At 40.9% G+C, this 142,142-nt stretch overlaps 12 protein-coding genes across 13 annotated transcripts in view; 4 read left to right on the top strand and 8 right to left on the bottom strand.

Annotated features, from left to right (window-relative positions):
* The window catches only part of LOC111218967 (deoxyribonuclease gamma-like), a 2,069-nt gene extending 1,242 nt beyond the window's left edge, over positions 1 to 827 (bottom strand). Inside the window, exons 1-4 of the mRNA XM_022741476.1 lie at positions 687 to 827; positions 502 to 590; positions 330 to 416; positions 133 to 251 (exon numbers count right to left, since the gene is read on the bottom strand). Of these exons, the coding sequence (XP_022597197.1) occupies positions 133 to 251; positions 330 to 416; positions 502 to 590; positions 687 to 827 (436 nt within the window). The remainder of the gene's footprint in view (positions 1 to 132; positions 252 to 329; positions 417 to 501; positions 591 to 686) is intronic.
* Positions 828 to 3,353: 2,526 nt separating this feature from the next.
* LOC111219207 (TRAF3-interacting JNK-activating modulator-like) lies at positions 3,354 to 10,535 on the bottom strand. Its single transcript, XM_022741819.1, has 15 exons — positions 10,484 to 10,535; positions 9,516 to 9,633; positions 8,318 to 8,749; positions 8,096 to 8,228; positions 7,876 to 7,993; positions 7,742 to 7,769; positions 7,593 to 7,622; positions 6,880 to 6,975; positions 6,139 to 6,210; positions 5,831 to 5,971; positions 5,492 to 5,629; positions 5,278 to 5,413; positions 4,946 to 5,091; positions 4,268 to 4,384; positions 3,354 to 4,015 (listed from the first exon to the last, which is right to left on the bottom strand). The coding sequence occupies exons 2-15, from the start codon at positions 9,567 to 9,569 to the stop codon at positions 3,815 to 3,817; spliced, it is 1,842 nt and encodes a 613-aa protein (XP_022597540.1). The 5' UTR covers positions 9,570 to 9,633; positions 10,484 to 10,535; the 3' UTR covers positions 3,354 to 3,814.
* atp5f1 (ATP synthase, H+ transporting, mitochondrial Fo complex subunit B1) lies at positions 10,100 to 15,267 on the top strand. The gene is made up of 8 exons (XM_022741695.1): positions 10,100 to 10,137; positions 10,571 to 10,708; positions 11,504 to 11,540; positions 11,648 to 11,793; positions 12,320 to 12,483; positions 12,724 to 12,849; positions 13,548 to 13,727; positions 15,013 to 15,267. The coding sequence occupies exons 1-8, from the start codon at positions 10,122 to 10,124 to the stop codon at positions 15,088 to 15,090; spliced, it is 885 nt and encodes a 294-aa protein (XP_022597416.1). The 5' UTR covers positions 10,100 to 10,121; the 3' UTR covers positions 15,091 to 15,267.
* Positions 15,268 to 15,638: 371 nt separating this feature from the next.
* On the top strand, positions 15,639 to 25,639 carry LOC111219128 (epidermal growth factor receptor kinase substrate 8-like protein 3). The gene is made up of 20 exons (XM_022741721.1): positions 15,639 to 15,750; positions 16,574 to 16,680; positions 16,963 to 17,078; positions 17,191 to 17,255; positions 17,359 to 17,517; positions 18,839 to 18,988; positions 19,195 to 19,280; positions 19,406 to 19,539; positions 19,704 to 19,825; positions 19,969 to 20,104; positions 20,228 to 20,304; positions 20,472 to 20,546; positions 20,674 to 20,819; positions 22,107 to 22,323; positions 23,049 to 23,086; positions 23,214 to 23,307; positions 24,358 to 24,474; positions 24,555 to 24,643; positions 24,754 to 24,886; positions 24,978 to 25,639. The coding sequence occupies exons 2-20, from the start codon at positions 16,643 to 16,645 to the stop codon at positions 25,017 to 25,019; spliced, it is 2,034 nt and encodes a 677-aa protein (XP_022597442.1). The 5' UTR covers positions 15,639 to 15,750; positions 16,574 to 16,642; the 3' UTR covers positions 25,020 to 25,639.
* On the bottom strand, positions 25,533 to 29,039 carry LOC111219129 (glutathione S-transferase Mu 3-like). Its single transcript, XM_022741722.1, has 8 exons — positions 28,905 to 29,039; positions 27,412 to 27,487; positions 27,233 to 27,297; positions 27,025 to 27,106; positions 26,753 to 26,850; positions 26,561 to 26,656; positions 26,123 to 26,233; positions 25,533 to 25,912 (listed from the first exon to the last, which is right to left on the bottom strand). Exons 1-8 carry the CDS (start codon positions 28,938 to 28,940, stop codon positions 25,817 to 25,819), a joined length of 660 nt encoding a protein of 219 aa, XP_022597443.1. The 5' UTR covers positions 28,941 to 29,039; the 3' UTR covers positions 25,533 to 25,816.
* Positions 29,040 to 31,900: 2,861 nt separating this feature from the next.
* On the bottom strand, positions 31,901 to 54,420 carry ampd2 (adenosine monophosphate deaminase 2). 2 transcript variants are annotated; one of them, XM_022741511.1, is made up of 18 exons: positions 54,389 to 54,420; positions 41,145 to 41,269; positions 39,940 to 40,070; positions 39,774 to 39,842; positions 39,574 to 39,676; positions 39,248 to 39,437; positions 38,348 to 38,489; positions 38,117 to 38,206; positions 37,798 to 37,927; positions 37,503 to 37,697; positions 37,216 to 37,347; positions 36,937 to 37,100; positions 36,320 to 36,446; positions 36,053 to 36,216; positions 34,689 to 34,809; positions 34,317 to 34,490; positions 32,560 to 32,670; positions 31,901 to 32,443 (listed from the first exon to the last, which is right to left on the bottom strand). In XM_022741511.1, the coding sequence occupies exons 2-18, from the start codon at positions 41,172 to 41,174 to the stop codon at positions 32,228 to 32,230; spliced, it is 2,289 nt and encodes a 762-aa protein (XP_022597232.1). In that variant the 5' UTR covers positions 41,175 to 41,269; positions 54,389 to 54,420; the 3' UTR covers positions 31,901 to 32,227. The 2 variants fall into 2 exon arrangements, with proteins under 2 accessions (XP_022597232.1, XP_022597231.1); XM_022741510.1 differs by lacking the exons at positions 41,145 to 41,269; positions 54,389 to 54,420 and having other exon boundaries at positions 39,774 to 39,858; positions 39,940 to 39,983.
* Positions 54,421 to 63,483: 9,063 nt separating this feature from the next.
* Positions 63,484 to 71,529, top strand: LOC111218977 (guanine nucleotide-binding protein G(t) subunit alpha-2-like). Its single transcript, XM_022741490.1, has 9 exons — positions 63,484 to 63,788; positions 67,686 to 67,728; positions 68,218 to 68,359; positions 68,481 to 68,638; positions 68,781 to 68,909; positions 69,037 to 69,166; positions 69,260 to 69,413; positions 69,989 to 70,200; positions 70,664 to 71,529. Exons 1-8 carry the CDS (start codon positions 63,683 to 63,685, stop codon positions 70,177 to 70,179), a joined length of 1,053 nt encoding a protein of 350 aa, XP_022597211.1. The 5' UTR covers positions 63,484 to 63,682; the 3' UTR covers positions 70,180 to 70,200; positions 70,664 to 71,529.
* Positions 71,530 to 73,894: 2,365 nt separating this feature from the next.
* On the bottom strand, positions 73,895 to 93,684 carry LOC111218964 (guanine nucleotide-binding protein G(k) subunit alpha-like). The gene is made up of 9 exons (XM_022741470.1): positions 93,110 to 93,684; positions 83,466 to 83,508; positions 82,897 to 83,038; positions 82,613 to 82,770; positions 80,155 to 80,283; positions 78,601 to 78,730; positions 77,070 to 77,223; positions 75,986 to 76,193; positions 73,895 to 75,071 (listed from the first exon to the last, which is right to left on the bottom strand). The coding sequence occupies exons 1-8, from the start codon at positions 93,225 to 93,227 to the stop codon at positions 76,003 to 76,005; spliced, it is 1,065 nt and encodes a 354-aa protein (XP_022597191.1). The 5' UTR covers positions 93,228 to 93,684; the 3' UTR covers positions 73,895 to 75,071; positions 75,986 to 76,002.
* A 6,032-nt stretch (positions 93,685 to 99,716) lies between these two features.
* Positions 99,717 to 101,141, bottom strand: LOC111219208 (probable G-protein coupled receptor 61). The gene has a single exon (XM_022741820.1). The coding sequence runs from the start codon at positions 101,139 to 101,141 to the stop codon at positions 99,717 to 99,719; it is 1,425 nt and encodes a 474-aa protein (XP_022597541.1).
* Positions 101,142 to 124,183: 23,042 nt separating this feature from the next.
* Positions 124,184 to 131,213, top strand: LOC111219280 (amphoterin-induced protein 1-like). The gene is made up of 2 exons (XM_022741907.1): positions 124,184 to 124,282; positions 125,377 to 131,213. Exon 2 carries the CDS (start codon positions 125,480 to 125,482, stop codon positions 127,016 to 127,018), a length of 1,539 nt encoding a protein of 512 aa, XP_022597628.1. The 5' UTR covers positions 124,184 to 124,282; positions 125,377 to 125,479; the 3' UTR covers positions 127,019 to 131,213.
* Positions 131,214 to 132,729: 1,516 nt separating this feature from the next.
* Positions 132,730 to 137,980, bottom strand: LOC111219209 (ataxin-7-like protein 2). The gene is made up of 9 exons (XM_022741821.1): positions 137,884 to 137,980; positions 137,221 to 137,289; positions 136,805 to 137,120; positions 136,065 to 136,306; positions 135,751 to 135,833; positions 135,370 to 135,581; positions 134,746 to 134,923; positions 134,404 to 134,525; positions 132,730 to 133,471 (listed from the first exon to the last, which is right to left on the bottom strand). The coding sequence occupies exons 1-9, from the start codon at positions 137,978 to 137,980 to the stop codon at positions 132,730 to 132,732; spliced, it is 2,061 nt and encodes a 686-aa protein (XP_022597542.1).
* Positions 137,981 to 141,500: 3,520 nt separating this feature from the next.
* The window catches only part of LOC111219178 (synaptophysin-like protein 2), a 2,650-nt gene continuing 2,008 nt past the window's right edge, over positions 141,501 to 142,142 (bottom strand). The window contains exons 5-6 of the mRNA XM_022741792.1: positions 141,962 to 142,142; positions 141,501 to 141,870 (exon numbers count right to left, since the gene is read on the bottom strand). The exon at positions 141,962 to 142,142 is cut by the window's right edge and continues 11 nt beyond it. Coding sequence (XP_022597513.1) covers positions 141,742 to 141,870; positions 141,962 to 142,142 — 310 coding nt within the window. The 3' untranslated portion in view covers positions 141,501 to 141,741. The remainder of the gene's footprint in view (positions 141,871 to 141,961) is intronic.

The following is a 142,142-nucleotide window of genomic DNA, read 5'->3' on the forward strand; positions in this document are numbered from 1 at the left end:
TTCTGAAACCAGTATATGATGTTTACATTTGCAACAACATCAAGGATCCTCCAGAAATACTGTGTTAGACTGTAATAGGGTGACATTTCTTTTTTCTGTATCGTTCCAAACATGTCTTCCATTTAATCTTACATGTCGTGGGGGAGTGAAAGCGGACGATGAAAGGCTCTCTGGAGAACACATCGGTTTTGTTGCTCCCTTCCTCTAGTTTCGGATACTGATATTGCTCTTTGACCGTCAGCACATTGTTCCTGGAAGGAAAAAGAGGACATCAAGTTAAACTGACCATTAACAGTGACGGGTCATGTCTGGTAAACAGCATGGGTTACCTGTAAATGTAGACATACTGTTCCTTGTAGGTGTTCCTCCCCAGCCTTTCACTTTCCACAAAGGAGTATGAGTTGGATTTGTCAAATCTGCGGACGACAACACCGGTCACATACAGTGACGTTAAAGCTGATGTTGTTGACTGACATGTTTGAAACCTAAAAATGCTTGTACCTGTTTAGCTCCTTAACCAAAGCTTGTATGGCCTCTCCTTTAGAGTCTCGGACCTCTTGAATAAGACACAAATCACACCGAGACAGGATCTTGGGAGCAAAGACAAAAAAAAAGAAAACAAGAAAGTTGAATGTATAGATTTATGTGGCTGTAGCTCTAGTCGTTGTACACGTACAGTAGAGTACCTTCAGGAGAATCCCCATAACCTTCTTGTTGTTTGCCTTTGCTTCACCAAAGCTCTGAATGTTGAAAGCGCAGATTTTCAGTGACGATGTGACATTCAACACACACAACCCCATGCCAAACAGCAGAACTGCGGTCCTCATCTTCACTCTGTAAGTACGAGAGAGTTTGGCAAGATCCCCTTTGTCATATTGTGAAATATATTACAACAACAAAAAAAAAAAAAAGTCCAGCCACAGAACCTACACCACAGCCTCTAACCTTCAGTGCCAGTTACACCAGGAGACTGACCTCAGTCTGGCAAAGATCCATCTCTTCAATGAACGGTGCTGTATTTGGGGAACATGCAGGTAAACATGGGTGAAAAGACAGGAGCTGTGGATCTGTGTGGCCGATGTGCTGTGTCAGTGGCTGTTGAGAATGGCGCTTTATCTGGAACAGTTAAAACCAGTGAATACAATGGACAATAGCTCCATCCCACTCAGCTCCGAGTGTGTTTTTGTCTGTAAGTTTGAGTGTAATCAGACAATAGACGGTGCCATGTGTCATGCCTGTCAGCTTCATGAACATTTGTGTAGAATTTACCACATATCAAACACACGAGCGGCTGGTAGTTACCACACAGTGCCAACGCATCACTGAGACAGCACCGGCCCAGCCTTAACTGTCATGGGATGGTTCTCCAATGAAATGCAGTGAAAATCTTTTCTATTTTTCCTCATAATATTTGGATGTTTTGTTTTTTTGTTTTTTTGTGTTGTCTTTGCAGAAAAACAGGATTTTCCTGTAATGAATACACTTACACTAAAATCAGCCACTGAAACACACAGATTACACATTACAAATATACGTTGAAAACTGCACAACTCTCCTTCTGTAGTAGGTCTGCTCATGAAATGTGTTGCCGGTGCACTAATGACTGAAATAAAAATCAATATTGACAAACTCGACACACAAAAGCTTGTTGTGTTAAAGTGTAAAAACCAGAAACATTTTATTAATCTGTGCGTCTGTGTGATGAAATACATTCACTTTAAGGACACTTTTACTTGTACTTGCACTTTACTTGATTATTTACATTTTCTGCCACTTTCTACTCTCACTCAGCGAATTTCAGAAGCAAATGTTTGAGTACATTTATCCGATATTAAAGTTACTTTGCAAATGAAGAGTTTAAGAAAAGTGAGTGAGTTCTTAAATATGATACATTGTTATAGATTAAAACTACGCAACACAAAGTAGATCAAATTTGTTCTGGCTCAAGCCGCTAAAACATTAAAGTACTGCTTCTACATTAACCCATCAATAGTAATGATACAGTATTACTGTATAATATATAATAATACAAGTCTGACAGGGGTCATTTTGCTGTGCAAGTAAGTACTTTTAGTAGTACTTTTACTTTGGTAATGTTAAGTGCATTTTGCTTTTTATACTTCTTTACTTGTACTTAAGTAAGAACTTTTACTTGTAATTGAATATTTCCACAGTGGAGTATTTCTATTACTTAAGTAAATGATCCAAATGTTAATTATTGCTTTTTTGTTTATATAAAATAGCTGAAACTGAAGCAGTTATTTTGTCTCAAGCACATCTCATTAATATAATTATTTGAGATATATTTATGTGGAGATGACACTATTTGGGGAGTTTTTAAGACAGTGTGGTAGTCATAAGGATTTAAGAGATGACATGTATGGATGAATCCAGAGGTAAACAGCTATACTGTCGACTTCAGTCCGAAGTAGAACTTTAGTAAAATACATGCATATGATACCGCATTTAAAACCCTACTTAAGTTAAACTACAGAAATACAGTATCATCAACAATGTGTACTAAAAGTACTAAAAGTAAAGGTACTTGATCTGAGGAAAAATGGCACCTAAATAACTAGCATTTTAATGTTGTAGCTTAGCGAGTTTCATCTACTTTATATAAGTCACAAGAAAAATCTGAGGGGTCATTTGATGATGAATGGGGCATAAAAGAAGAAAAACAAATGTCATTTTCTCTAATATTTTCTTTTGTGCAACCCTGGATTTTTTTTTACCTCTGATTTTCCCTCTTTTGCCTCCACTCAAACAGTTATCTCAATGAACCCATCTGAGAAGTGAGAAGAGGAGAAGTCACTCTTTGGTGGAACTGCTCACAGACATCAGAAATGTAACAAGTGGCTCCCACCAGACGCTGTTTATTGTGAGTGATCACAAGGCGAAAAGGGTCAGAAACCACTGGTTTAGTTTTTAGTCTGCTGTTGTCAAATAAATGTAGTGGAGTAGAACTATAAAGTAGCATAAAAGGGAAATACTCAGGTAAAGTATACTTCAGACCGCTGCTCAGCAGGATGAGAGCTCACTCTGAAGATGCTTCTTCACTAATCAGTGACAGCAGTGTGAAGGTGAGGATGCAAATCATGTTTCCGGACTGTAACCAGCTAAATCTATAAGAGACTGCCCATGTGGTCCTTCTTGACATTGTCTTCTCAGCCAAGGCCTCAGGTATCTTCCTTTAAACGTAACCCAGAGCACCATGAACTGTAGACTCCAACCAGTGACACAATCGGATGTGAACGGTATATTTTCTACTGTATTTTGTCTCACTAAGACTATAACTGTTTCAAGAAAATGTGACAAACAGCAGCATTTGTAAAAGTACATTTTATTTCTTATAATATAAAACACTAAACAGCTCTTTTATTGTGCTCACTCTCTCTTTTTAAAGCAACAGTGAATCTACAACTCTCCAGTTCCCCATAGTACTGATGTAATTCCTTCCCACAGGAGTTGAAAGGATTACTTGGATGTTAAATATATATATATATTTTTTAATATTCAAAGTGGTGTTGTTGACTAAAAATACTGTTTACAGTACAAAGGATATTTTTCTACTCCTAACTATTCTGTTGATATTATTGACTCACAGTTTCTTAAAAACACATTTTTCACACTGCATGTGTATTTCAACTTTGTGCACACATGTAGAGCACATCCTCCACATGTCGACACATCCCACACACTTTATAAAATATGAAATGCAAACATATGCAGTCAATACAAGTCTTATTTTAAAACAACAGCGACAACAACAACAACTAAATAATTATAATTACATTCCCGAGCAATGACATTATCATATTGGTCTAAAACAGCCTGAGTGTTGAGGAGAGGCCATTTCCAAGAGATAGTCTTCTATGCGTGTCTCTATGTCTGAGTAGAGGTCTTCAACTTGCTCCCTGAAAGGAGGATGCCACAGCCACAACATGGCAACCCCCGCCACAGCGAGGAGGAGAAGGAAGAACGTAAACACCCTCCACCAGGAGCCAGATGGAGTCTAAAGAGGGAAGAGAGGGAAGAAAACCTCTGAGTTATATTTCATTTTGTTGTAGCTGCTCTGGTTTTCACTGCAGCAAAATAAAGTGTAAAAGAATCATTGGTGCAGGAAGTGTAAAATAATTCATATTTGTTGGCTGACAACCTGAGGGCAAATGAGAGCACTTGAGTATAGCAAGGACATTAAGTCTCAAATTCCCCTAAATGCGCAAACACACACACACACACACACACACACACAAACACTGCTCACCGGTTTCCTGCGTCTGTGGCTGAGTTGCCGGAGTTCGTCCCTGCACTGCGACAGCCGGGCCTGGCTGGATTGACACTCCTGCTCCATGGCATGCAGCTCTGTCTGCAGCTCCTCACACTACACACACACACACACACACACACACATGCACACACCAAATGAAAGGGAATCATGTAAATTATATTTGAAAATACATTTTTAGAGATGCGCTTTTCAGAATGTATTTAAAACTGGACGTGCCGAATTTTACTTGTATCTCTGAACTTCTCTCAAATGAACCCTCAGAAAATATTTTTAGAATAGAATAAAATCATTTGAGCTACATTAGCAATGGATTTTGAAATAGCTCGTAAGTGCAAGTTGAGTTAATATTTAATATTATAAAATATTGACTGTTAGGCTTTTTTGTAATATGCCCAAAATATAAATGATGTACTAAAAATATATTGTGAGTTTTTAAAAAATATTTTAAAAGCATCTTTAACATGTTTTGTGAATATAAATGGCCTTTCTTTATGCATCAGTCTCTACAGCAAATTGCAGTGAGGGTTATATTCTTTTTGACTCATCCACTCTGGATTCATGAAACTGTGATTATCACCTGTGCAGCAGCGCTGAATCAAACAAAACATGGAGGTTGTGGATGTGCCGCAGTGAACTCTGATATCCCAACGTTACCTCTCTCTCCTTGAGCCGGAGTTTCTCCTCAGTGTAACGGAGCTGCTCCTCCGCCTGAGTGTCTCTCCTCGGCGTCAGCTGTGACTCTGCTTCCTCTGACGTCAGACAGTCCTGCATCATGAAGTCCTGGCTCTCATTGTCGCCATCTACTAGGAAACAAAAAGCAGTTTAAACAAGAAATCCATGTTGTCTGTGCAGCATTGTAGGTGCTACAAAGAGAACTCAGTGCTTAGCCCGAGAATGACTCGCAGGTAAAGGCTGAGCATGGCTTTGCAGACTCAGGAGAAAAAAAAAAAAAGACGTACAGTGGTTCAAAGTTCTGAGTGTCTAACCTCTAAGCTGCTCGCTTTCCTCTCTTAAAACCTGGTTATCTTCTTCTAGCAGGCGAATGTTGTACTGTAGGTCCTTCTTCTCTTGTCGTAACAACCCCACTTCCTCCCTCAGCTCGGCCTCTCTGGCTCTGGATAGCTGCACGGGACACACACATTTTTAACAACCACTGACATTCAAACCTCTGACTGTGCACACTGCCACAGTACACCGTACCTCCACTTGGCTGTGCAGCTGTTGCAGCTGCTCATTACTGAGGTGCTGGTTCTCCCTGAGTTGTCCAGAGCTCAGCTTCAGCTCTTCATACAGGCTCTGCCACCTCAGTGCCTCTGCCTTGGCTGTAATTAGCGATCCCTGTTGCCAAAAATACACAATGCGTTCAAGATTCAGCTGCAATACTGACACAATATTCAATCTCACACCTTCTGATATGTGATATAACAGAATACACATGTCACCATAAAACCAAAAGAAGTAAGCGACACTGATGTGTCTGTCTCCTCAGTCAAAGTGAAAGTATGTGGTTTTTTTTTTTGTTTGCGTTAGGTGTTTGACCTGCAGTGTCTCGGCCTTGCTGACAGCCTCAGTTTTCTCCTGTGTGGCCTTCTGCAGGGCCACCAGGGCTTTCTCTTCATATATCAGCTTCTGCTTCTCCATCTGTACCACTAGTTTCTTCACTCCATCTTTTGGAAACTTCTGTAAGGACACAACAGTACTGGGTTAGATCAACACATGACAGAGTGACAGTGTAGAGCCAGGCTGGCTGTTTTACAAAGGACTAAATGTTTGGGTTGTTAGACCCATTGCATGATTTAAAAAAAAACACAGTGGTTGCTTCTTCTACCACCAGCTGCTATTCTTACCTGAAGGCAGACTTGCAGCTGCGACTCTAGAACCTTGATCTTGTTTCTCAGCAGGTCTTCACTGCAGCGAGCCTGTGTGGGTTAGACAGGAAATGACTGAGTGTCACGCTGTAACCTGCAGATGGAAAATTAATATTCATGCAGCAAAATCTGTGATAGGATGTTCTTTCACAGTCTGTGCTCACTGGTGCATGAAGGCACCAGTGAGCACAGACTGTGCTGCAACACTACACTGTTACAACAGTGGAAAAAATTTAATATTTCGCCTAATAATAACAAACCTGAATGAGAAACAATTTTACAGAAGACTAGATCCTCCAACACAAATTAAAAATTGACAAAGGGAAACACTAATATTTCCCTTTCAATTCATTACAGCCAGAGTAGATAAAAGAGAGCAGATGAGGATGGATGGCACCTATAACAGCTACAGACTGCCACGCCCTTCCTGTACAAGAATGACAGCTTGCACTCCTCCTATGCAGTATAGACTAGAGCGGAAGCAGGAAGCTCCAAACCACAGGCTGCATAGGAACTTCCTGAGGCAAAAACAACCATACACAAATGATGTACACTGCATGTACACCAAAGAAACGTTCAGTGTAATATCAACCAGGGAGCCAAAGAATGAAGCAGCAACACTGTGATGCTTTCAAATAAGAGTGATGTGTTTGGACTGTAAACTGCGAAGCACCAGGTGTGAAGTAAACGTCCTGCGCACACGGACAGAGAGAGTCTTACCGTCCACACTATGTTTGTGGAGTTGAGAAGGTTTGACGTGCTCTCCTGGAGGGCCGCCAGCTTCTTCTTCATGGCCTCCTCTCGCCACAGAGCCTCCTGATAGAAAACAGACAGCAGAAGACAGACAGTTACAACAACACGCACATACTGAATGTAGATAAAAGACAGTCAGCAGCCAGTCAGCTAAAGGTTTAACCTGATACTCAAAATCAATGATGCTACAAATAAATAAATAATATTTACACTAATGATGCTGAAAATAAAACTGATATTCTATTGCATTAAAAGCCAGGCAACTGACCACACACAGCATGATGCTTATAGTAGCTTCAGAATATATAAACAAAAACAAAACTATATCAGTTTGCTGAATAAACGAGTGAGAATGACGTGATAACAGTACATGGAGAGATGTAGTTTGACATTGGCACAAGTACAGAAGATTCACAAGCTTACTTCAGTTATAGTCAGTTATACAGCAACATCTAGCTAAAGTTTGCTAACATTAGCTAACATAAGCCACCATAGGCTAGCATGTTAAAACCCCTCAGTGTGTTTCGACATAGAGAAGATATTTTATTGCGTATGAATTCAACTTTTTATCTATTAGAGGAGGAGTTTGTTTTTTCATCTGTGAAAAGTCACAATGTCTGCCTTTAAGAGTGAACTTAACACAGATCAGGATGGACTTGGAAAAGATTTGGTTGGTTTACCTGCAGGTAGTCAGCTAACCGCTTGACATCCTATTATTTTGAGAGATGAGAGACAAGAATAACAGTTGAATGTGTTAATCATTATTATTATTCTAATCTGCAGTTTACACACACAACTCCAGCGTATAAAGCAGCAGTGTGAAACTCACTGATTCTTTGACGGTGACGAGGCCAGACCTGTGGGGAAGAAAATATCATATTACAGACACATAAAAAATATGGATCACAGCTGTTTTTGATATGAAATGAGGTTTCAGGGAGATATACAGTAAGTCACACTCACTCTGTCTGCACACCGGCCTCCCGAAATGTCTTTTTTTGGAGAATATTTTCAGTTTGGTGGGAGGATTTCTGCTGAATATTTTCTGTTCGGATCAATGTTTTGATGTTTGTCTTTTGAGCTGTGAGAAAGGACGAAGAAAACCAGCTTTATTAGTACGAAAGATCAAAGATAACGTGAGACTCACTGGTCAAAATGTTATGTAATTGGCAAGAGTTTTCACCATTAATACTTTTCTCTCTATTCGTCCTGTGTTGCTTTGACTCCATTGTCACTGTTGTGGAGGTAGACGCTTGCTTCCTTGAATGGCCTTTCTCTTGCCTCATCAGTGTTACCTGCTCTGGCCATAATGAAGCCTGAGGAAAAGAGAGGAGAGAGAGGAAGAGTCAGGTATTATAACATGGATGTGGTGATTCAAAACTCCAAATAATGATCTTTTATTTACCCATGTGCTGCTGCTGGGACCATCTATTTCACCGCTGTCTGGTGTTAAAATCATCTTTGGATGTCCATTAGCGGTGGGAGTAGTTTGGATATTTGAATGAAATGTCTGTAACTTGCTGCTTGAACTGTGATGTGTCACTGAGAATGTCCTCGGTGAAGGTTTTATCCTTGAAGACGGACCACACAGCTCTGGGCTCACTGATCTCCTCCTCAGAAATTCCAGCTGCCTCTTTTTTTTCAGTTCATTTTTGATCAGTCTTGTGTCTAACTCTCTCGTAGGGCTGCGACATGAAGTCGCGTTGTTACGTCCTCGCAGGTGTTCGCGTTTCTCTGCTCTGACCTCCACTTTTCGGTCAAAGTCTTTCACTGGGGGGAGCTCTATTCCAGCCAGGATGTCCATGGCAGCTCCTCTGGCTGTTAGAGTGCTTTGATCCTTCAATCACAATATATCAGAAAAAATGATTATCAATCTTTGTAATGATTAAATATACAGTATATAAACAATTTGATTGAAAGCATACCATTTACTGAAGTTACAGGGAGATAAAAAAAAAAATATGATTTTCAAGTGTTGCAGGTGCAGTATGATGGCTCTGATGTTACATCTGAAGAAACTATTTAAGAGTTGTAAACTAGCAGCTTGTCCAGCTGCTGAACTGACTGATTCAAGTTCATAGAAAACACTGGAAGAGTTTGAAATACGCCCTCATACTTGGACGGTATGAATTAGTTTCTCTCAAACAAGCTGACATTTTTATCTCAAGAGTCTTTTACCTGCTTCACCAAAAGAAAAGAAAATCAGTGATCTGTAGCACCAGGCTGTGCTCCATATATATGTGAGATGTATGCATGAAATAAAGGATAAAGTAAAGGATAAAGTAAAGGATACTTTGTTGTAGCTCAGCAATTCTCTGTGACCCATCCAAGTCTGTTGTAGTAGAAGTAGCTGAAATAGCAGCTATAGAAATACGAGCATAGTCGTACTAGTAGTCGTAGTAATAGTATAGGTCATGGCAGATGTTGCAGCGGTTGCATTGCTGGTGTATTTTTTTAGAAAGCTCCTTTAATTATCAGAGTAACTTCAAAGACAGAGTAGGCCCTGGCAAATGTTGATTGAAGTTGTGGAGGGAAAATGCACAAGATAATGCAAAAACAAAAAACTGCTAAATAAGCAGAAATGTATCATAAAGCTTACCTACTACGCCATCTCTTTCAGTAGGGGAAAACTCTTCATGAGCTGGCTGAGAAGTCATCCATTTTCTCACTCTACTGAAATAATGTCCGGGAGCTTTGTCTGTGTTTCACATGTAGCTGTTTCTGTTGAGCATAATTTTACAGGAAGTGAAGAGAACCACAGCGTCATATGTTCCTCTATCTCACCAGCCACTCGCACCAAACTGATGCCATGCACGGGTGCGCCTCAAGATTACAGACAGACACAGTCAATTCCCCCTGCATGCAGTCTTGGACGAAATGCACCACTTGGGAGACAGTTGTGTGCTGTGTGTGTGGTTGCCTCTTGGATGGTTTAATTTTTAATTTTTTAACAGTCTCATTTCTCATTGAAGTGGGTTAATGACTTAGATGTAATGAAGGTGTAAATGACTCTACTGTGGTACATAGGCAGAAAACTGTAACTGGAAAAACAGTGCAGTTTAGAAGTTTGAAGGCTCTTTGCCACCAAACTCTGTAGTAGATATATATGTAGTAAAACCTTTAATTTTATGTTTTTTTATGCAGATTATTATTAACTGTCACAGACCTGACACAAAATCTAAAAAAAACATTTAGATAAATTGCAGTCTATGGAATATCTAAAAGGTGAAGGGAAAACACAGCATCTACAATTAACAGTTTAACCCTAACACTAACCATTATCCTAACCCTAGTTATCTTTTAGCTAATCTGGCTGTTAATTCTATTGTTATAACCAGTCTGTAGTAACCTGACAATTTACTTCAATTTTCCTTCATAGGAGTATATTTACACACACACACACACACACACACACACACACACACACACACACACACACACACACACACACACACACACACACACACACACACACGTCTAAAACGTGCATTCTCAAGATTACTTAACCCAAAACAGCATAGTATCATTATATAATCTCAAATTCCTCCCATTAAGGCCTTAATGATCCCACCTCTATTGATCCGAATTTACCGTTGCGGGCACCCTCTTCTGGCCTCCTTTAAAACTGGAACTCTTCTCTACTCTCGCGATGTTTCAGGGGGATTTCGCGTGTGTCCGCCATCCCTACGGTTCTTTGCAGAAGGGCACAGAGAGGCCGAAACAAGGCTGCCCGGTGGAGCAACAACTCGGCACTTTCAACCTACAAACATGCTGTCCAGGCTCGTTTTTGTTTCAGGTATGTTCTAATCTATCTTTTTAGATGTTAATAAAGACTCACTCAGCTCTGCCATAACGAAACAGTCAAGCAGGAGAACTTAAAGTTTAAAGTGAATGTGAAGGGTAAGTGAAGGCCGCACATTGAATGAGATACATGCTAATGCTAGCTGTAGGGAACAACTGAAGTGTCTGCTCTGAAACTCTTGTTAGTCTGAATGTAGAAAAGACGGCAACCTTTTCTGTATTTCTAGCAGACATCACGACCAGTTTGTCAAAGCTTTAGGTTAAAGCTAATTTAGATGGCGGCAGCTAACGGTAGTAAACAGAAGCTACATTCACTAGCGTAAGCTCTGCACGCCTGCAAATGTCACCTTATTGACAGCTAGCCTTGCTCGGTTTTGAGCTCCTTATGTCTTTAGTGAAGAGAAACAACAATAACTTAACAAAGTAAGTCGAACAAAAGTGTGTTTTCGCAAATTTTTATTTGAAGTCTGACTTTTAGTGGGTATTGTGCTGTCGGTATTGAAATAGCCTCATCCTTTTAACTGGGTTTTTGTTGACTATTATCAGCATTGAAGTTAAATACAGCCAGTGGCCAGTGTATTAGGTACACTTAGCTAAACGTATGCAGTTTAATACAACAGCTGTGCAATTAGTCCTACCTTCATCAAGGTTATAATGTTGAGCTTTGGTTGAAACTGTTTTAAAGACACGTTTATTAATCAGGAAAATAATCAACACATTAAACATTAATGAAAACATGCAGTGTTTGCAAGTATTTGCCTTATGTCGTTGTTTATTCTATCCTTTGCAGCCAGTTCCCTGAAAGGCAGTGGCCCCCTTGGAGCTGGGTATGTGTCTTTTAGAAATTGTTTTATTTACTGTATCTATCACTGATGTGATGATAAATTTGATTAACAATAAAAGTAATGAAAGCTAACAGCGTTTTCCACCACAGCCTGGTCCAGGCATCTCGCTCCCTGCAGACATCATCCCAGAGTCTGGCTCCAGTTCCCCCTCTTCCAGAGAAAGGAGGCAAAGTCCGTCATGGCATCATCCCAGAGGAGCTCTTCCAGCTCCTGTACCCCAAAACTGGAGTCACAGGTCTGTAGTCTTTAGCCCAGGGCTGGATGTAGAGATGATCTCAGTAAGTCAGTGATAAATAGTTTCGTAAGGCAGGTTTATTTGTTAAGCACCTTTTTAACAACAAGGCAATCCAAAGTGCTTTCCATAAAACAGAAAGAGCATTAAGATAAGATTTACAGAATAAAATAAACAGATAAACATAAGCTTAAATAGAATAAGACTGATCTCACAGGAGACCAAAAATGATAGTGCAGTGACACTGCAGTGCAACATAGGAATACATAGTCCCAAATTTAACTGAAAAAAAGAGTAAAGGGCAAACAGAAAAGATTTAATCTTTTATTTAAAAGAGGAGTGCAAGCAGTGCATCTGGCAGTAACACACTGCACTCTTACAAACATTACCATTAAAAGCTCAGAGAGAAAGAGAGAGCTGTGTGTGGTTATTGCTGATTGTTTTACATACCTTCATACTTTGTATCTCACTGTTGCACATCATTTTACTGACTATGGAAAAAATTCTACATTTTTCTTTTTGTCACCAGGACCTTACATGCTGGGCACTGGCCTCCTCCTCTACATGCTTTCCAAGGAAATCTACGTCGTCAACCATGAGACATTCGCTGCCGCCTCCATAGGCGCCGTCATCATCTACGGTGTCAAGAAATTTGGTCCCAGCGTTGCAGCTTTTGCTGACAAACTGAATGAGGTAGGCTGTCAACCATGTAGATCTGTGTTTTTAACTTTTTTTTTCTCTGGCCAATAGTGTGGTGTATAGTGTAGTATGTGTGGAAATTTATCCCCATCATCTTTAAAGTGCGTGAGAGATTACTGTTGGACAGATGTTATTTTAATCAAGCTACAGACTTTCAGTCAAAAACCATTGGTCTTCTCTTTTGTGCCAACCTTTGCAAACACCTCTGTAAACCTGCTCTGTGTGTGTTTTCAGGACAAAGTGGCCAAGGCTCAGGAGGTGAAGGACCTCGCCATGTCCAGCCTGGCTCAAGCCATCGAGGATGAGAAGAAGGAACAGTGGAGAACAGATGGAAGATCAATGCTCTTCGATGCAAAGAGGGTGAGCAGCCTTGATGTTTGCCTTTTTATTTTCCATTATCTTATTTACACAAGACTTATTGACAGTTGTAAGGCATTTGCCCTGTTCCCCTCTGCTTTGAGCTGTAGGACTTGAAGGGCCATCATTATGTAGTCTTTGACATTTAGCGACCTCTGCTGGCAACAAGTTGAAATTGCAACACCACCACCGAGCGACCCTGCTCAGGCTGCTATGGAGCGTGGAGAGCTAGAACAAAATAATGTCTGGAGAAAAACAAGAGGCCATAAATAAATAAATACTACTTATTCAAATTTTGCCATGATTGAAGTTGCCTTGCTGAATTTACTTCTCTTGTTATCAACTTGGTAGTCTGTTGAAAAATAACTGCCTGAATTCTGGCTGCATATGAGCATATGGCATATTTAGTCATATTCTTAATATTATTATGTTTCTTTTACAAAGGCCAGACAGTTAAAAAACCATGAACAAAACTTTTAAAATTTTTTAAAGAATTCTGGTTTAATGTTTGGCGCTGTCACTGAAATCAGATTTCAAACTGTTCTTGATGTCAATTAATGTAAATTGCACCACAATGGTAAGAACTTGTAAAGATGGAGTTTAACCTGCTTAAAATGAATATTCATATGACCCAAGGTTAAACTAGAGATATTTCTGTAGTTTGGTGACAAAGACTGCATAGACTCCTCTTTCCTTCTCAGAACAATGTGGCCATGCTGTTGGAGACCAACTACAGAGAGAGGCTACACATGGTGACCAATGAGGTGAAGAGGCGCTTAGATTACCAGATCGGCCTGCAGAACCTCCACCGCCAGATGGAGCAGGAGCACATGGTCAACTGGGTTGAGAAGAGCGTTGTGGGCAGCATCACTCCCCAGCAGGTCAGTCTTATGTTTTTTTTGGTCAGACTGTCAGAAGCCTCCAGCTCCATGATGTTTCTCAGTGTGGATATTATATGAAAATAGTGTTTCAGTCTTGCATTTGTGTTTTTGGGAAATTGTTAAGTTGGGTGACAGTTTGTGAGTACGGGTGACAAATTAAAGGAAAAACCAACTAAGTTTCTTAAGTAAGGTGTTGAGCCACCATGTGCTGCCAGAACGGCTTCAGTGCTCCCTGATGTTGATTCTACAAGTCTCTGAACTCTACTGGAGGGATGAACACCATACTTTCAAAATATATTTCAGGTTTTTCCTTTTTTAATTTGTCTGTATGTCTGCAGCTCAGAGTAATAAAAACTGAAGGTTGGCATTGAATATCTGGTCTGATTTATGTTGTCTAATTACCAGAATATAAAATGACCCTGATTATTAGATGAAACCCTCTTTTTCCCCTGTTTTTGGAAGAAGACTTTGAAGATACAGCACTTTCTAAGTGATCTAATAGGCAGAGATTTGCTGAGATGCTGTTTATCAAAGAAGAACAGTGTCCTCATTCTTTTAGACTTTTCTGTCATAAAAGTGAAATGTGAAAAAATACCATTTAAGCAGAATGTAAAATTTAGTTACCTTTTCCCCAGGCTCTGTCAGCCTCTTGGAAGTGGTCAAATTAATTTCTCTGGCAACATTTTTCATTTTCTCTTTTATCTTTTTGAGCTCCTCATCATCTGTGACTCATCCCATTGACAGATTATTCAGGCCACCGTCTGTTTGTGTTTCAGTCAAGGAAGTCACATTGGATTTGTTTTCACTCCTCAATAATTTATTTCCTCTGTGGCAGCAGAATACATTACTCACGCCATTAGAAGCTGTTAAAATGGGCTAACAAAATACTATTAGGGTTGCGTAACTCTAAAACACAGATAGCCTAGCAACATTAAGACTACATACAACCCATAATGCAGTATCTGACATTGTAAACATGAATATTAGACACGTTTTCAAACATCATTTCCATTAAAAAATATCAAAAAAAAAAAAACAACTACTAAGGCCAAAACGGTATTCTTTGCTAAATCTAAATTTTAGTCAATTTTATACTAACCAGCTATAACCAGCTTTTTAAAAATCAATGAATAGTTGTTTTTTTTTTTTTTTTGCTTTTCTGACTAAATGGAAAGATTCACAATAAAATGGTTATCAATGTGAAAAGCATAAACGGCTTTTCTAACTGACCTGTAAGCCCTGGTTATTCCCCGAGCTTCACATCTGTCTTTGTGTTGTTTTTCAGGAGAAGGAGAGCATCGCCAAGTGCATCACAGACCTGAAGGCTCTGGCCAAGACCACTCAGGCCAAAGCTACAGCCTAAACTGTCAAGTCTTCAGAGAAGGCTGCTCTAACCCCTACTCAATGTCCTAAGACGAGACGTTCACTTTTCTTTACAGAATAAACTATTCCCTCTTTAAAGATTGTCTCTGTCAATATTATGGGTGTGTACAGTATTTACACGTCAGCTGATGGTAAAATAAATGGTTCTCTTATTCAACTTCAACTGGCCGTTTGTATTTTTATACTTCAAACAGTTACTTTTTATTCCTTTTTCAACACTTTGGCTAACCTTTGCTCACACACTTTTTCAGTGACGTTAGGTGTGTGGAACATACTTGACGTCAACACTTTATAATCACGATAGATTGCACTTGAGGTAGATTTCTGGAGCTCTTAAGACCTTTGATCACTCTAAAGGTGTTGTTGTAAAGCGTTTATAAACCTTTGGACTCATAACGAGCCACCTTACCATCATACCTCAAATACTTTACCTTCAAATGACAAGTCAAGCCAACACTCCTGATCCGTCACTCCCGTCACATCGTTGCACTTTGAACCTGGTGCTTTCGAGCAGGAAGTCAAGGAAGTTTCTCTCAGCGGGATGTGTGAAGAACAAATGCGTTCTGCAGTGAGAGGTGTCGGTAGAAACTCTGTTTGAAAGAAAGGAACGATGACACCGGAGCAGATCTGACATTCACAGGTAACAACGGGATTAAGAAATTCTGAAAAGCTGACGTGATTAGAGGGTAGAACTAAAAAGCTTAGATTAACCTCGACAGGTGGAGGCATTACGTCTTGTTTAGAAAGGGAAATGTGTTTGCTCTGGCATAAAGTGGGTGGTTGTTGACAGGGAAGCACTTCTCATATCCTACATTCAATTTATGAAGTATGTGGCAGTTTTGAAGTATCACACTGAACATTTAAGATTTGTAAAACTCTTAAACTCTTGATACATGAAGGATCAGCTAATTAGTAAAAAAAAAAAATACTGTGCATACCGATCTATCGTTTATGCTGATCTAAGTCCAGTCAGGTGGTAAAGTCATCGAGACAGTTTAATTATTAGTGAAAGTTTTAGTTAATTTAAACCTTGATTTTGTAATTTGTAATTAATTAACCGGGCTTTTCCATGTAAGTGGTTTATTGTTGATTCTGATTTTAAAATTTTAAACTTAGTTTCAAAGCAAAAGCAGTAGTTTAGGGGTAGCTCAAGAAGGAAACTGACCCTAGTCAGACCAAGTAAAACTATAGCAGTAAAATGCCTGAGTTTGTTACAGAAAGGCTGAATTTGATTGCTTATAAATGAAAGTTTTCATTTGTAACAGGAAGAACGTGTTATTTCATCTCCCAAAAGAGACACGGTTTTGCTTTTATGTGAGAAGCTGTAAATCTCCAAACTGGGTGGATAAATACTTACGATGTGTGAACAGTGCATCTACACAACCGTCTGTCCTGGTTTAATATGAAACGGGACGACTTGTATTGTGCCACATTGTCAGGTTGAGAAACATCTTTTCTTCCAGGCTGGAGAGATTCTGAACAATCTGAAGGTTTAACTCATCCAAAAACAAGACAGACGCTGCTGTTTGAAAATGTATGGAAACACTGGGCCCTTCTCCTATTCCCCGAGGTCAGTAACACTTCATTTTCACTTTCAGGTCCACAGTTTCTTGGTTAATAACATCACTGTTATTAATTTATTTGAGCCATTTCAGCACAAAATCGTTACAGCACTCTAAACATCCGTTCACACCCTTTCATGATTAAACACTGTTGTGTTGTGGTTTATCTTCAGATCGCTCTGCTGGTGACAGTGATGGTTTTATTGACATGTAAGGAGGTCAGGCTGGCAGCAGTCCATGAATGTGCCCCACGTCTCCTGTTTGATAAGTTACCTTTTATTGTCCTTCAGGGGTTTCTCACCGGAGGACCTCCCTCAACAGAGGCGGGCTTTCCAACAGGATGATGTCAAGGGTGCTCCACTGCAGAGAAACGGCATATCCAGACCCAGTGGAAGACACATATACAGTATGTTAAGACATAAAAAGTGACACCACCTATTCATCAGTGTAAAATTTTACTTTTTATGAGAAAAAAAATTGCATTTGACATTTTCAAATCAAACTTTTCTTTACATCAGTGCAGAGAAAAGAGTACTCTGAGTCGCTGAACAGACAACCTGACAACTTTCACGTCAGAGTGGAGGTAAATGAGAAATCGGCACCAGCATGGAAACAAACATACAAATGCTTACGCAATACAACCTTCAGCTCTCCCCCTATTCATGACCTCAACACTGACTCCACAGCACCTGTTCACCTGTGAGCTGGACGGCCAGGAGGTGAAGACAGTGGACAACTGTGTGTCCAAGCTCAAGAGGCTGGATGCCAAAGGTCGCCTGTGGCCGCAGGAGATGATCATGGAGGTTCAGGGAGGATATCTGATGCTCAGCGACATTGAGACCAAGGTTGGTGGTAATTCCTAGAAGACTGGTTCCCAACCTTTTCCACCTCACGGCCCACTAGAAAATCCCAAAAATGTTGGCGACCCACATCCGACCCCGTAACAATACAGAGGCTACATGATGCGTTCACAGAGCAGAGCACTTTTTATCTTAATAGATACATAGATAGATAGATACTTTATTTATCCCCATGGGGAAATTCATGAATGATTAATGATAACGATCAAACATTCAGGACTGAGCTGAAAGCAGGGGAAGACCAGGTTTTCTTTTGTGTTTGACAGAAGAGAGATCACGTGTCGATTGACCATCTGTCTCTCGACTCTTTCCCTTTAACTTCCTGTTGCTAAACAGCTATCCATTTTGAATTTCCAGTTTTTGCTACAAATGTAATCTATCAATCAGACTCAGGTAGTAAACGAGTGCATGATGTGGTCCGGCCGGCGACAACATTAGTTCCTGTCATTGGCTTATCACAGTGACAGGCCTTAACACAAGAAAAAAAAGATGATTTTTAAAGATCATCTTTTGACCGAAGCTGTACAGTTTTGCATATGATTTGTCGGCCCACTTGCAATACCTTTGTGGACCACCAGTGGGCCCCGGCCCACAGGTTGGGAACCACTGTCCTAGAAGAATGGTTAAGGACGTCTTGTACGGTTTGATCTCAGAAATCACATTTTTCCTTTAAAGTTTAACAGGCTAGACAAGTATGTGGACACCTTAGCAGTTGCCCCCAAAATGTGTAGTTGTTACAACTAAACTACTAAACTATGAAACATTAACATGCAGCTATAACAACCTCCACTCTTCTGTGAAGGCTTTCTGCATGATTTTGGGAGCCTGGCTGCAGGGATTTGTTCCCATCCAGCCACAAAAGCATTAGTGAAGTCAGCCATGCTTGTTCCAGTTTATCCCAAAGGTATTTGAGGGGTTGAGGTCAGGTCTCTGTCAAGTTCTTCCACATCAAACTGAGAAAACTATTTATTCAAGGACCTTGCTTGAGGGAGGGTGGGAGTGGGGGGTGGGGGGTATGTGTGCTTGTCTTGTTGAAACTGGAAACTGTTTCAGCCTCAAAGCTCGAAGCACACCAGTGTCAAAATATTATTTTATTGAATTAAGAATGAAGAAAAATAGCCTCAGACCAAAAACACAGAGAGGGTGAGCTGTGTGAAGGATTAAGCATAATTACACAGGCAGAGCTGTTTTAACTAGGATTTAAATGACTGTACACCTTAAAAGAGTGTTCTGCTTCGATGTAACCTGTGCTGGTGGGTTGACTCTTTTTTTTTTCTGCATGTCGATTTTCAATCTGATTTTAAAGACAGAGCTGGAGTCGGTGCCTTTGAGTAGCATCACGCAAACCAAAGCTGTATTGGACAGCTGCGCCTACAACTCTGTGCTGGCGATAACTGTGCAGGAACGCAGCAAACGCATCCCTCAGGTCTTCATGTTCCAGTGTGAGGAGACCGGGGTGAGTGGCATTTCGTCATAACCATCAGTGAACTCAACTTTGACCTTCCTGACAGCCTCCAGAGAAGGGAGGAGGTGTTAGCCATGCTGATGAGTAGGATCTCTGAAATCGTTTCCAGTATTTCGTAACAGCACGGATGCAGCTGGGTTTTTTTTTTTCATTGGTGTCATGTAGGAGTTTGATTGAAGTCGGGTGTGTTTCACCAGGCGCCGCTCATCAAGGGCGATCTGGATAAAGCAATCCGGAAAGGAGGAGCTGATGTGCAGCCACGCAAAGACAAATTTGGCATAAGGTAGAGTGTGACATCACAAGTCTAAACAAAGATAAAACCACATTTATGAGAAAGCAGAAGAAGTACACATTTAGAAATCAAACAGCTGAATCCATGAACTGCTGCCCGTTGATTTCTTTTTTAAGGAGTGATCTTGAAAATATCATCGGGCAACACGCTCCAGGAAGTTTCCGGCAGGCTGGGCCTCGACTTGTGCAGCAAGAGATGACCCCGCCGCCACCGGACCACCCGCCCCCACAGTGGGGCAGCAGAGAACCAGGTGCATTGAAAGCATATTGAAAATATCTTTAATCATAGAAGAGAAACCCCTTTCAATTCTGAACAGCTGACATTTTTAATTCCATCAAAAATCTCAGCAGTTTATGGACGTCTTCTGTGCAAATAAGCTCAATATTTTTTACTTTTTTCTTTATGTAAAATCAGAGAGTTTCCCTCCCCTGCGGGTCGACACCCCACAAGAGGAAATACTGCACCATCCTGATCTTCATGACTTAGGGAGCGGCCCAGAGGTGGCTCGTGAGCAAACAGACACAGACAGGAACACGGTCAGTGCTGCCGGGACTGTTTACAGAATGAATATTGACCGTTTCATCTCAAGGAAAACATGCTCATATATACTAGTTTTTTTTAACAAGGTCCTGCATGCTCCTGAATGTGTTTTATATCTTGCTTTTATACCTTTCCACAGGACATATTAAACCATGTTCTAAGTGATTTGGAGATCTTCCTGGCCAAAGTGTCTGATGCAGCAAATGCACCATCACTGCAAAGGGAGAAGAACAAGAAGAAAAACTTGTTTAAGAAGAAAAAATCAAAGAAAGATGGTAATATATCTGGTTCATGTCTCCACTCGCACATGTAATAAGTGGAGCTTAACCTCCTGCAGGTCCAGAACATTACATAGACAGCAGTGTACTGTATTTATCATGACTGTATCTCTCCTGCAGCACCAGCTTCCAGTCTGCCGTCGTGGGAGGAATATATCGCCTGTCTTCAGAAAATCAAATATGGATTTAATCTGCTGGTAAACTCCTTTTCAAACCTTTAACTGTCTCCGCAGATGACATGTTGTCCGTACTGGTTTTGGAAAGACTTTGAGTGGTGATGTGCTGACATCACGTTGACTGGGAGGTGTGATTGCAGAACAAAGCAGTGAAGTGTGACACTGAAACGCTCTTTCTCATATTACAGGGCCAGCTGGAAAAGACACTGACCAGCCCCAGTGCTCCTGACTTTGTCCACATCCTCTTCACTAGTCTAGGCATGGTGAGCTCCTTCAACCTGGTTCATTTTGCACCGGCTCAGTTCAAGGCCACTGTTATTTCTATTTTCTTCACAATGACGTGGCACTCTCTTAGCTGTGACAGTAAATACTTTCCCCATTTTTCTACAGGTAGTGCCTCAGTATCCTGAAGACCTGCCCCCTACTGTGCTCTCTCCCCTGCTGACAGAGTCGGCCATGCGGCTGCTCAGTCGGGTCGTCAGCCCGGAGGAGGACCAGCTGTGGAGGTCTCTGGGAGACCCCTGGAACATCCCCAGGTACGGCGACCTTTACAATCCTCACACAACTTGCGCAACTTCCCACATTCTGATGTTCGTGCACCTCTACCTGCCTGACACACCCTAACCTAGTGAGGCTGTTTTCCCATATGTAAATATGGGTCAGAGGTAATGCTGCATTCATGGTCTACGGAAAAATGGTAAATATGAGTGTTTAATTTAAAACTATAGTTAATTTCAGTTTTAGTGTCATGTTCTACATGAGAACTCAAAATTTGGCAACAATTTGATGGATTGATTGACTAATAGTTTAATGATCAGTTATAAACCATTAGAAGAACAACTTTAAGGTTGGCAGGTTGTGAATAATCCCTTTGGCTGGTGTTCATCCATCTCCAGCTGTGTCTTTTTATATCTACAGTTCTTCGGGGAGACCACTCCAAGGGAACGTTTACCACCCACTTTGTGGAAAAGAGCTGCTGGACCAAAATCCATATATTAACATCTTATTGATATTACTAACTGCAGACTTAATGACTTATCAGAAAGTGGGAAATTCATGCGTTAATGTTCTACCAACATTTGTAGCTGCATTACAGAAAGGAGAACCATTAGCTGTGGCAACCCAAAAGTTTATATTAAGCTATTAAGGGAACATTGTGGCATTTTGGGAGAAACACTTATTCACTGAGAAAGATGAGAAGATTCATATCACTTAAATGCATGTCTGTTTAATATGAAACCACTGGCCTGCCTCAGTCCAAAGGTTAAAAAAAAGAGAATGCACCTGCCATCAAGAAATCACTGCTAGGCAACCAGCTGAGACTCCAGGAGGGGACTTTGGACATATGGCATATATTCCCATTTTTACACTTCGTTTTTTAAACAAATGCGATATAACATGTTAATTAGTGAGCTTCATTTTGAACCTTTGGACACAGCTAGGCTAGCTGGGCCCTCTCTGTTTCCTGTCTTTATGCTAAGGTAAACCAACCAGCTGCAGTCAGTAGCTTCGTATGTACCATACAGACATGAGTGGATTTTTTTAAATGTAATTCTTGGCAAGATTCTTGCAACAAATAAGCATATTTCCCAAAATGTCTAACTACACATTCATAAAACTGCATGTCAGCACCCAACTTTACATTTGCCATCTTTTTAGCCCAAACGTGTCATTAACAGATCAAGAGATACATTGATTGATACAGAAAATGCATCATGAAGTCGACTTATTCTAATTATTCCTACATAAGGTCAGCTCAGCATTAGACAGTTCCATTTTGTTTCAGCTGACAGTTTCCTGCCCCCCCCCCAATCACCTCACAGGTCTAGATGGCCGGATGCTGATGTCTTACCTTACATCCCTGACTTCTACGACGGCTGGCAGCCGCCTGCCCCCTCACGCATGCCCTCCCCACACCCTCAGAACAATGAACCACTGAGCAGGAGCAACAGCCAGCGCTTCCCACCCGGCCGACCCAACGGACAAATAAATGAGAGCCGGAGCTACTCACCCAGAGCAATGCAGATGCAGCCTGAAGAGGTAGAACCGCTCTCATACAATTACTCACCTTTCAGGGTTTCTGCAGAGATCACTGAGTTAAAGTTAAGATTAAGAAGACCTGTTTAATATCACATAGAATGTAATTTAATACCTGTTTAACAATCATACAGTCTAAAGTATGACAGTGTGGTGGAAACCAGAGGGGAGGATATGGCCTAGAACTGACACTTAGCCATTATGAGATGATAATATGCTTGGAACCAGTTTTACTACTTACATTTGAAAAATATATATTTTAGTGCCTTTTTTAAGGAAATCAATTTCATTGCTTGTTAGGATTTGACCTGCAGATAACCTGACTTGAACTCTGGTTTTATTTCCAGTTTATGTTTGGTATTTGTACTTGTGGTGCTCTAGCAGGGATTGTATACTGTCATAACTACACATGCAGCTGTTGCTGAATTACTTTCCCATATGATAGATTACAGTGCTGGTGATTAACCCTTTCAGGTCCTCAGTAGTTGTTATCCAGCAGTCGAGCACTTGATGAAGTACACTGTCACCCTGCTTGAGAAGCTGGGAGTAGCTGAAATGATATAATCACCAACATTGAAAAGGATTGCCAGGTGGCTATCATAACTATAATCACTGCTACCATCTGGCAATCAGAACCTTTAATATGCAAGTCTTCAAAGCAACATGAAACGACTAACATCTCCAGTGAAGCCATTATCACCACTGTATGTATTATTTGCCTTTTACAGCCTGTCACCAACAGTCCGTGGGGTCCACCACCACCACAGTAAGTATTATTACACTGCAGTAAATATGGCTTTATGATCACATTTGTAGCAAACATTTCTTCTCTGTGGGCTTTATTTTGGTCATATGCACCGCTGTCACAAAGTGTGTGTCTGCTGCTGTTTCAGGTTCAGCGAGCCTCCCCTGTACATGCGGGTCATTTACGACTTCATGGCCAGAAACAACCAAGAGCTGAGTATTATGAAGGGTGACGTTGTTCAGGTGAGATGTTGTACAATAACCCTGTTGCTCAGAAATACAAGTATTATTCTTTATTGTCGAATAGGGTGCAAACATTGCTTGTTATAAATAAAAGTCATAGTAATATCCTAGTGAACATTGGAGTTGGATTTTGCTTTTGAGCCTCATCTCCACTGAAGACATCTGTCATAGGATGGTTAAAAAAAACTTGACTTTTGCTTTTTCCTAGTGGAGTGAAATTTTATCACAAAAATCCAAGAGAGGCTTTTTCACTTAAGAAGAAAGAAAGATAGACTACAGATGTACTCACACTCATCGCAAGCAGGTGCAGATCTTTCCAGCCTTTCTATGTTGTATGATAAAGGCCAAAGACACTGAACATTAATAATGGTGCTTTCTGCTATGGGACCAATTTGTTTTTGCCTTTGATGTACATTTCAGTTTGGTAAGAGAGCTTTTCACAGAGAGACATGCTAGTCCAATCAGCTGTTGTATCAATGGAGAATTGATTCCCACTACGTTACTGCCCAGTAAACATATATATACATATAGTGAGGAAGCCCAACCGCAATAAAAACTGAAGTGATATGGATTTTTGTTACAGCTGTCTGACAGTTGCTAATGAGCTCTGAACCCTCCGCCCTGAGAACCCCCCCCCCCCCCCCTATCTCTATATGCTTTTATCATTTTTTTGCTTTGTTTTGGTTCTGTACGTTTAGATTTAAAAAAAAAAAAAAAAAAAGCTTGTAAGAGAGCTGCAGTTCAGTCACAGGCAGGAAAATTGAAAAGAACAAAAATCTGGCAGTTGAAAGAGGCTGCGTGTGAGACACTTCCATCAGATACTGGAACTGCAGCAGATGCAGCTCACATCTGGGCTACTTAAATCTTCACATACTGTACCGACTGACGTACAATATTCTGGAAAGAGCCTTGATTCTATTCAAATTTTGACCTATCTGTTCGTATATTTACCACAGTCACAATTATAGCTGCCGTTACCATCTGCATCATCATTCTCCTACTTCAGATGTTCACAGACTGTTTCTTTTTTTCTTTTTCTTTTTTTTACAGGTGATTCAGAAATCCAAGCAATGGTGGCTTGTTCGTAACGGCCGCGATGAGGAAGGAAACGTTCCTCAGAATGTTTTGGAGCCGATGAAGAATGCTGGGCACACAGAAGATCTACCGGTGAGCCAAGTGACGAGTAAGTCTGCTGAGTAACCTAGGTAACAGATTCACAAATGACATTTTACTCCCTTCACACGCAGTGGGAGACACGCAGCCCAGTGACTCTCGACATGTCCTCCACATCTGCTGAGGTCAAAGCCTGGCTGCAGTACAAAGGTTTCTCCAGAATGTGAGTGACACGATCCACAGAGGCGCATTTTAAGATGTGTGTACCGTAAATAAGGCTCGTATTTCATGATGAAGTGTGATATTCTATGTTTTATGCCTTTACATGAACAGCACTGTGACCAGTCTCGGGGTGCTGACTGGGAAACTGCTCCTGGGGATGAGCAAGGATGAGATAAGGACTGTGTGTCCGGAGGAAGGAGGCAAGGTCTTCTTCCAGCTTCAGGCCGTTAAGTCAGCCATTGCAGTAAGTAACATGTCACATATTAGCACACACACACACACACACACACACCCAACTGCAACACATCAGTGATGTTTTGTCCTGTTACCTACAGCTCGCCAGTGAACCATCAGGCCTGTACAACAGCCGCTACTAACGACCTACTTCACTGCACCTTCGGTTTCTCTTCTCGTCAATTTTCACCCACGATCAACATCTGGAATTAATGGGATCGAATTTTGTCCTTTTGTGTCATGAATCATCTTGTGTGGATGGCTACTTCCAGCATGAATGCAACTGCATCAAATACTGATTTGTCATTCAAGTCAAAGTACTTTTAGTGAAAGAAACTTGTGTTATAACATGCATGACCAGAAATAATTAATAATTAACTGTAATTTATTTTACTTACTAGAAATTAGTAGAATTACATTGTAAGTTCTGTATAGTTTTCCCAATGATAAAATAAAATGTATGGTTAAAGTTCCATCTAACATCTCTCCTCTTGATAACTATTAACTGCGTTGTTTTTAATATATATATCCACATTCTATCCATATCTTACATTCCCCTGAGCTGCATTAACTTATATTGTATTTTCTTTTAATTAATGTTTCTTAAGATGTAGTTTATTGTACAGGAAAAGATGTTTAAAATTCAAACTGAAACAAACAGTCAATACAAGATTTACTTTAATCTGTGAAAAAAAAAAACAATTTCAAATGTAACAGAAATTAAGTGCTTGAAGTCAAATTAAAGTTTCTACTTGTCTCATTATCAGTACAAAAACTCTGATTCATGTAAATATCTGGAATTATAGGTCATGAAACCAATACATCCAAATAGCTAACAGCTTATAAAAAGACAAATAGTACAGACTTAATTTTTCTCTAGGCCTGAATTTATGGTTGTTGAGTCAGTTGCACATTGTTATTTTCATTAATGGTGTGTTCTTTACTCTTTCTTGTTTCCCCATTTGGCCATCTTGTTGTTGACAGGAGTCTTCATGAATTTGGCTGACTTCATGTATGCAGCGATCTTCTCCAGAGCCTATGATGACATGATATTATGATAAGTCATTTTAAAAAAAAAAAAACAGTTTGAGACGCATGTCACTATGAACACGGCAAGGCTAGCACTGAGGCCATTCCACGCATACAGTTTACCAACAGACATGCTGAGACTATCGCAACAACACAGAGGAAGAAAAACTCCTGCAGGACGTGCTGTTTGTATCTGACAAACAGTTGATGTTCTCACCTCAAAACGGTCTAAAAGATCTTTGAGATTCTTGAAGTCATCCAGGCATGTAGGATGAAACATCCTGTGTTGATCCAACAGCTCGTACATAAAGAAGTCCACAAAAGCGATCTGTTGTAAAAAAAAAAGCAAGATAAAGGCTTAAACTAGACTTTGCACTGCACTAATTGGCAGTTTTATATGAATGGTCAAATGGTTAGATGTAATGTGAAAGCTAACCCACTGAGAATTATCTAGTGAACATAGTGGGGCATCTCGAAGCTAATAACACAGTTACATTTATCAAAAGATTAATGCTAAGATTTCTGCTGGATGTGTAAGCAGGCTATTGTCTGCTAATAAGTTCACACAATAGACCTTATATTATGTCAAACTAAGGAGCCCAAAATATGTATTTCTGCAGCTTTGAAAATTTGAGTTTTGAGACAGGTGAAATACCTTGTCACCAGCAAACCACTTCCTGTCTCCCAAGAAAACAGAGAACTGCTTCAGGATGCCTGGCAGCATCTCTAGGTACCCTGGCTTCATCTTGTCCTGATGTCAAAGAGGTGATATAAGCATTAGTGGAGATTTAAAGACGTAAAATGAATTATTCAGTGTCATTTAACTTTTAATATAGATAGTACTCACAAAGTCAGTGTAGCACAGTCTCACAAAGCCGTTTCTGAAGTCCATTGCCTGGTTCTCCAAGATGTCCACACGGACCTTCTCTTCGTCGCTCTCTCCGCCTGTTATCAGGTCAGATTTTAGGGAGACACTCAGGGAATGAAGGCAGAGATGACTGTCAAAAATAACCATTTGGAAAAAACTGTGGCTATCTTAGTTTAAAATGTTGACAGTGAATCAATGAAAAATTGTGTTGACCAAAATATTTATATGTGCAATAAACAAACAATACTTACACATATTGTGCTTACGAGCAATGTATCTCATGATAGCATTGCTCTGCACTATCTTCCTGTCTCCATCCTCCAGATAGGGCAGCTATAGTGAAAAAGTTAATCACAATACCATGATTAATTGGTGTTTAAACCTGCCTGCTTTGCAAATAAATCAATATTCACATTAGTTAAAGTTAAAACGCTCAGTCAAAGGTTAAAACTCACTCACGTTGGGAAAGTCCATCCCAAGTTTGTGCTTTTCATCGAACCAGCAGCTCTTGTCATAGTTTGGAGCTGTGTGAGAGAACATGTTACACGAATGAGAGGGTATGTTGTATAGACACTTGCACCACTTGTTTGATTATAATTACAACAGCTGATTATCTGTTAGTTGAACAGGTAAGTTACCTTCACCACAGACATAAAACTTGTCCTCGTACTTGGTGCCAGTGTACTCCAGCAGCAGGCGGATAGGCTGGGCAAGCTGCGTAAATGTCCACAAATCAGATGGAAGAGAGGTTGGTGGCTTTCAAGCTTTTATATCAATGCATCTATTACACATGGGTAAGGGCAGATGACATGTATAGACTCTTTTCTCCCATTTATATATTTCCAGATGAGAAAATTGTCATTGCAACTTAAGAGTAATTTTGACAATTAGGGTTTTTTGTCTTGACAAAGTACCTTCACACTGCTATCTCTAACTGCATGGACAGGACAAATACAAGGTATATGGTTGAAATGTTGTCAAGTCCATGCAGAGCTGAAAAACTAGGAACAAGACAGCAGTGTGCAGGTTCTTTTGTCACTTTGTTTGTGTTTCTCATTGTTACCCTGCACCTGAAAAAGTGGATGGATGTGTTTTTTTTTTTTTTTACAAATGTAAATCTGTTAAACCTGTTTCACAATCATGTCGTCCAAAAAAAGTATGAAAGCTATCAGTGAAAACTAGTAGGGATGATATGGCCTAGAATTATTTACCAAGTGCACTAATTTATTGACATTTATATTACATTTTTGACACTCTTTCCCAGTTGTATAGAACAATAGTCCCTAATATTATTACTTATTTATCATTAAACATGACCACACACACACACACACACACACACACACACACACACACAAAAGTAACATTACTACCTACAGCAGGCTAGGAAAACATCAAAGACCTTCGCAAATGACATTCAAGACCTCTAAGGGCCTTTCTTTTTGGTAATTGAAATCAATGCTTTTTAAGTAGCTGCCTGGTCACATAATATAGCTTGTAGTTTGTAGTTAACCATTAACAACTTGACCTTTCACCGCTTAAACGACAACTGAATAGGGCGTGATTGCACAGTGAGGTGCTCCGATAATTTTAGCAGCTCTTGAGCACCGGTTTCATTCACCGGTGTCATGTCAACTCAGTTTAATACAATAGTCTGTGTGCCACCAAACTTAATTTAACAGCATTGTGATTCTGTGTGTGACACTGTTCACCCAGAGAGACAAGCGCAAACTGTCTGAAATACCCGATATTGTTGAGTCAAAATCAGCCATGTTGGCTAACATCTGCGCTAACGAATAGCATGTTTGATTCTAACGTTCGCTTTGATTCTGTGTCTACAACAACATAACGTCTGGAGCACGTGCAAGCGGGGTCGCCCCGGTTATGTTGATGTTACGTAACGTTTTGCCGAGCGACGCTCAGGCAGTACTTATTATATACTTATAAACACACGAATATTATGCAGCAAAATTTGAGGTACAGCAGTGTGAAAAAACAGTTTGAAAGTCCGTGAGATGGTCGGTTGTACCGGGCTCCGGTGGATATCCAGCAGAGGCAGCCGTTCACAGACACAACGTTGCAAACAACAGGAGCGACTTAGTTCATTAACAATGACGACGGCGGAACTTACCCCGCGGATATCCCAATAAGCCAGTTTCATTGTCATTTTGAATCACTTTCGGAAACCGAATGAGGCTGACTGCTACTTCACCAGCTGCTGAACACAGACAGAGAGAAGGCAAGAGTGAAGTGGGTTGGTTTCTCTCTGCAGCCTGTGAGGATACGGTGGGCGGGGTGAGTCGACTCGAACCGGGCGGTCACAGTTATTAGGTTTTTAAACAATAAAACATTTACATGCCGGATACTGTGAGTGCAGTTTTGATTGGCAGCCATGCTTCCATTATCCACCTGACAAAAGAAAGGTAGTATCGTATATGGAAACAGATGTAAAGCCATGATGAGGTTGCAAGCCTAGACTTTTCCATGACACAGAGAAACCTCAATGAAAGTGACCTACTGTAGTAATTACTGCAAGAATTTATTACTGTATAAACCTTTTACATAAGGCTATTGCGTAACCTGCATACGCAAAAGTGGGTGCCTGTTGTGTCATTACTTGTTACACTAATAACGATAAAAATTAAACTTCATTTTGACATTAGAAACGGTAAAACAATACCAGCTCAGGGTACACGTACTAGCTTTTTCTGGAGCTTTCAGCCATATCCAATGATCTTCATTAGCAGATAGTGTTTGCTAAGCGGTCTGTTCACATGCAAGCTCAGCAGTGTTATATTTTCATCATTCACAATTTAACAAGTGTGTGCACAGTTGAAAGCTCTGGAAAGAGCTGGTAATTGGACCTTGAATTAGGATTGTCTTGTTAAAGTACCAGTACAGTATTGAGTAAAGCAAACATGAACTATTTTTGTTTTGTTTTATCATTTCTGATTGTCTAGTGAGTAACATGCAAAAATAATGACAGTTGAGCCTAAAATGATGTAAATGTGCATACCCAGTCTTGCTAATAAAGAAAAAGAAACAAAGAAAATGTATGTGTATGTCATCCATTACCTTTAAATCAACTAATCAACTTGTCTTACGTTGTCTTACAACTGCCAGACACACTAAGTCCCATACACACATATAAAGTCATATTATAAGGTTAACAAAACAGTGTTTGTGTGAGAATGTGTGTGAATTTTCTTTGCAGCCAGACCTCAATTCATTAATTTTGAAAAAAAAGATTGGTCTGAGTTTCCTGTTGAACTTCCTGCTCACTTTGACTGACCCACATTAGAGAATAATGAGCTGAATATGGAAACACCACACAATGCATTCGTTGTCTCACTTCTCATAATCACTCTCACTCACACATATTTCTACAGAACAGCTACTAATGATCGACTGCTGAACCTCATTCAAACTGACCTTTTGTAACTGACAGTTTTCAGTTTCAGATGACATTTATTCAATTTCTGAATAATGCAAACTGAAGGGAGGCAAGCACTTCAACGTGAACAACATTTATTCTTAATAGACAACATGTTATTAAATAATATTTCACAAACATCACATATAATTCTCAGGGGAGGGGGAGACATGTAGTAGCAACAAATAGCCCTACTAGAACATCAGGACCCAAACTGAAGGCAGGAGATTGTAACCGGTTTGTCAAGTTAGTCCACTTTCAGTTCTCTAAAAAATAGATTATTCATGGATTTGGCACTGGTTGACCTTGGAACGGAACGGATCATCATGCATCATTCACTGGACTATGATTCAAAAATGCTTATACTTTAAATACTTGTGTGTAAAGAACAGATGGTATCAGATCAGAGTTACAGTTCTGTAGAAACAATGTCACAAAATAAGAGTTAGTATAATAACGTAATGCTACAAAGGAGTATCATTACTGCACACCAGAAACAAATATTGACGTGCTTTCATGCAACTCTACTGAATCAATGTAAAGACTGTAAAAAAACAAACAAAAAAAAAACAACAACAAGAATATCACAAGGAGCAGCTGTGGGAGTACTGAGGATGTGGCACTGTCTGCCAGTTGTACAGCATGAGGTATTGTCCTGTGGATGATTACAGTAGAAATTGCCAACCGTACCAAACACAAAATCATGTAGTGTTTCTAATTTGACTAGAAACACTAGCCTAATTTGACAATGAATATTCTTTAAAGGTTTTTGCATGACATGTTAACCAGATTTTGCTGCAAAAGTTCATAATGTGTTAAGTAGTCAGGGATGTAGCCAGGACTGTAGAAATACTGAGGTCACCAGTGGAAGTCCGCCTCACCCACCACTCCCAGCAATACCCAAAATAAGTTATTTTATTATTTGGATTGTTCACACTCCATTTATTCAATTGCTTGTTCATTTATATTTGCAAGTTTTATTTTAATGGAGCAGCTCTTTCAAAGAAATTCCTCAGAGGTGGCTTGTCAATCCATTACTTAGTTGTTCCTGTATTCATAGTAACTTCTGGATTTTCAGACTTGTGATTCAGTAAGTCACGCTGCACAAGTAAAAATTACGAAATGTCACAGCTAACTAAGCATTGTGTAAATCAGTTTCCAGGAAACATCTGTACTTGACTGTTCCAACAATATTTTAAACAATCTATAACTGCCTGTCCTTTAAAGGTGTGTGCCAGAAGTCATATAGTTCAGAATGAGTGGAATATTAGCAAGCTGACGTTAGCTTTCCCAGTTAGCTCAGTTAGTTAGACAAAAGTTAGACGTGAAAGTTTATGTAAATGTTTAGTGGAAACTAATCTCTATGTAAGAACCAGTTTGTGTGTGTAACCATTTTATTTTAGTATATGTGAAGATTATAAATACTGGAATCAGCATACAAGAGTCACCATGTGTTTAGTTGTAGAATGTAAACTAAAACTAAAACCTCCAGTTTGCCCGTAAAGATAGCACAAACATGACCTCAGTGTTCTCAGTGTTAGCTACAGCCCTGTATGTAGTCAAGAGCCTTTTTACTTTGAAAATGTTTTCCCAATTGTCTTCTTCTTCTTATTATTATTATTATCGGTCAGTGTTGGATCCAGTGTAGAAGTTTTGGTAATGGATTAAAGAATAATGTTAATATTCTTCAGGGCTTATTAAAGGAAATGTAGACTTTGTACAGAAACTCTGACAAAATGTGTTTGCATACCATGAAAATATAATCATTTAAAAATAAATAGATCAAGAGACATTGTGAGGTCACCACGACACCACGAAACGAAGAATGACTCAAAGGAACTAAAAGAAGTAAACACCTTGGGTACACAGATTGTAGGTCCTCTCTCATATTGCCACGGTAGCGAATTTCACAGTCTTATAACGAAGCTTTTCTCTTTTCACAGGTGTGATATGATCTGTACAAAATCCTGATGTGAAAACAGGGAATGTTGTGAGAATTTTGTTTGTGTTGTGCTGCACGTTCACTTCTCTGCCTGCACAGCTGCCATACACAGACTGCCCTCCTCCTCGATGGTCTCCAGCTCGTCTGTGCGGATGGCCTGCGTGATTAGATTTAACTCCTCACACATGGTCTCGTACCGGTACGCCACACGGATGTCGGGAACGTTGGTGCGTCTGATGTCATTACTTTCCTGTCCCTCCTTTATGTAGTTTGGGCCAAGCCAGTAGCTCTTGACCTGACCCAGAAGAATGAAATTAAACTGTCTGCAGAACAACAAACTGAGGAAGGAGTGGTATAGCTGTAAACAGTAAAACTGGATATTGTGTAATGTGCTGGATGGATGATCGATACCTTATGAGAGAATCCGCTCATCAGCACACTGTTTCTGGCCAGCTCACACATGTCACAAGAGCTCAGTTTCCACACTTGCGCAGCAATGCTGTACTCCTCCATCAAGGGCTCCTACACAGAGCAAGAAATAAACTTACACTGAAGGATTTAAGACAATGTAGCATTTTTAGTTAAACCTCAGGCAACTCAGTTTTAATTTCACAGTAAATAGCCAAAAATTTTTGACAGTAAATTTATAATTTAGGAAAAGTGGATGTTTAAAGTGACTGTTTGTGACACTCGGTGCTGGAAATACTGTAGATGTTTGTTTAAGACTTTGTTTTAGTTGCCTTTGTGTTGTTTAATGTTGAAAAGATTTAAAGATATGAGCCCTGGTTGGTTTCGTGACACCTGTGGTTTTTGTTGGTAAATGATTTGTTTTAATAATACACATCCCAGAATTTCATCTGAAATCACCACTGGAAGCAGAAATGCAACAAAACAAGAAACTTGTGTATGTGTGTACAGCACGCCCACAGTGCATCCAGTAGCATTGTTTCCTGTGAATCCCTCGTGTGTGGATACCTAATATCAATTCCATCTGGGAAAGACAGACTCTGAGAGTAAGTTTTTTTTTTTGACACACCTTTTATTTCTTTATTTATTTGCATTAAAAAGGGAAAATAGGACTTATAGGAGTAACTGTTGTGTGGAAAACATTTTGGAGCCAAGTCTGAAACAACTGTGTGTAACAGCTGTTGCAGTGATATGAGGATGCTGAAAAACCTTTGCAATGAGACTAAGGTCTTTGAAACAATATATAATTTGTTAAGGTTGTTGACACACCTTTTATTTCTTTATTTATTTGCATTAAAAAGGGAAAATAGGACTTATAGGAGTAACTGTTGTGTGGAAAACATTTTGGAGCCAAGTCTGAAACAACTGTGTGTAACAGCTGTTGCAGTGATATGAGGATGCTGAAAAACCTTTGCAATGAGACTAAGGTCTTTGAAACAATATATAATTTGTTAAGGTTGTGTGATTAAGGTGATATGGTGTTTTTTGAAAGATTAGTTATATTGAAATTGGGGCTTGATGTAATGAAAATCTTTTTTTTAAGTTATTATTTCTGGCTTTTTTATGCCTTTATTTTAGCTGCAGTGAGAGAGAGACAAGGAAGTTGGGAGAGAGAGAGAGAGAGAGGGGATGACATGCAGCAAAGGGCCACAGGTCAAATTGAACTCAGGCTGCAATAAGGACTAAGCCTAAATGGTACGTGCTCTACCAGGTGAGCCACTGAGGCGCCCCCGATGTAATGAAAATCTGACTTCAACTTTGATTCAAAGTTTTAAAGATAGATTGATCTTTTTGCCTGCGTAAGAAAAAATCTGTTATTCTTTGTTGTAATAACAGCTTGACACATGAGCTAACATCTAGTGCTCTCATCCGTCATGTTAAAGGACATACTAGTGTCCTTAATTGAAGACAGGTAGGAGGCAACCAGTTAAGCTATGTCTTAAAAACATGTAGCCTATGCAAATATGGAGCATGTCTGTTGACTTCATGTACCTTACAGTGATCAAAATGTAGAGTATTTCTAATTAGACCAAATCCGATAAAAATAAAAAATCAGACATTTCCTCTCGTCACATATACCATCCCTTAATACCATTAATATTAGTTACATATCCAAATTTAAAAGGATTAACAACAAAATTTACAAAAAAACCTATAAAATGTAGGTTGTTACAAATGTTTGACTGGCTGTGTACACTGACCTTGGTGAAGTGAAACTGCAGAGGGTCGTCTGTGGACAGAGACACCATGAGGCCTCTGGACAGGTACTCTGGCAGAGGGTTACGGTGGTAGCTGAGGAACAGGCTGTTATTGCTGAGAGGGGACATGGCGATGCCTATCTGAGCCAGGTAGTACAGATACTGCAGCACGGGAGCCTGGAGCGACATTAGGCATAATGTTGTGAGTTGTAAAGCATTTAAGGAAGCAACATTGTGCCTGAAAATGTGACTCAGCTAGACAAACATAAACCAGATGATCTCGATGAGCCTGGCACTTTCCTTAAATTCAACATTTCCTCACAAGCTCTCCTCTGTGTATCAAATGAAGCAGATGCTGTGATATTGAGGTCCCACCTTCCTGAGCAGCAGCCCGTGGGATATGTTCTCCGACAGCATGAACCCAGACACCAGGTGATGGATTGGCCCCGCCTCCCCGCAATGAGGACGTAGGACGAACGTGTGAAACCCCCGCTGCCTGGAAAGAGAAGACACACAGTTACTGGGAGGGTGAGTTCAACAGCTTTAAACAATCAGGGAAGTGAACATCCACTGTGGTTCCCCAGTCACTCAAAAATGAGACAGGGGACAGATAAAGGGCAAAGGATGCATCCCTAAACATAAGAGTGTATTTTCTGCTGAGCTGTACTATGTTAATATTAATACACAAATATAGTAATATTATTATATTATTGTGTTATCAAATCTGTTCAGTGAGAGCTCAAAATCTAAAAGGCTGAGTCCTATAACTGCCCTGTTAATGTAATAAAGTTATTTAATCTATCCCATTTAAATTATTTAAATGACACATTCTCTTATTCTCTAATAATTGTGTTACTTTATTTTTAATTTTATGTATTATGAACTGTAGCTGGAAAAATACATTTCAAATAATAAATACATCAATATTTGTGAATGTTCTGCTTTTTCTTAAGCATTTAATATATTGCAAGTTTTTTTTATTTGTTTTGTTTGTTTGTTTGTTTGTTTGTTTGTTTTTTTACAAATAAATACTTTCAGTAGTTTCAGTGTGTTCTATGTCACTTTGTTTTTTCACCAATGAAATAAAATAAAATAAAGTAAGATTTCAGGGTGAATAAATGATTAACAAAAATAAGGTGAACAAACCTCACTGTGACAATAAAACCCTTCAACTGAGGCAAATTATGAAGGTAATCCTTGGTGTCTTTTGCAAGCTAATCATTTTTTTAATCTTTTTATAAAGGCTGTGAAAACATAATGTTGTGTATATATAAAAATGAGTAACCCATTCCTACCAAAGACTTTCTGAGAACAAAAAACATAGAATTACTGCTTCATGATTGTCTGCCTCCGCCACTCAGACTAGTTTCAGGTTGCATCCACGTTGGTTATCCATAATCATATAAAATAGTCATCATTAGTGTGAAATTTTTTCATAAGTTTATAATTGTGAAAGAAATTTCTTCACAGCGTTCACTGAGCTGAATGGAACCCGATGGACGGAGATCCTGAAAACATAAAGTCTCCAGCCTCGACTGTCGCCTGTGCGGAGGATTGAAAGTAAAGTTAAAAAGTACCACTAGAGAAAGTTAATGAAACTTTCTCTAGTGGTACTTTTTAGCTTTATTTTAAATTCTTGCTGTATTTGCTGTAAGCACCAAAAACATATAATCAGAGACTGTTGGCATTAACACAAAGCAGATATTAGCAGCCAGTTGAACTGAGGGGTGGTTACAAACCTGCGCAGGTGATTCAGCACAGTCATGTTTGCATACATATAGTAGAGGTAGTAGGAATAGGGCGGGTTGTCCTCCTCTGTCCAGTTGACTGGCAACGGACTATCCAGGTTGAAGATATGTTGCTCTGGTTTTGACTCATCATCCACGCTGTCAAAACCCACAACCTGTGTGAGAGACCAAGAACAGATCCGTGAAACCCTCTGAGGATTCACCGAAAACAAACGTGAAAGATGAAATCCGCATAAATCCACAGGAACGACTTCGTACATGCTGAAGGAAGAGGTGCAGCTCTGGATGGCTGCCGGGGTTGACTGTCACCTCAAACAGAGGCATAAAGACATTCTCCAGCATCTCTTGGAAGTTGCACAGTTGTTTCTTCGTGTGGTAGACATCACTTTAAAAACAGAAGAAACACGCTCCATTAAGTCAGTTGTGGGATGATTATGGATGTATTGAGGAATCATTACATTTGTGGTGTTTATTTTACTCATGTGTGTCACAGATGTTTACAAAATGCTCAGCGATTGATGTATGTGTCTGTAAAACTCAAGGGTTACTCAGAGATGTATATTAAAGTCAGCTCCTTTATTTAAGTAAAAGTCACAATAACCCTGCTAATACATTACAGTTTTACTATGTACACAAGAATGATCAGCAGAAAGCTTTTACGTATTAAATGTTAAAGAAGTCATTATGAAGAACCTGTTGCAGCTGTCAAATGCTGTAAATGTAGAGGAGTAAAAAGTATAATATTTCCTAGTGTAGAAATATAAGGTGGCGTTAAATGATAATATTCAAGTATATGTACCTACATATTGCAGCCTACTGAAGTCCAGTACTTGAGACAATGTTGTTAGTTACTTCCCACCACTGAGGTTACTCACAAGAGTCGTGGCACTTGCACAAGCCAGCGCACGTTGGTGGAGTAGACCTGATGTTTGACGGCCCACTTGGCCAGCTTGTCCCACTCGTCTCTGGAGCGCCCGTAGATCGACAGCCTGAGCTCCACGTTCTGGTACTTGCTCTCCTCCAGGTCAGCCATCACCTCCTGAGAAGCGGGGACACAAGCAGTCAGCAGAGGGCGCCAGCCGCCCACCCATACAGTCATTCTGCAGGCCGTTTTAAAAAAGGTGCAAGTGATTGTTTATGCATTCAGTGAGCACCTTGATTATGTGACCAAAGTACTTCCCCTCGATGTGGTTGTCCGTCTTGATGAAGATCTCTCTCAGGATGGACTCGCCGATGGGATTGTATTTGGCATTGAACTTATCGAATCGATGGAAAGTGTTACGGTCCTGCAAAAAGACCGTTGAAGCACTGTGTTATGTTTTTTTGCTGAAGCTGCCATCTAGTTGAGTTACTGTCATTTCAACATGGTGGTACACGTTTTAACCGGGCAGCGTTTTTGAAATGATTAGCTCTTTATCTATCACTCATGGACGTTACTTACTGCGTGCATGTCCAGTGTGTCCACACTCAGGTCAAAGGCTGTCAGGTTCATGCTCTCAAACACCTCCATGAGCGTCTGACCGTTGCCTCTTTCCACATGAACAATCTCCTTAGGATACTTCTTCATGGCCCTTTTGATAAAACGCAGTAGGTGCTTCTGGTTCATACAGGACGAGGCGTGGATATGTGTATCAACCTGTACAGATAAACAGTATAAAACTTATAGATTGAAGCCCCGTTCATGATTACAACAAATAATTCTGATTGGGCGAAGTAGAAACAGCTCTGAAGTTCACCTTACGGATATTGTAAAAGTCTCGATGTGGGACTTTCTTCTGCGCCGCCAGCTCTTTCATCTCATTCAGCAGGATGTGCATCTGGAACTTGGAGCTCAGATACTGCAGACGACGGTAGCAGAAAGACTTTCTGTGGCAATGGGAAGAAAAAAAACAATATTTGAGATATTCTGGAAATTCACTACACTATTTTGCTGAGATTTTTTGTCTTTAAGAGATGGTTCAAACAGGACACAGATGCCAAAGATCGCTGATGGTCGACCCTTTGAAGCGTTCTTTAAAATTAAACCGAACGTGTATGGTATGCACTTAAACTCACACTGGGCCGTTGATGATGAGGGCCATCATGACGTTCATATCAGCGATGTACTCCTGCAGGTCTGGATATGGCAGGTCCAGCTCTGTGCTCCTGTTAGCAACATAAAAACTGAAGACGCTGCTGCCAACAAAATGTGTGAACTGAGCCTAAAAACAGACAGGCATCCTACCACACTGAGGACTACAAGATAGAGCATGCGTGCAACCAAGTGATTCATCATAAACATCTCACTTCTCCATAATGCTCCTTGTTGTGTACACATGCATGACACCATCCACCATCTTGCAGCCGTAACCCATGTCAGGGGGCATGCTGGCAGGGTCCTGGTTCTCGTACGGGTGCGTTTCAGAGACAGGCGGGTGCACTGTGGCATCTGAGAGGAGACAGAATGTCGCACTGTGTCACGGGTTTGAACGAGGTGGCAACGAACATGCAACCACGGTTTGACTTTAACAGCCTGCCGCTGTGACAGCATGTTCAGGGGTGTGTAAGCAGATGGACTGTGAAATCTGTGGGTGTGCCCGGTTATGTCTTAATGTGAGAGTGGTGCAAATGACACTGGACATGACTTGTTGTCATATTAACAACAGATTACTATTTTTTTTTTTGAGTAAGCAGCGCTAGAGGATTTTTGTTTGAAGTTAAAATGAGGATAATTATAGTTGTTTCTTTCTATCATAAAACATCTATTGCATTTTTTTTTGTTTGTTTTTGTGGTTTGTCTATCTCGGAGGAAGGATCCCTCCTCTGTCGCGCTCTCTGAGGTTTTCTTCTTCCCCTGTTCTGGGAATTTCTGCTCATCTGAGCTGAAGCTCTTTGGATAGAGGATGTTGTTGTTGTAGACTGTTGTAACTCTTTGAGACAAATTTGTGGTTTTTTTTCACAAGTAAATGGACGGATGTCTTCAAATTGCTTGTTTTGCTTGTTCAAGTTCATCCAAATTCAATTTACAATGATAAAAATGAGAGAAAAAAAGAGAATAACAAAAAAAGCAGCCAATCCTAAAATTAATGATTAATTGATTAAGTCATCAATTATCTTAATAGCTGACAAATCATGACCTGCTGTTTGTTTGCGTCAGAGTACGGGGGGACATGAGGACATTGGTGTTGGTGGTGCAGGTGTACATACCTGCAGTCCCTGTGGTCTCTGGGATCTCCTCCTCGTAAAGATCCAGGTCCAGGGGTCTCTCACTCAGCTCCTGCAGGTAACGAGAAGTGGTCCTGCAGAAGCTCTGCAGCGACAGACCCATGTACTTCTGTCTGATGAACAGAGCCTTCACCACGCATTTGGCAGCATCCAACAGGTCTGTGAAGGGAACCTTGATAGAAGAACAATTGAATGAAAAGGAATAAAACAACAGAAGGTGTCTTCTTTACAGAGGAGGTGTTATTATTTCTGTGTGAAATACTTGTACTTGCTTTTCTAATTCGTCCTGTGTTACTGCAGTGACTTACCCCACATTTCTCCTCTCCAGAAATAGTGACTCTCTGGTACTCTCGCTCTGGGACCGGCTCTCTCTCCTGCAGGTCAGGAGCTTGGCTCTGCTCCTTCATGTATCTAATGACAGATCAAAAAATAAATAACCTTTCTACTGTCTGCCGTGGTCTGCTTTAATGACTAATTACTGTTGACTGTAGCCGGGGGCGACACTCACTCGAGATCAGTGGCACTGTCAGTCTTCATGAACTCCTGTTTGGCTCGCAGGAGGATGTCAGGCTCAAACCTGGGGACAGAGCTCACTGTAGGATCATCAGTGCAGAGTCTGACTGCAAACACGGTGACATGCGTTTGTATATTAACCATCTAGCTCCTGCACTTACTTGACATCCTGGCTGATCTGCCGCTCAAGGCGCTGACGTCTCTCCTCCAGCTGTTCGATGGGGCTATCCTCTGGAAATTCATAGGGGGCGCTGCGCATCTCACTCTCTGCCAGGCTGCGGGAGAACAGCTCCTTCACACAGACACACACACAGTGAACATTATGAAAATCACAACTAAGTTTAAATAAATTTTACAGTACCACTTCACAATAAGAATACCATTATAAAAGATGTATGGATGGTTTATAACTAGTTTATTTATTAGCTTGTTAACACTTTATAACTCCTTTATAAGCTGTTATAACACATTAGATAAAAAGGCCAACAGTGACCTGTTGTTTGCCAAATTGTGAGCCCACATTTCTCTGTGCTGTTGAGCCTCAGCTCTCATTAGTTACTGAGCTTTCTTGGTTCTCCATCTTTGTTTCTTTCTCCATCATCCAGCGTTTCTTACCTGCTGCTTCATCACGTTTGTTCATCGAACCATCGTCACCTTCTTAATGGCCAAAAAGTTTCATGTGGCAGATCAAATTATGGCAGATCACATGATCATATCAAATGACCAGATTCATCCTCTAAGGCCTTGGCAGTGTTGTTTACCCTGACATGTATCAGCAGCCGTCCTCATTCTAATCACAGGTGTTGATCAGAACATGGAGATGCTTTTTGCAGGTTGGTCTCTTCTTTGTTAACTGCTCACCCATTCTTTGTCCCACTGTTCACATCTCTGTGAGTCTCCCTCCATCCATCTTCATGTTTCTTCATCTCATTTTACAACCATTTATTTATCAGTTACAAACATTTGCAGCTGGTCAAAGGGTAAAACACATCAATATTTATTAATGAGTTACTATTATATATAACTGGTAAAAACAAGCCTTATTGTAAAGTGTAAAACCCATGATGGGTTTATCAATGATTATAAGGCTCCTTTTACCAGTTATAAATGGTAGTAAGTCATTAGTAAGATTAATGAGTAATACGCATTGACTTGATCTTGCCAAATAGTGAGCCTGCATCAATGTATGAAAACTGTGTTATAACTGGTTTACAATTGTTATTTATGATTTATAAAGCGTTAACAACTAAGTTAATAACCTAATTATGAACCATTTATAAATCCTTTATAAGGGTTGTCTTATCATAAAGTGGTACCAATGTTACTTTATTAGGTCAATAACTGGACACAGTCGCTGAGCACTGACTTCTGCAATCTCCTTGTACTTCCCGTCCATGGATGTACGCAAGTCAATGGATTGTTTCAAGGCCACAGGGATCCCAGGCAAGGAATGCTGGGAAGTGAGGAGGTGGCGGGCACCGCGGAGATCAACTGGAGATATAGAGGGGGCGGGGGGGGGGCAGAGAGGGAAGGAAATCATCAAATGAGGGAGAAAGTGGGTATCGAGGAATAATCCCAGCTTTGTTTTGAGACTTTTGAGAACAGCACATTAAGGCCTCTGTATCTTTTAATGACACAAGTCAGACAAGTAACAGCAGATGATTTCAGTTTGGAGGGATGATAAATCAGTTTTGCTTGCAACAGCTGTGTCCTATTAACCGTCAATGACTTTATCAATCTTGATAAAAATAGCAGATGTCTTCTCCTTTTGCTCAGCATGGAAAAAGTGGGCTAGAAATAAACATGAATAAGATAAAGTAGCTCATGATGAGCGTATTTTTACTTCATGATTTTTCATTCCTTCGACATATAACTGATTCACAGTGACCAAAAACTGCCTGCAGAAGCTTGTTGTTCCTCCGTCAGTGGGCCTTTACACAACAGTGGAGGTCTGAGCTCAGCGGCTGTTTGTGCCTTGAGGCACAATGGACCATTCAGGTGGAGAGCCCATCAGCACATACACCGGCTAAAACCCTCCATTGTTGCCATTTTCAAGGCTCACGTTTTACACAAACCCAGTTGTCATGGAAAGGCGAGGAGGGAAAACGAAAGGGGGATGGTCCTTGAAAATGAGACTTGGGACAAGGGTGGCTGTGAGTTGACGCTGGGACACAAGTTGTCAACAACACTGGGGAAAACAGAGATGTTAAGCATTCGTCAGTGAGACGAGACAATGCCTTCACTGCTGTGTGTCCCCCTGGGTGTATATTTAGTATTCTGTCTGCAATGATATTAATCTTTCCCTTGAAACTACGCACCTGCCTCTGAAATATTCAGTATCCTGCTAAATATTTCATCCTGTGTGTGCTAGAGTGTCAGTGGGCCTGTTGTCTGTCAGTATTTATAGACCATACACACAAGGTCACAGAGGGTATTCTGTATGATACCTGCAGTCTGACAATGAAACTGTAAGGGTCTTTGTATTGTGCCCCGTCTGAATTAAAAGACTGATTTATTTAACACAGCATGTCTGAGTCTGTCTGCTCTGTGGGGACAGCAAAGGAGACCAGAGAGTCCAATTAACTGGGCCGATTAGGACTCTACAAAAAGCTTCATTAAAAGGTATAAAAACCCTGGGTGAGAGACGCACAGAATGGGAGCTATAAAGAGAAAGGAGGAGATGGTGTAATCACTGGCTAGACCCCATGTTTATCACCTTCTGCTTAACACTGTCCAATCAACACATCCCACTCAACATACAGGACAAGTTTGCCTGCACCACAAGGCACCAACGTTAAAACATACACAAGTATCTCAGACTAAATCAACTGTCAAAGTTAAATCTTAAGATATAAAAACCAGACCAGGAGTCTAAAGCTATGCTAGCAGCTCTGTGGGGCTGTACCAAGGCACAGCAGTGCTTTGAATGAAACAATGTCAGCATGTTGACATGCTGATGTTTAGCAGGTATAACCATGTTCACCATCTTCATTTAGTGTGTTAGCATGCTACACTATGCTAATTAGCGCATGAGTCTGATGGGAATATCTTTAATTTTGCAGGTAAACCAAAGTACTGTAATTATTTGGCCTGTTGATGAAAGTCAAATGATTAATCGATTAATTGAGAAAATAACTTCCTGGACTAATCACTAATACTGTGTTGTCTGCAAACATTATGGAAAATCATTTACATAAATGAGAAAGAACACCATTAAATTAACACTATTGCAATTTAAAATGTCCCTCAGTAAAGTGAGACCACATGCTGTGATAGTAAACTGTCCTCCAGCCTCAGCCAAGTCCACAGAGCCACAGATAGACGCTCCTCTGGTGATTGGAAGGGGTGCGTCTGTGTAATGTAATGGCCAGCTAAGATGTTGTCTCTGCTGTCGGTTTGGGGCATATCAGTTTGTGAGGATAACAGTGGACAGCGGCTTGGACCGCAGGAGGCGACCAGCGGCAAAGACATCATGCTGGGCCACAGTAAAGCCGAGCCTAGCCAAGCCCACCGGACCTGGAGCTAATCCCCTAATGGCTGCTATATTTGGATCAGTAGCATCTATGGTTATGTAACAACTCATCCCCCCACAGTTGGAGAGAAAACCACTCAGAAATTAGAGTCAGCCATGTTTGAATGGAATATATACGACGTAATCTGGTCGGCTGAAGCTTTTATTGATCTAACAGGAGCAGGAGGGGAAGCAGCAGGAGAGCCTGATAAAACATGAGGATTTCAAACTAGCCGTCTCCACGCTCTAACAGACACTTAACACAAAAACATGTTGAATCAAAAACAATGCAACACACAGTCTCGCACAGCTCATCCTTCCATATCACCACTGAGCCTCAAAACAAGGTCAGAAAGTATCAGCTTGCCAAGTGACTTCCACAGGCATGCATATTTCAGCAGCGACACAGAGTATTGTAACTCCAGTCCAACTCAAATCGAACAGCGCGGTGTAAAAGGTCCTCGGGGATGAGATGACAAGTGGAAAGTCATCTGAAGCCCACAGGCCAGAGGGGAGGAAGAGCCCCGGGGTCAAGACACATCCTGTGGAACTTCATCTGTAGTATGTCTAACTCGTTACAAGTTCAGTGACCTGCCCACACGGAATTCAATTTCACAATATATACGCACAATTCTCAGTGATACTTAAATAGCCTCAGACTCCTTCTCTTTTATTCCTTTCTCTCTCCTCTCTCTGTTTCTACCACCAGGCCATGCATCATCAACCACTGTCTACCTGTCACCACTGACTATGCAGATTTGGTATTCAGCCCACAACAAATGCCACTGACTCACAGCCTCTGTGGCAAATGTCTCAGAGTAAAAGCCAAATGTACTCATAGCTGACATGAGAAAGCAGGATTACGGGGGAACGACAAATATAAACAGGAATGGCGCATATCTCCACCAAGGCAAAACATTTTCTTCCACCAGATCTGGATTGTTACCTGGATCTGTATTATATTGTGTAAAAAACCATGACTATGTCAGATTGATCAAGATCCACACACTATTTCCTCAAATATATCCCCTATATCGCAATGTTAAGTAAAGTGATTCAAAAAATTCCTGGAAAATTGGAAGAGTTCTGGCCATTGCTCCATCCCTCCACCACATCTGGTGCAGATCGCTTCAGTAGCGTAATCAGTTCAGTTCAGTTTGCGTAATCCTGCTGACAAACAAACAAAGACACGTGTGAAAACAGAGGTAGCAGTGCAATACTGGAGCTTTTGATATGTTTTTTTAAGGTTGGGTATCGTGAAAGTTTTCAGTACACTTCCATACTTTCAGTAAAGATACCAAAAATGTCTCAATGCCTCACTCTAAGGAATATAAGGAACTCTAAGGAAGATTTTTCTGCAAAAGCCCTTTTTTAATTAGACAAAAGAAGCCAAAGTTCTCAGACATTAAATGCTGTCTGAGCACAAGCAGATGTACAATTCTGCATTAACAAAAGAGAATAAAACTCACCACATTTTGATTTAATTTGGGTCAAAGAATGAAGGGCAGGCATTCAGTCCATGAGTGTTTTTGATACTCTGGATTCTGGATACATGTTGGTCAGTAGCAAAAAACTAACAAGGCTGAATACCAAGCCCTAGTTTTTAGTGTCAGAATATTTTGATTGAAGCGGTTTGGCCTCCACAAGTAAGAGAGGCTATAAAATCATAAACATAAAAACAAATACAAAAAGCCAGTTCTCGTATGATCCGGTCGCTCGCAAGAAAATGTGTCAGCATCCAGCAATCCAGCATAACTAAAATGAAATCTGGGTGCTCACGATCATACACAGAGTCTCTTGTCTAAAAGAGAAACACACATGCACAGCACGGAGAATGCAGCAGGATCTAACTCTGGATCTTCTCTGCTCCTCTAAAGCACACTTCCTCCTCCAGCATCTCTCACTGGCTCTGCATCAAACAGCTGATGTCTCTCAAGACGTGTAGTCGAAGTCTTTGGTTTAGTCTCTGCAGCTGCATGAACTGCATGTCAGCAGGCCAGTGTTGGTCTCCCAGTAGAAACTTCCTTCCTGTGCTCATTTTACTTCTCTCAGCACTATTGAAATAAATACAGAAATACGAAGGTAGAATATGCACTAGCCTTGAAAACAACCGTCTGGATCAGATCGCACAGTTGCAGGTGAAGTCAGCACCTTTTTTTTTTTTAATCGATCTGCTCGGCCTGCCTGTTTGTGCACAGTCCGTGCACCTTTACACCGTCCTAAAAAGGCATGAGAAAGCTAGTTTGTGGGACAACGAATCGACACACATTCTCCTCAGCACAGTAAAGACAGCACTGCTCAGGGCTATTACACAAAGCCGTCAAGGGACAGGCAGAGGAGAGTGGCAGTGAGTGTGAAAGAGGGAAAGGAGAAAAGGGGGGGGGGTTAGAGGGGAGAGGGTTGTTTGTGCTTTCTGCACGGGGTGAGGGTAGTGGAGCGTACCTGTCTCCTCAGAGCCTGCGTTAACCAGCGGCTAGCAGGGCTGAGAGAGGAGAGAGAGACAGAGAGAGGGAGAGAGAGGCTGTCCTGGCTGGGAGATGGAGCATGCCAAACAGCAAACGGCCCAGGATGGCGTCTGCTGTCCTCTCAAGATGGGTTAAACGTGATGGGAGGGAGGGATGGAGAGAAACAAGAGAGAAACACTTCAAACACCCAGTCAAAGGACAATACTGGCAAAAACATACATACGCTGTCACATCAACAAACACACACACACATACACACACACACACACACAGAGTCAAACAGTCATCTCCTCTATTCTCTTAATCTGTCCCTGTCATACATACACAGGGCTGGTCCAGCAGATCCATGAACTCCCCCTCACATCCCAGTGTGTGACCCCCCTCTGCTCTGTCTGCCTCCTGGTTCAGGCCAGCTGTCGCTGCACTAGCTGCCTCTGGAGCTGATCCTCCTCATTTAAATGCCTCTGACATCTATCTGGAATGTACCACAGGAGGGAGAGGAGGCGGGGGGGGGGACGATGTACATCACCAGTGGATATGGATCCTCCTGCTGAGAGTTTCTCTAACGGCACCCCTCTCCTGACTGCATTATCATCAGTGCTGTGTTTTGCTGAGGGGACCATGTGTTCAGGCTGTTTGTGTCGTCCGTGTGCATGTGTGTGAATAAGATGGCGCTGTCTCAGCAGTAAGGTTTGAAATGTCATGGTCTTTTCTTCGCCAGCTGAATAGCGGCAGTCTGAGGGAGATGACCGAGACCCTGCCTCCATCTCCTCTCACATGAATGAAATTAAAGGGCCAGCACGCTGTCCCCATTATGGATGCAGCAGCGATTTCTGGAACATGCTTTTCTCCCGTGCAATAAACACAGAGCTGTGTGTGTGTGTGTGTGTGTGTGTGTGTGTGTGTGTGTGTGTGTGTGTGTGTGTGTGTGCTGAATGAAATAACACATCAATACCTCAGTGAATTGACGCAATTACATGACAAAGAAAAAATAAATGTTTTGTGAAATCCTTCCTTCTATCTGCAGTGTGCAGGTTTCTCTGCAGTCATATCTCTCCTCTTATTATACTTCTGCAGTGAATGTAAATTTGCTCTGGATGACAGCCATGACTGCATGTGCTGACTGTGAAAAGAAAAAAAAGTGCTGAAAAATGTGAATTTTTCAACGTCTCATTTCACTGGTTAAAGAGAGATTTGTATGAAAATACTCCATGATTTTCAGTTTCACGAAGATTTGGAGAGAAACATCCGGTCACGGCAGATCAAGAATGCAAGACATTTATCTGAGCTGTTAACCAAACAAGACCTGACCTTTAATTCAGTCAATAAAGGTTTGAAAAAACGAAGCCTTTTACTGAGCATCTAAATGAGCTTTTCAGAAAGAGTTGTAATCCTAAAAGACAAAAATCAATGCTGACAGAACCTGCGAAGGAGTAAAAGAAGATTCTAAGCTCAATTAACATGCGTTTGTATGAAGTGTTTGCACTGCCAATCTTATCTTCTCTTGCTCAACACTGTCTAGAGTTCAACTCAAGTTGTCTTCACTTGAAACTCAGAGCTGGAGAAGAAATCTTTACCTTCCTTCCCCCGACACAGAATCTTATCTAATGTGTGCTTTGTGCTGTTTTCTTACACTTCTCTTAAAGAGGCGGACAATATTCTATATTTTTGTCAACATATAAAAACACCAAAAACAACATTACAGTTCTGTCTCTCAGTAATTTCTGATATCTGTAATACGTGATACAAATCTTTAAAAGTGTGTCACAAATATTTTTTTTTCAGTTTTAAAACAATCAAATAATTTGCTAAAACAGCTTTGCATAACAGAAGTAAATAGTGTATTTGTCGAGACTATTTCCAGCCATGGATTTGGTGATCCAGTGAGTATTTACAGCAGCAGGATGGTGTGTGTTTTACTCGACTCTTTGCTTGAGAATTTCAAACTGTACTTCAGTAGTCAGGGTAAGGATGTCAAATTGTACTTTGTGTCTAAAGTCTAGTACATGTCCATACCCACCTATGATGTAATACTGCATCGTTTCACATGTACATCAGGATTTGGCTAAACAGGAAATAGTTGCTGGTAGGATGAATTCATTTTTATTGAATTCATTAACAGTAAGAAAAATATGGATAGTCAGCTTTATGCTTTAAACAGTCGTTTTCACCAATCATCCGATTATGACTCCCATACAACTCCAAATAATATGCAGAAAACTTTATATTCACAAGTGCTGGCTAAAAGCAAACCAGAGCTGTACTCATTTCTAGGTAATTGTATCTATTGTTAATTGTCTTTGTCTGACTGTTTGTAGCCTGTTGTCTCTCTTTAGACTGTTCAAGTGTATATTTTTAGCTAATTGTAGGGTATTATCATTGTTGTCTGTTTTGTGTTGTTTTTGCCATTGACTGTTTTAATTACATTATACATGTAAAAGCCTAACTAGGGACAGGAGTTGAGAATTGGCAATAGCTATAAACTCTTTGTCTTCCTCGTTTTGAAACTGTGTTGAAATGCATTGTCCCTATCAAATAAACAAATAAACTCAAAACACCTGTATGGAAATACAAAGGAAACATAAACCGGCAGCTGAAAACATCCTGACAGTAACGACATCATGTAGTGTAAATGAAACATATTTGCTCACGGAGAGAGGTGCTCTAAAACTGGATTGCTCCAGTTCCGAAAAAGGCCTGTTGACAAACTGGACAGAAAAACGCAGAGCACTACAGAGAGTCAAATGTGATTCGACTACAAGCAAATTGCCACTCTGCCTCTCAAGGTTAAATTGTTGTGTTTTTTTTTTCCAGGGGACAAAATTGCTTTCAAGAGGAGTAATCAAATTGTTCTAGCCCCAAGAGGAACACAACAAACAGGAGCGTCGCTCAGTGATTCATCAGTGTGGCTGCATTGATTCACACCAGGCTCCCTCTGATGGTCGAACGCTGCATCACACAAATCAACACCAGCTCATCGTGATGCCAGGCATTCAGTGAAGGACCAAATGACACACCAGTGGCTGGAAAAGCATTCTTCTAAATTCATTAATGCAAGAAAAGCAGACCCTTTACTTGCTCCATTACAACTAAAAGTCATGCTCTCCAACTTCTTCTTAAGTAAGAGCTGAAAAAAATACAACAAACGGCCCGTTTGAAATGTTTATATCATTATATACAATATATTTTTATATGTCATCTGTAGCATGTATCTTGTTTCGTGAGATGATGTGACACTTCATGACATTTTTTGTAAGAAACATTCCAGGGCTGCAACTAATGCTTACTTTCATTATAGTTATTTGTTTATTTTCATTATTTTGTCATTTAATTGATAAATCGTTTAGTCTACAAAATGTTTTTTAAGAAGAGAGAGAAAAGAAAAAAAGGCTTTTACAGTTTCTGAGAGGCCACGATGATGTCTTCAGTTTGATAGTTTTTTCTAACCAAGCATCCTAAAACTAAAATCTAAATCTAAATCTAAACAATTTACTGTCACAGATGAGAAAGAAAAACAGCAAATGCTCACTTTAAGAACCGACAGCAGAGAATACTAGACCATTAGTCCATTATCAAAATAGCTGCCAATCATTTTTCTGTAGATCGACTGATTGATTAATCAATTGCAGTATTAGTATTTGTCCACAGCAGCAGGGCAACACAGAGAGTTCGTACTGAATAAAGGTAAAAAAGTAACAGCAGAGCTCATGAGTTACACAACTAGGTATCATCAATATCAAAAACAGCCTCATTGAATTCCATTAGCCAAAACAAATCTGTTCCATCTTATAAACAGCAAGTCATCTCTTGAAGCCTGGGGATGATGGAGACTTCCAGGTCAGGTATATTGATTTATTGGCTGCAACCATGGCCACCATGAGAGCCTGCTTTTGATGAGACTGAAGGGCTAAATTACAGCCCAGCTGAATGTTTGTTTTATACTGTTGGAAAAACAATATGTCACATCAGAGATGACAGAGAACAGGCAGCGGACAGTGCTGGAATAAATATGATCGAGGCCCTTCAGCATCTCTGCATCAATCCTCATCTATCACACAAGGAGAAAACGGTTGAAATGTTTAGATTTAAAATGACGCAGTATGTGCAGGACTTTAACTGGGAATTGCAACTACAGGGTCAGACTGACAAATCAATAAATCATCTACATTATAGATACCTGGGTGACCTCTGATTGCTACTGAGAAGGAGAAAAGGGGATGGCTCGACTTTACGCCCATTGCAAGTCAAAAGGGAGTGATTTGTCTCCATTAGTAAGAATTTTACCCCAAACCCAAATTATATCAATGGCTCAAACACATAAGACCATTTAGTCCACAGATTACTAAATCAAATTTACAAGGGATAAATGTGGTCTGATCAGAACATCGTTACCTAATTTTGTGTCCAAAACTTTTTTTGAGTCATTACTCTCTTACCGAAGAGCAATGGGCCTGTAACTTGCAGGGTCAGTCTCCTCCCAAATTTAAGTCCCCCTATTTGGCATTTATAATCAGTGATTAGACATTTAATAAATCATTTATGACACATTATCAAGTGTCTGTAAGCAAAGTGTTCATGAATGTATTTGTCAACCACTATAACTCCTCCTTTTAAAACATACAAGTGGAGCCAGGTGTATAAACAGAAAATGCATAATAATATAGTAAAATACAACTGTAATAATATTAAATATGTTCAGAGGAGAAGTTATTATGTTTGATAAATACTGTACATTCATAAGCACACACACAATGTCCTTATATCTGCTTACTAACTGCTAAATTATAGTGAGTTATAAACTATTAAATACATTTTTGTTAGTCTTCTATAAAAGGGACTCAAAGTAACGTGTCACCGAAACAGATCTAGAGCAGCATAAACTGTACCTTTCAAACAAGACTCTGGCTCTCCACACCTCGATGTGTTGCAAACCACAGCCGGCATCAGGTGTCTCTGCAGTTTATCTACTGCATCACCACACAGTGATGTATGCGCAACAATACAACAAAGAGATGTGGTCCCACCCCAGGGCCCAAGTCCATGAGACCTCTAACAAGCCAGATGTTGACAGGAGTAACGCGAGAGACACAGACGTGCTGTAGATGCACTGGAGGAGCGACTGACTGAAGGTTATCACATGAAGGCGTGTTTGGGTCGGAGTTGATCATTAATTACGATTTGAGCCATTACAGATTGCGTGGCAGTAGGGAGTGACAGCGCTTAACATTTAACCTGTCATTACTGTGTTTGTTCACGGCACAGACCCTGACATTGTGTGGCCATGTAATGATGACACAGGTGTGACACAACCAAAGGATGGCGTGAACGAGTTGTGGGCGAAGTACAGTGTGTTTAGAGGTCCAACATCAAGCTGCTGCACTGTTTGAAAGACCATAAATCATAGTGATTTTAATGTTTTATGCTGTCGTGGTATTGCTTTCCTCCTCTACTCCACAACATTTCACAGGAAAATAATGTGCCTTTGTTATCTTATGTCGCAGATAAATGGACTGCATTTATCGACCAACGATCAATACATACCCATACACACACATTCACACACCGATGATACATCAGGCGCAATAATAATGATCCAATAATATGTATGTATATGTAAAAAACACAACACATCTATATTTACTTTTGATATGTAAATTGATTCTTACCATCATTTTTTCTGTATTTTTACTTAAGAGTTATAAATGCATGATCTTTGCTTGTAATGGAGAATTTCTACACTGTGGTATTGTTACTTTTACTTAAGTTAAGTACGTTAATTCTTCTTCCACCTGTAATTTGATGGGAGAAATTATACAAAAACTCAAGTTTAAAAAAATATGATGCACTGTATTTTGAAAAAATACAAGTATTTTACTCTTGTAAACGACAGATTTGTCATGTATTTTATGTGCTCTTGTGAGTAGTTAGAATTCCATTGTTTTCATCTGTTTTACTTCTGTAAAGCACTTTCTAAATTTGTTTGAAAATTAGTATCTTAATATTTCCTGTGTTTGTGTTAATGCTATTACTCTATATAACAATGCCTGTTTAAGTCCCTTACATCTGCTGCTACATGAGGTTCTTCTCATTTGAGTTTATTTAAGTGTAACAACAAGTGTAAAACACTGGGAGTCACAGAATAGACTAACTGGTGAGTGGGTGGTGCTCTAATCTCAGAGCTACCCTTTTCACAGGCGGAGAAGTGATTCACCCACAGTCCCTCTCTGCTGCGTTCACTCCGTACTCCCTGCAATAATGTGCTAAATATGGACAACGCCATGCCTCAGCTCTTCACACAACAACTGCACGAGCAAGCAAAAAGCTGTGTGGAGGACATGCAGCAGTATATAATGTGTATGGGGTCCATAACCTTTAAAGAAAGCTGAGCTGTGAATAATTCAAACTCATTCAGTACTGATTAGATCCTGCTGCAGCCCTCCACATCTGCTTTGCTCTGCTGTGCTGATTGATTCGCAGAGATCTTATTACATTAGGTGGAAAGTTCAGGGTTCTTATTAAAACAATCTATTAAGCTAAAGCTCCTCCAGCATGCTAAGTGTCAATTCGGACGATCGTTAATCACACTAGTGAAATGAGTGTCAGAAAGTCTATAATTTATTGATGATCCGTTTATGAGCTGCTGCAGCAGAAACAGGAATAGCAATCACTTTACTAAAGATGCATTAAGCATTTAAAGACATGACACTAGCAATCATTTAAATAACCCCAATACAATCAAATGATCCTGCATCTGCAGCCTGTTTTCACTGCACATACCTACTATCATTTACACCGACAGTACTGTACAATCTGCCCCAAACTAGACGAGTGCCCTCTTGAAAAAACAAAAGAAGATGAGTCACCTAAATGTCATCTTTGCTTACTCAGATGCTTCCCTGGACGCTTTAACAACATAAAGCATGAATATTATCTTAATGTGCTTCTGCAGAGACTTTCTAATCAAATCCTGGAGGCATCAGGACAGAATCTGCACATAGTGTGCATTTCCTTCATAGCTACAATAAAAGAAAAGACAAAAAACAAGTAAAAGCCTATGAAATCTTAACTATTTATTAATCCCAGTCTGAGACTCAAGAGCAATTTCTGTAATAGCTGCTGTCGAGCTACGAGCCGTAAATGAGGGTAATCACAGAGAACATCTTGACTGGAGGCAGGGGGTTAGTGCATCACTCAGACTTCCAGCTGGTGTTGTCGGGGTGAAAAATCAATCTCTGACTACCTTGGCAGTCACTGCAACGTCACAGTCGTGTCACTGTCGTGTCACTGTCGTGTCACTGTCGTGTCCAGGGTTGTAACATGACATGGGTGTGGGAGATTTTCTTTAAAGATACAGTCTATTTTTAGGACAATGTTGTGCATGCATTATGTAATTCTAATGTTTTTAAAATTCACCATTAGGTGGAGATTATATCAACAACTTCGAGATGTCAAGAATCAGGGGTCACGTCTTTCTCATTCAGCTTTGTTTCAGGATATTAACATTCAGGTCTGGAACATCTTAAAGGACAGAACGTGCGGTGGGAACAAGGGAAATCATCTCACCACATTTCCTTTTTTTTTGTCTTGCTTAATGAAAGCTAATCCTCACAGACTGAATACGTCTCACAGAGTAATTTGTAACCAATAACATGATGTGAAGACACTGACGGTCGTGTGCATGATATTAATCTCAGCTGAGTGAGCCCTTTTTTACATTTCACAGAAAATGTTTTTGGATTGAGAGATGATAGTGAATGAACAGAGGGAGGGGGGTTTAAATGGCTGGTATTCTGTCCTATGGTCATTCTACACTCTTTGTAGTTTGGATGAAAGGCTGATCAGTGAGTGCATACATCAGAGAGGAAGCTAATCCTTTCATTCAGCGGGGGATCAAGTCCTGAGGTACCAACCTACATATTATTCTCTCCAGGCCACATACTGCTATCAGGCTGAGTGGAAAACACCATCATAATAATATTCATCATATTTATCTAAGCAACACATCTCTGTCGTCAAGGGAAAAGTCTCTATATAGTACACAATAAAAACTGATGTTTTAGGTTGAGCTTGCATTTTTTTTTCACCATATGCAACATGTTTTAAAAAACTGTCAGAAGCCAAAGGATCACCGTCTCATGGAAGAGCATATAATCCTTTAAGTTACAACATGACAACCGATGAAATATGAGTTTTGCAACATTTCGGCAGCATGAAAATGGTTTCATACAGCTCTGGCTAATCTTTTGGCTTTGAGGATGTGGCTGATGCTCGAGAACGTACAGTATGCATTTTCCAAAAAATAAGCCTGAGAACGAAGGATGAAAGGAAAAGCCCGAAGCTGGCACACTGACATGAAACTGCAGGGTATGAATGTTGAAATCATCCACTGAGCGCATCCTCTGCTGCACCTCCTTAATCAACAGGTTTGCATTTCCCCAAACTACTCGCAGACAAAAAGTGCTGCACCCCATGTCTTCTCTTCTCAGGAGTGAAATATGAAATCACTCAAAATATGACATAGTTCAAAAAGTCACAATTCAGTTAAAGATGCACATTCCTCAGCTTAACTGCCCCAGGCTCAGTTCATGTGAGATTCTTCCTCCTGTTACACTCTAACTGTCTCCCTCCACTCACCTGTGCTGGCTGTGTACTGCAGGCTGCCCCGCTTCCTGAAGGGGGAGAGGGGCTTGTTTTTGGCCCCGGCTGTGGTCCCAGGGGGCAGGTTGGAGGACATGTTCCCAGGTTGTGTGGTTCAGCTTGGCTCGGATGGGTCAAGGAGAGCTGAGTGAGTCAGAGCTGCAGACGACAGAGCGTCGGAGAGGGACAGAGTGAGAGAGGAGGAGGAGGAGGAGGAGGAGGAGGAGGAGAAGGAGGAGAAAAGAGAAGATAAACGACAGAAAGGAGAGGGAGGATGTAGCACAGATGACCGGAGCTTGAGGGGGTTTGATTGCAGTCAGCGTAAATCTGTGTATGTGTGTATATATGTGTGTATATGTGTGTGTGTGTGTGCTACGTGCCTGTGAGCAGAGATTTCCAAAGTGGTTGGTCCAGCGTGGGGCTGCAGAGCATCCCTCTGCAGCGAAACAAGCCCCGCCCCCTCCCAAAGGCTCCCGTGCCTGAGCTGCAGCGCTGATGGAGGTATGGGGGGGGGGCGGGGGGGTTATGTAGAGGCTCGTGCCACGCACAAACACACATGCAAAAGACACAAAAACACACATACACACAGGGTGCAAAACACACAGCAGCAGCAGCGCACAGTTCTGCTGTTGCCATGACAACCACAAATCTGTGTGGGCAAACCAGAGGGGAGAGAAGTTGTGGTTACGTAATAATAAAGATAATAATAATAATAATAATAATAATAATAATAATAGTAATCAAGTCTACTGCATAAACTAAAAAGTTTAAATACAAAAACACTAAAATATCTTTACATCTAGCATTTATTAGCTGCATGCAAACATTTAATAAATGGTTTATAACACACAATAGATGTAGCTGTAAACAGATATAACATTTCATAAAATTTTAATCAAGTCATAATATTACATTTATGTGCCATTTATCAAAATGCTGCTGGGCCACCTCGGTAAGTGCAGGTATGCTAACTCTATTTGAGCGAGGTGAGACCATGGAGAGGACCAGCCCTCATGCAGTGTTGCAGATGTTAACTCAAATAACCAATCAAATACTTTCAGTGCCAGGTGCAGTTGTAAAATGTCATTTTTTGCATTTACAGAATCAAATGTTTGTGTGGTGTTTGTGATTCAAGCAGGGAGGCATGTTGACCATAGATGCCTTTAAATGCAAGGTCATCCTTTAAACCACTGTTTACACCTGATGTGTAGTTGACCCTGACCTCTGAATGATCAGTGGCGGACACTAGTGAAAGGAAAAACTATTTTCTGACATATCTTTCAAGTAGATCATTTAAAAAAAAATAAAAAATCTGTCCGACACTTTTGATAGCTACCTTACATTTAAAGATACGTTACTGAGGCACAGATTAAGAGGCACTGGTTTTATTTTGCAATGTTCAGTATTAAGTCAAAACTTCTTAAACTAAACTATTAGGCCTAGAAGCCTCGAAGCTTCACAGAGGAGCTTTTGACAAGATGTAGAAGTAATTTGGAGCTTTTCATTGTTCTTGTATAAAGTATATCCTGTTGGTAGTTATCAAATATGACTTTGTTTTCTTTTACAGTCGAGGACTGAAAAAAAAAAAAACATGTGTGAGCTGATGTAGTTTAGGTTGGATTGTAGTCACATGCAAAACAAGCACATTTTCAGAAACTAGAATACGTTACCTTTCAAATGAGGTCTCATAAGTGAATTTTAGCCTTACAGTTCTTCTGTTATAAGCTTATTATATGTACATATGCAAATGGTTGAAGATCAGGTTCAAACCAGCAGGCTTTAAAAGGTTAAAGGAGAGCCTGCTTTTTCTGACAGGGCCCATAAACACTCTTGGTCTTAATAATTGTCTGAATTCATTTAAATGATGGAGGATATCTGTTCATCTGGTTTCATAAATGTATGTTATTACCATCTTTTTGTGATTTAGGGAGCAATCACAGTCTTTGCAAGGAAAACTAGTGAAACTTTGGTCACTAGAACTACAACGACCTATCCTCCTCATCTGACTTTTATTGAGACAGTACCAACAGAGCACAACAACAAAAAACACAAGTCAATTTATCCATCGGGAAAACGGGTACTCTGGATGACTCTGAGCCGCGTTGCTGCTGTATGTCAGTTTCTGCAGAATGGATGTGATTTATCATCAAATCAGTGCCTGAACGTCCCTCCTCATAAACCAGGAATTAGGCTCCTGAAATAAATCAATCTAATAGATTGTCATGAAATGTTTTCTTTGGTTGGGCCGGCTACAGTAGAAGGGCACAGCAGGAGCACGTACCATGTGCCACCCTCAACTTTTGAATATGTAAAATGCTAAACTGGTTGTAAACAGATGGCCCTGGCAGAGGTGTGTACACTGTGCAGCCGACGCCCTCTTGTGGTAATTTTGGGGAAGTAGTGAAAGTGACTGCAGCACGGCACCACACTGAAGCCTGTAAATCTCAGTGATAAGCCGTTCAGTGACATCATGAAGATGGCGGCATAAAGCTAACGGAGGTAAATAAACATGTTTACATCAACGATACACAAACCCTATAAAAAGCATTGTAAGAGCACAGAGTGTGTACTGTAGGGTACACTGCATGAATGAATTTATTTCATTTTTAAAAACAGGTTATAGTAAAACAATACAAACAAAAGAGTAGAGTGTCCGTGTGAAGCAGACTTTACTCAGAGATCTGTGTGCAGTTATGTTCCTGCACATTACAGTGAGCTATAGAAACAGGCAGCTTTAAAGGTCCCCCTGAAGAGAAAGGACTTTGTGATGTGATGTTATTTACTGTGGTTTGTTGTTCATTAAGTGATGATGATGGATGATTTGCTGTTTTTCAGAAAGGAACTTTTTTTTCTTTTTTTTAGCATTCTTATTTGTTGAGCTTTGGACAGTTTTGTTTGCAGTGTAATGTAATGTAACCTTAATTGTTGTTACGTTATTTTAATTATAAGTTTACCATATTAATTTGTGTTGTATATTAAGTGGTGCAATATCATTTGAGTTTATTATATCGTTAGTTAATATGACTTCATTGAGTTTATTATATGATTTCATTATCATTTGCAGTACCTTATTATTTCATATATATCATTTGTAAGTGTAACATTTAAGTTGGTTATTAACAACCCCTTTAGTGTGGAGCACTTCTGGTTCCCACCTGCCATTGTTTCAGGGGGACAGGTGTGAGTGTGACAGTCTATGAGTTGCACATGTCTTGGTAAGAGAGCAGAATAAAGTTGGGTCAACTGTCCTGCCGTGTTGTTGGTGATTAAAGAAGACAGTTTAAAGAAAATTGTAGCCCGCTTGTCACCCACAGCCCAGAGAGACTGGAGAACGCTCCCAACCATGAAACCAGGGTTACAGGAAGAATCTATTCTGACACACGCTTCACCACTGCAACTATGTCTTTAGTGTCTACATGGGCGGGACACAATAACGCAATAAACCACAGCAAAGATTAAAGTGTGCAAAGTGTTCAAGGAAGCCCGAGAAATGCATTGATCCTAATGGTTTTAAAAAGAGAAAAGATAACGATTTCCCCGTGAACACAGTTAACACAGTCATAGCATATGGAGTAATGAGTGATGCTGTGACTATGCCTCACATGGTCAGAACCAGAATGACAAGGAAAAGGGTTTTATAGAAAAGTGAAAGTCAGTGCGGTTCCAAAGTCTTAACAGGAGATGGAAAAATGTTTATCCAGCTAAAAGCCTGACTCTAAACAATCCTTGTCACTATAAAATAATGATAAATAATGAACACATTCAAGGACTTCAGTATTTTCTCTGAGAATTATTGTTCATGTCAGCTTTGTAAATCCCTTGAAACATTAAACACTCACCCCACATGCAAACCTATAGTGGGACAATCTAAGCCATATAATATTTGGTTTGGTTTGGTTTGGTTTTGGTTTATTTATAGTCATACAATCTGTGCAAATGTCTTAAATGCATTCCTCCATATTCAGACCATTACTCATTCATTACCTTCAAACACTGGCTGAAAATCAGATGCTCTGCTCTGAGATTCAAATGTCATGATAACAAACGAGAGGCACAAACTGTGGATATGTGGAACCTCCATTCAACAAGACAAACAGATGTACCAGTCGAATGTTTGTTAAAATGAAAAGCATGGTCAGTGAGAGTGAGGCAGGTGGTGCTGGTGGTGGTGGTGGTGTTTTGCAGGAGCGCTGACGCTGATGACGAGTGACAGCGTCTCCTCCCTGAGGAGATTTTTGGAGCAGATGGGAGACGGATGTGCAGGTGAACAGAACAGGTGCTGTGGCCGCAGACAGCTAAGGATGAGTAAACCGCTGCTGTATCAGACAGGTAATGGAGGACTAAACAGATGAATGGAAACTTGGAACGTGGCGTTCTGTATCCATGAATAAATTCCCCTGAAGTTTTTTATACTCACTGACTCTAAAGTTAATCTGTTTGTGGTTAATCCTTCGTCAACTGCAGAAAAATATGCGACACCTCTATACAAGCAGCCACTGACGAGAGTATCAGGAGACAATTCAGATTATCTTGCTTTTACTTTCACGGTGGGGGTGGACACTTCGTATAGGTCAAGTCAGCACAGGACACACACACACACACACACACACACACACACACACACACTACACTGACGACATGTTTGGGCTTGTGGGAGGACCATGGAGGAACACAGGGAGTTGAAAAAAAAGAAACATGATGGAAAGTTCAAGTGAGGATTTGACATTTGGAAGGTGTGATCTGACGCCACCAGTTTATGCTGAATAACACACACACAAAAATCGCAAATAAATAAATGTGTGTATTTTCAGCTTTTCATTTTCCTTTTATGGCAAACTTTTAGTTTCTGGTTTCTTTATTCCCCAATATCAGCAATTTGTCTCATCTCCATTCTTCTTCATTTTTGACTTTTGTCCCCTGATTTTCACCCAGAAATAATGCAAACAAAAGCTTAAGATTTTGTTTTACATAAATAAGGTAAAAGAGTATAAATCTATTTTTAACTGCTTTTAAGTGCTTTTTCTATATTTGTATTTTTTTTCAGATCCCAATTCTTCTTACGTTTTGGATTTTATTCCCTGATTTTAGCTCAGGAATCCCGAGGGAATTCACTCCAAATAAAGATAGATAATGTATTAGAAAAGTCTCTGTTGCCACATATGATGCATAATTGAAAGAAAATTACAGAAAACTAGAATTAAAAATGCTCAAAATCAACCATTTATCTGTTGTCTTTCAGGGAAGGTTATATTTACACAGTTCACATTTTACGTACACATATAAATTGATTATTTGCGTTGACTTTATTATATCTAAAGTGGGTGATACATATTTAGAATCGACTGATACACAAATTAGTAGATAAATCAATGCATCAGAAATATAAGGAAGGATTTTTTTTTTATATAAAAGTCATTCTTTATAATTAGATAATGGTAGATGTGTGATGGAGTTACAAGATGTTTTGTGTAAGACGCTGCAGTATGGTGTTACCAAGGTTCCCCCATGCATCATCAGTGGGAGGACACTTTATTTATTTTGCAGACATGTGGAAAAGCTTGCAGCCTAAAGCACATGAGCTCATCAGTGAGTGGGAACCTGCTGTAACTGAGTCTGCGGAGGATTTAGAGCTACACACCACCACAAATCACACTCAAGAAAGTCCAGACGATTCATCTTTATCTATCAAACACAAATGACCTTAGTTCGCTCCTGTCATGGTTTGTTTGCACGTTTGTGCAAAGATTTGCTACAAGACTGAAATGAAAGCAGGATCTTGTGTATAAAGCCCCATCTAGTGTATTCATGACTCATAAACAACTGCTGACTGGTCAAAAACAGCTGGTGTTTAGCTGATGTTGCTGATGAAACATAAGTGAGCCTCCATCTTGACAAAATAATGTAGTAGTAAAGTAAAGCTGTATTTTTGTTTCATCCTCTACACCATTATGTAGAAAAGTGAGTCGTCCATGTTCGGTCTCCTGCTCTCCACTGCACCCATCACCCAAAAAGATGACATGCTAAGCCCCTGCCTCTCGGGCTGATCTGAGGCTCTGTGGTTAATCTCGTCAACAGATCAGAGACGCAGGGGCTGAGCACAAAGCGGGGCTACGCCATCCACCCCCTAATGGGATTGGCTGCCACCGCTAGATGTGCTGCTGTGATTAGCCTGCTTGGAAGTGTTCTGGGATTTAGACCTGGAGCCCTCTGCCCCAGGCCATTAGCACCACATGTAGGCAGAGTGACTTGATTGTGACGCTAGTTATCTCAGGACAGAACTGGGCTCTGACTCGGTGCTATGAGGCAGTATGAAAGTGAAAGTGATGATTTTTTTTTTTTTTTAATGCATTGATTGTAGATGTAGTATACATGACTAATAAGCCAAGTTCATGATTAGAGTTCCTCTTTAATTTTTTAAGTTTGTTAGGCTGTTTAATTTTTTAATTTAATCATGCCTGTGTTAAACTTCCTTAAAATAGCCCCCCACCAGATTTTCACCATCATCCACGTGTCACACTTTTTCTTCCTCAGAGGTTCCAGTCTGTCAATCCTTTAGCTTCCCGCTGAGCCTATTTGACCCTGACGTCACTAAACATGATCTTGGACTGTCTGGCTGGTTGAAGGGCAGATCCAAGTTCTGTTTAACCTGTTCCATCCACAACACACACACACAGACCGTACCATTATACAACGTTTACAAAAAACTTTAAATGTCCAAGTATTCATGTCTAGATTAGGTGGAGCAGTGCTGGTTTGTCTTTACAAGAGTTTTATTTGAGGAAAAAGCATTATGGGTGTAGATGACTGTGCGGTCCCACAGCTGCTGGGTGAAGACCCTGTACCACTACACCGCCACTGATGTACTGCACGAGATGAACACAACTGCTTCATTTGGACGTGAGGCAGCTACCGAATTTCCACCACAATCACCATGACACATGAAACAATTACACTGATTCATATCATCATTAGCAGGTACTTTTATGTCAACACGCTTGGAGCCATAAACTCACACAACACAATTCCATATGTTGAAACTATAAAGACTTGTCGTAGTTGAAATAAAATCACATTGTGTTGAAGTCACATCGTACACCATGATACAGGTTTAAAACTGTGTCATCTGCATTTCCACAGCCTATTTTTTTTTAGCAATTTATGCTCACATGTGGATGTACCATTAGCTGTACTAGCCTCACTCCATAAAAACATGAGGATATTTTGCTGGAAGAAACTTGACTGGAGCGTCATGAGTTGACATTTATCTCTGTATCAAGCTCATGTGCCTATTTTCAAGGTGAAGCTACACCTGTAGGCAACAGAGCACTTGTAGAAATAAAGCATACATTGTTATTTTAAAGTCCTGTCCCTTTAATCTACTGGAGCCGGTTTCACGAAGACAGACTTCGACTGTGGCTTAGATAGAGCAAATTGTCAGACTTCAGATAGACAAAGCAGTATTCTGGGTAAATTAAGACTTTTTTCAAAATAAAAGAAAAGGCCCACCAAGGAGCTGCATCCAACCGCTCAGCTCCATTTACTCCAGCAGAAAATGTTTGTCTTTTGGAAGCAAACCACAAATTATGAGCCATGCTTTCCTGTTTTTTGTTTCTGGGTGCTACTGGTCAGCGCAGGTGTCATTGATTGTTTCCATGGTAACATTGGACGAAGACCTGAGTTAGCCTGGGGGTAAGGCGTCTGATGTTTTGGTCTTAAAATGAGTCAGTCTTTATTTTGGGGAAACAGTCTGACCAACATTAGTGTAATCTGTGAATAAAATGAAGACTGGACCAGCACTACCGACCAGGCTGAAATATCTTATTCTGAACTTTACTGAAATCATCTAACAGACTTCAAGAGAAACTGGTATCAGAGTTTGGAATCATTCAGGATTATTACTGAAATAAAGCTTGCAACAACAGTTAACCATGCTGAGTATTTAACACATTTTTCTCCTAAAATACGTAAAACTCGTCCCTGAAATAAAATGTTTTTGAATTACTGTAAATGTTCAGTAACCACAAATGATCAGTCATGTCCTCACGCATCTGCAAAGCAATAAATACACAAACAATGTAATATCACAAAGCCTAATTACTACGTTGCATGAAAACCACCTGAAAGTGATGCTCCAAATGCAGAAAATGCAAATGCTTTTTTTGGACATTAAAGTTTCTAAACTGAACCAAACTGCACTTTGTAAAGACTCTGACGCAGTTAGTTTCCTAAAATATAGAGCAGTAAGCTGTATTCTGACTGAAATAGCAACATCAGATACAGTCAAATCTCAGTTTAAGTCCTCCAACATGCAGGGCAGGAACGTCCTGGACACAAGGCCCACTGACCGCCACCCATCAAGCATGTTGTCCAATCCTGCAACAACATGCTTCATGTCATTAAACCTAGTCTGACTGAAAACAGGAATATTTTTTAGATCAGGTTTTCAAACTCCTCCAAGATGATGTAACTTAGGAAACACATTTAGGTCATGTCATCACTGAGACCCCCCCCCCCCCTGCTGCACACTGCAGTGCAGTGACAGTTGCTTTATTTAGCAGGCAACACACCACCTGGGATTTAAACGTCTTAACTATAAGAAGTTTATGAGACCTTAATTCCTCCCTCCATGCTTCGTCCATGTGACTGACACTGAAGTCAAGAGTCCAGTAGGCAGCAAACAGAGTGGCAGCTCCTGAGCCCAAACCACAGATGTATTAAAATGGACAAAGTTTTGACTCCAGGCACTGCACATATATATACAGTGCCTGTATATATTTATTTACACACACACACACACACACTAGAGTGGATACTATGTACACACATACACACATTTTATGTATATGCATACACACAGCCAAATCCTATCAATTAATTCCAAATGGAAAAGCGATTGATATCAATGACTCTCACTGTGCCCACGTTTGTGAGTGTGTTTATTTTCTCCTTTTCTTTACATCATTCACTATTGCCCTTGTTAAGCTAATTGGATTGGCTGGCCAATCAGGAAGAGGCACCTCCTAAGTCAGGGGTTTAAGCAGAGGGAATTAAAGTGTGGCTCTTTAACAGAGCTGCTGCATTGATTTGATCCTTGAGAGGTTCCCATCTGATCATCTAATCGAAAGAGGCCAACGTAGCCAGGAAGGCTCAAGCACCTCCCTCCCAATCCCCTTCCGCTCGGAAATCTCCTTTCAGCACGATTAGTGCTGGACACAGATTCTCAGCGGCTACTCACAGAGAACCGTCAAAATTTCCATCCTTGAGGATCTTGAGTTTGCGGAGGAAGAAAGCATGGGTGCGGGAGCAAGCGCCGAGGACAAAAAGTCTAAGGAGTTGGAAAAACAACTCCAAGAAGATGCTGATAAGGACTCTAAAACTGTCAAGCTATTATTGCTTGGTAAGTAGACTTGTGAATATTCTTGTTGCACCAAGTTTGATGCAAAGAGCTCAGAGTGACAGGTTTTACTTTGAAAAGATTCAGTAGTTTGCAAACTCTACTGAACAAACTCTGACTGAACAAAACCTTCTGTGGAGGTTCAGGTCTGCAAATTAGAACAGGAATTTTGACGTCTGCCAACAGTCAACAAGTGTAACTGATGGTTAAGATGCACAGGTAAAAAAAACATGACTCATATCTAGGGAAGAGCATCACCTTTCATTGCTCCCTGAAATGTGAGCAACTGCTTTCAGGATGAGAGTTAATTTATGTTACAAATCTTTACCAACTTGGAAAAAAAAATGAATAACCTTGTAATCCTCAGGTAATGGATGCATGTCTCATTCTGAGTTTTTAGTGGCTCATTTGCTACATGCTCCTTAAATCTTGGATATAAGCCATCTGAAGTGGTGTTCAGCTGCTCTGGCACATCTGCTCACTCCTTAGTTAGATTTAAGATATGGCATGCTCACAGGATTTACAGGCTGAGCAGATGATTTGTTTCTGGATGAAACCTGCATTAGTTCATTAGAAACATGGGAGGACTGTTTAAGCTTGTGCAAAAGTCAAAGGGCATTAGTGAGATAGAGAGCAGAGGGAGCGCTAAGAGACACGTTGGCAGGTTGAGCAGTTACACAAATCTGAGATGGAGATAAAGGAATATTTTGTGAGAATATATGTTTACAATATAGAACATTATAAGAATTATTTTGCTAATCCGCAAAGTGTGCTAAAAGCTAAACTTTAGTAGGAGACTTTCATGTGAAGGACTTGTGCACAATATTTATACTGCACAGACGTGAGCTTGTTTAGCTTGAGGTTGTGTTTTTGTTTTTGAGTTATTTCTAAAACTGCCAAACTTAAAAGGTACTCAAAGGCTGCAAACATGAAGGCAGTGGAAACTTGTTTTTAATATGTGACAAATATACTAAATTTGAAAAAAAAAAAATTGTGACAAGATGTACCGATATTTTCTTGGCCGCATCTTAAAATCAAGAGTTACTTTTCAATTTCAATGGAAGGACACCTGTGCTTAAAAGATCATAACCTTTGGTCTAAATGAATCACAGCACAGCAGCGATATGTCAATCCGATTAGCTAACTGGTTTAGTGCAGATCCACTTGGTGAGGTCTTTGTTGATCCCTCAACTTGCGAATAAACTATAAAATGTGTTTTATTGTCACAGAACAGTGGACATTTTGATGAGACTCCAGGAGACTATGTTAAACAAAGAGAATTAAAAGTGAGTGTTGAATTTATGTAAGAGTCAGATTTGTGTCGTTATAAACATAAAGAGAAATGAGAAAACAGAAAATTATTGTCAGATGAAAGTCCGGGAAAAACAAGAAAATAAGTTTGTATGTAAATAATCAATCTGTGCTGTTGCACTGGTGATGGATGTAAATCAAGTATTTAATGCATAAAACTGTTTACTACAAAAAACATAAATGACTGCAGCTTATAAAAGCACTTATTGAATTTTGAAAGTCTCATCTATGAAACTAGTGTCTAAAACACTTTTCACAGATGTCAAATCTACTTCCATTAGATTTACAGAGTTGATCCTCCAGCAGTAACCAGTGAATCAAATCAAATCAAAGTGAATCAGTAAATAAACAAGAAGAGCGCCATCTTGGGGGCTCTGAAGGAAACAGTGAAAAAAATAATCTGCAGGTGCTTATGTGAAAGCAGCATGTTTGCAGCTGGTTTTAGTGGTTTGCTCCGTGAGCGCAGATGTGAAAACATTCAACGTCTCTTCATAAGTGTCACACTTCTCAGAATATTTATTCAATATGCAAACAGCTCTCCTTCAAGAAAATATAGCAGAGAGGCCTAAATGTATACACAACTGCTGGCCTGCGAGTCTCCCCCTTTATGTCTCTATGAAATCTGACAATTAGATCGCAAGTGAAAAAAGCGCAGTCCTTCACTGTTCTCACTGTGTTACCTGAGAGTGTGAGTGTGTGGCTCAAATAATATTTTTTGCTGGTGTTTGCATATTATAAATGAAAAATTGGTTCTGTCTGCAAAATGCACCGTCTCAGTGAGTTAAATTCCGCATTTTCATAGGTAGGCATTTTTCCTTGCTGATGAGAGCTCCATACCAAGTCATCAAAGTCTTATTTATTCCTGTCAGAGTTTATGTTTGCAGAGCTGCTCATGCAGTATAAATATTATGTGAATATGGAGTAAAAGAGGAGCTAAATATCAAATATCAGCATAAAATATGTGCTAAAGTGAAATAAATGTGATTACACTCAATGTTACTCAATGCTCACTCACCTAAAATAACTCAGAAGGTTAGCCTATAAAACCACATGTATAAAAGTTCATCAAATGTTTTTAAATATGATGTTGTAACCTGTAACTTCTACAGTATCTCCTGTATCCTGTGCAGGATAAACACGGATATAGGGCTCGCCTTTAAAACCCAGATTTAATGTCACTGCAAAGGCTAAAGACCCACTCGCTAATGAGCACTGGGTGAAAGAGTAACTCTCAGAGGGGATGAAGGCGCGCTTCCTTTCATCGTCACAGCTGAGGGAAACCAATTTTAAAACAGGCACGATACCACCTTCACTACCTCATCACAAATTAGGAAAACAAACCTGTTAATGACTCACTAATGACTGCTGAGAGGGTTGGACGGGGCCACATGAGTGACGGCTTGAAGTCTTTAAATGCTCAGCAGTAAGTCTAAGGCTGGAGCTTAATGTAGCTCCAGTGAGCAGGACACCAGCTTTGGTTGCTCTGTGACGTGATAAATTCCTTCTGGCCTCAGTTAGCTTACAGTGCTGCACAGAGCCTGATCTGCCTGCAAGCTTTAGCCAGAACATCCAATTGTGTCACCTCAACTGTACATTTAAGGACGATCCACATTACATATACACATATATCTGTACAATGGTAATTTCATTCAGAAGAGCTGTTCCCCTAAAAATAAAACATGTTTCTCCTCCTATCTGGATTGTGATTAGCCAAAGGTTGGAGATGTTTACCAAAAACACTGGAGCTCATTTGTGGAATTTGTGTATAAAAAAAAAAATGTAAATCATCTGACATCATTTACAGAAAACCGAATTTGAAAGCTTTGTTGCTCAGAAATGATAAACATAGTTTTGTTAGAGTTTGTTGTTCCTCTTGAGCCAGTTTAGTGTCCTCTAATGAAGTAACACAAGGCTTCACAGTAAACCAGGAACCATAACACTTCAGAGAACTTCATGAACACCATCATTTCACGACCAGCTGAAACTGTGGCTTATTAACAGAAATGAATGTGCATGTTATTTGAATCTGTCCTCTCCACCTCCACAGACAACACGTCTCCTGGACTGTAGCTGCTGACATCTGCTGCACATCTCACTCTCTCACATATATTTTGTCTGTTTTCTGTCTTTTTATGTCTCTTTGTCACAGGTGATATTTTATGTCCATTTAGATTTGGCCAGGACAGGAAAGAGGAAGTCTTACGTTGACACACATCCATTTGCATGGAGATGCGTGGACAGTTGCTTTACAGTGGATTTTGTTGAATAGCTTTGTCATGATGTTACTGATGAGTTGTTCTGTTGCAGCTCTTTGGCCCTTTGTGTTGCACAAACCAAATGTGATTTTATTCTCTTGTGGTGAAGGCAAAAAATCTCAAAAGCTCAGAAAAAAAAAAGAAGAAACTATGCAACTCTGAGTCAAATGAAAGACTATTATTTTCTATTTTGGCCAGACTGCTCCTTTAAATTGTTTGTATCATCAAAGCACATTCTTTGGCTGCCTATAACCACAATGTGTCTTTACTCGATGGCATGACAGAGAAACACAGCAGGTGCAGTGTTGGTGCTAAACTTTGCCTTCTCTTCCAGGTGCTGGTGAGTCAGGGAAAAGCACCATTGTAAAACAAATGAAGTAAGTATTCAAACGGCTGCTAAAATACCTATTTTGTGTCATCCACACACCATGTCACCGCTGAGGAATCACAGTGCAGATTAAGGGTCATTTAATCTCATTGGTCAGACGTAAAGCCAGCAGGCCAAAGCCTTGCTCATCTCTGTCTGTTCACTTGCGGTGATGCCTTTTACAAAAGGTCAACAGTGCAAACATCCGCTTACTCTGATTTGTCAGCACTTGTTTTGTGCAGTTAGTTTCACTCTGGCAACAGGAGCTGAGTGAGGTCAGAAACACACCACATGGTGGCACTGTGAGCCCCAGAGCCACTGGATATTCAGGTCATTTTCTACAGTGTATGACCAAGACTTTTTACATGAAGGGCAATCTGTATTCTAAATAAAAAATGCCCACCAGCTCAGCCTAGGAGAGGATTAATGCAACAAAGTTTGACAAAGCTTTTTCCTGAAACTGAAACTCTTTTCCCTCTGCACTTCTACTTGTGCACAGGATTCTGCATCAAGGTGGTTACACAAAAGAGGAACAGTTGGAGTTCAGAGCGATCATCTACGGCAACATCCTGCAGTCTGCTCTGGCTATCATCAGAGGCATGGAGATGCTGGGCGTTGGCTTTGGCTCAGCCACTGGACAGGTCTCATGTTACACTTAAAGCTGAACATCAGACATGATTAACTTGTTGAATGATTAATATTCACAACATAAAATCACGCTGTAATCTGATGGACCTTTGCTCTGTTTGCATGAAACCACAGGAAGATGCACAGAAGCTGCAGAACTTGTCAGACTCCATTGAGGAAGGCACAATGCCCACTGAGTTGGCTGACGTCATCCAGAAGCTGTGGAAAGACTCTGGCGTGCAGGCCGGCTTCGATAGAGCTGCTGAGTACCAACTGAACGACTCTGCTGGCTAGTGAGTCCACGTCTACTGCTGGAACTGATGCAATAGCGGGGTTACATGTCAAACTAAAGATGTAGCTAGCTTAGTGTATGTACATAAAGAGGATGTCACATCTGAAGTCTGATTGGTGTGCTGTTTGTTCTGCCATCTTCAGCTACCTCAATGAAATGGACAGAATCTGCAAGCCTGAATACCTCCCCACTGAGCAGGACGTGCTGCGATCTCGAGTCAAAACAACTGGTATCATTGAAGAACAGTTCTCCTGCAAAGAGCTGCACTTCAGGTGAGTCACAGGTAGACACTAAACAAAAGTCTGACACCAGTAAAAAAAACTAACCGAACCTTACAGCACCGTGACACCTGGGGGACGCTGCCTGGCTGAACTTGTTCTGACTTTCTGTGGTGAACAGGATGTTTGACGTGGGTGGCCAGAGGTCAGAGAGAAAGAAGTGGATCCATTGTTTTGAGGGTGTGACCTGCATCATCTTCTGCGGAGCTCTCAGTGCATACGACATGGTGCTCGTAGAGGACGACGAAGTGGTGAGTTGGGACCCGACTATCTGATCATGATTTTTTTTTTTTTAAAAGACTTGTCAGCTAGACGCTCACCCTGTTCATTTCTGTCCTTGTCAGAACCGCATGCACGAGTCCCTCCATCTATTCAACAGTATCTGCAACCACAGATTCTTTGCACTGACCTCCATCGTGCTTTTCCTCAACAAGAAGGATCTCTTTGAAGAGAAGATCAAGAAAGTCCATCTGAGTATCTGCTTCCCAGACTATGATGGTAAGACCAACAGGAGTTAAACCTGCTGCACACTGTAGGAATCTCAGGCTACGCGCAGGGAATGACCACACGGAGGTCAGGTTCTGATTAAACCAGGTTATTGTACATATTATATTATTACATTTTTTATATTGAACATATTATTTATCTTTTTTTACGCACTTGGTACTGACATTTTGCAGTTTTTTCTTTCTTTGTACTGTCAAATCTCCCAACTGTGGGACTAATAAAAGGAATATCTTATCTTATCGATTACAGGATAATGTGTTAAAAACAAACCAACTAGTGAACGTCACTATGATGCAAACATAAACAACACATTCAAATTTACTTGTGACCAAAACTGCTCAGTCAAAATGAAAGATTGAGATGAAATGGCTCAAGTAAGATTCAAACTGCTTACTGTGGGAGCCTCAGCGTGGTTCCCTTAATTCAATTATGTGACGCAAGTAATTATATTAATCTTACATCATGTCAGCCGAAGGACAAAAGTGCTTCACGTACAGACGGACTGATATAAGGACCAGGGTTTTTCTTTGTAACGAAATTCATGAACCTTTGCATCTCGTCCTCAGGCCCCAACACGTACGACGACGCCAGCAACTACATCAAGACGCAGTTCTTGGAACTGAACATGAAGAAGGGTGTCAAAGAAATCTACTCCCACTTGACCTGTGCCACAGACACAAAGAACGTCGAGATTGTGTTCAACGCTGTGACAGACATCATCATCAAAGAAAACCTTAAGGATTGCGGTCTTTTCTAAGCAGCTCCAGAATAAAAAGAGGTGAGCGGTGACCACAATACATCACTCCTGGGGACTTTGTTGATACAGAGTAACAGGGTCCAGATGAGGCAGACCCCCGGCAATTCAATTTAACACTCATACAGCAAATCATATGAGGCCACCCGGTGTTGCCAAGCAACAACTTCTGGCCACAACATAAGCGACACAAACTCAAACAATTTAGACCCTTTGGGACCGCTGAGGATGAGGAAGATAATGAGAAGCACAAAAGGCAATCCCTGTAGTGATTTGTCATTGAAGTTAGTTAATCCCCAAGCAGCAGAATAAGTTAACTTTTCATTTCAGAAATACATTGAACCTTGCAACCTGCAGATTAGTTAACCCTGGAGTCGTGAATGTAGCAAAACATCTACATATAAAGACTGTATAATATATTCATTTATGTATTTAAGGTGGTTTCGGCATGTCTGATTGATATTTCTTATTTTCATCTATGCTGCAGAACTTCCTTTCCTACCTTAACCCCTCACATATTGGCATTAACCTGGAAGTTTACTGATGGAGCACAGAGGATCCTCAGTTTGTTGTGTTCATGCCATCGCTTCCACGCCAACTCCCAGTCCTGGTCCTTGACTGCTCCTAGCACCTCACCAACTCCAACAGTACATCCCTGCAACACAGTGCACGTCCAGCTGGGTTGAAACAACTATCAAGTCACTATATATCGTTGATTGTGGACATACAGCTAAGATTCTTGGGTTTTTCTAAAGTACAGTATTTATTTAACACCAGAAGCTGCTGGTTTGAAGGTATGAAGATGAAATGGTTGCTTGTTCGATCCTCATTGCTTCCTTTTGACTACTGTGTTGTGAGTTATATTTATTATTAAAACCAAGCTCTGTGAAATAATTAAAACAATTTTAAAAAAACTGGGGAAAATATTAATATTTTAAATAGCAACATTGCAACCTTGTTTTTGTTTTTGAGTACACTAGTCTCTGTGGTCTTGATATTTAAACTGTAAAAAGTTGCTGAGCAAATATCGCAGATATTCCCAGTGCTTGCAGTATATCCAGATTACAAACCAAATTGTACATGTATCTTATCTAAATAGTGTTAATGTATTCAATTCACTTAACATTTTAATGTGATGAATAATTTTCAGAAGGTCAAACATGGTAGAGAAACTTTGTACATAAGAGTAGATGATTCATTATATTTTGAAAGATAAATCTATATGAAAGTAAATGAGAGAAAGAAGGAAACACTAGAGGAATGATGCTTTATTATGAAAAGGGAATGAAAATCTACTGAGTTTGTCCTTTCTTATGAAAAGTAGAAGCATGAAATAAAGATGCATTAACTTCACTTATGCCTCTGTTTCTTTTCTGCAGAATCGCACTGTCATTCAGTTAATAATGTGCATTGAATTAGAGAAACAGGGCTGTCAACACTGACAGATTGCCCCTGGCTGGTGCTTGCTGGGGACAATACTTCTGTTGTTTTATTTCCCTGTTCTAGTCAGAGGGGAAATGGCAGCGTATGGAAGTTCATCAACAATAAACCTATTGAGAAAGCAAAACAAATTAAAGCAGTGATGTATCTGTTGAGATTTACTGAAAGATTGTGCAGGGACAGATTGGTGGGATATGGACTATGTATGTCCACATGGACCAATTTCATAGGAAGCAAGGACAAAACTGAGTGTTAACTGTGCGTGGAGCTGACAGGAGGAACTATACCGCAGATTTGAGTGAGCAGTAGAGCTTCTTTTAGTCCCGTTTAAAGTTGCAGATGTCCTTGGTTTTGGTATGCTCCAAACTTAAGGGCAAAATAGGGCAACTAGATTTACCGCCTCACTGTGTCTGCCTCTGCCACTCAAGACTACTTTCAGGTTACATCCCTATTTATCCAGAGTCACGTAAAATATTAACCAATAATGTGAAATTATATCATAATTGCTGAGTGTCTCGAGTAATGGCTAAAAGGTGTTTTCTGGGGTCACCGTGACCTTTGACCTTTGACCACCAAAGTCTAATCAGTTCGTTCTTGAGTCCAAGTGAATGTTTGTGCCAAAATTTGAAGAATCTCTGTCAAGGCTTATTGAAATATCGTTTCCAGGAGAAATGGACGGACCGACATACAGACGGACAGGAAACAACCTACCTCTGGCGGTCGCCGACAAAAATAACTCCTTGACATAAAGTGTATCTCTGTTAAAACACAGCTCGTCAGATTAAGCTAGTTCTTCGTGCGGTTTATTAGCATTTCCGTCTGTCCATCAAGATTTTAACTGTGAAAAGATGCAGTATTACCGTCACAAGCAGTGCTGCACAGCCCGTCCGCATGTCCCGGTGGCCTGGGTCGTTGTGGCCACGAACAGTCAACTTCCCCAGCGATAATACAGCGGGCAGGACTGAGCTGACGCGCCTCACCTGAGCACGAGGCTGACTGGCTGAACTGCAGAGGCTAACAGGTGTGTGCGGCCTCACTGCCAGCTTTTGATAATGGCCGTCAGTCAAAGAAAAGAATCATTATCCAAACAGTGAAGACCAGAGAGCAGTCATGTGATTTTAATTAGCCCCTTATTCAGAGGAGCTGCTACAACAAGCAGTTGCTAAAAAGGTTAAAAAACATTAATATTTGAAAATGTATTCACATTTGTTGGTCAGGCCCAAATTTTTGTGTTTTGTACTGTGGATATTTATCCTCCTAGATGAAAATAGTGGTAAAGTTTATAACTAGTCTGGTAGCCATTACATCAACAAATAGGGTTAGCCTACAAAATCAGTGGTCTGGTGTTTTACATGAACCAGGTGGCCTGGGATTGAGTCAAATTGTTCCAGTCTGCCCTTGTTCACAGTAAGTATGATTGTGTACTGTCGAGGCTTCAGAACCAGAGAGTAGCTTTTAAAATTCTCAACCACAGAGTGAACTGCCAGCTAATTTTAAAGGATAAGTCTCATAAGTTCACATAATAGTTAGTGTCAACAAACCCCATGGAAAGAGCAAAATCAACAATGAGTTGATCCAACTATTGCCTGTATAGACAAAGCCTGGTTTAGCTTATTCCTCTGTGTCATAGAGCTCCATTGTTGTCAAAAAACTATTAAAAACACATCAGTGAGCCACACTGTTGTAGTTTATTTTGACTTGATCCTAGATACACTGTTCTGCTGCCATAAATACTCACTGGACCAAATCTGTAGCTGGAAACAAAAAAAATTCACTTTTTATTCCTGTTTGAGTAACATTCGCTAAAAACTTTCAAAATAAAAAGAACCTACACATTTGTGACCTGTTTTAAAAAGTTTTACACCTTCAGTAGACACACTAACAGACTAACACACTGTTGGTTATGGTCTTTTCATGAAATTTGTTGACAGGAGAAAAAACACACAATATCACTGGCAATATAAACTTTTTTTTTGTTTTTTTTGTCTGCTCTGATGTTGCAGATTAATTACAGTTTTAAAATTTATTTTGTAATCACTCTTTTCATTAATGAACTTCCATGGAGTTTCATACTTTACACAGAACCCATACAAGGTAAAACAATAAGGACATGTTGGACAGCTGTGGTGTGTGCAGCAGCTGGAAGACACTTAGTCTTTGGCTGAGTCTAAAAATACTGTTTCCAATTTGCATGACCAACTTCTTTGCACTGTTTAGGTGAGACATAAGCCTCTATAAATCTTCACAGTAGATAACATCTGATTGGTGTTGCCTGTAGTCAAGATTTTGGTGTTGGTTTATTCTTGTAATCAGAACACAGGCCAGACAGCTTTGTGCCATCATTTAATGATGTTAAATGAACCAGTACAACTGCAGAAACTTAAAGTGAGCTATACATTTAAACTCTCAACCTTCATAACCTTCGGGAAAGTTTGCGATCAGGACTTTTCTGTGCAGGAAGTGACTGATCTAACCCGAACTGTGCTCTACTCCAGCATATAGCATAGCACATAGCATATCAGCAACGGACTTCCTCAGTATAATGTGAGGGCTACAGCCAAAGAACCCAAATAAAGCCTCTGGCCATATCAAACTATTCCACTTTTTTATGTTTTAAATGTTTATGTTTCTTCACTGAATCCACAAGATTAAAAAATTACTTTGAAAAAAAGGAGTTCTACATTGACCTACAGTGAGTGAATAAAATTAGTCATATTCAAAAACAGAAATGAAGATCTCCCTTCACAAATTGATTTGCACTGATGTGTCTCAAGTATAAAAAAAATATTGTTTAACACAATGTGGTTTAGTTAAAATTAAAATAACTGTGCAGACAGCAATGTTGCTACTGAGTTCATTAGACTCTTGCTAACTAATCCCAGACTCAAAATGTAACGTTATATACATGAAAGCTACTCACACATCCAAAAGTGGAAACACTAAATAATTGCAGCTCAAAATTAAAATAAAATATTACAAATGCAAATATTCAATAAAAGCAATGTGATACAGACGTACAGCTAAGAGAATATGCAACACAAAAAAGTGAATAGAATTTCCATATCAGCTGTGGAACTGTGTAATGCAGTAATGAGTCGTCTGTTTTGGTCCTTGTGCAGATGACAGACAAACTATAAATGTGTCAGAGACATCAGAGGGGCTTTACCTGCCAGCCCCTCTGATGTCAAAGGTCTTAAATATGACAGGACTCCACATGAACTCACAGCGATCACTTCACAAGCCTCCCCCACTTATCACTTCCTCCCAGTATGCTCTGCATCATAAAATATATTAAGACAAAAAGAATCATAGTAGCAAGTCCCCAGATTGGAATTGGAATTGAGGTCCTGCGTGCTGCACGGCCGACAACTCAGTCCTTAGTAACATATACTTTCCTATTCGCTCTCTGCAGACAAAACATGCCAGCCCAGAAGTCCTGATATTTCTCCTGACACCTGCAGGGTAAAGGAAAATGATCATTAATATCTATGGCTACAGGAAATTAACAAACTCACACGACACCATCACTGTGAATACAGTGCCCCTAAAAATGTCATAAAATGTTTAATCATAAGTTGCTATGGACATTTCATTCCATTTTATAACGGTGATGATAATCAGTATAATCTTTAATATATATAATAAATAATAATAGAAATTTGTCATATCATGATATTAACAATATTGCTACTGTATGTATTGATATGAGTACGTACAGCAGAAACCGGCAGGGTAAAAAATATGAATAATGCTGCTGTAGAGGATTGATTTGGTTCCAAAAAAGAAAACTAGAGTTATCGCCTCACGCTTGTATTCCTCCGCCACTCAGACTAGTTTCAGGTTACATGCCATTTCATGTAGAATCATATATAATATTAACCATTAGTGTGAGATTTTGTCATAATTGCTGTGTGAAGTCTTGAGTAATGGCTAAAAAGTGTTTTGTGAGGTCACACTGACCTTGACCTTTGACCTCTGAACCCCAAAATCTAATCAATTCATCCTTGAGTCCCAGTGAATGTTTGCGCCAAATGTGAAGAAGTTCCTTCAAGGCGTTACTGAGATATTGTGTCCATGAGAATGGAACGGACAGACCTGAAACCTGAAACCGCCTCCAGCTCTGGCTGTCGCCAGCGCAGAGGCTTAACAGCTGTTGTAAGCTGGAAGTATGTCTGTCTGAAGTATTTTTCTGTATTTTATCATATAATCACAGTTATTGTTATTGCAAAACTACCACTCTGGACCAAAGTGGACCCAACAGGCTGACACTGTCGTCCCAAGAGTCACTCACTTAATAGACTTGATTTTTGTCTCTGGGGTGATGCAACAGTCTAACTCTAAACCGCAGATGAAAAGTCGGCGTGCTGACCTGCAGGGCCTGAGGCTTTAGTAGAGCCCGATCTCCCTCAGGTTGATCTTGATGATGACGTCGGTGACAGCATCGAACACAAACTGCACATTCTTGGTGTCTGTGGCACAAGTGAAGTGGGTGTAGATCTCCTTGGTGTCCTTTCGTTTATTTAAGTCTTCAAACTGGCACTGGATATAAGCGGCTGCCTCTTCATATGCGTGCCCACCTACAGGAAAAAAATAATTAAAAAGCTTAGCTTGTTAGTTTTCTTATGAGCAGCATCTGTTATAAATAAAAAAATTAAAAAAAAGTAATTTATATGAAGCAATCCCTTGTGATCTCTGGAAAACAGTTCAGCTCGTCTTATTTTTAACAATGTGTATTTAATACACTGATGTAATTAATCTGTGACAAGCTGTAGCACATTTCCTGTGGCTACAATTAATAGCAGTCCTTAAAGAAGGCATTTTTATCTCAAGTGTTCAGTTTTTAACAATATTTGTTATTCTCCTTGATGCAGGTTTTTCTTCACGCTACTGATGGATGGTGCTTCAGGCTTGTTTTTTTTTGTTTTATTTTTTAAATCAAAAGTGGAAAAAAAACTGTCAGCAAAACAAACAGAGACTCTCTTTATTAATGATTTTTCATTCTGTGTGTGACTATTGCGTAGAAACACCGACAGCGATAATCACTGATATGTTAAAGACGATGAAGCGTGACACAATCTCTCGTGTTGCAGATTTTTGTATAGATATTACTGTCAGGACCCACCATGGAGATTAGAAAAGCCTGTTAACAAGTATATTATTATTAAACTGAAAATGATGGTTTGTTAGGCTGCACCTTCCTTACTTTGCAGAGAGTGTATTTGAGTATAAAAGGATTTACTTTGTCTTTACTTTGTCCAACTGGAACAACTAGTGAAACTAAATCCTATGTAAAATAAACTGAGAGCATGATTACACAGTTTCAAGGAGTCGATGCTCAGATACAGCAGATAGATAAATAAATACTGCACACAACACCCACGGAGCGACTGCACAAAATCTGACAGTATCACAGAAACGCTTCATTAAATCGTTAAAACACCAGTTTGTCTCACCGGAGTACTCGGGGTAGCAGATAGTGAGCGGACTCCTGCTGACCTTCTCTTCGAATAAGTCCTTCTTGTTGAGGAAGAGGATGATGGAGGTGAGCGTGAACCACTTGTTGTTGCAGATGGAGTCAAAAAGCTTCATGCTCTCATGCATACGGTTCTGAGGAAGAGATCAGGTGTGAACTTACCCATAATGGGCCTTTTTCACAGAAACCAATCAAAGTAATCAATAATATAATGAACACTGGATTCCATTTAGCTGCTTTGACCTCAGGGTCCTGGGGTGCGCTCCAAAACCTGACCAGTGTGGTGCTGTTTAGTGGGTTGTGGTTTTTAATCCATGTGAATTTGGGATATAGAACAACACATGGTGCTTTAAAAGGCTCTCTTTAAATGAAACACCATGTGTATCAGGACGGGACTGTACAGGATACAGATGAATAAAAATATATTTTACACAGCTTGGGGTGGGTGAATCCAAATACAAACTAGAATTGCCGCCTCGTGGTTGCCTGCCTCCACCACTCTAGTTTCAGGTTACATCCCTGTTTATCCAGAGTCATATAAATTATTAATCATTCGTGTCAAATTTTGTCATAATTATTGCGTGAAGTCTTGGGTAATGGCTAAAAAGTGTTTTCTGAGGTCACCGTGACTTCTGACCATCAAAATCTAATCAGTTTGTCCTTGAGTTGTTGAGAGATTGCCTTCACAAGACCAAAATCATGTTTTACCCGATCACTGTGACCTTTGACCTTTAGCCACCAAAATGTAATCAGTTCGTCCTTGAGGCCAGGTGAATGTTTTCACAAAATTTGAAAAAAATTCCCTCAAGGAGTTACAGAGATGTTGCATTCACAAGGCCAAAACCGTGCTTTGTGTGGTTCACCATGACCTTTGACCTTTGACCACCAAAATCTAAGGATTTCCGATCCTGAGTTATGGCTTTGAATAATGGCTAGAAAAGTGTTTTTGTAGAACATTATGACACCACAGTGAAGATAACCTCTGACATTTTGGATGTAAAATTACTAACTTACTTACTTACTAATTACTTCATACATTTTTTTTCCTATTAGACATTTGTGTTAAATTTTGTCACAATTAACATGAATTCTTGAGTTATGGCCAAATCGTGTATTGTGAGGTCACCGTGCCCTTGAGTCCTAGTGAATGTTTGCGCCAAATTTGAAGAAGTTCCGTCAAGGCGTTACTGAGTTATCGTGTCCACGAGAACGGGACGGACGGACAGACAACATTACACAAACACAATATGCCTCCGGCTCTGGCTGTCGCCGGCACAGAGACATAAAAAGTACTGTAGTGTCTTTGTCAACACCTTCAGGCTGTATTCACATATTTTACTGGGACACAAACAATACAGAGCCATCATTATTGTTATTAGTAACACCTGTGCTGTTATTTCAAGTCAAAATGTCTGCTGTGAAAAACTAAATACTTTTCAATAGAAAATATACAATCTGGTATTAGTTATTCATAAAAACAAAAAAAAATAAAAAAAGTTTCCTTCATTTACCATCTCTTCATCCTCAGCCAAGACCAGGTCGTAGTCACTGAGCGCGACACAGAAAATGATGGCAGTGACTCCCTCAAAACAATGGATCCACTTCTTCCTCTCGGAGCGCTGACCCCCGACATCAAACATCCTAGGACCACACACACACACACACACACACACACACACAACACACACACACACACACACACACACACAGTGACTATGTAAACAAATGCACAGTGAATGTATTCAATTTTGATGTCATTTTAATTGTAGTGTTATTTTGTCCTTTTAAATCCAGGGCGCACACACACACACACACACACCCACACACACACACACCCACACACACACACACCCACACACACACACACCCACACACACACACACCCACACACACACACACCCACACACACACACACCCACACACACACACACCCACACACACACACACCCACACACACACACACCCACACACACACACACCCACACACACACACACCCACACACACACACACCCACACACACACACACCCACACACACACACACCCACACACACACACACACACACGGAGTATGCTGGTGACGTCACTCTGTAATCTCATGTTTGTGTCTCCACCTGAGGCCCGCAGAGGTGAACTGAATCTATACTGAGCCGTTTAACTGACACAGAAATGAAATGAAAGAACGCCGTGTGCTTCAGCACCAATTCAGTGATTACACAAGTCCAGATCCTGGGCAATTCTTATGGGGGTACAAAGGCAGGGCAGGGAGGCTATTACAGTTAATGTTTCACCAATATTTATAAGTACAGGAGCTAGACAAAGTAATGATAAAGGACTGAAGCGGTGTAATTATATTAACTGCCACAAAGGCAGGTCACATTAGGCTGAATGCCAGTCAGCAGCATTCGTGAGTTATAAAAGAGGTTTGATAATCAGGATTTTTAAAGCAACATGAGATAAGTAACGAAGCCAAATCCTGTGCGACCAAAATGCACGTGCATCAGTCAAGAAATATACGACAAGATTAATTAATATGATGAGGGGAAGATTATGGCTTCACAGACAAGCGGGAGAATAACCAACATGGATACAGCCAAGCATACAGTATGAAGACAACCGAGTATGACCTGCTGCCGTACCTGTCTGTGCAATTAAGATCTGATTACATCAGTCGTGACTATAGCTGTCATGATTATCAGCTGTTAGTTAATGAAAAAAACATGGAAAACTGTCCCTTATCACAATTTTCCATGTGATGAGGTAAATCTACCCAATATTTCACAAGAACAGATAAACAGACAAGCAAAAAATTAAAAACTAATAAACATAATTTTGTGAAGCAGAATTAAGCTGTTTAGTGCTCCCAGTAATAATCTCACCTTAATTCCCGCCAAATTGGGAATCACTGTGTTACATTTATAATGAAAATAAATATGACACCATATGATACCAATGCAGCTCAGGCCCTCGCTGCTCATAAAAGCTTTATAAGCTTCTTTTTATGGCACAAACAGCCCACCTGAGGCCGGGGCCGTTCATGAGCAGAGAGACTGCAGCTGTACTAACTTGAAGTAGAGATCTTTGAAGGTGAAGTGAGTTTCCACGATGCCAGTGGTCTTCACGCGCGTGCGCAACACGTCCTGCTGAGTCGGGACGTAGTTCAGCTCGCAGATCCGGTCCAAGTCGTTCAGGTAACTGAGAGACAGAGAACATGGACATATGAAGGTGATCCCAGAGCAAATGTCCACACTGACATACGACTGAACATCGCAGATAACAGAGAATAGCACAGGTGGTGTTTTTAACAGCACGTGGTAAAATTATCCGGCAGACTGACGGTACAACAAACAACTAAATATTGCAAAGCAACAAAATGTTTTTTGGACACTTATTTCTGGTGATGTGGAGGGCTTGTTCTGCACTCAGACACCCAAGGACTCCACAGAATGATACTAAATATGGGCTTATACTTTGGTGAATGATAAACACTGGCTCCTTGTGGGTTGAGTAAAAACAGACTAACTCCACTGGTTCCTCTTGTCTTATAGTGTGGACAAGGTGCACAAAGAGCCATGACAGCTCGGCTGTTTTCAAAACAAAGAACATGTCCTTCACACTAAGCTACTTTTTCTGTCAGGAGGAGTGTGATATAAACGCTACACACAGAAAACCTTGGGCTTTATCCATGGCTAATTGGTTATGAAAGACTGGACTATATTTAGTAACTGAAACCATTCTGTGAAATAAAGTGAGATCTAAACAGCAGAAAGTGGACAGAAATATTTAGCAGTTTTAAGTTTCTCCTTTTTCAGGAATGCAACAAGCTGTACTACAAGCTGACACAGGATTGTGAAGAACAAGACACATCTTGCCTCCCTTTTTGTTCTGGTGGAAATATCACAGACATGAAGGAGGAGAAGTGCTCAAAGATGTCACCCTCCTTGTGACGGGGGAAAAGAATATTACAAGAATAGTCTTACGTCACACGAATATACATCAGTGTGTGAGTTAGAGCTTGATGGATGATGCAATTTCAAACTTCACTATAAATTGTCAAAGCAGTTTCATTTCCCTCAGGATTTTTCTGTGGTAATTAGCTTAGAGTAGTACCCTGTGTTTATTATCCAGAAAATGGCACCTGGTTCATTGGAAATCCTCACGAAAGCTGACGTAGAATCAGGTGGTGAAATGATCACATCACACTTTGGTTTTAAAACAGTACTCCACTGATTTAAAGTCGCACTTAAAAACTAAAATTACATCACAAACCAGTGAAGTTACAGTTTACATCCATGTCTGTCCAAACTCATGTAATATATGTCGTGAAGGAATTTAATAAAATAAAGTTGACGTGACTTTGTTAAGCTGTGTTTGCTCTTGTTCTGCTGTATGTCTGCTGCATTAGAGTGTACGTTCATTAAGAGAAACAGAACAGAGTCATATTCCTTGTTTGTGTTGCCAATAAAGCTGATTCTGACCGAGCACAAAGGTGAAGCCAGGACCGTAGATCTTGAGTCGACTCAAATGTAAATGTTGCCGCAAAGAAGCTTCACACTGTGCTTCATTTCATTTTTCCTCTCACAGCTCCCTCTGGAGATACAACAGGCTTTTTTCACATATGCAGTAGTACACCCCAACACCTATGAACACACTGCGACGTTTAAAGGGATAGTTCAGGTTATTTGACGTGGGGTTGTATGAGGTAGTCATGCATCGTCAGTGTGTTACCTGCAGTAGATTCAGATCAGAGCCCTGCCAGTTACGAGAGGCGACCAGGAGCACCGGTACAGAGGTGGAGCGATGTGCTGCTGTGCACGGGGCCAGCAGAAAAAATATGTTTTAGACACTTTTAATATAAGCCCACAGAAACAATCCAATGTCTGTTTAAATGTACGCTTCATGTAGAATATTTTCAGTGGTTTATTTTCTCATCAAAACACAGTGAAGTTTGTCTCTTTCTGATTCACTCAGCTGACCTGCGGCTGTGGCCTAATACAGTGCGCGCCGTTGGTGCACTTGTGCGTAGGAATACGGTAGTTCGGCGGTTGAGATAAATGTAGTACCAAAGGAAAGGTCTGTTTATGGGAAGATAACACGCTGGAAATATTCTACATGAAGCGTACATTTAAACGGATATTGGATTGTTTCGGTGGGCGTCTTTTAAAAGTGTCTGAAACACGTTTTTTCTGCTGGCCCCGTGCACAGCAGCACATCGCTCTGCTGGTGCACTGTATTCCCTGCTGCCTCTCTCTGACCTGAATCTACTGCAGGTAACACACTGACTATGCATGACTACCTCACACGACCCTACGTCAGATAACCCGAACTACCCATTTAAAATCAGCAGTGTTCCCCTTTAAGTCAAAATAAATACTAGCATTTAATATGAATACTATATTAAATGTCTGCCCATGTTTTTCCTTCAACGCTGTCATCTGTAAATTGGCTTGTTTAATAAGCCCGTAGCTGGTACTTGGTTAAGTGTGTAGGGGTCTGTATGCAGAGAAGGGAACGTGGGCCTCACTATGCAGCAGAGTCGTTGAGCTGATACTCTCGTGATCGATCGAAGCAGGCCTGAACTCCGCCATCGCTCCACAGCCTCTGAATCACACCGGCCAGCTCTGCCGACATCACTCCTTCCTCCGCCGAGCTCGCCAGGGCAAACAGCTGGCGGGCATCGTCCTGGCAAACAAAGGACGATAATTGCTGTCATTATATAAAATTGTTCCTGTGGTGATTCATATCATGAATGAGGATGTGGCTCTTTGAAAGTCACATTTCAATTTAGACTGAGTGGAGCTCGCCTACCGCCCGTGGAGCGTCTCCAAAATCTATCTTTAACCTTCCCATTGCCCTGATGATGGCCATGATGGACTGGATGGTGTTACTGTACACCACCACTTTGTACTGCTTGCACTCCTCTTCTGAGTAGCCATCCTCATGAATGATTCTGACACAGAAACAAAATCCAAACAGGCTTTTAGAGTCCAGATAAATATTTGACAGTGTGGACAATGGCTTTAACAAATGTGGGACAAATTACAGATTTGAAACATTTCACTGTCATTAGTGCTGGAATTTGAGCTTCAGTGAGCATGCAGCATGCCTAATGTGGGAACTGGGAAAGTCTATTCAGGTCCTGCCAGGCTACGACTGGCCTCTGTGCCCATTGTTTAACATGTTATGAAAAAGGGTGCTTACTCCTCTGCCTGAGCGGAGCAAAATGAGGCTCCTACTCTGCTTCCCAAACTGGGAAAGAGGGAGTGAGCCTGTCATGCAAAATGCATCATGCAAAAATATGTTTTTAAAAACGTTTCTTACAGGATGTATGGGTTTGATATAATGTTATGTGCACTGTTATCATGGATGTAACTTACTTCATCTGCTTCACTATTGTGCTTTTCCCAGATTCCCCTGCGCCTGAAAAAGAGGGACAGTAATTATATGAGGCCACAAGCCAGGAATGACAGCAGCGGCAGAAACGCTAGCACATAAAATCACAGTTTCAGACTCCTGTCACATGGGCAACGGATCAGCTTTTCCTAATGGTAATTTAATCATCGCATCATAGAGTGTTCAGTATATTTACGTCAAAACACCCAAGAAAAAGCGGCATTGTGATGAATCTCAATGGCAACTGTGCAGCGTCAGGGAATGTATACAGTGATGAAGTACTTCCTTGCATGCTGCAGTGATGCATGATGATCTGATGCACCAGTCAGCAGGTTGCGTGTATGAACACTTCTCATCTGCCCACCTAAACCACTGTGTATATACTATACCAAGAGGTGCAAGAGTCAAAGAGAGCATCATGGGAAATAGTGATGGGCGGGGACACCTCTTAAGGAAGTGAGAGTACAATTAAAGTCTCAAAAAGCTCCCGTTAGCAAAACTGGTACTGAGTGGGAAAATGACTTCACATGAGGAAGCTTTACAGTATTTCTGTGACAGTCAGCCAAACAGGAAACAGTTGTCACGCTTCTGGCTGGGCCTGTGTTTTTCCACCGGAGAGACAATCCCAGACATCACGCTGCTCTGGGCGACAGATAGCAGAGGAGACATAAAAACACCACAAACCTGCACCTCATCAACACAACATTCAGTGTTGTCAACCTGCGCAGAGAAGCAAATATCAGAAAACACCCAAGTGTAATATTAATACTCAAATTCACCACCTCATTGAAATATGTGGATATGTGCCACCTGCAGATTTCGTTGGTGAGAAAGATTCTTCATTTTGCCTTTACTTCCCTTCTATCAAAGGTATTGGAACATCAAATGAAGGATCCGTCGCTTCCTGCTATCTCAGCCGTTTCAACAAAGCATCTTAAACAACCATTAGCATTCACAGCAGGAGTGACGCAGATACCTTCTCCAACACTGCCAATGGTGTTAATTGGAACCATGGATGCAAAGAGCTAATTAACAATAGTTTTAATTAGTTTCCTTATTAATTGTTTGGTCTGTAAGTGTAACTTGTTAAATGTGACGTCTTCAAAGTCTTTGTTTGTGGCCCCCAAGAGAACACCCACTGAACAGAAGAACGACATTAGAGCAACTAATCAATGAATAGTTCTGCTCTACATGGGTATACTACAAGAACTGGATACTGCACCTATTCATTTCCATTAACATTAAAATCACTGACACAAAAGTATTCTCTCTCTCGGGTTTTCTTCTGCATTACTTGGCCTGTGTTTCCACCGTACCATAAGCGTTACACTGAGATGGCATCAGCACATCAAAATGTCTGGGCTCTGGGGAAGGTCTATAAATATTAAAGCAGCGGTTTGACATTTAAGGAAATACACTCATTCACTTCCTTATTCATAAACGATTGCTATCATTCTCATATGTGTTACTTCAATATGAAGCGGGAGCCTGCAGTTGGTTAGCTTAGCTTAGCCTAAAGACTGGAAATAAGGGCAAACAGCTAGCCAGGCTCGGTCCAAACGTAAAGATATCTGCCTACCAGCACCTCTAAAGGTCTCTGATTAACAGGTTATATCGTTTGTTTAATCCAAACTAAAACCAAAGTGCATTTCATTTTTGTTACACATCTGTTTCAACCAAGCAGCAACCTCCAAGGCAGTTGTTTGAATTTCCGCTTGAGTCCGGCTCCAACAGTGAGTCAATCTTCATAGACTCCATAGTTAAAATGTCCAACTTCACAGCAGAAATAAACATGTTTACAGCCTGGTACAAAAACAGTTTTGGTCTCTACGGTTAATTTCCTCCTTCATGATAACTGTACAGGGGGTGAATTTTTATATAACTCACCTGTTTAAATTATATTAAGGCTTAAAGTTCTACATAATTGAGGGCGTGGCCGCTTTGAGTGACAGGTGGATGAGCGTACCCTTGCCACAAGCCGACATCTTCATTTTCAGTCTATGGTTTTCCGGTCTTAGATAGCTAACCATCTTCTGGCTCCAGTTTCATATTTTCTGCATTTCATGTTCTCATTTAATTTTTGTCAAAGACAAAAGGAATAAGTGTATTTCCAAACTGTCTGACTATTCCCTTTAGTCTTCATTGTTTAAAAGTCCATAATCTTGACAGTCATTAGAGGCATCCTGTCAACAGTTTACAGACTAATGGTGGCCTGGAGGAAAATGCTTTTTGGGCTGCAGTACCACAGTCGGCCTCTGGGACAAATCGTCAGCACAACTGATTTTTGTGTTTTGACACTTTGCCACTAGTTGGCTCACTCTGGAATCATCATATTTTTCATAGCTGGAGTTTAATTAAAGAGGCATTAAAGCATGTATGCACATGAAACGTTAGATGTCAAACAGACTAACGGTGAGAAATTATTTCCATAAACATTTGGGTTGAGTTTGGAAGTAGAGCCTCCTTTTGCTTAATATAACCACAGTAATTAGCAGGAACCCCTCATATTTGCAATATGGATACTTGCTTCTTTTTTTCAAAACAGCCAGGAACAAGTCTGAATGGAAGAATATTTCAAAATACACATATTCCTTTTCTTAGCATTGTTTTTTTCCCCAGAAAAGGTGGCGGGACACATTCCCACTGCCAGGCAGGAATCTTTAGCAGATGAATTTTGTCAAGGAGGCTTACAGTAGAGTAATGTGTTCAGATGGCTGGCCAACAAGAATTAATTCCATGAATTCTTCGGTTAAGCTGTCACCAGTAAAAGAGATTTACGCCCGCTCGCACAGACAGGGAGGAGAGGACAAATCGTGTTGATCCCTCTCCTCAGTTCTGTCAGTCACCAACTCTCTCATTCATGGCATTTTTTGGCTGATTATCAACTGTATCCTGCTGCCAGTTCACAAACCAACTTTGCACAAGCATTCACAGAGTCGTCCAAACCCATGCAGGAGTCGGACTCCAAACCAAGCCTCATTTAACAAGAATCTCAAATGCAGATTTTTTATGAATCACTGTTTGTGGTCAAACAGGGGAGCATTTCCATTGGAAGGGTGCGCTGGCTCTCCAGCTTTGTGGTTCTGTATAAAGAACAGCAGCCGAACTCCTCTTTGTTTTTCCCCTATAACTCTCTTGTTCCAGCACAGACAGGGAGTGGTGGGCACTGCCTGGAAAAATCGCTTCCCCCCTCAACTCTGTGGTCAGGATTTGAAAATGAATGTTTCCATACCATGAGATTTTAGCCTGCATTGTGATGTTGCACCACCACACGAACCAGCCTGAAGCGACTCCTCACAGATCAGGGTTCATCTGTATCCTTGCTGAAATGATCCAGCAACCACATCTTTGTGACTTCATGTAAAATCTATTTAAGTTTTCACTTCTGTCATTTTGCTCAGGGCTAAACTACTTAAAATAGCTCATCTTCCCCACAACAAACAATGAAATCCTGTGGAAACTGTCCAAACAGTTTGATAAAAATCACCTCAGAGTTATGGACACTAGTGGCTCTGAAATGGTAGCAAGCAGATTTACTGACAGGGTTTTGTTTTGCCATATCTTCTCGATTAAGGTGCAAAAATCCCTGCAAGCATAAACCCTCTGATGGGAAAGATGCCTTTCATTGTGAGATTAATGCTTATATCAGGAATGTGAGCCAGAACACAAACAACAAGAAAAAAAACAGGAAAACAGTTAAAGGATAAATAAATAAATCACATTATCTGGAGATCTGCAAAACATGGAATTGTTAATATACTGTAGTTCCGGTTCTAGTGATTACCGTTGAGACATAAATCAGTTACATGGGATTTCTTTGGGAGACTATTTTTGAATCTCTTTACTGAATTTTAAACTTTTATAAGATTTACCAACATGGCAGTTCAATGCGTTTCTGTGATGTGAGTCCTACCTAACACAGCACTCATCTCTCCATAACAAATCACGAATACCATCTGTGTCACACAGATACAGCTCATCAGTCAAAATCAGCAAATCAGCAAATTGCCATTGTCAGCATTGGACATACCATGACTGATTCTTTTAATAATAAGAGATTAGGGGCAATAAACACCCTCCACTGTGAGCAAACATGTCTGCAATGTGGAAATCCTTCATGGTCAGTTACGATGATGCAACTTGTTGAGGCACAGCCTTCTGTGCATTATACTGTGTGCCACCAATATGTTGCAATCTCTTCAGAAAGAGCGGCTACATGCTTTATAATGATGATTTCATTTCAACAACTAATTTAATAGCTGCATCTGTGCTCGGAATCATCCATTTAATTAAATACTCTGAACTCTCATTAATTCTGGTAACATGTTTCAGGTTATCTCTAATCAGGTTATATGACAATGTCAGGTTATAGGAAAAATGAAAACATGTGAGTGAGGACTCAACACAGTGAAAGGTTCAGGTCGATCGATGCACAGTTTATTTTCAGCTGCTGGTCTGAGTAACCTATCTCTATAGCACCAGATGTCTGAGTAGCTTCATTTGGAAATTTTTATTTTTAAGAGCCTTGCGTAACATATCATATGACAAAAAAAGTATGTCTCAACCAAAAGGAAGAGTATTACAACAGTACATCAGAACAAACATGTAGTTCACACCAAAAACTCTTTGGAGGAAACACATTGCTGATGCTGCCCAAGCTGTTTAGACTATTTCTATTATTACATATTATTATTCTATCTTCAGTACCTTTCTGTACTTCACTTAGCTGATGTGGGTATGTAATTATTCACTTTTTTTATTTTAGGACAATCTGTTAGTCCAAGGTGCTCAGAGGGCAGCTTTAGTTAAAGCTTGATAGCTTGATGACAATATTTTTATATTAATGGATAGTAGTAGTGGTGAACAGAGAATAATCTCTGCAGTCCCCCTCAGCTCTACAGAGCGCTCTAACATCTTTCAGCTTGTAACTTTACTGTTTTGCTTCACAGTTACAGAGTAACTAGGTGTGTAGTGAGTGGCAACTGTAAAATATCACATTGTAGATCTAAATTTGGACAATCAGCTTTCTCCATGAAGGGCTGTCGGCTCTGGAACACATGACCAACTGAAATCAAATTAACTCCAGACATAGATTCCTTTACAGCAAAAATTCTGTGCTGGCTAAAAGCTAACCAGATGTATTCATGGTTAGTATTACATGTATTCATGTCTAGGCAATTGTATCTATTGTTAATTGTTTTTGTTTGACTATTTGTAGCTTGTTGTTCTGTTGTCTCTTTTTAGACTGTACATGTGTATATTTTAGCTAATTGTAGATAATTATCAATTGTGTTGTATGTTTGGTGTTGTTTTTGCCATTGACTGTTTTAATTCCATTACATAAGTAAAAACCCAACTAGGGGCAGGAGTCGAGAATTATCAATTAGCAATTAGCAAAACTACTTGTGTTCCATACCCATACCCTGTTTTGAAACTATGGTAAACTGCATTGTCCCTATCAAATAAATAAATAACCTCTCACCTCTCTTAAACAGTATCAACACTGACAGGGTGGTTTTACAGAAAATAATCAAAAGATAATTCTTTTGAGTATTTAAATTGTTATTAGCTTTTTTTTCTGTGGCCATTTTTTAAAGTGATGAACAAACTTTTTTGCAGATAGCCTCATCCACAGCAGCACGTCATTCAGCGTCTGTGCTTGTGCTCCCGGCTGCTTCTCCAAACTGGGAGTGTGCTGAGTCCGAATCAGCTGCAGGTAATACACTGACTATGGATCAGTACCTGACACAACCCCAATAACCCAAACTATCACTTTAAGGCTCAAAGTTATACACAATTGAGGGTGTGGCCGCTTTGAGTGACATGTGGGGGCCGTCACAGTTGACTAGCCACTCTGTGCCTAGCCGCTAGCTGTCTGTTAGGCATCACCTCAGCTAACTCAAGTCACTTTTGTATGTGGTGTTGGTGCCTTCTGAAGCATTGTCAATTAATTGACCAACAGAACGCAAGGAAGTCTTAACCCCTGTTTCCAGAGATGACTGAAATTCTAGTATTATTCTATTTATGTATTAGAACAAATTAGCAGGTATCTGTAGCGTCTGTGCTCACCATACATGGCTTGTTAGCTTAGCTCATTAACTAGCTAATTAGCCAACAAATAAATTAGCCTAGGGGCCTTCGAGCAAGATGCCCCGAGACGCCAAGGATGTATTAATACATCCATGCCAGACGCCCAGCTGTGCTAATGATGCTAACGGTACGTGCAGCCAACAACATCTGACACTGGTTTGTAGATTTTATGGTTAACGACAATTAATTATTTTATTTTTTTTAGCAAACTCTAGCAAAATGTATTTAGAAAGGTCTAGATATTGTCGTCTTTATATGTTTCATCACAAAATATGACTGTTTTTTTCTCGATCAGTATGAAGATTTTGATAGTGGCCTCTCAACACTACAGGAAGGGTAACACCATTTTTGTTTCATTAGTCTTTCTAAAGTCTGAAACTTTCAAATTCAACACATGGGTGCAGTTCCTCTGACAGAGTTCTCAAATATTTCAAACCAGGGTTGGGTCGGGGAGGCACTGTGACAGTTTTAGTGAAGCTTTTTCATGTTATAATTGTGCCAGATATGTGTCATATGTTTTATATAGTCTGGTCTGCATCAATTTGAGGGGTCATCACATGATTAAGGGGAAAGAGAAAAAAAATGTTGCAGAAAATCTCCCTTTTTTTCTGATGAAAATTAGATGAAAGTGATAAGGAAAAGTCACTGCTCATAAACTCACAAACCACGTGCACACTAAGGCCATAACATGTGATGAGGGGTCAAATGTAGACATTGCTGAGAACTACTGCTCTAGTGGATAAACAAACACATTTGCAGCTGTAAAACAGGATGCGGAGTTAAAATACTTTTTGAAAACTGGCACATGAAATTTTCAGTTGGAGCAAAGTTACTGCTAATTGGCAGGGAGCATAAAAGTGTTGAGTTCTGCTGGACCGGGGGCATTTACTCCCTTGGGCACGTCTATGCTGTCCACACCCAGAGTGTTATTACCACTGAGTGTGTTTCACTAAGATCTAACAGCAGGCAGTGCATTTACAGACAGTCAGTGTTCGTCATGAGTGGACGCTGAAATTTGGACAAAAGAGAGGTCACGACACTGAACCTGGAAGACACAGGTGTCAAGCAACTGTAGTTTTGTTTCAGGGAGACTGAACTCCCTCAAATTAACCAGCGCAGTGCTTAATGGCAAACAAAGTCTAAAATAAGTTCAATTAAAGGACTGACTAATAACTGCTACTAGGGCCAATGAAGAGTAATACATATCACAGCAACCTGAAAACTCAAATCAAAATCAGTAGAACAGAATAGCTTTCTTCTTCACAGCCTCCGTCTGGGATCCACAATAGTTTTCAACCACTGTATTTCCTCAAAAAGTGATTGGGGCCTTTATTTACCTCAACTGCAAAAGGTAACAGGCCTTTATTTGCAGACTTGTGTTATTACCAAATAAAGGAAGTCTTTATTTCAAATTCCCTCTGTGTGATATGTATTATTGGTCGTACCAGTATTTTAGTACAAAGTCTTGTTTTCAGTTGCTACCGTTTGCCGTGTTAAAGTTACTGCATTACGTGTTCATACAAACTCAACACTTCCTGTAATCGATTCAAATTAAAACCCATCTAGCATTAGGACAGAAACCCTTCATTTCTTAACAGGACTTTTACGGCTGTGCTGATGTGCTACAGTAAGCGTCTAATTTCCAGTCACTGCTTTTCTGTTGTTCACATGCTATTCAGATCCGCTAGTTTCTTTAGCTTAGCAGTTACCAATGGCTTCGCTCTTTCTCCCACTCTCCTGCTCTCTCCGCTCGGTTTGTCACAGCTTAATAATGGTACATGTAATAAATGTAGTTTATTTGCCTTAATGGAGGTAAGGCTCAGTGAACTGGAAGTGCTACTCTGTTCTGCAATGAAACCAGGGCAGCAAGGTGACTGCCCGTAGCCCTAGGCCCACAGTTGGCCCCCATACACGCTCCAGCCTAAATACTAGGTTTATACCTAGTTTTATTTGAAAAAAGTCTCAAAAATCTAGCAACAAATGTGCTGCAGGCGACCGAATAAAGTGTTGCAGGGATGAAGTATCTTTGTAGACCAACGCTGAAGTTAGCAGTACTCTGGTTCCCTCGAAAAAAATCCAATGGGATTTTTCCATTGGTTTTTGGATTATTGCAGAAAATAAACTCTGTGACAAACAAAAGTTAATGATACATACAAGAAATGTGGAGCAAGGTAATCACCACCTTTATGATATTTGAAGCCTAAATACAATCGCCAGAAGGAAAAAGCTAATGCGAACTTGTAGTTTGATTTAATGCTCTTACCTCTTCTACAAAGGCCTTTGCTCTTAGAAAGTAATCGTTTGCGAGATCGTGATTGTAAACACAAAGAGGATGTAAAGGCAGGCTGGTGAGTGGATCGGTTTACGCGCTTGGCATGATTTAATGTCCATAACATGTTACTGACATGTTTCATGTTGTAGAATAAAACAGGAAAATGTCTTGAGCTTGTCTTTAACTTCGGTGTCTAACCAAAAACCCAGGTTGTGTCTGAAATCACTCACTACTCCCTACAACGTCCACTATATAGTCAGTTCCCCATTTTGTAGTGCTGTCCGGATGTATAGTGACAATTATTATACCCTATATAGTGGACTCATAGTATCCCACAATGCATCATGAAAAGTATACAACCGATGGTCACTAACCAAGCAATATATATCATCATGCAACGGCTCGCACTGACAGACAGAAAAACAGACAGACAGACAGAGTAGTGTCCCAAAGTGTTTTTTCGTTTTCCCGATGAGCTCACTGTATCGTCCTCTACATTGAACTCCCTGGATAGTGAGGAGGGAGGGGGGAACGAGTGAGTGGTTTCAGACACAACCCCATTCAAAAAACCCACAGACTTCAGCAGGAGGGGACTGGAAGTGCTACAATGCAACTGCAGCACTCTATACAAACTGCACCAATTAATTTTGAAAGAGCAACGCAATGCCCAATGGGGAAACTCCAACTTAGTCATTCGGCTAATCATTGGTGACAATATGATCACTCAGTCAGTCAGTCAGGAACATTTGTGATTATAGATCTGGCTGTTGCAGTCTGGCTAAAAATTTCAAACATTACTTAGTTCCATTTTCTGAGTTGGGAGAATTTGCTCTGACACAGATACAAGCGTTTCCTTTTCATTTGTTGGTGCTCAGATCCTTGAAGCTGTTGACCCAGAACAGTCTGACCAGGGTCAGCATTTCCCAGCAGCTGTAAAGTCTGAAGTTAAACAGGCCTGCATGAGTTACAACGTGCTTTATGACAAGTGACTATACATGTCAACAAGTAGTCGTCTCTGAGCGCGCACTCCCCACTTTTCAACAATTCATAAAGAAAAGCACCGACACAGCGAAGCATCTTCCCCCCTACCATCAACATCTGGTTTACTTCTGCAAGTTCTGTCAGTGAGATGATGAGCCACAGCTGCATTAAACCAACAGCAGCAGCAGCAGCAGCAGGAGAAGGAGTGGAGTCATATGTGCTGTGAAAGAGTGAAAATTAACTGATTCAATGCATTAAAGACAGCCAGTAACATATAATTCATACCGAGCAGAAGCAGTTTCACTTCTCTGGAGGATTTCTCTCTGTCCTCCCGCAGGTTTTTATCAATCATTTTACTCCTCTCCACTGCAGCTTTGTCCTCGGCGCTGATCGTGCAGCCCATGTTTGCTCTCGAAGCACTTCTTAGTGTCGCGTTGTGGTCTCAGCAGTTCATGAGTTGAAGGGAAACGCGCTTGGGTCGATGAGAGCTGAACTTTCCCAGCCGGGGAGAAGCGGAGAGAAGCGGAGAGAGGGGAAAAGGCGTTGGCAGCGGAGGTTCGTCAGTCCAACTAAACGCACAGCCACAGTTTCAGTCCATAAACAGCTGCTTAAATACCTGCGACAAAAAAATCCACAAATTGATGTTTTGAGCTCTTTTTTAAAAAAAAAAATCTAACTTATCCGAAGTTTAGACTCACAGAAGAAAATAAAAATTAAAAAAGGAAGAATGAAAAATACTTCATGTAGAAATGTGTCTGAAAAACTCAGTGTTTTCCAAGAAAAAACACAACGATAAACACCAGGTTTTTTCCCATAAGAATGAAAGCAGCTGCGCAGTCGCGCGTTCATTCAGCTGATCCAGCTGCAAACCAAGAAAACGGCACTGAAAAAGGAAAATTGATGCGCCCCACAGGGCTGATGGGAAATGTAGTCGCCTCTAAACCACCAGATATGTGACACTTTCTGCAAGTGTAGCATAAAACATAAAAAGTCGTCCACACATCGATATACTTCTCTCAAGCCTTCCTGAAAGGAAGTTTCAAGTAGTTTAAAACAAGCTGAGGCTTTTTTCTGCAGTTCACTCTCATGTGCAGTAACTGTGACCGGAGCAGCAGTTTTGTGTGGTATGAGAGCGCCCCCAGTGGATTCACAGCTGGACTGCAGCTGTGGATCTCATCCTGCAATACATTTTTGACCCTCATATGGCTGCAGACAAAGACACAAAACGACGCATTTCTCCAGCCAAGAGGACAGATATCGATTTTTATTCCTTTAGTTTTACACAGGTTTTACTGTTTGTCACCTTTAAGTTAAAACTCACAACTCATATTGGATCAAGTGGCAGCGTGGAGGTGGGTGAACAGAACTGTACTCCATTGTGTTGATGCTAACATCTAGCACTATGAACAAAAAGCCACCCTACAAACAGCCCACCCAAACTTTACCTCATCAACATTTATGTCAGACTGAAAATTCTGCTGCAGGGTAAAAGGTTGATTGTGATAATAATACAGTCACAATTTAACTAAGGAAGCAACTTCCAATTATTTTCTTTATTGATTAATCTTGAATATTGATTATTGATTGGTGATTGACCGTTTGTGTTTAAAACGTTAGAAAATAGTGAAAAACATTACAGTTTCCAAGCCCAAGGTGCTGTCTTCTGTCTTCAGATGGCTTCAACACATCAAGGATGATCATATATGACAAGAAAGAAAAAACAGGTGAATCCCTCAGACTTGAGCAGATTGATCCAGAGAATAGTTGGTATTTTGCATGAAAAATTACAAAATGATTAATCAATTATCAGAATAGTTACAGATAAATTTTCTGTTGATCGACTAATTGATTGATCCACTAATTGTTTGACCTCTAGATTTAACATCATAGTGCTAAGGAAACCTAACGGCAGTGAAATATAGACTCTCTTGTTTCTGCATTTGCTTTAACGTCAGGTTTAAATACATATATATAATATAAAATATATCTTATTTGTACAGCTGTTACATCTTTCTGTTTGATGACAACCAAAGATAATACAGCTATAAATCATATTGCTACCACTCCCCATTAAGGGTTTATATGTTGTAACTACTGGACGGCCTTTCTTAATCATGAAAACAGATGCTTTATAGATAGTTTATAAGCCTTTCATTGAAACTGTCAAGTTATCAAAAGGACTCATTGGACTGTATGACCACTTATCTTCCAGATCAAACTCAATGTACTATGTACTCTTTTCATATTTATGTACTTATTTTATGCTCTATTACAACTTTTTAAGCATTTTTATGCCTCTGCACCAGCTACAGCCGTAGCCTGAGATGTTCACAAATATTCACCTGAACTAATAATTTATTAATACTAATAGAAGAGCACAGAGGAAATGAACACAATAAAATTAAGAATTTCGTTGTGAAAGGTCAAAGGTCACTGTGACTGCACAAAACACGTTATTAGCCATAACTCAAGAAATCACAAGATGATAATGACATAATTTTACACCAATGTCTAACGGGATAAAATTATGAAGTGATCAAAGTTTATGTTCAAAAGGTCAAAGGTCAACTGAGACATCATAATGTTCTGCAAACATGCATGTAAACTGCAACTGGACTGGTTTGTGGAGACATACAAGCACGCGGCCGTAATGCTTTATGACCAACAGAGAGAAACCCAAAATATTTTTATAACTGATCCAGAAAGCATTAGTGAATTTTCTCTTAAGCATTATTAAAGCCATTAGTTACATCTTATAAACCCTTTACACGGGTGCCTTATTTGAAAGTGGTAAAATTATATTATACATGAGGTAAATGTACATAAGAAAAACAACATATAATATCTGAGGTGGAGATTTAGAAATTGAACTCCAACACCAGGAAAGTTATTTCAAAATCGCATTGCAAATTGTGGCTGGCTAATTAATCAATAGGCTGATCAAAACCTCCTGAAAGTCCACAGAGTGCTTGTCATTAAATTCAGTAATCTGTAAGTTTGCTCCTTTTTCCAAACAGCTCTCCTGCTCCTCCTGCTCCTCCTGCTCCTCCTGCCAAACAAACCCCTCACCACTGTCAACCGCTCAGGTTACCAAGGAAACAGCTGATTTCAGAGAAGACGGGATTTGGAAGTAAGTGAGAAATTCATGTTATTGGGTTCATCTGTGATCCGGTGACTTTTCACTGCAGACGGCCTCATAAACTCACAGATAAACATTTGTGTTCTTGTTTTTGCTGCTGCAAGTGGCATCTGAGATGATCACAGCTAAATAAAAAAAACAAAAAAACAATACACACCCCAACCTGTCTGCCAAATGAATGCGCCGTGCACCCAGTGACCCTCTGGAGTGACATGACGCTGGGATCTGTCCCTTGAGCACTCTTCATTGCGTGTGTTGTAGCCTATCACAAAGGTCAGGCTGTTTCAGCCGTTTCCCTGCGCTGTGGGAGGTGCTCTCCCCGGCTCGACATGAAAGCTATGAGTCACTCTGTCCGATGGGGAGCAGCACAGGAGAGGGTACGAAAATTAGGATGATCAGAAAAAAAACAGTGGAAGAGCCTCGGGGGGGTGATGCTGGTTGATGGTGGAATCTGTTTGGATGTTTCTGGTGAAAAAAACAGCTGCTAGTACATGCCACAACTGAAACTTTACCTACAAAAACACGTCAGATACACATTATAATCTATGATATAGAAAAGATTAAGGGGATTTTTGTGTATTCATTTGCACAGTCCAAACACAAATAGCCACAAAATTTCCTCTTTGCTCAACTGTTTGTCTTTATTCATATTTCATCTTTTCCCATCACTAGATTTAAGATTTATATTTGAAAAGCAATACAGGATAATAGCTTGGATTCACCTCATCAGTACACTCATTGAAACGTGAGTCTGGTCAGTGTCAGTGGGTGTAGGTTAGTTTGGTTCTCGGGTCTCACAGTGTTGTTCACAACGTCTCCCAGATGACGGGCTCCAGCATCCTGCCTTCCTCCAAATGTCACTCCTCTTTTATCCTGTTCTTAGTGCTTCATTTCACCTCTGTGATGCAGCACCACACACACACACACACACACACACACACACACACACACACACACACAGAGGCTGGGAGGAGGAGGCAGCTAGAGGGCATGAGAGGGAAAGAGATGATTGACGGGACTGATCATGTGATGGGGTTATTGATCTGAAAATGTCTGGTGAGTTCGACAGACAGCAGCCACGACACACTCAAGTTAATCTTCTTGCAGCGTTTTTAATCATTTCAACTGATGTGTAACTGATACACAGGGAAATCTTAACAAGGAGGGAAAAAACAGACCCTAATAACGAAGAATCCGAACAGTCTCTTCAGCTCAGGTACAAAAAGAGATACAGAGAGGAAAATGAACATATCAACCATGAGTTACGACAAACAAAACTGCATTTCCACGAATATTCCTGAAGCTGGGAATATCATCCTCCATTCACCTTCAACACGGCTTATTTCTCTGTCCTGGTCATCAACAGATGGCAACAGAAAGAAAACAGCTTTTAAGTGTGTAATCAGATTGGTCGGGGCAATTTCGCTGCTACGGAAACGGAAATCCAGCTGATTGAATGGTGGATTGATGTACGCTTTGTAAAGACCCCGGACTGTGTGAAATGTCACTGAATTTATCACAACATTGTACCATAAAGAGGAGCTGATCAACAATGCTCAATGAGGAAGATCTCAGATTCTGTAAAGAAATTAAACCCTTTGTTCATGGACGCTGGTGAAATAAATCAGGGCAGTTTTATGTTATTTCGTTATAAAACATTGTATATGAATAATTGTTATGGTTTTATATTTTGTAGTTTAAATACTACTACTAATAATGAATTAAAAATATATACATACTGTAGAACATTGATGATTATGGCAGTGATTTTGTCTTGTGCTCCTTGTTTTGCTTGACTTAACGTACAACTAAATGTGGGGCCGAACATTACTGCACCTACTTTTGACACAAAAGAAACATTTTTGAAATCAAGATGACACGACGACCCCTTCTGGAAAAACAGTCAGTAACAAAGTCATATCGCAGGAAAATTAAGAACGTTATGTCTCCCCCTGACAAAGGGACCTTTTTTTGTTCTGACTCCCAGCAAAATATGAACCTCCCCTGTACGCCTTGTGTCGAGTGTCTTGTGATCATACCAACAGTCCAGTGTGAGGCAGTCCAAAATAGATGAAGGCAGCAAGAAAGAGCAAGTATAAAAAGAGAGTTTTGTAAGAGATCCGTGCCTTGTAATTATTTTCTTTGGAACGTTTTGTCACTGCTTGTGTGACTTGTGCAAACTGTATTCCACCTGAGATCAGAGGAAGTATCACCAGTGTCTTCCATTTGTCGCTAAATGAGGCCAAAGGCAAATCTTGCCATATGTAAGCACTGTCACACCTGCCCGCTGTTGTAGCCACAACAAGCCTGGTTGTTTATAGCACAAACACAAGAGCACTCACACTGCTCCTGTGTTTTCCTGTAAACAGCGCAGGCACCACGGGGGTAAAGTGTGGACCGGTCGAGGCGTCCGAAACTGTCCGCATCCAGCCTTGTTTCAACAAACTGACAGTTTTAATGTGCTGTAGCCGATGTTTTTACAAAGATTAATCCTTAACACCGTCACCGTCGTACAAATCAAACCAGTCACAATGTTTTTCTTTGAGCGGAAGGGGTGGGGGGGTGGGGGGGTGTGTAATCACGAGTCTAGCAATGTGAGATGATTTTGGTGAGGAGGTGATAATCACAAGACTAAGAACAGATAAACATGATAATAATTTTCCTGGAAAATGGTTAAAAATACACTGGTGTGTCAGCCTGTTTATTATAAATACCACCAGCAGAGCCAGCTGTGAAATGATCCTTTTCAACACAATGAATATTTCAAATGGAGAGACTTTTTTTTTTTTTTTTTTTTTAATGGCTCTGAATATTCTCTCCTTTATACTGAGGAACACATGATGAGAACAGATCCTTTACTTTAACAAACAAATTCATGAGCAACTGGCAGCGAGAGCTACAATAATGACATCCTTTTACCACCTCGTCATTTTCTTCATTTCACTTCTGTAAAATAACACTTTGTTGGAGATGAACTAGGACCTAAGTAGACGGGCGGCAGGATGGTTTTTTTTATGAGTAGATTGTAAGTTAAATGAGTGATAACACATCTGTTTGGTCAAAGAGAACCTGTTGTAATATGAACTGATTGTCAAGGGGCTTAAAGAACTAAAGTGAGGCCATGTTTAGCGCTTTAGTTGAATTAAAACTGAACCCAGAGGAGGAGAATGCAGAAGGAAAGACAATATGTCTGATGGAGAAGTGATGATATGTCATAATGTGTACATTATTGCCTTATGTCTGATGAGGAACCCGAATTTTAATGAGAAGTGAATGAATGACGGAATGCGTTTCGCTGAACGTTTTAAAATCTTGGCTCTTATAGTTTTCTCATTAACTGTGAAAACTTTGTTCCCCCTGAAGCTTTTCTCCCTCAGAGTTTCACCACTTCTGTCTATGAGATCTTTGTCACTTCACTGAACCGTGGTTAACGCAGCAAGGGTTTAGTGTCCATCTGCTGACATCACACAGAAAACAGCCTGATACTGTATGTCTCTCGCAACATGTAATGCTGCAGCATTATGGCCATTGGGGATATGAATGAGATGATGCACACAATATATTCAGCTCTGTCCTTCTCTGAAAAGCTACATAACCGTACCATGTTTTGCAGTTCACTGGATTTTTAGCTTAAAAGCACTGTTGTAGCACAAACAGAGATGTTTTAATTCAACACATTTTAGAAAATATGAATAAAACTAAGTATATTTCTTGGATTATTGGATGGTAAAAGAGACAGTACGTGAGAGGCAGCTACAGCTCTGGTACAGTTTTGTAGCAGTTCTCGTTCTCTGATACATGTAGCTCATTCTTCAGCTGTTGCCGCTGTATGAACTCTGAGGTCTCCTCAAGGATCTGCCCTGGGATGTGGAAGTCAGCTGGCATGTTCTGCTGAACAGCTGACTCCTGAAGGGCCTCAGTCTCTGCTGCCTCCGGGCTGGCTCTGCTGTGAGAGTTGCAGGGCTCCAGATTGCATCCAGTGCCTTGAAGGAACTGCAAAAAGTTCTCCTCAATAGAGGCCTCGCGGCTGGGCAGCTGCTCCCCTTCACTGGGCCCTGCCCGCTTAAAGAGGCAAGCCAGGTGGCGGCCCAGCTCCTGGCGAATCTGCCGGTTCAGGCAGCCGTAGAAGAAGGGGTTGGAGGTGAAGCAGAAATAGCCAATCCACGTGACCACGTCCTCCAGCTGGGCCAGCGAGGCGGGAGAGGTAGACACCACAGCCGAGTAGAGGTGGAAGGAGAAATATGGCAGCCAGCAGCAGAGGAACTGGCCCCCCACTGCCACCAGGACCACTGCGGCCTTCCCGCCGCTGAAGGTCCTCTGAGGGGTGGCGCGGGCACCAGTTCCTCCGAGGCTGGCTGCCATGGTGGAGTGGCTGCTGATGGACTCTGAACGTTGTCGTGGCGTGTCCATCCAGGTGGGGAGGGGACCGTGCTGCATGGCCGCTACTCGCGCCACCTTGAACATGTTGCAGTAGACCACCAGAATGATCATCACAGGGCACAGAAAATAAATAAATGTAAAGAAGACCATGAAAAGCAGGCGTGTGGTCCTGCCTCCCGTCCAGTGGAGAGAGCACTGTCTCTGCCCGGGAATGAGGACAGAAGGAGTCCCCGGACCCTGGTTCCCCTGGAGCAGCCATCCCAGGAGAGGTAGCACTGACATGACAACAGCTTTAATCCAGATTCCCACCACTACCATCACCACCACCCGCACCGTCATCTTCACCTCGTGACGCATGGGATGGACGATGTAGTAGTAGCGCTCCACGTTGATGGCACAGATGGTGAGGATGGCGGCACTCACTAGACACACACTCAAGCAGAGGTAGCTCCGACACAGCGCCTCGTCCACCAGGATTCGGTCTGACAGCATCCCCAGAGGCATCAACACTAGCGCTGCCAGCAGGTCCACCAGACAGAGGTGGAACACGAAGGCAAATTTGTGCAGCTGCGGCGTTTTGGTGATGACAATCATCACGGCCAAATTCCCCACCACTGCCAGCACATCCATGATGAGCATAGCACACAGCGCCAGGGACTGGTTCAGATTCACCCCACCTCGGCTGCTCGTGATGGGCAGGGTCACGTTAGAGATATTCGGATGCAGTGAGGCCGGAAAAGTGGGGAGGCCGGAGAGAGAAGTGTTCCAGGAGGGGCTCGGTGTGACAGGATGCTCCATGAGAGGATGGCATAAGGAGGAGAGAGTCTGCTGAATTTCACGGGCCCATCACCCATCCTCCCCTGTCGTAGGGTGTCACTGAGAAGCTCAGGCGGTGGTGTCTGTCATGGCAGCAGGAGCTGTGCAAGCCCTGACCCCTGGAGACTTCAGCCCAGAGCTCTGCAGACAGTCACAGGAGCTTTCACTCGATTCCTCGAAGAGTCTCTCTCCAGTATGACCTTCAGTTGAAAATACCTGAAATAAAGGAGAGAGTCCTGTTTTAAAAGCAGACACTGGTGAAGATGAACATTTCAAAACAGACTCACAACATGCACTTAATATTAATACTGATACTAGTTTTCTAATGTTAGTTCATGACATTACTACAGGTTACATTTTAAAGAATATTACATGACAGAACATTACATACAACCTTGCTAAAAGATAGGCTAGAATAATGTCATCTGGAAATTTGACAGCTTCATACATCTGTCGTCCAACCGCAGTTAAATTCTGCAAATGTTGGAGAGGAAATCCTTAAAAACCATCAGTCTATTCAAAAGCAAGTCTCTGTCTGTGATCTGACACGTACAAGCTGGGTCGTATTACTCGTGTGCCATGGCTGTCGGACTTGACTTGAGTCTGCGCTCACTTGTAGCTAGGGTCATAATTTACCACATATTTGACATCTGCATCCTCAGATGTGTGATTTGAGGGCAGCCGGTGCCCCAGGGAGAAGCTAAGAGCACAGAGTGGACCATATGTCCCCCCCCCCCCCCCCTTTACAGAGTCAAGAAGTGAACAAACTGCGAAACTCAGCACTACAGAGCTTCCTGCTGTCTGGAGTGATGGGAGGAAAAGATCAATAAACATTTTTCATATGATTAGAATCTTAAAATGAAAAATATAAAATGTGAAGCTTCCTATGACTTTAATAATTTATAAGAAAACACATTTTTAAAAACTGAATGATGGTGCAGATATGGATATCTTCTTAATGTAGCTCCATTTCTGATGAATGGTGGCGGAGCTCCTTCAGCAGTGTAAAAAGGTATTTGTGTGGCCAGAGGAGTAGTCAAGAGGTCCTGCGCTGTTTACTGTCATAACCTCACCTGGACACAACCCCACACACTGTAAAAGCCGTGGAGCGAGCACTAAGCCTTTGGTACATTTCCATATGCTGCACACCTGCATGGGCAAGTTTTCCATTTCACAAGTGTGACAGGCTTCGTCCCTGCAAGACACCTGTTCTTTTTTTCCTGCCCACATACGCACATCAAGCACAACAATCACCTGACAGACGCAGGCGTAAGTAGGTGGCCTTTGCCGAATAGGTCAAAGGGTTACAGTCACCTTCAGCCCAATTAAATAATCTGTAAACGACGCCTGAGCTGTGATGTAGCAACAACTGCGGGGCGACCCTCAGGTGATTCTTACTCTGATTCAGCGCGGACTGTAGCACTCCAAGGACCACCGAAATTCAAAAATGTGCTGCAAATGAAACACATTATCACCACAAGTCCCTGAAGTGAAATAGTTTAATCTCTCACAGGATGTTTTATCAACTAAATTAGATAAATGTGCCCGGTAGCTGTTTTAAAATGGTCAATTTTATCCTGTCAAAACCAGATAAACAGAACAATTTAAACAGTAAAAGGGGAGGGGGTGCTCACATGCTGCACAGACTATTTAATGCAATCAAATCAATGAAAGTAGTACAGTTTCTAGTCGAACGCTGCCTCAGAAAAAGCCCAAAGAATTCACACAAAGCTAGGATATAAGGTTGCGGCAGAATCTCTCTCCGGCTGCCAGCTGGAAACCATATGACCCTATCATATGCACATGACACGGTGTTTACTGCGTGGAGAAAACTAGCCTGTTGTTCAAGTGTCCCTTTCATTACAAAGCACTTTCACTCCTCGGCAGCAACATGCAAGTGATTAACACATAAACTGAGGCATCTGTTTCCAGAGAAGTCTGCACTTACGCAAAGATAATGTGATGTGTGTTGTGATGAGAAAAAGACACTACCCCTTGAGTCAGATTTTACCCTGTGCCACCTTTCCAGCATCCTAACTTCAACTCCCCCAACCCACCCCACCCCCACCCGTCCCCCTCCCTTCTCCCCCCCCCCCCCCCAAAAAAAAAAAAACAAACAAAAAACAAAACAAATAAAAAAAACAAAACAAACACACAACTTGTCCCCACAGTCCGGTAACAGGGCAGGTATGAGTGGAGATGTCTGTGATGATAAGTCGGTGACATACCTCAGTCTGGAGAGGGCTGCTTCCTCCTGTGCAGGTTCACAGTCTGCTGAAGGAAAGCCGACCTGTTTCGCTCTCTCTCTCTCTCTCTCTCTCTCTCTCTCTCTCTCTCTCTACCACACACACAGCAAACACACACACACACACACACGCACACTGACTACGTCACAGGGAGAGAGAGGGAGGAGAGAGAGAAAGGGGAGAGAGAAGAGGGGCGCTCCTGTGTCTCCTCCTCACCTGGCCCCTTTCATCTCGTCATCACGCCGACCGCCCACCTCCCCATCCCTTCAAACACACGACACGCACCTCCCTCCTCTCAGCTCTCCTCTAGCCAGGTCTTCGATCCAGGTGGAGAGGCAGAGCAGGAGCAGGAGGGTGAACCAAAAATAAAAAGAGAAAACAGGGGTCCTGTCTTCCAGCTTGTGATGCACAAGTGGTGCACACACACACATACACACACACACACACACGCGCACACACACACACACACGCACACACACACACACACACACGCTCTCCCACCTCACACACTTTCATACACACCGGCTCCGACATGTGCCCAGGGCAACTGCAGAGCCGTGCAGCGCAGACAGGCAGGCGGCGGGTGAACAGGCGGCACCCAGCCTCCCCTGCTCTCCACTGGGTCTTAGTGCCTCGCAGCCTCTTGGGCTCCACATGGAGGGACCGTGCTGCTTTTTCACACGTTCAGCTAATCTCACCGCAGGTCACATCAGGTGCCACTAACAGGCGCAGGAGTACTCGACAGTTAGGAGAGAAAATCACCTTCAGCCTCAGGATCAGCATTTCTCTAATTCTCTGTCTCCTCATGCTCAGCTCGCCAAGATCTCCCCCCGATGCACAATCCGGCAAAAGCCCTCTCACGAGGCTGGATTGTTGATTCAAGGAGAGGAAATGAATCCCAGTGGTTAATGTTAATGAGCTGAGATTAACATTTACTAAAGCACGGCCCACACAACATACATATTACACTTACTTAGTCCTGCCGAGAGGAATGAGTTTGTTTACCACTGGGGTGTGTGAGATGAAGGATCCTATGGATTGTGCAATTCAGAGGTTTAGATCTCTACTATGTCTTGACTCCAGCTGCATATTTAACCTGTTAGACCTGAGAACAACACAAACAAGCAGCACACAATGTAAAGTCACGCAGGCTACAGAGAAGAATAAAAACACAGTAGAGCTGAAACAATCAGTCCATCAATCAATTAGTTGATTCGTGGCAGAAAATTGACTGGAATCGTTACAAGTGTTTAATCGAGCAAAACAAGCAAATGTTTGTGTTCATATTATTTTAGATAGAATGTCTTTGGGTTTTGGGCGGTTAGACACAAGAAGGGTGAAACTTTGGTTTTTGGATATGTCATAGACTAATTGAATAGTTGAAAAATAATCAACATATTATGTGACAATGTAAATAAGTGTCACAACAACATAACAAAGCTTTAAAAGCCTCAACTGGACTGATAGAATCAAGGTTGCAAACTGTTTACAATTAGATTTTTAATTAAAAAGGTGAATAGTGAATAGTGAATAGTCTTTCCATGTGTTCGTGTGGGGTGTCTTGAAATTTCACACACTTTTTAATCTATAATCACAAAAACAAAAATGTTGCAAAGAAAATATGCAACACCTACCACAAAACCACACTGTAGAAACAATAACACAAGATCGAAGGTTTTCTACAGCGGGCTGAAGCTGTACGGCTTATTACGCCTACTCTTGTTACAACACACAACTTATTTGGCATCAACAATATATCAGACAAAAATATCTAAGGTTAAGTAACATTTGGATCCCAGCCCAACCATTTCAATGAGAGGAGAGATATGAGGGTGTTGGAGAGCTTTTACAGTAGACACTGCTACAGAGGAACTTTAATATCTTGAGATTGTGACAGACAATGATTTTGTGTTTATTTCTGTTTGTCTCATTGGCCCGCTGTTGCTGCTTCTGGCTCATATCGAATTAGACTTTAAAATGATTTAATAAGTTACAGTATTTTACTGTGCATATCGCCTTTGTCGCCCAACTTACAGGGTATGGGCTTTTTTTTCAGTAGTGCTCTGAAAATGACTTACTCCTCCCTCTGGATTTGCATGAATGGACTGTCGACACACATCAGTCTGTGACATCTCTCTTTCAGGCAGTGTACTTCCTGAGGAATTCATTCATCAGTGGAAGGGGAGCTCCACAAACCCTGATTAGTGCATGAGTCATCGCGTCTTTTCACGGATAAATCAGTAGGTAAATTGGACACATGCTCATGTATTGATCCAGTTGCTGTGGTACTGTTAATATCCACAAAGGCATGAACCTGTTTTGTCTTGCTCACTGTTGATTTTGTAGCATGGGGGGGGGGGGGGGGGGGGGTCAGGCTGTGTGCTGCTGCTGCTGAGCGGCTGCGGTCGCTCATGTGACTCATAGGAAATAAAAACAGAATCAGAAATTCATTTTTCCCTGAGATGTGTTTTAGTAGTGAACTGTGTTAAGGCGAGTGAGGCACAAAATAATAAACGCCCTGAGAGTTTTTATGTATCATAAGCCAAGATGTGATGATAGCGATACTGTTGAGGCGTTTTGAAGACGGGAGCTGAACATAGAAGGGTCTTTGTTTGTGTTTGTTAATGCTGCGCTCTTCAAGTGTGTGTGTGTGTGTGTGTGTGTGTGTGTGTGTGTGTGTGTGTGTCCTGTGACTGTGCTCGTGTCTGAGGTGTAATCACAGAAATAGCAGATATTTGTTCATACCAGCAGCACCATTCACAGGGGGAGGGCAACACAATGGTTTCAATGGCAACCCCAGCTTCAGCTTCCCCTCCCCCACTCTCCAACCCCACCACCTAACCCCCCACCCCGACCCCTCATACACACACACATTACCAGCTATTTGGTGTTGTGTTCATCGTGTTTTGCATCCATGTTGGGTCAGTGATTTATTTTTTTCCCCCCATTTAACCTGACACAGGTGGACTGATTCATGCTCAATTACAGCTGCTGATCCAATGTTGTTCTGCAATGTGATCTCAGATCTCATCAGTAGGGGGAGCTCTCACATTTAACAAGTAACTGCAACACCTGAAATCCCAGAAAATGTCCCTGTGATTCTCCACAACCACAGATTCACGCTCATGGAGCAGGACTTTTCATGACATTTAGTTATTCATAGAGTTGTACATCTGACCAGCCATTAAATTCTGGTTTCACACTGTTTCGCCATCACGCCCGACTTCTTGATAGTCGAGGGGAATTACAAACATTTTTAAGATGAATTTGTCAGAAGGTAAAAGATATAAAGTGAGATGTTGTGGAGAAAATGAAATTTTTGGGTGCATCTGTGTTTCTGCCAGTGCATTTCAGGTCAGCAGTTTAATGCAGGATTCATTCAAGCAGTGTGCACATATTAGTGCACTTTTCTATAAAGAAGAGATCATGTTGAACTGAGTATGCATATTTTCATTAAAAGCAAGTTAATGGCAAAAATGATTACGGTCACATATTTTTCATATACGTTCAAATTCTTACATCAGCGTCTGCGATGCCTATTAGTCGTCAATACATTTACAAATCATGTGGGCTGCCAGTATCTGACCAGAGTTAAATCAGCTGTGCTCCAGTTTCATCCTCCCACAGCACCCCAGAGAACAACATCCACCTGAGCGGTCACATCAGACTGATTACTAACACCCCATAATGCACCTGAGCAGATGGAGGAGGCTGCACGCACTCAGAGTGACACTGTGCATCCTCACATATTTAAGCTCTGCTGCTAGTCACAAGTTATGAAACATTTGATGCTGTTAAGTGCAGCTACGAGGCCTTTAGAGAGGAGCAGTGATCCAAACTGGATTTTTGAGGGTGTGTTGAGTCTCTCACAGTCTGTTTAAATCTAGAGAGAGAGAGAGAGCGAGAGAGAGTGCATGTCAGTAAATGTTTATCTACATGCTCCACTTACTCCATCAGCGTTATTAGAGCATGTAACATAACATCTTAATCCTACCTGGTTTTAAATTCTGCAGCACTGAGGAAACAACACATCGCACACATTACTACCCAATAACACTTGTATTTAAAGAAATACATATTTTACAGCAAAGATTTGAGTTTGATGGATACACTGCATGACTGAAACCCACCTTTTATTTTAGAACTGACTCAAACAATAAAGATCATAAGTACAATGTGGGATAGCTTGCTGGGAGTCCTGGGACAACCTGCCCTCCGTAGGCAGCCAGAGAATACACTACCCAGTGATGGTAACTGGTTTGTGCTGTTTGATTTCCCAGAGTCATGCATCAGAGTCCAAATAGACACAATTAGCACTCTCTGTTGGCTCCAGGTTGGCACTGTCATCCTCTGCACACACTGAGTCACTGATGAGAGCTGACGCTCTGGGCTGCCTGTCTGGGGAAGCATAATAACACTGAACCTCAGAAAAGGAGCCAAGACTGTGAGAAAAATAAAAAAAAAGGAGGGCAGTACAGCCTCTTGCAGGCATTTGAGTCTAAGCTCCTGCTGCTGATTCTACAGAATCATTTTGTTGTCGCTGCAGTGATGTTATACCATATTTTATTTTTTTATTTTTCAGCGTGTTCTAGTAAAATGTACATTTCCAGCACACACACAGATGCCCGGTGACTCTTTTCAGTGTCGCACTTTTTATTGTGAGAACATCATGACTCCACTTCGAGTTACTGCTCTGTTTTCACTTATCGACTGAGTAATGTCATGTCATTCGACTGATTCATTTGTTGATTTCTGATTATCATAAGAAAGTGTTTTTTGAGTGAAATCCCACATTGAATTAATAAATATATGTAAAAACACAGGTTTGTATTCTGGCATCAGCTTATCAGGAAAGATAAAAAAAAAAACTATTCCCAAGATCCCTCCCAAAACATTTTGGGACTCTTAAGAGATGACAGGATCCATGAATAAGAACGTAGTATCGGTCTGGTGGTGCAGTGGGCTGAGATGTCCTTGGTTGAGTCACACATAGCCTACAGGGACTTTGCTGCTTTACGCTGCAGCAAAACATGACCTTCATCTGTTAGGAGGACACACAGCTCTGAAGCACAAAAATGGACCTAGTGGACCAAAAATACAATGACATGAACATCTGTTCAATGTAATTCAATCAAATGTATCAGGCTGGTATAAACCTTCCCTTTGTTTTTGTTAAAACCTTATTGGAGAGGTGGGATTAATCTCTGCAGAGATTTTTGATGTTGTGCTGCGTGATTGCACTTTATAAAGTGTTTGTGTTATTTTGTCCATCCCCAGTACACAGTGGGACTCTTTTGCTTTTAAAGATTAAGCCTTTAAATAAATACTCGTTAAACCCACCTATGTTTATTTAATATATATATATATATATCTTTAACCTACACAATTTTTTGTACATTATAAAACTAAATCATGAAACCTGAACAGTGTGGTGCCATTGAAGCATTTCAGGTGCGTTACAAACATTCAAAGTTTCAAATATGTTTGGAAAGAAAAAAAATCTCAAGACACTCGAGTCTTTCAAAGCGATGATGAGAATTAGAGCTCTTTGAAGGGAGTCAGGTCTTATGACTCCTTTCCTATCCAAGAGCTGTTTTTGCACAACAGCCCTACAAACACGAATGTTTGTCGCTGACTGACTGACTGATGAAGTTTCCCAATTGGCTGTTGCACTCTGAATGAATTGAACACTGAATGGGATGTCCCTCTAGCAAACTGACCACAATTTCACACACGCTTTCTCCAGCAAGTTGTTTTTCTCTAGTGTTGTGTTGCTGGGGGTTACTCGCTTTATCTTTGAAATAATTAGGAGCAGTGAAATTTGGGGACAACATCAGCGACCCTTCATTTATTATTTATTATTATTCGTGAAGCAGGGTGTTAAGATTTAAAGTCGAGTCTTCATCAGAAATTAAATTTGCTTATTTTCTTCATTGCTGAGTTAGAATAGGTAAACATATAATCACTCTACTATCTGTGCGGTAAGTATGAAACTACAGCTAGCATCCAGTTAGCTTAGCTGAGCTCAAAGACAGGAAACAGATAAGGGGGAAACAGCCAACATGGCTCTGTCCACTGGTAAAAAAAAAAAAAAAAAAAACTCCCACCAGCACCTCTAAAGCTCACAACAGCGTAAACTTTAGTTTTTGTGTTAGTACTTCCCTGTTCCCCTGTTTCCAGTCTTTATTCTAAACAATGCTAACTGCTAGCTGTAGCTTCAGTTTTACTGTACAGACATCTCTACGTCTCATTTCAACCGTTTCCTAGAAATCATATACAGCTAAATAGGTTTTGTAGGAGACGTAATCGCTGGCTGGATTATCTTCAGAGGGAAAGTATTTCAATGAATGTGCTACTTTTGTTAACAGCAGAAAAGTCGCCTGGAGGTGGTTGGGGTGGATGGCCGGACAAAGCGCACGACTGTCACACCAGACACCAGAGTTTGCAACCACAGTCGCGTCTGTGGTTATAGGCAAAAACAACTATGGTTGAGGTTTAGGAAAAGACTGTGGTTTTGGTTAAATGTAAATAAACATTAGTCTGAAGTCAGTGAAATTTTTCTGTATTAAACCAGACCACAATCTTTCCCAAACCTTTTCAAGTGCTCTGATTATATAAACATAACCATACATTTTTTTTATTTTTAAAAATGCTGTTGCCACTAGAACTGAACATTGTTCTGCAAGATTGGATATTGTGGTGTATGAATATGTTGCCTGTGATATGTTCACTATCAACATGTTTGTGAAACACATAAATGAATGACATATCCTCATTACATTAACAGATTAGTAATCCAGCTGCAATTCTGCTTCCTACAGCAAATATTTGTTGTTGTAGTTTAGTTGCATAAGATCATAACACTTCTTCATGCAGTGACAAATGTTCCGTGTTTGGCTGTTGGCAGTCTCTGCCTAGAACGACCCCTTGTGAGAGGATAACAACACTTGCATAATTCAAAATTTACATGGAAAATTCAAAGGACATCCTATAGCTGCAGTTTTCACAGAAACCAAACAGTGCGGTCAGTCAGTTGATTAATTGCTGTATCATCAGGCAGAACTTAGAAGACTAAGACCATCACATCTCCTCCCCTCTGTGGCTTCCCCATCATAAGTCTCTTCTCTGTTGGTAAGGACAGCATGTGCATTCATATTCTGGACCCACTTTCCCTTCCTTTCTCACATTAGCAAGCTTCAACTTCCGGTATTAGATGTAACATCAATATCCACCATAAATATTAGCACTCAGAGCCTTTTCATGGAAGTGTATTTCCTCTCAGTGAGCATCTAAGCACAGCAGAGCCTCATGTATCTTTTTGTTCTTATCTTTTTTGCTTTATCCACTTTGATATTTTGGGGGTGGGTTTAATCTGCATCTTTTTATTTTTCATAAAGAGGATTATTCTCTCTGTCTTCAGAGAAAAGGTATAGTTACATAACGAATGAGCTGATTGTTTTAGTTTTTTTTAAAGGGCCTAATGTCTCTTGTTTTATATTAGATTATATTATCATGTATGCATGCTGAAACTAGTAAATATTTTTAAAAGTGGATATTCAACAAAAATAATGAATCCATTTCAATCAGCCAATTTATTATGTGAACACGGACTGTACTGAGTTAATGTTTGTGTGTCGACTATGACCTTGTCATTCCCGACAAAGCAAACACTAAGGCTCAGCCTACAGAGACTGGGGAGTGACGAACATGGGGGCTTAGTGCTCAGGGTGGATGTTGGGGTGGATGTGATACTTATGAAATGCCTGGGAGACCAGCATCTTCATAGCACGGACAAAATTAACTTAACCCCCCTTAAAAATCTGCTGCAAATTTGTGGGTTTGTTTGTTGATGAAACAACTCTCAACCAGGGAAGGCAGCAATACACAGATTTTTAGCCTGGTGTTAAGTTACTCTTTAAATAGAAAGTCTTATTGTACTGTAAGTTAAAGTTACAGCAGGTTATGTGTGAGTTTGTACTTCTAGTTGTCAGCCTGAACAGAATATTTTTAAAAGTAATAATAACAGTGAGTGTAATGATTAAGACAAGACGAGATGAGACATGAGTCTAGAGCAGGTTGCACTTAGTCACTGTAGTGTTTTGAGCTAAATGCTAATTTAGGCTTGTGAACGTCATTGTGTGCATGTTAGCCTGTTAGGTAATGTTTAGGTTACCATGTTTACCATTTTAGATTAGAGCATTAGCATGCTATCATTTGCTTACTAGCACTAGTAAGCTGAGGCTGATGGGAATGTCATTAGTTTTGACTTGACGATGGCTCGAGAGGAAAAATCAGGGAATCATCAAAGTGAATCATCAAAGTGATTACTGTAGACAACTTGAGTGTCTGAACCCAATTTCATGAGAATACAGCCAACAGTAGTACAATAAAGAGATATTGGACATATTTCACTCAAAACCACAACTGTCAACTTCATGGAACATTCAGCCAGAGTCAGAAAGATTCATCCTCTTATATCTGTACAGAATTTCATGGAAATTCAGTCATGCTGCTAGTGTGGCTAAAACTAAAAGTCAGGAGTCACAAACTGTGAATTGTGTTCCCAACATGTAGCACAAAAAAGTATTTTTTATAGATGGATTAATCTAGAATTGATGTTTAAAATTGTATATTTCTTCAATTTTCAAAAATAATATTATATTAAATAAAGTTTCCCTAGAAACAATCTACCCTTTCTTCCGCACATCTGTGAGACTTCCATTATTTCTGAATCAGTGACACATTTTCCACTTGTTTTGGAGAAAATAAAACGCTGTGACTAATGGGGCTAAATGGCATGTTAAGACAGGATTTTTAATGGTCATATCTTTTCATACAAAGCTGTTAAATGAGGTTAGTGAGTTTTAAAATGTTAAGAGGGCACAGAATGATTGGTGAAATAAAAAGTTATGGCGTGTAATATCACACTGGCTCAAACTGCACAACCCATTCTCTGTGGTTTGCCAGCTGATGAAAAAGCATTGCTCACTCTAATGAACATTAGGTGACAGAAATAGTCATGACATACATATTTATAAGCAGATTACAAATGCCAGAAGTCTGCCAAAGTGAAACATTGACGCAGCAACTTGTCTTTAGCTCAGTTTGTGCATTTCTCACTCAGTCAGATAGATCCAATGTGGTTCCATCAGTGTGTGTTGGCGGTCTCTCTCTCTCTCTCTCTCTATAAACCGATCTATATAAGCTCATATGAGAAAACTGGAATCAAAACCATCACAGTGCTGTTTTTGTTCTCAGCCCTTACGTCAGTCTTCTCTCTGCACTTGCACATCTTCTGTCCTCATTAGAGCCAGAGAGAGCTGAGTCCTGCAGGCGGGATGGGGAGGAGGAGGAGGAGGAGGAGGAGGAGGAGGAGGAGTAGAAGGAAGAGGTAGTGGAGGAGGGGGTGATGTTGTGAAATCCAGACAGATGCTGCACAGTTAATAATGCAAGCCAGCTGTCAGCATTCACAAGGGTGAGAAATTGAAAATCAACCAAGCAGCCTTCAAGCTAGTCAAGCACTGAGACACAGTGGTTCAACAAACTAAAAGATATTTTTACTTCTGCCACAGCAACACATGCACAAAGCTTATGTCATTATTCAGTCAGGGCCAAAATGTAATATTTACCTGAATAAAAAACAGTTTGATATTTTTTATGAAATACGTTTATTTGCTTTCTTGCTCAAACTTAAATGAGAGGCGAGACTGTTCTCATGTCTGTTAACAGTCAGATATGTGAGTGGTATTAATCTTCTGATCAAACTCTCTGGAAAAAAAAAAGATGAGTATTATGTTTCCCAAAATGTCAAATTATTCCTCCAACTCAGCGCTGTCTGTTCATGTAATCCACAAATTCTCAAAATCTTCTGGGCAACACTAATCCACACAATAAGAAAAAAAAAAATACCTCTGCACACACACTTTCTTGTTCTCAAATCCTCTTTTATTCTACACAGACATGATCATGTTTTTACCACAAATTCTGTTCCTGAGGTCATTTATATAATCTACAAATTTGCCCGCTCCTATTATCTGAACACAGAACTGGCCACCGACCATCACGTATCAAAGAACTGAGAATTGCTCTTTTCATCATGTTTCAGTAAAAGTAAAAGACAGACTTCACTTCAAACAGGTCAACCTGGGAGAAGTGACTACTGTGTAAAAACAACTGCTTTCCTCTGGCTTTATTCTCATTTATTGGACATGTTTGACAACATTATGTCTTCACTGAGCTTTGACTCACAATATGGTCGTTTTATGTGAGTCAGGTTTTAAATAATGTAATGTTTTATCAAAATAAAATAAAATTGCTATATGATTTTTCTTAATTAGCCAGTTTTATCCCTCAAGGACTCCATGTGTATTATACTCAATATTTAAAGAAAGAAAAAAATAAGGAGCTTAACTCAAAGCCTTTCAGATGTGATTCAAGACAGAGCACAGATTACAAAATAATAACCAAGTAATACCGTGTTTAGGGATTGGAAAATAATTATTGTGCATTTTTTGCGTGTTCATTAGGCAGAGGACAGAAAACAAGAGGTTTTCTATTTATGACCGCAAACTAAAGGATCTTTCCTTCTGTGCTGAATCAGATGTAAAAAATGAATTCAGACGTAGAAATCCATTAACAAGGTTATAAATAGGGAAGAAAATCTTCAAAGAATCCAGATTTTTTTTTTTTTTTTTTTTTTAACTGTGTTTTGTGTAAGAGGAAGAGTTTTATTCTTACTTGTCACTGAGCCCACAGCTCTGTGACAGGACGGAACCGTAATAATCACCCTGCATTAAACCCTGTTTCCCGGAAACATCCACACACTACAGAGGAGAGGGAAGCAGAGAAGCAGAGCCCTTTAAATCCTTTAAAGCTCGACACAAGGCTCTTCCCAAAGCAGAAGATTATTACAGACTCACACAGACACAAAACAAATCTGTTTAATTTACAGCAGCGCTCTCCCTTCCGTGATCCCCGGAGCGCCAAGCTGTTTCTCTTGATTGTGGTTGTTTTGGTTGCAGTGTGTAGGACATCCCCGGACCTTGAATAGCCATTATCTTGATATGGATGACAGGCAGCAAATCTAATGGCACCAGGGTAGCAGTAGCAGTTGGGCTCGGTGAATGAGTCGTCCAGTGAATCTCAAAGATGAAGAAATCTGAATGGGAAAAGTAGAAAAAAGAAAGTGAAACAAAAGACACTGGCAGTAGTGAAATAAGTAAGGGAGACCAGGGAAGGCTGTAACATTTTTGACATTTCTGTTATGTATTTCGGACCTCATTTAAGCCAGTGCTTTCAAAATGTAATACAAGCTAGATGTCTGCTGTTAAATGGTGTCGGTGTTATCTCTGCAACACAAACAAAAAATGGCAAGGTTTAGTCTCAAACACAAGGAATGGAATGTTACAATTCACCCCATAGTCCTGGTTACATGTAACATCATAATATACCCTAACATAATTAGTGTGTGTGTGTGTGTGTGTGTGTGTGTGCATGTGTGCTGTGTGTGTTGGTGTGTGTGTGTGTGTGTGTGTGTGTGAATGCAAGTGTTGGGATTATCCAGATGACCAAAGACAGAGGTTACATAAGACAATTAGTGTCACTCATTCTGTGTGTTGTGTAGTCTTTTCCTGTTGTGGTCTTGTCATTCTAAGAGACTGTGATTTTGACTCATTTTTATCCCAGTGCTCTGTGGTGGAACCTAAACAACTACACAATACACACATTAACTGTTAACTCAAATCATTTCAGGAGTATATTTTATACATTCTACTCAGTTGTATCCATTTGGCAGCAGGAGACAGATGTTACTCTGGAGATTAAGAATTTACATGAACGATCAACTTTTAAAAGATGACACATTGTGATCAAGTAATCAAGCATTAAAATGTTATTGCATTGATAGTAATCCAATAATATAAAATATGTCATAATTCAATAATACTTTACCTTTACTTAAACCTGTATTCACTTATTTTTGGCCTCTTGAGGGCAGCAGTATTATTACCTTATAAAGCTGAAATGAGTCAGGGCCGGGTTGTACTAGAAACGAAGGGGTTCGTATGACATGTTGTCTTACAGAGGGGGCAGACAAAAAGGGTTCATAACAGTGCACATTTTCAGATAGTCGCTCCAGGGTTACATTCAGAATGTTGCACTGGGTTGTTCACATGAAAGGTGCCACAAATAGTTGTGTAAGGAATGAAAACAGAGAGCTGAACAGCTGACCAATCACAGTGTGAAGTGTGTGTGTGAATGATGGAGTGTCAGTTTTAGAAAGTTACAGCACCGTCTCCTGAGGATAATATCTGGCCCTTTAGCTGCTAAATTCTCCACCATGTTCACCAGCTAGCTGCTAATCTGTGTGGACCATGTGGTGCAACTAACATGCAGTCAAAAAATGTAACAAGTCACCGCTGAGCAGAGAGGAACTTTGCAGTCATATGACAATTCTCTGTGCATTTACCTCTACAGTTGCCACCATGCGCAGTACAGGTAGTCATCTGATCTATTGTTGGCATTAACATATTGATTATATTGATTAGAGCAGTGTTAACTTTGAAATTTAAGAATTTTGAATGTGGGACTTGTTATTGTAACAGAATATTTTACACTGTGGACTTGCTTCTTTGACTTGGTAACAGATCTGAATGGAGTAGGGGAGACCAGGGATGGTTGTAACATGGGTCAGTGTAACTCTTCCAATTTCTCCAACAGGAACAAGTTGTGAATCACCTGATTCACTCTATACCTGCTCCATTTAGTCTTTATTCCACATGTGAGAAAGTAGCACCCTGTGGCAGATACAGACTGTTTCAGAGGGAAAGAAAATCATTTTGAGGTAAGAAAGTATTTATTTAACTCTTCAAACTTATGTCATGTTTATTGTGAGTCCATGTAAATATTTTTCATGCTAGTTGTCAGTGCTAATGTTTTAGCTGTTAGCTGTAAGTTAAGCTAGTCCATGGCTACAAGAGTCTGAGTTAGCTGTAACAATACACACACACACACACACACACACACACACACACACACACACACACACACTTTCAGCTTTCTTAGAGTTAATGCCCAAGATGATTTAATCAGCATTATGGGTTTTTACATTACTCACTTTAGCTGATTCAGTGTCGGGGTCCTGGTGGTGACACGGCCTTTGTTGATGTTGTTAGAAACACCTGTTCTGTATTTCTAGTAAATCTGACATCATGAACTTTCAAATCTCTTCAATTTTGTGATTTTTTTCTCTCTCTACAGAAACAGTTTCTGCTCCTGGAGCCTGAACTGTGCACCACTGGAGGCGTGCTACACCGCCACTCTGAGCTCTTTCACCCCTGATGCTCATTCTCAGGCTGTATCTCACTACCTGCTGAGTGAGTGTCCAGTCTTGGCTGAAAGATGGGCACATGGGAGAGCACCTGAGGGCGAACCTGCGCCTGAATAATAGATACGTCCTCCAGCGTCAAAGAAACTGACTCATTCACTCCCTCATCATGCTCTGCTATCAGCATCAGCAGCCATTATATAACTACCGCAAAGGGCAGCTCTAGCCTAGCTCAGGGCTGGGTCTGTGCGTGTGCTACCGCAATGGCTTTTTGGGCTGACTTTGCACTAGTGCATCGTGGGATTGAACAAACCACACACACTGGCAGGGTAGAGCTAAGATTGAGGATAGGAGGAGAGTCTAAAACCTGTGGTAATAAAATCCTCTTACTCATATCGGAGTCACTGCAGTGCATTCGTGCGTGAGGCTGGTGTGTCTTATGCAATCAGGGCAGTCAGGTTTTGTTTTGGCTGCCACTGTGAAGGCCTGAGTCCAGGGGGAATGAGGAGAAGCGATGCTCGGAGGGGATGACCTCTTTCCAGTATCTGATGACGTTCCGGCTAATGATGGGAATTGGGAAGGTGCGCCTAATTTTAGAGGCAGCCGAGATCATCATCGTGTCCGTCAATCGAAGAGGTGTACTCTCAATTACATTAGCAAACACACAAGTGAGTTATCTGGCCAGTGTACACACACATAGACACACACACACACACACACACACGCGCAGACACACACATACACACACATGTGAGTAAAAATAGCAAACTGATTCCCCTCAGCTCGCTGTGTCTTCACCACCCGCTGACAAGGAACCTCCTCAGTGTGTGCTCCATTATTCACAGCCCAGAGCTGAATAAATAAAGGCGCATAGTAAACACTCCTGATCTAATGATGCAACAGGACACTTGTCTCAGAAAAGCCAAAGGACATTCCGTCCAGCGCTCTCTCCTCCGCCACCCTCCCTTCTCCTCCCATCTCCCCTTTCAGCCCTGCATCCTCTCCTCTCTTTTTTCCTGCTCCTTCGGTTCCCAACAAATGCCGCCCTCCGTCTCGACCCAGCCCCTTGCTTTACGGTTTGAACATTTCATCAGCATTTCCTGCGAAAGTGCAGCAGTTATACAGTATGTTTTCAGGCTCCTTCATCTCTCTGAGGTAGAGCCTCTCAGCCTCTCAATTACACTCCCCTCCTGTATCATATGGCACTCAGCCCATTATAATGTAATGTTTCCGCATTTAGCTCACTGAGGGTTTGAAGAAAATGATCCCACATTAAGCACGATTTCATTCCTGTAAAAAGCTTCTCTGTTCCATTTTGTTGTTGCAGCTTCATATTCACAATACAAACTGTGTTTCTGTGCTGCTTTTTATTGATAATAATGTTTCTTATTTTTAAAATGAACAAAAATGCACATCTCAACAAATCTCCTGGCGTCATAGATACTGCGGCCTGCACCCCTGTTACTTCCATGCATGCCTTCCTCTCAGCCTCATTACTGTACTCCAAAACGCAGATGCAATTTTCTGAGTCCCCTGGAGCACAATCATTGCCGTTTGACTGGAGAGCTGTAGAGAAGACCTCTTCATCCAGGCTTGATGTGCCACTAGTGGCCACAGACGCAGCCACTGAGAACCGAAAAGTGAGAAAAAAAAACAAAACAAAAAGCCAAGTGCTCAGCAAACAAGCCGTGCAGGTCGGCGTTTTAACCTGTCCACTCTGGCTTGATGGGCTCTTAGCAAAGATAACAAGAGGGAGTCCAGGTTGTGCACAGTCTCAGTCATTTGTGAGGGACAGGAAGTCCTCTCTGCCAAGTAATGGGCTCTGTGTTGACTGCTGCTGCCTCGCCTGCTGCTGCACCTCTCTGACACGCTCCCAAAATGGCTCCAGAGCAGGGAGTTATGAGAGACGCTGAGTCAAAAACTGAGCATGAGGCAAAAACACAGAAGCACACAAGATGTGCTGCAGGCTAAAACTGCTGCCATAATTCCTAAGCAGCAGCACACACATCATCTTATCATGTTCAACAAGCCGTACTTGAATTCTTATTTCTGACACAGGAAGCCAAACATTTTCAAAGCAGTGAGTCACTGACTATTTGGAGTCTTTTCCTGTCTTCTCCGGGGGGGGGGCTCATCTTATTGGCTGGGTGCAGGGGCACAGCTCTTATTGCAAAGACAGAGGATTATAGTTGTTTTCCCACATAGTTAATTAGTAGAGAATCATCTGATTCCTTTGGGAACAGCCAGCATGCATCAACTCCTTTATCTTTGCCCTGAGGAGCGGATTAACAGGTATTAGAGATACAGACTGGGAAATGCCTTGTCTTCCAGTATCACACTGTCTTCCTCTCTCTCTTTTTCTCTCTCTATTCAGAATATCAACAAAACAAAATGATATCCTTTTGTTGTCTGTATTTACGGTACATTTTGTTGCAGATTTATTAGTTCCCAGATACAGCTTTAAATAGATATGAAATGGGTCCTTGAGTTTCACCTGACAGAGGTAATTATGCCCATTTACTACAGCAAAGCTTGTAACTGCATTAGTGACAGCTTTAATTAGTGAGTGAAAACAAAGTCTGCCCTGCCTCCTGATTACATCCATTGTTAGTGCTCACAGTGCATCAGTGTAGGCTGACACCTGCAGCCCTTCCTCCATGATTTAGAGTAGTGGTCTCAGCCATCATAGTGCACATGGCTGAAGCACGGCCTGTTGCTAAGCGATGGGAGAGGAAGACGTGCCAAGATTACAAACAGCGCTGCTTTTATTGAAACATGTGCCAGCCATGTGGGCTTTTTCCTCTGAGATATGATTGTTGAGTGACCTTGTTTCGTCCCCGCACGTCTGATCAAACGAAAAATGTTGCCATGGAAACCAAGAGCAGGCCAGACATAGGCTAAACAAAGATTAAGGTTGCATTTTTTTTCTCTCTCTCCTCTTGAGGCCGTTCCTGCATCTGTGTGTCTCCGATTTCTTTCGAGCCAGAGGGAAGTGATACTGTAAGAACGACAACTTGACCCCTTACAAGCTAAAGACCTCATTTAGCTACAGTTACCTGTGTCAGACACAATACTATTGGACTGATTTATTTAGAACGAATGCATTATTAACAATGTCTTTGGTGCAAGCTGTCCTGGTGTTTGTTGCATGATGGACTGAAGAAAACATGACACAACCCATTAACCCCTTTAAATGGCAAAATGAGCCATCTATTCATCTGGTAGCAGTTTTTATATGCAGCAAACAGGCAGAGATTCATTATCATGTGGGCTAACAAACCATTCACTGTTCAACATTTCAGTTGCTTCAAAGCAGCTATAATAGGGTGACCAGATGTCCCCGTTTTCCAGGGACAGTCACTGTTTTGGTGGCCTGTCCCCGGCTGGAGCTGTCCCCAAAAATGACCCAGTTTTTAACATTTGTAATTAAAAACAGACGCCTAGCATTGCGCTTGTTTTGGCCAACAGAGGGGGTTGGCTTCTAGCTACTGCAGCTTCGGAAATGAGGCTAGAACCATCAAAATAGAGTTATCGAATCAGATTCTTTTTTTCTTTTTTTGTTTTCTCTAGGCTGAGAAAATGTTACCTGGCTCACTCATTGGCTGGAGTTCATAACCAGGCAGTAAACTAACAAAAACAAACATAACCAAAGAAAAAATTGTTTTTATGTTGGAAGAAGTGAAGAAGAAGAAGTTTGCCGACTGTCTTCAATGGACTTCACACAACAAAAAAAAGGCTTTTGATTCTTTTGATCTGTGGACCCTTACAAACTAAAGGAATATAAATAATTGAGGAATAGATAGGCAATAGTATTTCATGACTGCTTTAAAGGTAGAGAATCGTCATGTTATCACAATAGTTTTTTGCAGGACAGCAGTTACCATAGTCAAAATACACGACTGTCCCCTTTTTTATTTCATAGGGAAAAACATTGGATATCTTAATGATATATTGACCGTCAAACTGGAAATATCTGGTCACCTTAAGCTATAATCTATATTTCTGTAATAACAATGTTATAAAATGACAACGTGAAAACAGTGTGAATACTAATAAACCCACAGAGAATTATCACCTGAACTAGCAGCTTCATCCAGCGTATTGAGCTTTAAAGCGAGTTTCAGCTCAGTGTTTGGCAACTTTACTTTTCTGTTTCACTCTCACTGCTCTCATGATAAGTTTTCAGCTACAGCAGACAGCTGTTTACAGCGAAGAAACTCTAAAAATCCACTATAAACCACCTGTAGACACAGTGAATAGCTAGACAACACATTGGAGCATTTATAGAAACTGGCGGGGAAAGACCAAAAACAGAGCTAAAACAGAGTGAATATACAACAGGTGGACACAAGCATGACTTTGAATGAGTGAAAAAATAGCCTTGTTAGTGCTAGTGCTAGTGCTTGTGCAGGTGACAAGAGCATTGGTCACTTAACAATGCTGCCACTACTTAATGATTAATAGTGGTTGGATCTGGGGTTTCAGCTTTGCAGAGAAATACACCGGTTCTGTCACATTTTACCCATTAAAAAATATAAGATTATGCTGAGGAATTATGGAATAGTAAAGTAAATTCTGTAATTGGTGTTTGTCTGTCAGTCCCCGTGTTCATAGAGAGGCATTGATTCTGTAGGATTCATTTTATTTATTTATTTTTGCACAGATCGAGACATCGACCCTCCATCTGAACCCCATCTGAGTACACGGAGAAGAACAAGAGAAGGAAAGGCCACCTCAGATTTACCACAGAGCCAAAACAGTCAAGGAAAGGCCGCATGCAGTTGCCAGGCAACACTATCCGTATCACAGCAGGAAGTGGAGTCGAACAGCACATTAATCACTTTCAGCTCCATCTCACAAGAGTCAGAGTGCTACAACGCTCCGGTCAGACAGAGGTTTCACACTATGCTCAGTCACCCTGGCTCATACCTGCATTTCCTGGAATTTTACTCGAAACATGATGGGACAGAAACGTCTCCAGGTGTGTTGACATAATTCATGGAATACATTTCAGAGGATCAGTATCATATCAGTCCATATTTCTCCCACTTCATGTCTCAATTCAAGTCTGAGCCCACCATATGGGGAGGTTTACAGTCTGAACCCTAGTTGCTTTTTTTTAAAGTTAAACCTGTGCTCGGAGAATGAATTTGGCACTGAATGTTATTTAAACAAATCATGAGAGATATCTGCCTGCTGCTCAGTGTGCTTCAAATCTGTTTGTTTCACCTGCCAAAGCACATCTTTTCAAGACAGATCCAGCTCCAACAGAGTTTCTGCAGTTATATACTGCGCAATTCTTGTCATGCTGCTAAATGGATGAAATCCAGGTGACTTTAAAATGCACAGTAAGTCACAAAAGGTCGTAATTTCCCGTATTAATTATTAATTAACTTCCACGTCTCAACAATATCAAAATAATCCCAGTTACAGGATGCCACTGAGCTGACCACCTGGTGCATTATCCTGAGGTGCCTCTGTCTAATTTCTTCCATTCATATATCATGTTATAATGAGGTAATAATTGTAATTGTCCCATGCTGTGTCCCTTGTTGCTATAATCTTCATTTATTAAATGATTTATGGTGGCATTCTGAGTAGGAGGCTACATTGGTGTAGCAGCTTATTGGCAACACACAGGCCCTCACAGCTTTGCCAAAGCCAGGCTCGCTGCAGCAGATCTGTGAATTGAGGAAAACCCAAAAAAGAAAAAAAAAATCTCAAAAAGCAGCATGTGGGTGGATTCACTTGAGTAAAAAAAAAAAAAATGACAAGGTTTTCCCCGCTCAGTCGGCACTCATAAAGAGACCTAATCAAATACAGAAACAGAGTGTGCACACTGAGCAACAATGGCATGCTATGTGAGGGAATCATTGTTGGAAAGATGAACAGGTTTGCGGCCACCTGCCCGCCTGAAGCGGCCATCCATAAAATTAATGTAAATATCAAAACCGGCACCTGGGCGAATCAACAATGAAATACCCTACAGAGCAGTTTTAAAAGTTGCATTTTGTGGAGAAAAATAATCAGCTTTTCTTATTCCATATTTTTCTTATGTCGGCTGCTTTTTGTGCTCCAGTTACACGGCCTAAAGGCAGGAAGTCTGAGCTGAATCACCAATTTATCAATCCCAGACAAACTACAACAACACAAATAGCCTACCACTGGGCACTGGGATAATTAACAGCCAAAGATTACAAAATAAAAATAGTGGCACCAGTAGGGGCGTGTAGTTACTGTTAACATATTCAGCTGTCAGATGGTAAGTGATGATAGACTGGAATGAGGAGAGAAAAATGTGTGACAGCTTTGTATGGCCACATTCAGCCACACATGAGTGAAATCTGTCTTATTTTACCAGGCAAGCACACAGGAACATCCAGCCACCTGGGTGTTTGTCTCACCTCGTCATGTCCAAATTATACATTATGCATTCATTCAGGAAATTCAACAGTGTTTTAACTGTAGCAGTTTAACAGTGAGACTGTACTAAGGGACAGGTTAACAGGGCATTAAAAGCACCAGCGTTTACATTTGGAGCATATGCACAAAAATAAACTGTTCTGTCTGTATGAGTGAAGGGGTCAGGGTGTTTTGACCTACAGTAATGATGGTGCTAAAGGTGAAAGGTCAAAGGGTCAACATGATCGATATTTGTTTTCCTCTTGGGAGCATAAAGGAATCAGACCATGAGGTTGTTGGATTGAAATAATTACAAGATAACAGACCAAAAATTATGATGATGATGATGATGATGATGGTGGTGTTTTGTTTTGTTTTTTTGTTTTTTTTGCCGTGCAGCCGTACAGCTATTATAAACCTTTAAGAGTGTCTTAAACCTTTAAAATCTGTTACTATTAATGACACTATTACTTTTCATTTTCGTACATTTCAGCTCTCATGGGTTTTCAGTGTTGCGTCTCCGCAGCGCATCTTTGATGCGATCACTTTTAGATAAACAGCGCCTTCTGGATTTGAACGCACGACCTCTGCCGAAAAACACGTCAACCACCACTACTGCAGCAGCAGCAGCAACAGCAGCAGCAGCAGCACTGCACGGACACGCCAGCAGGCCTATAGGGAAGCTTGCCAGTTACAGACTGCTCCCTCTTAATTATCTCCATGGCTGCTGATGAGAGCCGACGGGAGCCGGACCTGCTCCAAATGCGCCAATTATCTGCAGAAGACGGACGCGCGGCGGTGTGTATACAGAGCAGTATGTTCCGCTGAAATCAAAGAGAGCTGATTAAAACAGTCTCTTATCGGTGGTTATCAGTAGTTAAAAGTAGGTTACGTGTGTTGTCTGCTCTTTACGTAACCTTTTTTTTTTTTTTTTTTTTTTTTTTTTTTGCGTAATTTTGCACTGGGTACTGTTTGCCGCGTGGAGTGGGATTATTTTGGCGAGGTTATCTCCAGTGCTCTCCCTCCTCCCTGCATCCGTTGTTGTGCTCAGCAGCAGACTCAGACTCAGCCAGACGGGGACAGCAACACTGTAAACAGACGAGGAGCCGTTTTAATGAAAGAAAGCCAACAACGCTGCACCGCGGTTGAAGGTAGGTGTCTCTGTCGGTTTCCGTCTCTCGGCTCACGTTTCCATGTTGTGCTCGTTTGTTTCCCAACAGAATGGTGCAATGCAACGTTTGCACCGCTCCTCCACAAACGGACAAGGACATTTCAGAATACACGTAAATATTTGCAGGATTTCACATTTTGATGTCTTTTATTTCTCTCTTCCTCTTTATGTTATTACGCACAACATTATTTTGTGTGTGTCTAAGAGGTAAAGAGAGCGAGGGAGAGAAAGAGAGAGAGAGAGAGAGAGAAAGGAGAAAATGGGAAGAAGAAGAAAATCAATGCATGTCTTCCAGGAGTGTGAATGCACATGGGTTAGCGTGAGTACCGTGTGTGTGTGTGTGTGTGTGTCTGTGCGTGTGTGTGCGTGTGTATTTATTTTAGGGAAAGACGCGCACTGTGCAAAGCAGCAGAGGAAAGTTTCTACTGTATGTAGGCTACAGTATCTGCGTGAGGAGGCTCTGATGAGGCAGACAGGACCGGTGGCTACTGTACATGATGTGATGCTGCATGTTCACATGTGATTTGGTGTTTTAGATGGAGATGTTGCACAATCTAAAGAGAGCGTCCTTCACAATGAATACACGTCGTTTCAATACTTAGATAAGCTGATAGTTGTAACTCTGTTTTTTCATGTCCATTCGGAACAATGTTACATATAAGTAATAAAAAAAACAACAACAATTATTAATGTTTGTTGTCAAGGAATCATAATTGAACATAATTGATGTTTAATGACTGTTTTGATGTAAACCAACATTTAACAGCAGCATCATTGTCTAATGTTAGTGCCTGTAGTGAAAGACTTGATCCATGTGGGAGTGACAGCAAGTTCATGTGATGTGAGTTGTGGTGGTGGGGCAGCTCTTTTGTTTACATCTCTGTACACACAAATTTGTAAATGCAGGTTTTTCCTTTGGGGTATTGATTTGAATATCTGTCACCCAGTTTGTATCTGTCTATTTGTGTTTACGAAACATCTATCTATCTATCTATCTATCTATCTATCTATCTAATGATAATATAATAATAATAATATTTCTTTATCATCCTTTTTTCTGCTTTTTTTTTTCAGCCTCCAATCAGCAATGCCTGGGAATCCTCCAGCTGCTCTTCAGTGCTGTTTTCTGAGAATGGGATCGTAGTAAACCTCTCCGGGATTTAGATCAACTGCTAGAATGTTGCAGCCTGCCGCCAGAACAGGTGACAGCCTGTTGGAAACGTTACCTCAGTGGAGTAAGCGTCCGAGATGGGGCCTCTTCCTCACCCTCTGCGTGGCCCTCCTTTGGCCTCCAGGGGCAGAGGGATCTGCCCTGAACTGCCATAAGACGTGCATCTGCGCCTCAAACATAGTGAGCTGCTCCAAGATGAATCTGACCACCGTCCCGACTGCTATACCGCTCTACACCGTCGTGCTGGACCTCAGCTATAATGAGATAACGCGGCTGCGATCCGAGTGGACCCCGATCAAGCTCCCGAAGCTCCATAACCTCCTCCTCAGCCACAATGGTCTCCACTTCCTGTCTTCAGAGGCATTCGTAAATGTGAAGTACGTGCGCTACCTGGATCTGTCCTCCAACAACCTGCAGCAGCTGGATGAGGTCATCTTTGAGCCTTTGGTCAACCTGCAGGTCCTCTTGCTCTACCATAACCAGATTTCACAGATTGACCGCTCAGCCTTTGTTACCATGGGCAACCTTCAGAAGCTCTACCTTAGCCAGAACCAAATCTCCCGCTTCCCCCTGGAGCTGGTCAAGGAAAAGACCCGCCTGGAGAAACTTAGCCTCCTGGATGTGTCCTCCAACAAGATCAAGATATTGCCCATTGATGAGCTCCAGGTTCTGCCTGCTTGGATTAAAAACGGCCTCTACTTCCACAATAACCCTCTGCTGTGTCACTGTGATCTCTACACACTCCTAGCCCATTGGTACATTCGGAAACTCAACTCTGCCGTGGACTTCAAAGATGACTACACATGTATTCTGCCTGGCCCGCAAAAAACAAAAGTAGGTGTGTTTGACCTCAGCGGTGACAATATGAACTGCAGCACATTCACAGAGGCAGATGAAGAGGCTTTTCTGGAGCAAACGCTCACGCTGGGTTGTGACACCAAACACAGGGACATGTTAAAGACCTGGACGATGCCTGGCAACGTGCAAGTGACACCTGGAAGCAACCAAACTGCCAAAGTCCTGCAAGACGGAAGTCTGCGGATTAGTCCGGTGAAGGCCGAGGACTCTGGGACCTACACTTGCTTTGCGACGAGCGAGGGCTTCAATGAGACCATCTATGTGGTGCTGAAGGTTCACAACTTCACCATGAACGGCGGCGGAGAGACCCTGAACACAGCGTACACCACCTTGGTGGGCTGCCTGGCCAGCGTGGTGCTGGTGCTCATGTACCTTTACCTGACGCCGTGTCGCTGTTTCTGCTGCCCCAACAAGGGTAAGACTCGGGGGGAGGACAGCATCCACTCGTCCATGCTCAGTGTGACGCCGACCCACGAGGACCCAGCGCTCAAGGCTGAGCTGAACAGGCACGTGGCATTCATAGACTCAAAGGACTTGCAGGGCCAGAACGGCAAGCTGAACCCCAATGGGGATGAGGACGATGATGACCTTGATGCAGAGGCTGGTTCTCTTATGAAGGGGAAGAGGAAGAAGTCAGTAGCAGAGTCCATTAGCTCCGTCTTTTCAGACACGCCCATGGTGGTGTGAGATGAGATGAGAGGAGATGAGATGGATGCCGCACGACTGGATGTATATGGTACAACATGAGCCATGTTTTAGTTACTGTAAACTGTGACTGTGAACCTGTGGGAGAAAAACGGAGGCAGGATGTTCATCTGTAGTTGCTGGCAGGTGCGAATGAGGATCACAAAGGGAGTAAAATACAAACTGTCTTGTTGTCGACGAGGACAATAAGCAGGACATTTCCAGCATTTTAATCTGTAGCACTTAATATTCATACTGTGAAGGAATGGCAGTGTGCATGGACAGTGGAAACTACTGAAGTCTTATAAGAATAACAGGAAGATATGTTGTTGATATCAGCACTCAGGAAGTGATCGTTTAAGTTGCTTAAGTGTGGGAAATACATATGATACAATGCACAGGCTGAAATTAGATAAAAAAAATAGTTCACATACAGTATATATTGAAACCGTGGCTGGCTCATAATTATATTTATTACGAGGACTAGAATAGATTGCATCTGACATAAACATTAGAGCTTAGAATCATTTTCCCCTTCTCTATCAACACAGGGAGACGTAGATAGATAGACTGTCACCAGGCTGTGAACACACGTGTTATTAACCTAGAGAAACAGCATGCCGTAAACCCACATTATATGAGACTGATCAGTGTGAGCGAGGAAATGTGGATTCATCAAACGTTTGGTCATTTATATCGAGAAAGTGGTGACAGAAAGATTATATTAAGAGACCATCGCAGGTCATTTTCATCCTGATTCATAGCCAACGCTCAGATATAATCCATCAGGCTCATCCTTGGTCGTATTCATAGTCACATGTATAGCGATGTAGGAGAGAGCTCCTTTTTTTCTTTGCTATGTTGAGGGTTTAGTTTCCACGGATGTATGGTATCAAATTGTTAACCGGCTCGAGGCGGATCACTGCGTATGAATGAATTGCGTATCAAAAATAATTGCCTCTTAGTTACTGCACATCTACAGTGTAACCCAAAAGAAGCTTCTGAAGCCTTACGCGATTTACAACAAGGAAGGCCTCCAGCAGACTCACATTAGGCGCAGGGAAGTATTCTGTCTTGACTGATTATCAACATGTCTTAATCCTGTATACAGACAGGTACCATGGTCCTTACAAGGACAAACAGGCTCCTGGTTGTTGTCCACTGAGGTGCCACTTACTGTTACCGCAGAGTAGAATTCCAAGTTATATTTGTTTCTCTCTGTCGCTCTAGCAGGAAGCGAAATACCCAGCCCCTGCTGAAAGCTGCCAGCTTTCATTCATTTTATTCTTCCCTGTATGTAAAGTGTGCACCTTATACAAAATCATGATATATTTTAATGTAATTAGCTTGAAAAACAAACAACCCATGAACCTTCATTACGTCATGAATTATGTCGCAGATTTAAGTGTTAAATCTTGCATTTTGCTGAGATGAACGATTCCCAGTGTCACACTGATTAAAAGTGGAGATGTTTTGCCCTCTGGTTGGTAGGAAATTATGTATGTTGTATTAGCAGGTAAACATTAGAGCCTGCCACAACAAAACCTACAGGGTTCCTTCTGAAGAGCAGGCTTATGAATAATATTGACGAGGCTGCACATTATTTGACAGGAGAGAGCTGATTTTACTGTTTCTAACTGCTGTCAGGAAAGCTCTTGTAACACAGGGGACTATCCTTCAGAGGATCCCTTCATCTCAACAACTATTATTGAATCTATTGTGAATTGAATTTACCAGACACATCATATGCTGTGCTTATTTCATTAACCAGGTTTAAAACACAGGACTGTGTCTTGACACAAACCAGAAAGAGGGATTTCATTAAATTATGTGGCGTTCGTGACATAGTACAACAAGGCTCGGCCTGCACGAATGCTAATTGCATCTTTTGATGGGATGTAGCTTCCCCCATGCTTTCCATGTCTTTGTCTCTCTGAGCATGAGAGGATAGGTGTGTTATCATGAGTCACAGCAACACAAAGCCATTCTCTCTGGCTCCGTGTACACTGACCGCCTCAATTCAGCCCAGATGTGTTTGCTTTGTCTGTGTACCTCTGTCATTACGAGGTCGCCCTTACTGAAGTTCAAAAGCAATCATTCAACCGGGCAATGAATCTGATGCCCTTTAAGTAGTCTGTAATTTGTTTACGAGGGAAACGCCTGGAGCTTTCCTGAACATTTGCTCTCCCACTGATTCATATGGCTCGACAGCACAGTACAGTATAATACAGGAATTTGAGTTTTCCAGTTCAGAGAGTACCACAGTATATATAAGAAAAAGTAGAGGTGTCAGTTATGTAAATCACACACATCTTGCCTAGAAATATCAATTCAGCTCTCAAATGTTGAGATGTACGCATTTCTGATTTCAATCGGTTTTTTACGCAAAATTGGTGAAATATTCACAGTTGCTGTGTGCACCGCAGCATCTCCTGTGTGGGTGAGAAAAGGAAGTCACACTTACCAGAGAGGTGGTGTGTGAATCATTCCACTCTCTCACACATAGGAATACCAGGTGGAGAAATATAGAGCAGCAAAAATACCACAAGACGCATTTTTAAAAAAAGCCACATTTATAACTACTGCAGACTGGCTGCAGAAACCACCACACTGTAAGAGATCCAGGCTCCGTGTTTTACCCTCTAGAAGTGAAATATGTATATAGTGGGATCAATCTAAGCCCCCTTTGGATTTCAAGGCCAGACAAGCTATTGAATGTAAGTCACAGAATCAGAAATAGCTAAAAACTAAAATCATACACAGATATTACAGCCGTTGGATAGCACACATTGAACCGCCGGACCATGGAGGAATAGCTTGTGTTTGCCCTGCAGTAACCCAGAGTCAAACCAGTTCAATCTGCCGTGGCTAATGGGTGGTCTTCTTCTGTGGGACGCCACTCAAAATACAAGTTGCAGTTATGTACAGAGAAAAACTGTGTGATTTTGGTATTGGAGGTCCTAACATAGAGGAGAAGAGTGGCTTTGTTCCCTCCAAAGCAAATCTGCCTTCCTATATATATCTATATATACAGTATATATATATGTATTAAGATTCACTTTTCTGTGTTCAGTATTGATTAGCTGTGTACTGCTATGTTCTACCAGTGTACTGACTGTATTCTTGTATAATCCGATGTTGTTGATCATTTTGCATTTCGTCTGCCACCGTGCTACTGTTAGCTGTTTCAACATTCAAAGTCTTGACATAAATGTTTATTTTTTAAGCGGGATGGGGTTTAGTTTTTTATTGAAAGAGGATTATTTTACACTTGACTCTGCTGAAGAATTTGGTTCAACTGAAAATATGTTTGAATGTGTATCACGAACTGCATAGGAAGGATTCCAGTTTTGAAATCATTGGGTAGTGAGTATGTAGCCGCCAATTCTTTTCAGTCAGTGTTTGACTTCGCTCATAAAGCCATAAGGAACTTAAGGAGGAAGTGCAGTGCTTTATGAGAATGGTGTTTTAGGATGTTGTAGGTGGAGAGGTGAGTTCTCCAACAGATACTTTATAACAATTAAAGCAACAACTTTCTATCTGTAAGAAAAGTCAAAGAATTCAATAATAAATAAGCCAAGGATGTAATGATGAATAATGCAAATTGAGATCTGTCCACCCACAGCAACGAATTCCTGAAACACCGTGGATTTTGAATGGATTTGAAGACAGAGGGTAAATAAATCTTCTCAGGACTATTTTAAGTTCTAATGTAATACGATGTGAAAGCATCATTTTAAAGGTTTTCACATTTGCAGCAACAATAAGATAAAAGCTTTGGTTTTAGAGATCTGTGCAGTTTACAGGCCCTTTGCTATTTTCAGTAATGGCACTTTAACTGTTCCCTTAATGATCAGTTATCACAGATTAGAAAAGGGAGTGGTCTCTCACTGCCCAACATCTATCTCCACTCATCTAACTATGTGGTAGCAGTTACGGGAACATTGTTGAGATGGTGGAGCTAAAAGCTCACTGCTTCTACAATGTGCTAATATAAGTGTCCGCAGGACAAGAATGGAGCTTTTAACAGCATTAAAAGCACCGAGTTTATTGACCACTGCTTCTAAGATGAGCTGGTTAGTCGCTGCCATAAAATCTTGAAAGGTCTCGCAGCTTAGTGGAATGGCTTTGCATGGTACGCTTAAGAGCTTTTCTGACTGCAGGATAGGTGCGACATAGTAGGCATTAGAAATAAAGAATGCTGATATATCATTTGACTTAATAAAAGATTAAGATTTACACACTGTGCTGCCTCCATTTTTACTGCCGCCTCTTACTTTTACCAGAAATAATCTTCAGGGAAATGTTCCTCTAGTTATTTGCTTCTAGATTTTTATGGCTGATATCTGACAGATTATCCAATTAGGACAAAGCTGTCTGTAATCACAATAAGTGAAGGAGTTATCCATTTTGGGATAACACCATAAACACAACAACACAAGGCAAAACACCATATGTTTCCTTTATAACTAATGGACTGAATAGCAAAAACAGCCCCTTATGGAAAATCTAATCCACAGACACTGAGAGCGCCATATATACACCCTATGTAAGATACAGATATAAGATACCTCACTTCATTTTTATTACCTGTCACATGAGCAGAACAGAACAGTCTGTGTAGGTTTCTATACAATGTGTGCTTATGTAACTTATGACTAAAGGTTCAGCATCCTGCTCTTTGTGAGGGACAATATTAAAGACGTGACGCCATCTAGTGATGAAATGTGGTTATTGCTTTCATAATTAATAGAGGAGTTTGGAAATTTAAACAAATTATTGTTGAGTTTGTGTTTCTTAAAATCTGAAACTACTTTTGATGTAGGAATCTGAGCTTGAAAAAATATATGGCAGGTGCAGCAGAAGTTGTATAAAAGTGGAAAAAATACTGCACAGGCTCATTGACTTTTGATATAATTATTTATGTCTCAACAGTTCCAAATACACACATATATCCTGGGTAAATTAGCCAGAGGTCCAGGGTACTTGGGTGAATTTTATCACCAAATGAACAAATTGTTGTGGTCCTCCGAGTGGATAATTCACCGTGTCCAAGCCGCATATACTGTGTATATGGAATCGTTGTGATGATTGTCTGAAGTATTCAAGAAGGTCTGTAGATTTTCTTTCACGTACATAAAAATTTTACATTTAATAGGTCAAAACAAAGATTTCTGCCCAGTTACTTAATTGATATTTACCATCTGGTGTTTGGAAAAAAAAGATCAAAGTTTCATCTTTTGGGTAAATGAGTAATGAGTAAACTAAACTGAGCAAAAGTGGCGTTGTACCATCAGTACAGACCCACAGTAAAATAATAAGACAGGGCTATGAGGATTCAAGAATTTTTATTTGTTTTGCCATGAAGTGACTTTTCATTTTAGCAGCATAATTAGTAGTTTGAGGTATTTTTATTTTCTTACACAGGTAATAAAGTGAGACATTTAGTCATGTAGAAAAGAAGACATTTTGCAAAAATAAACAGTAAACAGTAACAGTAAAATGCAGACAAACACTTATTCCTGATGTCCGTGCATAAAAATGTGAAGACATAAATAAATGTGGACAAACACACTCCTCAAAACATATTCAGACATTCATACTACAGACAGGCGTTTCATGCTTACAGGACAAGATCTGCATTAAAAAAAAAAAAAAAAAACACTGACTGTTTGCAGCCTATTACCTGCAGGGTGAGTGAGTCTACTCGCTCTTTAGGAGTTTGATCTTTTCTCCAGGCAAGAACCAATATTCTCTCCCTTCCAGGTGAGGAGGCTGGAGCGGGAAGGAGAGGACAAGCGCTTACACTTGGAGGTTCTGGATACTGAGGAGCTGAGGGGGGGCTGCTCACTGCTGCCTTTGCGCTTTTGGCCACGACCCTTGTGATCATAACCCACCACCTTCTGCTGAATTCCTGGGGGCTTCCCTCTGCTGCGGGGGGAGCAGTGGGTTGTCGCAGGTAAAGGGGAACGCTTCTCCAAACCTGACAAGTGTCTCTCTGAGGGCTGCAGTGGCAGAGGAGGACATGGCTTCTTTCCACGCGAGAAGGTAACAGTGGCTGGTCCTTGAAAGGAGGGGATGTGTGGCTGGGCCTTCTCCTGGAGGGGGGGATCCCTGATGTGTCTGGAGGATTTATCCTCTCTGCTGTGTGGCAGCCTGGTGGCTTTCTGTGCTGTACTTGCATCTTGCATAAGGGCCACCTCCTTCAGCTGAGCCTTGCTTGGTCGTCCGACAGCGTTGCCCCGTCGGCCAGGCCCAAAGCTCGCAGAGGAGGTGGAGGAAGGCGGTTTGGTACTCTGAGAGTTGTGCTGACTGCTTTTGGTTTCCAGTTGTCCCAGTGAGGTAGACTCGAGACTGAGGGAGCCAGTGGACTGGGAGGGTCTAGCCGCAGTCCTGACAGTTGGTGGTGGTGTGACATGACAAGACCTGAGACCTGATGATACTTGAGGCATTTTCCTGTAAGTTAAAGGAAAAACATGAAGCTGATTAGGTTCCTGTAGTTCATGTGAATGAAAGAAAAGAACTAGAATTACCGCCTCGTGGTTGTATCCCTCCACCTCTCAGACCAGTCTCAGGTCACATCCCTGTTTATCCAGAGTCATAGAAAATATGAACCATTTGTGTGAAAGTTTGTCATTATTGCTGGATGAAGTTTTGAGTAAAAAGTGTTTTATGAGGTCACACTGACCTTTGACCTTTGACCACCAAAATCTAATCACTTGAGTCCAAGTGAACATTTGTGCCAAATTTGAAGAAGTTCCCTTGAGGAGTTCTGGAGATATTGCGTTCACAAGGCCAAAATCATGTTTGGCATGGAGGCATAAAAACACTTTCACTGATGGGTTCTGGTGGATCATTTTATTATGACATAGATAATCCAGTGACAGAAACTCCCAGATGTTAGCCAAGATCCCTGCAACTGAGTATAACAGACAACTGTTTGCTCAAGTTCTGAAATTTCCTCCTCTAAACACACTTGAAGGAGAGGACTAGTCTTTCTAGAATCTGTCTGATGTAGTGAAACCTGGTAATGCCATCAATCCTTCCTTAAGATGTTTTATTTCTGTAAGGGTATCAGATCAAGTCTGGCCATTCCTGATCATATAATTAATAATTTCATAAAGGTCTAAGAGATGTTTAATCAATAATAAACTGATGCATTTTCTAATGATTATTTATGTGTAATATCACCTTAATCTCTGGAAAGAAGAAACCAGATTGAGCAACAGAACAGTGCCCTGCAGGGGTTTCAGTGTCTAGTTCAAACACACACACATGCACACACTGGAGTCTGCCTGGATGTCTCCCAGCTCACTGAGCAACTCTTTTCTTCACCTTGCTGAAAACAGATAGGTGCCATGTCTGCTATATGGAGCGATGATACTCACTTCCACAGGTGTGTGCTGACATGGTGCTCCAACATGGCACTGAGGGCAAACTGCAGGTGATGCAAACGACGGTCGAAGGTGAAGATGCTGCAACCCAATGTGCGGCATCCAAAAGTGCATAGCTACAGAACAGAGACGATTTCATTAACACAGACACACTCCAGTGTCCTTTGGAGACAAATACAATTCACATACATCACAAATACATCACAGCTGCTTAGCCTACAATTCATTTTTCCTCTTAAAACGAATCTACAAATTTTCAAACATTTCTGAAGTCATCTTCTGACAAAAAATCCCAGTCTACTGGCTGCTGCTGTGCTCGTGTATTTCTCCACTCACCCCGAGAGGTTTGGGGTGCCACGGTGAGGCAGGCAGGTCCGTAGTTTCCTCCTGCTCATCGTCTTCACTTTCCTCGCTTGACAGCAGGCTCTGGTTGAAGGGATAGGGAGGCTGTACCTCCACTTCTACAGTGCTGTCACCTTCCTCTTCTGGAAAGCTTTCTTGTGGATCCCTGGACCTGCATGAAGGCAAAATAACGCAAAAATAACTAGAATTCCCGCCTCGTGGTTGTATGCCTCCGCCGCTCAGACTAGTTTCAGGTTACATCACTTTTTAGTTAATTGCTGTGTGACGTCTTGAGTAATGGCTAAAAAGTTTTGTGTGAGGTCACACTGACCTTGACCTTTGACCTTTAACCACCAAAATCTAATCAGTTCATGCTTGAGGCCAAGTGAACGTTTGTGCCAAATTTGAAGAAGTTGTGTCCAGGCCTTACTGAGATATCGTGTCCAGGAGAATTGGACGGACAACCTGAAAACAATATGCCTCTGGCTCTGACTGTTGCAAGCATGGAGGCATAACATTTATGAACTTCATCTCCAATGGCAATTTTTGATAGTTGCGCAGGAGGCATTTGAGTGAATAACATAACTTTGCTAATATGTAAAGAATTGTATTCCATACCTGAGAATGTGACAGTTGCTGTTGAAGTTGTATCTGTTGCCCTGAGTTGTTATTTTCTCTTCGAAAACTTCCAAATGTTGCTCTTTGTCTTTTAATTTGACAAGAAGCTGCTCCATATCTCGACCTGCTGAGGCCGCTCTCTGCTCCGCTGCCAGCTGATCAAAGCTCTTAGCCCTTCCCAGTGCTTTCTGCTGCTGCTGGATGCAATCAGTCTGTGTAGAAAGAAGAGAGACATCCCATCCCAAACAAATGATAAAACCTTTCATGTTTCTGCATCAAATGACAAACGCAGACAAAGCGCTCACGTCTCTGTTAATAATGAGCAACAACAAAGATACTGGTAACAGTATTGGGTAAAAGGAAAAGGCACTGAGAGTTTACATTGCATATAAGCTCCTGGCTGCCCAGCTTCTTCCTTTCTGGATCCAGAACTCTGCAGTGTTTGTTCAGGTCACATTCTTTCTCTATGGGAAAAAAGCAAACACAGTAGTCGGTGAGTAACAGCAGGAGACAGTCAGTCAACATGATCCATGCTGGTGGAGATTACAGACCAACATATGGTCATTTTCTTTTTTACAACAAAATAATAGAAAATGATTCTGCATATGATACAATTATAGTAGAATGCAAATACTTCTAACACAGTCTTGATAGTTAAACAACAACAACAGAAGTTGTATAAATGGCAGACATACTGTCTATGTTTTTATGAATCCGGCTGTAGGTTCTCGTTCCCCGCGAAGGACTGTGAGACTCACTGGACTGTCCAGCTGTGGACTTCTGCACAGAGGGTCTCTCTGACGGGGGAGTGGAAGAGGAACAGGGGCCAGGGGGCAGGGGTCCCGCGTGCCGCGGAGGAACCCTGAGGCGAGGTGTGGACGAGGAGTGGTGGGGGTGGGGAGGGTTCTCCTGAGGGAACTTCTCCACTGAAGGCAAACTGAAGAGGTGGTGGGAGAAGCAACACTTCAGAACGGACTTATGAGATTCACACATGAAATTTAGATACAGTAAGTGACAAAATTCTGGTTTGCACATGACCCAGATGGAATAAAAACTACAGCTTCGAACGTGGGTCAGAGTGCACAGCGTTCTGTATGTGAGACGTCATTCTATGTGTACATGGGTGTGTGGATGCTCTGCAGCTGGGTCAGTGACATATTGAACTTATATATAAACAAAGCCACATTGCAAAGAATTATGGCGTTTAGTACTAATTATAAAACTAAAAGCGTTTAGTTTTATAATTAGTTAATAATTTAGATTTTTCTCTCCATGATTCTAATGAACATTATGATCCCCCACCCACAATTGTAATCATTCAACAAAGCAACAAATAAATAACAAGGACGCAAGGAGGACTGAGTTCAACACAAACCAACCATCATGCTGAGCATCTCCTAAAATATCAAACGAAGTGAACAATCTTAAACAGTACCTCACTGCCTCCCTCTGGGCCTTACTGGGCCTGTACTGGTGGGCAGGTAACACGGCTGAGGGTGGGTTGGCGTCCTCATGATGTCTGCCATCTTTCTGTCTCTCTCTAGAGGAGGACAGATTGGAAAGAGGCCGGCAAGGCCGAGGTCGCTGCTGTGGTGCCAAAGTAGATGACTGGCCACACATCTTTGTGAGCGCACCGTGACGCCTCACACAGTGCTTCTCAAAGGCTTCAGGCTTCACCACCTGGCCACAGTGGCTGCACACCACCAAATAAAACTCATCATGTGCAGGGCAGTGGCCATATATATGCATATCTGTAGAGGAAAATACACAACAGAGTTTTGAATGAAATTATTTTTATGATTGATCTATGTGAAATGATGCTGAATACTGTCAATGTTTCATGGTCCTCACCTTCTTTCCTGAGGGTCATGGTCTCACATCGGTTCCCCCCACACATGCTGCTGTCTTCATTAGACCCAGCTGCATGCAAGGCAAAAACAGTCAGCATGAGATGTCTGCACGGGTCACTCCTGTAGCCTCTAAGCAGGTTTACTGAGATAAACCTGGAACATGTCTTTCACATCAGCCGGTGTTCCAGGTTTGGGTGCTCCCACGGGTTTTATACATGAATTTAAAAGTCAGTGCTTCTTCAGACTTGTGCTGCAGCTTCCCTCATATCTGCTCCGGCAGCTGCTAATGTCTGCCGGCCAGTTTCGCTGTTCGCAGGCTGGACAAATCCCTCTTAAGTAGTGTTGTTTTTAGTGTGACACTAGCTGACGGGCTAACGCTAACGGTGAATTTACCTGTCCACAGGTGAGACGTTCGCCTTGTGTTTACTAGCAAGTGTTTTATCACTACATTACTCCACGTCTAAGGAACAATAACTTACATTTGTGTTTAGATTAGTGCCAGTACAGACTGTTAGCAAACCCACCCTGCACTAGGACCCAGTAGGTCTTTTGTTTGGGTTGCGCTTTATGCCGCTCTGTGTGTGTATGTAACAACAAATAAATCACAGGACATTGACACTATGACATGATGGAAACCACACCTGGGGCAGGGAGTGCGACTCACCGTCAGATGGTAAAATATTCACCCTATCTACCCAACAACTCCAGTTTAATCCGACAAAATCGTCGAGATTAGGATTTCGCCGATTCAAAGCGGCCATTGCTGCTCTTGCGCGTTCACGAGGTGACACCGACAGTTCGCGCGCATCACACCCGCGTCACGAAGCTCGCTGCCGAGGCTAAACCCAAGATGTGTAAGTAACGGTGTGGCCGTGCACCGTAGACTGCACAGCCTGCGGATGTTGTGTACAAAATAACGCCACATCAACAGCCGACCTGTCTGCAGTGTGCTTCAATGGAACAGTCTGTTCCTCTGTGTGCACCGGACCAAGAAGGATGTTCCTCAGTTCCCCTATTTTCATAATAATCTGGGCCTTTCGTTTATAATGTTACAATATTGTAGGGGTTTCATTGAGGTGGTGTGACGAGTTTTGATTGAATTTAGGGCTCTGTTTGGGAAATCAAAGCTGACATACCCTTCATCGGGACTAATTGAACTATTATTGTTTATTATTTACTATTATTATTATTAGCCTACTAATGAGATGTTGAAAACATGAATTTACCCAAGGGGATAAATAAATAAAGTATCTATCTATCTATCTATCTATCTATCTATCTATCTATCTATCTATCTATCTATCTATCTATCTATCTATCTATCTATCATTCAAAATTCAAATTTCTGTCTGAAAATGTTGCAAAATAATTGTAGGGGGGTCTACCACTTCCTGATAAGCAAAGGTTTATAAAAGATAATTAATGACTCTATTACTTATTAATAAATAATTTAGCCCACATTTTATAGATCAGTTGGAAAATCCTCCTCCAGCATGACACTTTTTTAGCTCGGTGTTGTTCATGGTTTATAAATGTATTTTCTCCAAAATCTTATCTCATTAATATCTACTACAGACATTATGAATTATTAACATTTACAGGTGACTGACTAACTGTTGCTGATCGCTTACTACGAAAACCCATTAGCCTTTATTAATGGCTAACTATATATAACTGCATTCAATATGATTTATTAGAAAGTGAGAAAATGGTAATCTTTTTAAAATTAATTCCTAATATTTATTACTGCAGAACTGATGGGTTGGGGGGGCCTCCATTATGAATTTAAGGGCTACTTAAGTGTCATGCTGGAGGAGGATTTTCCGCAACCTGGCAACCCAAAACTTATTGTTATCAATGACTTAAAACTGACCTATAAAGCAATAAAATTCATAAATTCATAAAAAGCTGTAGTTAATCACAACTCATAAAGCCTTTAAAATCTAAAATTTTTAAATTTTATCATAAAGTGGTACCAAATTGTCTTTATTGTCATTACACAAATTTTACAGCAACAATCTGCAGCAAACATTACAAGCAGAACATCTATGAAGTGTGATATCTGGACGAGCTGAGTAGCTGATGGAAATTCAATTCTAGCTTTCATGCAGGATGTCCAGGGTAAGCTCTGGACAAAGGGCCCGTGTACACTCTGTGGGGCTGCAACTAATGATTTTGTTTGATTAATCTGGCTATTACGTCATATATATACATGCACACACACATACATATGTGTATATATCTATATATATATGTATATATATAATGTATAACTACGATTTCACAAAGCTCAGTGATGTGGTCAGGTTCCCTGTATCCTGAGAACTGTACAAATCCAAAGAGATTCAATTAACAATAATATTAAAGGGAAATAAACACATTTAGATTAAAATTGGTGAATTCAACAATAACATCCATCTTGTGCACAGTTTCTAAATTATAGCCTGACCAGAGTCCGGAGTTTTAGACTGAGCACAGTGGTGATTTCTGATTCACTGACAGTGCACTGCATTGTGAGTCACACTCAAATTTGACTGGACTGATGAGGGTCAGGTGTTTTGGAGGCTTGTGTGTGTGTGTGTGTGAGAGGATGTTTTCATTAGCAGCTGAGATGCTGAAGATGCCTGGCAGACACAGAATGTCTAGTGAGTGTCAAACTGCACTACGTTACCTGGCCGTGTTATCTGGATGTCTGATCAACACAAATGAATAAAACTCACACATCAGCTCTTCAGAGTGTGGTATGACTGATTACTGGCCAGGTGTCCGCTCCGGTTCATCTGTCTGATCAGCACATCATGTATGTGTGCTACCGGTCAGAGTATCAGGTATAAAAATCAGACACATAAGTCAATTTCTTCCTTTTAATGATGCACTTCATATCATGTCTTCCTGGATAGTGACAGGAACTCCAGTCTGATCTGTGACATTCTTATCAACACAGTGGTGGATCAAGCTACAAACTGTGAAACAAGCAAGGCTATATCAAAAAGGAAAAACAAAACAATGACAGTAATAAAGAAAAACAGCTTGCCTTCCCTTACAACAAAGTGGAGGTAGAAGCCTGGCAACACCAAGATAAGAAAAATATATGCGGTTAATTAGTAACAGGTTAGAGATCAGTCAAATATTTATAAAAAACTGCCAAGGGTAACTAAGGGTATACAATTCATAGTACAGTGGTATTCAAATACTGTAGGACCTTGGGTTGTTGTCTTTAATTATACAACATTATAAGCTTGCAAACAGAACACAAACAAATCCTTTCAGGAAAAATGTCACAAATTCTACCTAGAAAGTGGAATAGTAAAAAAAACAAGAGCCAACATACTGTAAACGGATATATTCACCACATTCAACACAATAATCAGCCTCAAGGCTAATCTTACTATTTTAGCCTAACAGCATTCTAAGATGACAAGGTGAGACATAATACAAAAATGATTAAACAAAATTGTTTTTACCCATTATAAATAATCTCATATTGGCAACTGAATTATTTTTCCAAATGAACTATTATTTAACATTCATTCATTGCAACTACACTTTTTGATGCCGATTGTAGGTTTCAGGATTAGACTGAAGTTTAATTTGGTCCCCAGGCTAGACTGGTGTTAATAATAAATGCACTTCAAGTATGTTATACTCATTGGGTGTTTGGTAATCCTACACTCAATAGCCCTGAGTCTTTTTTCTTTTTTTTTTTTGGAAATTGTTGATGGCAAAAGTAAGATGTGGTACTGTTGACAGTTAACAGGGTGACAAAGTCATGCTGCATTTAGGCATACAGTCCACATCCGTAGTACCGTTTGAGATAAGGACCCTTTCTTTTGGATATTTGGGTGTAAATGTTGAAACATAAAAAATTGCACATCGATTACAATAATATTTTTGATTGCTATAATTTCCTGTGTTGACTTCAGAACTAAATTCAATTTAAAGGAGCTACTTCTACGTTTTTGCTATTGCTACATAGCCAACATTAGCATTAACAATTGTTTACTTACCAGTCTAGAAGAAACATTGTGAGTTCAGTATCAAACTTAAGTCCTTTACTCACCCACAGCTGTCTCTAGCAGTGGAAAGCAACCCTCTTGTTTTGGTTCTAGTTCTCTCACTTCTTTTCTTCTACTGAAGTTAGCACACTAACCAGTTAGCTTGGGCCAACTCGTCACTTTCTGATGTCACTGCTCTGACCATTCTGCCCTGAAGAAGTAGCTGCTCAGAGGTCATATTATAACCTCTTGTCTTGTAAATGCAATGATAACCAAAGCTCTCTGCAAGACTGGTGAGTAAACAGCTGTTAATGCTAATGTTTGCTATGTAGCAATAGCTAAACTTACAAATAGCTTCTTTAATACAACTCTGAATATAAAATTAATAACTTCACAAAAAAGGAGCAGTTGGTTTTTAGAAATGTCTACCTTATATTCCACAATATTTACTTTTAACAATTAGTACAAAAACGACTCCTTCAATAAAACTACATGTTAGACAGTTTTGAGATGAAGAAGCTGTGCAGTTACGATGGCCTAACACCCCCCTCCACATCTGGAGGCTGTTGGATGGTTGTTTCTTTGTGGAAAGGTGTTTCCTTGAAAATGAACCAGCAGTTGCCACCCCACAGGATCAGGTTAAGAAAACCAAAAATCTGCCAAAGATTAACACATGAGTCAAATGTTCCAGGCTGTTGTTGTACACACAATTTTAAGCACACTGGAAAAAGACTACGTTCCACTTACCACTGAGGCGTGTAGTCGGCCCATGTGAGGCATAGCACCCGGGGTGCACTTGTTTTTGTCATCCTTGCAAACAGCAATTAAAGACAGAATGGTTGAAGGACTGGTGGCCCACTTCACATCAGACAAGCCTTTAGCCCAAGCAGAGGATGAGGCCAACCACAGGAAGGTCATGGCCGCTGTA

This window comes from Seriola dumerili, unplaced genomic scaffold, assembly GCF_002260705.1.
Source record: "Seriola dumerili isolate Sdu_G_001 unplaced genomic scaffold, Sdu_1.0 BDQW01000056.1, whole genome shotgun sequence".
Taxonomy (NCBI): domain Eukaryota; kingdom Metazoa; phylum Chordata; class Actinopteri; order Carangiformes; family Carangidae; genus Seriola; species Seriola dumerili.

Bases quoted from the DNA above. Each gene is read 5' to 3' on its own strand.
- LOC111219207 (XM_022741819.1), bottom strand. From the start codon at position 9,569: ATGACTTCTCAGCCAGCTCATGAAGAGTTTTCCCCTACTGAAAGAGAT. The intron at 5,972-6,138 runs GTAAGAATAGCA...GTGTCCTTACAG, and splicing joins AGCTGCAAGTCTGCCTTCAG to AAGTTTCCAAAAGATGGAGT. The intron at 4,016-4,267 runs GTGAGCAGTGTT...TTCCCTCTTTAG, and splicing joins GCCACAGACGCAGGAAACCG to ACTCCATCTGGCTCCTGGTG.
- atp5f1 (XM_022741695.1), top strand. The intron at 11,541-11,647 runs GTATGTGTCTTT...TTTCCACCACAG, and splicing joins AGTGGCCCCCTTGGAGCTGG to CCTGGTCCAGGCATCTCGCT. The intron at 11,794-12,319 runs GTCTGTAGTCTT...TTTTGTCACCAG, and splicing joins CCCCAAAACTGGAGTCACAG to GACCTTACATGCTGGGCACT.
- LOC111219128 (XM_022741721.1), top strand. From the start codon at position 16,643: ATGTATGGAAACACTGGGCCCTTCTCCTATTCCCCGAG. The intron at 20,105-20,227 runs GTAATATATCTG...TCTCTCCTGCAG, and splicing joins GAAAAAATCAAAGAAAGATG to CACCAGCTTCCAGTCTGCCG. The intron at 24,644-24,753 runs GTGAGTGACACG...TTACATGAACAG, and splicing joins TACAAAGGTTTCTCCAGAAT to CACTGTGACCAGTCTCGGGG.
- LOC111219129 (XM_022741722.1), bottom strand. From the start codon at position 28,940: ATGACAATGAAACTGGCTTATTGGGATATCCGCGGG. The intron at 26,657-26,752 runs GTGAGTACTATC...CTTTGACATCAG, and splicing joins GACTGTGCTACACTGACTTT to GACAAGATGAAGCCAGGGTA. The intron at 25,913-26,122 runs GTGAGAACATCA...ATGTCATCATAG, and splicing joins ATCTTTTAGACCGTTTTGAG to GCTCTGGAGAAGATCGCTGC.
- ampd2 (XM_022741511.1), bottom strand. From the start codon at position 41,174: ATGGACGGGAAGTACAAGGAGATTGCAGAA. The intron at 39,438-39,573 runs GTAAGTCACTGC...TCTTCTATCAAG, and splicing joins CTGGAGAGGAGAAATGTGGG to GTTCCCTTCACAGACCTGTT. The intron at 38,207-38,347 runs GTGAGATGTTTA...TGTTGCTAACAG, and splicing joins ACAAGGAGCATTATGGAGAA to GAGCACAGAGCTGGACCTGC.
- LOC111218977 (XM_022741490.1), top strand. From the start codon at position 63,683: ATGGGTGCGGGAGCAAGCGCCGAGGACAAAAAGTCTAAGGAGTTGGAA. The intron at 68,910-69,036 runs GTGAGTCACAGG...TGTGGTGAACAG, and splicing joins TGCAAAGAGCTGCACTTCAG to GATGTTTGACGTGGGTGGCC. The intron at 69,414-69,988 runs GTAAGACCAACA...TCTCGTCCTCAG, and splicing joins CTGCTTCCCAGACTATGATG to GCCCCAACACGTACGACGAC.
- LOC111218964 (XM_022741470.1), bottom strand. From the start codon at position 93,227: ATGGGCTGCACGATCAGCGCCGAGGACAAAGCTGCAGTGGAGAGGAGT. The intron at 83,509-93,109 runs GTATGAATTATA...CCTCTTTTTCAG, and splicing joins AGTGAAACTGCTTCTGCTCG to GCGCAGGGGAATCTGGGAAA. The intron at 78,731-80,154 runs GTTAGTACAGCT...GTGTGGTCCTAG, and splicing joins TTCAAAGATCTCTACTTCAA to GATGTTTGATGTCGGGGGTC.
- LOC111219208 (XM_022741820.1), bottom strand. From the start codon at position 101,141: ATGGAGCATCCTGTCACACCGAGCCCCTCCTGGAACACTTCTCTCTCC.
- LOC111219280 (XM_022741907.1), top strand. From the start codon at position 125,480: ATGTTGCAGCCTGCCGCCAGAACAGGTGACAGCCTGTTGGAAACGTTA.
- LOC111219209 (XM_022741821.1), bottom strand. From the start codon at position 137,980: ATGGCCGCTTTGAATCGGCGAAATCCTAATCTCGACGATTTTGTCGGA. The intron at 135,834-136,064 runs GTATGTCTGCCA...TTTTTCCCATAG, and splicing joins GATTCATAAAAACATAGACA to AGAAAGAATGTGACCTGAAC. The intron at 134,924-135,369 runs GTATGGAATACA...GCCTTCATGCAG, and splicing joins AGCAACTGTCACATTCTCAG to GTCCAGGGATCCACAAGAAA.